The sequence below is a fragment of the Phaseolus vulgaris genome, chromosome 9, assembly GCF_051622355.1.
Source record: "Phaseolus vulgaris cultivar YP4 chromosome 9, ASM5162235v1, whole genome shotgun sequence".
NCBI lineage: Eukaryota > Viridiplantae > Streptophyta > Magnoliopsida > Fabales > Fabaceae > Phaseolus > Phaseolus vulgaris.
This window is the reverse complement of record NC_143506.1, coordinates 15305874-15414309: the sequence shown is the minus strand read 5'-3', so window position 1 is coordinate 15414309 and position 108436 is coordinate 15305874. Positions and strand designations below refer to the sequence as shown.

At 32.4% G+C, this 108436-nt stretch overlaps 12 protein-coding genes and 1 long non-coding RNA gene across 24 annotated transcripts; 8 read left to right on the top strand and 5 right to left on the bottom strand.

The window, feature by feature from the left end:
• Positions 1 to 7687: 7687 nt before the first annotated feature.
• Positions 7688 to 9621, bottom strand: LOC137821496 (uncharacterized). The gene has a single exon (XM_068626117.2). The coding sequence runs from the start codon at positions 8905 to 8907 to the stop codon at positions 7873 to 7875; it is 1035 nt and encodes a 344-aa protein (XP_068482218.1). The 5' UTR covers positions 8908 to 9621; the 3' UTR covers positions 7688 to 7872.
• A 6453-nt stretch (positions 9622 to 16074) lies between these two features.
• LOC137820847 (17.1 kDa class II heat shock protein) lies at positions 16075 to 16878 on the top strand. Its single transcript, XM_068625129.1, has one exon. The coding sequence runs from the start codon at positions 16216 to 16218 to the stop codon at positions 16684 to 16686; it is 471 nt and encodes a 156-aa protein (XP_068481230.1). The 5' UTR covers positions 16075 to 16215; the 3' UTR covers positions 16687 to 16878.
• A 633-nt stretch (positions 16879 to 17511) lies between these two features.
• LOC137820846 (S-adenosyl-L-methionine-dependent methyltransferases superfamily protein) lies at positions 17512 to 23118 on the bottom strand. 4 transcript variants are annotated; one of them, XR_016515582.1, is made up of 13 exons: positions 22435 to 23118; positions 22301 to 22359; positions 22153 to 22203; positions 21914 to 22049; positions 21665 to 21750; positions 21374 to 21472; positions 21126 to 21179; positions 20011 to 20155; positions 19730 to 19791; positions 18977 to 19064; positions 18635 to 18704; positions 17932 to 18093; positions 17512 to 17843 (listed from the first exon to the last, which is right to left on the bottom strand). XR_016515582.1 is itself a non-coding variant. In XM_068625128.2 (13 exons), the coding sequence occupies exons 1-13, from the start codon at positions 22724 to 22726 to the stop codon at positions 17623 to 17625; spliced, it is 1530 nt and encodes a 509-aa protein (XP_068481229.1). In that variant the 5' UTR covers positions 22727 to 23118; the 3' UTR covers positions 17512 to 17622. The 4 variants fall into 4 exon arrangements, 3 of the variants coding, with proteins under 3 accessions (XP_068481229.1, XP_090151448.1, XP_090151449.1); XM_068625128.2 differs by having other exon boundaries at positions 18635 to 18709; XM_090295322.1 differs by having other exon boundaries at positions 18635 to 18709; positions 22291 to 22359; positions 22435 to 22833.
• A 3456-nt stretch (positions 23119 to 26574) lies between these two features.
• Positions 26575 to 27647, top strand: LOC137821331 (putative WRKY transcription factor 50). The gene is made up of 3 exons (XM_068625879.2): positions 26575 to 26862; positions 27000 to 27129; positions 27201 to 27647. The coding sequence occupies exons 1-3, from the start codon at positions 26628 to 26630 to the stop codon at positions 27322 to 27324; spliced, it is 489 nt and encodes a 162-aa protein (XP_068481980.1). The 5' UTR covers positions 26575 to 26627; the 3' UTR covers positions 27325 to 27647.
• A 3609-nt stretch (positions 27648 to 31256) lies between these two features.
• Positions 31257 to 33971, top strand: LOC137821764 ((S)-coclaurine N-methyltransferase). Its single transcript, XM_068626510.2, has 8 exons — positions 31257 to 31595; positions 31808 to 31916; positions 32285 to 32509; positions 32675 to 32774; positions 32855 to 32965; positions 33111 to 33194; positions 33412 to 33470; positions 33595 to 33971. Exons 1-8 carry the CDS (start codon positions 31409 to 31411, stop codon positions 33785 to 33787), a joined length of 1068 nt encoding a protein of 355 aa, XP_068482611.1. The 5' UTR covers positions 31257 to 31408; the 3' UTR covers positions 33788 to 33971.
• A 1804-nt stretch (positions 33972 to 35775) lies between these two features.
• On the bottom strand, positions 35776 to 39963 carry LOC137821721 (nuclear speckle RNA-binding protein B). Its single transcript, XM_068626455.2, has 6 exons — positions 39725 to 39963; positions 38905 to 39002; positions 38563 to 38821; positions 38113 to 38174; positions 36868 to 36949; positions 35776 to 36232 (listed from the first exon to the last, which is right to left on the bottom strand). Exons 1-6 carry the CDS (start codon positions 39771 to 39773, stop codon positions 36126 to 36128), a joined length of 657 nt encoding a protein of 218 aa, XP_068482556.1. The 5' UTR covers positions 39774 to 39963; the 3' UTR covers positions 35776 to 36125.
• A 5713-nt stretch (positions 39964 to 45676) lies between these two features.
• Positions 45677 to 56557, top strand: LOC137820018 (AGC (cAMP-dependent, cGMP-dependent and protein kinase C) kinase family protein). 2 transcript variants are annotated; one of them, XM_068623786.2, is made up of 12 exons: positions 45863 to 46522; positions 48924 to 49098; positions 49256 to 49339; positions 49605 to 49846; positions 49984 to 50227; positions 50825 to 50904; positions 51084 to 51168; positions 52040 to 52171; positions 52273 to 52386; positions 53895 to 53942; positions 55577 to 55661; positions 56036 to 56557. In XM_068623786.2, exons 1-12 carry the CDS (start codon positions 46380 to 46382, stop codon positions 56125 to 56127), a joined length of 1524 nt encoding a protein of 507 aa, XP_068479887.1. In that variant the 5' UTR covers positions 45863 to 46379; the 3' UTR covers positions 56128 to 56557. The 2 variants fall into 2 exon arrangements, with proteins under 2 accessions (XP_090151098.1, XP_068479887.1); XM_090294972.1 differs by lacking the exon at positions 55577 to 55661 and having other exon boundaries at positions 45677 to 46522.
• A 2395-nt stretch (positions 56558 to 58952) lies between these two features.
• On the top strand, positions 58953 to 63908 carry LOC137821326 (protein phosphatase 2C 50). 2 transcript variants are annotated; one of them, XM_068625867.2, is made up of 6 exons: positions 58953 to 59233; positions 59381 to 59461; positions 59777 to 61045; positions 61125 to 61442; positions 61536 to 61641; positions 63009 to 63908. In XM_068625867.2, exons 3-6 carry the CDS (start codon positions 60191 to 60193, stop codon positions 63371 to 63373), a joined length of 1644 nt encoding a protein of 547 aa, XP_068481968.1. In that variant the 5' UTR covers positions 58953 to 59233; positions 59381 to 59461; positions 59777 to 60190; the 3' UTR covers positions 63374 to 63908. The 2 variants fall into 2 exon arrangements, with proteins under 2 accessions (XP_068481968.1, XP_068481969.1); XM_068625868.2 differs by lacking the exon at positions 58953 to 59233 and having other exon boundaries at positions 59245 to 59461.
• A 2455-nt stretch (positions 63909 to 66363) lies between these two features.
• On the bottom strand, positions 66364 to 73711 carry APM1 (aminopeptidase M1). The gene is made up of 19 exons (XM_068625866.1): positions 73336 to 73711; positions 73055 to 73200; positions 72305 to 72407; positions 71887 to 72073; positions 71703 to 71796; positions 70717 to 70870; positions 70485 to 70589; positions 70019 to 70135; positions 69628 to 69741; positions 69081 to 69263; positions 68701 to 68983; positions 68495 to 68616; positions 68316 to 68413; positions 67859 to 68036; positions 67667 to 67781; positions 67528 to 67595; positions 67326 to 67400; positions 66776 to 66853; positions 66364 to 66664 (listed from the first exon to the last, which is right to left on the bottom strand). Exons 1-19 carry the CDS (start codon positions 73549 to 73551, stop codon positions 66479 to 66481), a joined length of 2622 nt encoding a protein of 873 aa, XP_068481967.1. The 5' UTR covers positions 73552 to 73711; the 3' UTR covers positions 66364 to 66478.
• A 1104-nt stretch (positions 73712 to 74815) lies between these two features.
• On the top strand, positions 74816 to 78019 carry LOC137821327 (protein phosphatase). 6 transcript variants are annotated; one of them, XM_068625869.1, is made up of 4 exons: positions 74816 to 75061; positions 75138 to 75222; positions 75304 to 75385; positions 77730 to 78019. In XM_068625869.1, the coding sequence occupies exons 1-3, from the start codon at positions 74976 to 74978 to the stop codon at positions 75382 to 75384; spliced, it is 252 nt and encodes an 83-aa protein (XP_068481970.1). In that variant the 5' UTR covers positions 74816 to 74975; the 3' UTR covers position 75385; positions 77730 to 78019. The 6 variants fall into 6 exon arrangements, with proteins under 6 accessions (XP_068481970.1, XP_068481973.1, XP_068481971.1 ...); XM_068625872.1 differs by having other exon boundaries at positions 77719 to 78019; XM_068625870.1 differs by having other exon boundaries at positions 76848 to 78019.
• A 7633-nt stretch (positions 78020 to 85652) lies between these two features.
• On the top strand, positions 85653 to 90197 carry LOC137821295 (U-box domain-containing protein 52). Its single transcript, XM_068625811.2, has 8 exons — positions 85653 to 85929; positions 86078 to 86160; positions 86258 to 86379; positions 86518 to 86727; positions 86865 to 87111; positions 87260 to 87361; positions 87631 to 88059; positions 88606 to 90197. Exons 1-8 carry the CDS (start codon positions 85770 to 85772, stop codon positions 89407 to 89409), a joined length of 2157 nt encoding a protein of 718 aa, XP_068481912.1. The 5' UTR covers positions 85653 to 85769; the 3' UTR covers positions 89410 to 90197.
• A 112-nt stretch (positions 90198 to 90309) lies between these two features.
• LOC150025187 (uncharacterized) lies at positions 90310 to 91206 on the top strand. Its single transcript, XM_090295598.1, has one exon. The coding sequence runs from the start codon at positions 90385 to 90387 to the stop codon at positions 90997 to 90999; it is 615 nt and encodes a 204-aa protein (XP_090151724.1). The 5' UTR covers positions 90310 to 90384; the 3' UTR covers positions 91000 to 91206.
• Positions 91207 to 99673: 8467 nt separating this feature from the next.
• On the bottom strand, positions 99674 to 101174 carry LOC137823020 (uncharacterized). 2 transcript variants are annotated; one of them, XR_016515353.1, is made up of 3 exons: positions 100734 to 101170; positions 100115 to 100208; positions 99674 to 99811 (listed from the first exon to the last, which is right to left on the bottom strand). It is a non-coding gene; the product is annotated as an uncharacterized LOC137823020 (long non-coding RNA). The 2 variants fall into 2 exon arrangements; XR_011083046.1 differs by lacking the exon at positions 99674 to 99811 and having other exon boundaries at positions 99952 to 100208; positions 100734 to 101174.
• Between the last annotated feature and the right edge of the window lie 7262 nt (positions 101175 to 108436).

Here is a 108436-nt window from a genome sequence, read left to right as displayed (position 1 = left end):
CGGGTCAAAGTCGAGCCGAGTCAACCCTGGACCAAGTCGAGTTGAGTGGTTGATATTGAGTCAACCCGAGTCGGCTGGGGCTGATATTGAGCCGAGTTGGCCCGTGCCAATGTCTAGTCGAACCGATCCAGGCCCATATCGAGTTGAGTCTTTCGGGTCCGATATTGAGTCGAGCGGGCTCAGGCCGATATTCAGACGACAGAGCCAGGGCTAATGTCGACCCGAGCGTGCCCAGGCCGATGTCGAGCTGAGCGGGCCAAGACCGATACTAAGTCGAGCGGGCCCTGGCTAATGTCGAGTCGAGCAGGCCCGAGCAAATGTCAAGCTAAGCGGGCCCAGGTCGATGTCTAGCTGAGCGGGCCCGAGCCCATGTCGAGCTGAGTAGGCCCATGCCAAATTCAAGTCGAGCAAGGTTGGGTCGATGTCGAGTCGTTTAGGCCCAGGCCAATGTTGAGTTGCCCAGGACAATATCAAGTCGAGCGGGCCCAGACCGATGTCGCGGGCTCAAGTCGTTGTTGAGTCGAGCGAGCCCGGACCAATGTCGAGTCAAGCGGGCCCGAGCCGATTTCGAATCATTCGGGTCTGGGTCGATGTCAAGTCGAGCGGGCCCGAGCTTATGTAGAGTCATTTGGGTCCGAGCTGATGTAGAGTTGTCCGGGCCCATGTCGAATCGAGCGAGTTAGGGTCGATGTCGAATTGAGTGGGCCCGGGCCGATGACAGGTCGTCCAGGCCCAGGCCGATATCGAGTTGTTCGAGCCCGGACTGATGTCAAGTCGTCTGGGCCCGGGCCAATGTCGAGTCGAGCGAGTCTGGGCCGATGTCGAGCCGAGCGGGCCCGTACCGATTTCGAATCATTCAGGCCCAAGTCGATGTTGAGTCGAGCGGGCCAGGATCAATGTTGAGTCGAGTGGGCCCATACTGATGTTGAGTCATTCGGGCTCGAGCCGATGTCGAGTGGGCCCATGTCGATGTCGAGTTGTTCGGTTCTTGGTCGATGTCGAGTCCTCTGGGCCCAGGCCGATGTCGAGTCGTCCGGGCCCGAACCGATGTCGAGTCGTCCAGGACCGGGTCGATGTTGAGACGTTCGGCCCGACTCGATGTTGAGCCGTCTGGGTTTGGGTCGTTCTTGAGCTGAGTTGGTCCGCATCCAGGTTGAGTCAGCTTAGGCCCAGTTCGAGTCAGGTTAGTTTGTGTCCATATCAAAATGAATTTAATGTAATTGACAAAGTAGATTTAATCTAATTAACAAAGTAAATTTAATCTAGATTTATTCCAAAGTGGATATGGATTTTAAATTCAATCCATTTATTTGGATTTGGATTGGATTTCGAAAAATCCAATCCATTCATTTTTCTAATTTTTTTTATCCATTTAGACAAACATACTTACTTTGTAACGTTTTTTTTTCTTAATCTTCTTTGTGATTTCCTTTTTAATTATTTGAATGCACTTTTTTTTAATTTTATTTTTAACAAAGTATTTTCCCTTTAAAAAATGATAATCTTTTAAAAATTAATACATATTTAAAACCATAATTACTTTAAAAATATCCCTAAACTTATACTTGCCCAAAAATATACATATGTAAGCAACAAAAAAATCTTCGAAAAACTCTTCAAACAAAAAAAGGGACTTCAATTATTATTATTTTTTTTAATTTTATACCAATGAATCATAAATAACCCATATAAAAAATTATAATGTTACATTTAATTCAAAAGTTAATAAATTTATGAATTTTTATCTTTATATCTTATTTAACTTTCTTACGTCTGGTAAGACCCAACTTATACTTTAATTTCTTTAAGTTGAAAATTAGTTAATAAGCCTTACATGAACTTATGAGTTTATTTTACTAAATATTATATAGATTTTTATAATTATGCTTTGTATTAATATAAATAGGCTCTTGTTTATGAGCTTGTTTTTCTAAATATTATATTAATTTTTATAATTATGCTTTGTATAATATATACTGGGCTCTTGTTAGAGGGAGCATCAAATTCAGATCTCTTGATCGTATTTTTCTTATCTTGTATTTTCTTGTGGCGAGCTTATAATTTATTCTGAATTATTTAATTTTGAATGAAAAAAATGTTTTTAATCAATTCATCCAAAAAGTTATGATATTGCCGTATCTTTTTTTAGCTCAATAATTTTTTTTGAGTTTTTTTTTATTCCACAGTTTAATTATACCTAATGATAGATTCGATATATTGCATTAAAAATTAGGTTGACTTAAATATATTTCATTCAAATCTAAATCCATATTTTTTGGATTTTAAATCCAATCTATTTAATTGGATATAGATTGAATACAATTTTGGATTATCCAAATTGCATTTTGGGTTAAATTTTGACTTAGCCTGATCCAGGTTGAGCCAAGACAATTCGGGTCCAGGTTGAGTAAAGTCAGCCCAAGTCCACCGAGCTGAGTCATCCAAGTCCAAGTCGAATCGAGTCGGTATGGGCAAAAGTCGAGCCAAGTCATTTCGGGCCAAAGTCGAGCCGAGTCAACCCTGGACCAAGTCGAGTTGAGTGGCCGATATTGAGCCGAGTTGGCCCATGCCAATGTCTAGTCGAGTCGGTCCAGGCCCATGTCGAGCTGAGTCTTTCGAGTCCGATATTGAGTTGAACGGGCCCATGCCAATATTCAGACGACAGAGCCAGGGCTAATGTCGACCCGAGCGTGCCCAGATGTCAAGTTGAGCAGGTCCAGGTCGATGTCGAGCCAAGCGAGCCAAGGCCGATACTAAGTCGAGCGGGCTCGGGCTAATGTCGAGTCGGGAGCAAATGTCAAGTCGAGCGGGCATGAGCCCATGTCGTGTTGAGTGGGCCCAGGCCCATGTCGAGTCGTCTAGGCCCAGGCCCATGTCGAGTCGTCTAGGCCCAGGTCGATGTTGAGTCGCACGGGCCCATGTCAAGTCGAGCAGGCTCAGATCGATGTTGAGCCCAACGGGCTTGGACCGATGTCGAGCCCAACAGGCTTGAACCGATGTCAAGTCGAGTGAGCCCGAATCAATGTCGAGCCTAACGAGCCCAGACCGATGTCGAATCGAGCGGGCCTGAGCCGATTTTGAATCATTCAGGGTCGGGTCGATGTCGAGTGGAGCGGGGACGGCCTGATGTCGAGTCGTTCGGGTCCTGGTTGATGTCGAGTCGATCGGGTCGGGCCGATGTAGAGTTGTCTGGGTCGAGGTCGATGTCGAGTCGAGCGAGCTAGGGCCGATGTCTAGTCAAGCGGGCCCGGGCCGATGACGAGTCGTCTAGGCCCAAGCCGTTGTCAAGTCGAATGAGCTTGGGTCGATGTCGAGCCGAGCGGGCCCGTGTCGATTTTGAATCATTCGGGCCCGAGTCGATGTTGAGTCGAGCGGGTCGAGATCGATGTTGAGTAGAGTTGGCTCGGGCAGATGTTGATTCGTTCGGGTCGAGGCCGATGTCGAGTCGTCCGGGTCAAGGCTGATGTCGAGGATTTCAGGCCCGTGTCGATGTTGAGTCGTCCGGGCCTGGGCCGATGTTGAGTCATCCAGGCCCGAATCGATGTCGAGTCGTTCGGGCCCAAACCGATTTCGAGTCGTCCGGGCTCAGGTTGATGTCGAGACGTACGAGCCCGACTCGATGTTGAGTCGTCTGGGTTTGGACCGTTGTTGAGCCGAATTGGTCCGTGTCCAGGTTGAGTCAGCTTAGGCCCAGTTTGAACCAGGTTAGTCTGTGTCCATATCAAAATGAATTTAATGTAATTGACAAAGTAGATTTAATCTAATTAACAAAATGAATTTAATCTAGATTTATTCCACTTTAAATAAATTTTAAAAAAATCCAAATATATTTGATCTAGTTAAAGTGGATAATCCATTTATTTGGATTTGGATAAAAATCCATGAAAACCATTGTAACTTCATTTTTCTTAATTTTTTTTATCCATTTAGACAAGCATACTTACTTTTTAATGTTTTTTTTTTCTTAATCTTCTTTGTGATTTCCTTTTTAATTATTTGAATGCACTTTTTTTTTAATTGTATTTTTAATAAAGTGTTTGCCCTTTAAAAAATGATAATCTTTTAAAAATTAATACATATTTAAAACCATAGTTACTTTAAAAATATCCCTAAACTTATTTGATTAGACGTATTTAAGATCGATAATTTTATTTAAATAAGTTGATGTAATGAGTATTAATAAATTTAATTTTTATTCATTTTCATAAATTTAAAATTATTTTTAAATATGTATTTAATATATTTTTAATTATTTTAATTGATTTAAAGTGAAAAATTATCTTTGTTAAATAAATAAATATAAATAATGGCTGCCTACGAGATTTACAAGAGTTAGATAGGTTCCATCTAGTATGGTCTTATAATTTTTTATGAATAAGTATAATTTTTTTATGTATCGTATGTATCTTTTTGTTAGCATACGAGTTTTGTTTTAATCTCCCATATATTTGTATTTTTTTTTAATAATATTTTTTTTATGTAATGATAAATTATTGTTGTTGTTTGAGGTGTCAGCTTAGCTGAGATGTCAAGTTCATGAAAACTTTTATAAAAAAAATAATTTGGAAATAACTAAGGTTATGATAATATAATATTATATAATATTATATAATTCATATTTAGATTTCCATGTTTGTTTAACATTTTTTTCTAGATTGATTATAATGGTTGGATATCTTAGATGTATTTGTGTTTGTCGAAATTACTTATTTAAAAGTGTTTAAATAAATATTTTTAATATTAACATATCTATTATTTTTTTTATCTCATTCAACTATGATAATATTTATTATTTTGAAAAAAAACTCATTATTAAAATGAATATAGTTTTTCTTCTGCTAAAAAAATGTTTGTGATTATTATTTTTATTATATCTTTAAGTTATTGGTGATTAATGTAAATTTTTAGAAATTTAATATTATGAATTCTTAGAAAAATGGTTATTTCTTTAAAATATATTACTTTTTACCTTGGTCCTGTTAATACTTATTTTGTTTGCATTTATTACAAATATTTTAACTTTTGTTTTTAATCTCTGTAAATATATTCTTTAATTTTAATTACTATATACATGTTTAGTTCATACAAATACAATAATTTTTTAATTCCTATAAATTATTACTTTCTGATTTTAGTTCATGATCATATTATATGTTGATATGATATTTATCAATTTTGTTAATGTTGATATGATATCATTTTCATTACATTTTATAGTAGAAAACAAAAGTAGGAGCAAGAACTAAAAGTTAAAAAATAAAATAAAAATATCCATATTTTACTGATAAAAATGAATTAAGTCTATATTTTTTAATTATAAAATGTATTCTGAATTTCACATACTGGAGTATCTCTCTACATAATAATATTAAATTTATTGTAGCAGATGAGTGAGGTACACAATTCAACTCCACCTTGGTCTTACTTCTGCAAATGGTTTCACTTGTTCAGTATTCAATGTTGGTTCTCATTGAGTAGCCCACAGAATAAATTAAGGTAGCTCTGGGATTGCAATTTTATTTTGTAGATTATTAGATAAATAAATAGAAGAACATCTAAAATAAATAAAAATACATAACAAAAATAAGATTACAATTTCAACATTTATGAAACATATCACTTGGATTTTTGAAAAAATTTCAACTTTATGAAATTTTATACTATTTATAAATAGACATATTAAATTTTAATGTTATGCTAATTGACCCTTAAATTCTATTCTGTTTGTAAATAAACAACTTTAACTTCAATTTCATTCAGATTGATTCTTAATTTTTTATGTTTTTCAAATTAAAACCTTCAATTTGATCCTATAAATTATTTATCTATTTTACTTCTAATATAAGAAAAAAAGGAATGTAGAAGAAAAAAGTAAAAAATAAACAAACCTGTATTTGATTTTTAATTCTAAATTTTATCATGATGTACCATTTGGAAAATTGATTTGTAAGGTTGATAAAAATAATCTTATTAACATTTTGAAATCCAAAATTACAAGAATCATAAGTAAATTTTGAAATTTTCCTCCTCTGGTGAATGAAAAACAAGAAAAATAAAAAAGTACATTCCCTTTCTTGTATTAAAATGTTTCTCGTTATATCCTCTCAATCCAACATAATATAAAAAATAAAAAAAAACTTTCTTTCTCTTACCATCTTCTTCTTATTTAATAATGACTTAAAAATTTATGGTTAAATATTAATATGTAAGGATATAACAATAAAAGTTGATGATGAATATAATGGTATAGTGAATATAATTAAGATGATCTTAACAGTGAGAACACTAGCAACGACTATAACAATGATAGAATAAAAATAAAAATAACATATAATGAGGATTGACAAATGTAATAATATAGTTATTGTAATAAATATATAAGATAATGAGAATATAAGATAACTCACTTATCCTATCTATCATATGTATTCAACCTAGGATTGTGATTAAAAATACACTACACTAACAATATATGGTAGATAATAAGATAAAAAAAAATCATATATTTGTATTTATTTAACATGTTTATTCAATACCGAAGCAAATGAATTATACCAAAACCACTTTATCTAAGTTTAATTTTTAGCCTTTAAAGCATTTTGTGATTTATTATACTCGAAGGAAGAAAAAGTGAGAAATGTGGTCAAAATTTGAAGTTGGGATATTTAGCCATGTTTGTCTGGGAGCGAGGTCTTATTCTTGTGAGTCCACCTTGTGCCAAAAAAGGTTATCCATTATCCTATTTGTCACTTCCTCTGCGGTTAATTTTCTGTCCGTTTCCATGGTAAAGATTTTGTCCTGGCTCAGCATCTTGAAGGGATTATTGACCCACAGATTTGTGTCCTGAATGCTGCATAGAAATGCTAATGCCAATTCATTCTACTGGTTCAGCTTTTACTCATGTCAGTCCACAGAATAAAATAACTAGCTACCATCCTTTTTCTTATGGGACATACCACTTCCAAATATGGTTTCTCTTCAGCCCCTTGTTTCAACAAACCACAACTTTCCTCTGCTTCCCCTGCTTCCTACACTCATTCCCTTTATTTCTCATGCATTTAATGTTATTACTTTTATCTACACACCAATTCATTCTTTTATTTCAACTCAATTTTCCTTAAATCTCTCTCATATTTTATACTAGAATCCAAATTCTAAACCATGCCTCACTTTGACCAAGTCGACGTACCTATCCTCCTTCCTTATTTTCGAACAAAATCTACACCTATTGTTGCCATTGTATAATAATAGGATTATCGATTGGGAAGCCACTTTTAGAATGCAAATCAAATTAGTGTGATAACAAATGCCTTTCTTTTTCTTCTGTAGGGCAGAATTAGAAATTATATATTTTAACTTATATTTTAGAATAAACTATCACATCACCCAAAAGTTAGCCATTCAAATCTCAGCCTCACTACTGGTAATGATAATGATCCTACCTTACATTTTAGCTTATTTACTCTCATAGAATAATGAATTTTGGGTAGTGTAAATATAAAGCAAAGCAGACAATAAAATAAAACTAAAATACATAACTTAGAAGGACAATTTCACTGGATCCATGACTCTAGTCTCTCTACCACGTCTCCTGCAATCTGCAAAGGCCAGAGCCCCATTCACCGCATCCTCAAGGGTGTAAACTAAAGAACAATACTTCTAAAATCCAAAAGACAAGTCTTCAAAATAAGTGAAAATCATAGGTATTGTATTTGGTAAAAGATCCAAAGAAATTTAAAGAAAAAAGGTTCCATATACAGATAAGGTCCACTAATACAAACTAGAAAGAAAATTGGGAGCAAGGAAACAAGTGATCCTAATTCTTAATCCCTAACAATCTTTTAGTTGGTTGGTCTGTCATGCATTCCAATTCTATGGACTCTTGGTAGACATTCTTTTCAAAAACTCGTAAGTAGTAATCATAGTTGTAGCAGATAATGACATGGAAGCCCATCTTGGTCCCAATCCTCTGTAACATGCAGGCAATCCACCTTCCTTCACCAAATTCCTCACCGTCTGAACAAAAGTTAGAGGCCTTCTTCTCCCATGCTCTTCACTGTCCAACACCTGCAACCTTGTCTTAATGGTATCAAGAGGCATTGTCACAATTGCAGATACCCCACTAGCCATAACCGCACTTAACCCTTGAACCGCCACTACTGTCTTTGAATTAGGCCTGAAACCACTCAAATTATCACTGCTTTCAGTTTTACCCTTACTCATGTAGGAACCAAAAGCACCCCAAATGAGTCTGTGAACCATGGAATAAGAAGTCCACCAAACCGCATTGGAAGGAGCATATGTCAATATCGAAATCCCAAACCCTCTGTAGAACCCTCTTGCTCCATCAGCACACAGAATCTTCCTAAAGGCATCAAACCCGTTTCTGTAACTCTCGTAATTATGATTAGCCAGAATGTTTTTACTCCCTGCGCTCCCCTGAACCATGAGCCGTTGACTGACGACATCCACGGGAGTCCACACCAGCTGCGCCGCCATGGCGGAAGTGACACCCGCGGCGGCATTAGCCACCGCCACAGCCGTCGTCTCGGAGAACCCCAATTCGAGAAAGGCAGTCCCGACGTTACTTTTTGTGACTTCAAGCGAGGCCATGTAGAGCGCCCGCGCGGGGACGGTGCCCATGAGGGAAGTGCCGAAGCCTTTGTAGAAGCCTCTGAGACCCTCGTAGCGCATAATGGCGCAGGACATGTTGAGGCAGGAGAAGCGCGCGGAGGAGACCTGCTGGCGCGTCTTCAACACGACCATGGGGTAGAGCGTGAAGGAAACGCCGGAGAATAAGGCGGCGCCGAGGTAGAAAAACTTGGACTTATCCAACATGTGCCAGTCAATCTCCGCCGGGATGTGGATTTCAGAACCCGGATCGTCCTCTGCCGTGCCCAAACTCATCTTCGCCACTTCGGAGAATTTAAGGGAAGGGTTTGCTTTCCTTTTCCTTTAGTAAAAGACAAGGTCGGGGGTGTCAAGGTTACTGGTACTAAAAAGGACGAAGTGTTTGATTTTACTTTTTTGTTCTTGCAGAGGGAGATTTGAGAGCGAGGGTGAAACATTTATTGGGAAAAAAAAGAGGGTTGATGAGAGGAAACAATAGGTGTCATCATGGTGATGGTTTTTCAGCAATTCATGTCTTAATTAAGCAGCTTTGGGGTATGGTGTGGTGCAGAGGAAGATGGGAGGAAAAACCTAACGGCGGCGGAAAGACTAAGGAAGAGAAGAACATTGAGAGAGCGTGGCAGCAGAACTCATTTACAGGGGAAGGTTTGTGTTATGAATATTATAGAGAGGGTTTTTACATCGACAGGTGTCTGTTCATGTATCGCTCACTTCTCGGTTTTCTATTTTTCCTGTTCAAATGAAATGCTTTTATGTATTTTCTCTAATGAAAAACATTATAAAAAAATGTTAGAGAAGATGAAGATGAAGGTGCTGAGTGATTGGCTGCTGGTGAGGTGCTACTGGAGTGATTCTTAATGGGGGACCATGGCATGGCCAAGCGGCACCACCATCATTGCTGCATACTCTTCTTCACTTTCTCTTTTTTATATTCACATTTTTTTTTACATTAATGTACAATTTTACTCAATAAATATTTCTCATATTATTAACAAATGTTTCTTATTGAAACTGTTATATTAGTTTTAATCTAACCATAAGTAATAATAATAGAATAAGTAATTTTTCATGGTAACTGAAAAACTCACGCTATTCTTCTGTGGAGAGCATGAAAATTACAAGAACAGTGATGAAAAGAGCAAAAAAATATGAAATGTTGCAGATTTTTTATAGCATAACTAACAGGAAAAAAAGTGAGTAAATTCTGTTATACATTTTTTTCCTCTTCCATACTCTGTACGAATTACAGTTGATTGGTCACGTAGGATGGATCAGTACTTTAAAACAGCTTTTATATAGAATAGAATAGAACAATCATTTTATTATGATTTAATCAAAAAAAAATGTGTAGTGAATAAATGATTTTTCAATTTTATTATTTATCCTATCATAGATTTCTTCTCATCTCACTTTTATACTAGTGTTATTGTCACGCTTTCTTTTATTATTTTGTAATAATACAATGTGTACTATTTTTGTTATCGTTACTTTCGTTATTATTATATTTATTATTGTTAGCATTGTTGTTATTTATTTTGCAGAGGAGCTTATAAGTATAATGATACAATTAAATTATTTAAATATCATTTTATTCATATATATTAAAATTATATATCAATTTATTATATTTATTATTAGAATTAATGTCATCTGTATAATTTATATTTTGAAAGTATATATTTCATTTTAAATCCTTATTTAATTTTTATAAAGCAGCTCAAAATCATTACATAGTAAATAATCCGTCAAAATGTGAGCATACATTTTATCCCTCACTAAATAATAAAACTTTCATTCAAACAACATTCCTATGGACAGCATTTTATTTTTAATATTTATAAGAAGTGCAAGTTTGAATTTACAATCCGACAACAATGCTGATAAAAAAAAAAAAAAAAAACAATCCGACAACAACAATACATATTATTAAATGTAAATGAGAATATGAATACATATTAATTTTGATTTGATTATTTATGTTTGTTTGTAAATTTTTTTCCTTTTATATACATATTTTTTAAGAAAAATATAATTGACGGATAAAAGGTCTTCCTAATTAAAATGTCATTTTTCTCATAACAACTCTCTCTTTAGTAAAGTCTTTTATAAAATACTAGTGAAAATACAAGCGCGATTGCGATTGTATATCCACATTTTTCTCTTTTATTCAATTTTCACAATAATAGAATATACAAATAAATAATTTTGGATGAGTCGAAATTGAAAAACAAAAAATGGAGTGTAAAGAGAGAATGAAAATGGAGATTATTTTATTTTATATGTGAGATTTGGTGTGAAAATGTATAACAGTATGCTCTTTCTTTCTTCCTGTTGCCTTAAAATAAAATAAATAACTAAAGAAAAAGTGTAAAAGTCATATAAAAATTGTACATTAATATTAATTTAAATATATATATATATATATATATTTAAATAATTCATATGAAATGACAAAATACTCTATTGTATAAATAAAATGAGATATATTAAATAAGGGTAGAATCGGAAAAAAATAATGTATAAAAAAAACGGTTATAATGAAAAATAGTCTATATAAGTATAGATATACTGTTGTTAATTATTAAAAAGATAATAAAATTAAACAAATTGGAAAAAAATATTGTAATGATGAAAAACTTTAAAAGTGATAATATAGAAAAAAAATACTATTATTATTATAATAGAAATTTTTATTTGCATTTGACTGACTATATAATTAATTCTAACAATGATATGATTTATGTATATTTTATTTTTTGAAATTTATAACTTACTACTTTTTACACGATCATTATATATAATTTGATTGCGATTTTAAATATAAAGTAATTTATTTTTAGTATATATATTGAGTAAAAGGTTAATAAACAAATATGATTTATAATTTAAATCAAATTCCTTTAGTATATGACAATTACCATGATCCATTTTTGTCTCTTTTATTTTAATCATGCACTTTGCATCTAAAATAAGATAACTAAAACTGAAATGAGAAGATATATAAAAGTAAAGTACATCCTAACAAGCAAACAAATAGAAATAAAACAACATAGTTGTTAAATGTAAAATTACATAATACTTAACATAAAAACTTTTAAATAAATAAAAAAAAACAACAAAAATATTTCTATAATCTATATTAATATACGAAAAATTAATATTTATGGATAAAAAACATTCTAAATTTTTTTTTCTCCAATTTTGTTGTGCAACAACCTTTTATATCTAATAAAACATTGTTAATAATGAATGTGTCTAAGTATGATTTTTCTTGCATAAAAAAATCTTTATTTTCTAAAAATTTTATTTTTCTTAAAAACACTTTCAATAAGAATTATTAATACAAAATATAAAATTAAAATAATTATATTTCTTTTATCAATTTAAAAATAAATTGTTGGCGACACATATCTACTAAAAATATAAAATCAAATTATAATATATAAATAAGAGTAACATCATTTACAAAACAATCTTACAGAGATAAATTAGATTTCAATTTATTTTATACTAATATAAGATTAATAGAATTTATGTAATCACTCACTATTTATTAAAATAATTGTAAATATTCAATTTTACACATAAGATTAAAGAATATAATAAGAAAAATAAAACTCATCTTACACACCAATATATATTGTGAGAATGAGTTTTTTATTATAAATTATAAGTTTTAATCAAATCATTCATATATATATATATATATATTAATATAATACTTTTAGAAATAAATAATTATAATAAACAATATTGATTCAACCAGATCTAAGATGGGAACACATTAAAAGTTTTATCATTATTAGGCTAGATGGTGACTTTATGATTGTCTTGCCAGAAAACCAGCATAGTCAGAGCATCACACAGAAGACTCATGAAGACTATCCAACCATGGTCAGTGAGAGTGGAAATAGACTTTATTTTTATTGTAATTGAAAACTGCAAATTGAAATGTTTTAGTTTATAATTTGATTTGATTAATATAACTTTAATAAAATTATTCTATTTAAATAAAAATTTATTTTTCTTTCTAGTTACAAAGTAATTTATAGTTGTCAATATATAACTATCTGTGATTGTATTATCTTGTTACACACATGTATTGTTGATAAACATGTTATATTATCCTTTATTTTTATTTATATGTATTATGATTTAAAGTCTTAGACCTTTTAAGTTAATCATAGTCATAAAACGCAAATGTTTAATTACAGTGTAGGACATAAAATGTGCCAAATACAATACTATGTCAATACTCAAACTGTCAAGAGATAAACTAATGTAGTCAAACTGTCAACTAAAATCAAAACAAAATATGTGAAATTTTAAAAGTTGGACGTCAGAAGTATGAAATAGAAAAAATTGCGAAAAAATTTGAAGTGATTAGAGAAAAATGTGTGAAGAAAGTTAAATTGTCTAAATTAAGGTATGTAGAGTAAATTTGCGAAAAATGTTTATCAAAGTTGATGAATGATGTAATGTGTGTGAAATTTTTTTTTTAATATTTTAAAATATTAGAATGTAAATTTATAAATTTATCCTAATATTTAAAAAGAAAATATATTTTTTATAAATTTTAATAATTAAAATTTTGTAATTTATTTCTATATATTATAAATAATTTATTATTATTATTATTATTAATTATTAGTATTTATTTTGATTAATAATATTATTAAATATTTTTATTGTTTAAATTTATTTAATATTTAAAAAAAATTTATTATAGATACATATAAAATTATTTTTTAAAAATAAAAATTTATTGTTAATATTATTATATAAATATATTAGTTTATTATTATTATATTATATTAAATAAATTTTTTCATAATTCATTGTTTTTCTTAAAGGGTATCATTTTCTTCTCCCAAATGTCGTCTTTCATTCTTCACATTGAAATAAACATAACTTTTTTTTGCAAATCTAAAATCTTTCATGGACATATTTCTCATAAGAACTTCCTTAATCTAACATAGCTTAGTATGAGTATTATTTATGTTCTATATGTTATTTTATAGTACTGTATTTAGTGAAAGTAGGTTCTATGGGCTATTTACTTTAAATTATCGTTTTATTTTAAGCTTGTATTCGTGTGCAATACTTTTAAATTGCATTTGAAATTATCTTAAAAAAAATTTAGCTAAATTGGAAAAAGACATGACCAATACCATATTACATGTAATTTTAATATATTTTATCCATATTTAATATATGTCATCAATTATATGTGATATTGGTGATCATTGTTGCACGTTTTAAAATGTTATGTGAACTTCAAGGGTCCATTTTATCACTCTATCAGATTAACTAAATTAATTTGATTCAGGGAAGTCTGAAATTAAATAACATACAATTATATAGTAAAGGATTTTGTGATGTAGATATTGATTTGACTTGACGCATTAGAGAATTAAAATCGTAATAGGTTGATCTTAATATACCAAATTAAAAGATAGTTTTATCATATTTTGATTTGAAAAGAGAATTAATATCCTATCAAGAATAAAACAATTTTGTTAAAGAATATCATCAAACCAATGCTTCAATATCATTATAGATTTAATTATATTTTTGTTTTTATTCTATGTAACTATTATTCTTCTTTCTCTTCTTTGGTAATCTTGTGTAACATGTTTTAGTGCTTATTGGGTATTTTTACAAAGTTAAATTAAAATATTAAAATAGTCAATATATTGAAATGCATCACATTGCATAAGAATCTCTGAAAAAAACTTTGGTCATTAATTAGATCTTCATTTAGAAATCATTTAAACTAATCTAGAAATCAATTTTTTTTAATCTCTAAAATAGTCTCTAATTTAATTACTATAACAACTAATTATTTTTTATTTTTTAAAATTAATTTTTATTTCATAATTTTTTTTAATAAAGAAACGACTCATAACTAATTCTAATATATTTTTTCAATAAAATGTGAGACAAGTTTTTTAAAGTTTTTTCATGCTAAATTCTAGAGTAAAGTTTCTCAAAGTATTTTCTTCACTAGCATAAATCTTAAAATCGATTCTAAAAATAATACACATGAAATATCTAAATTTCTTCTACTTTCACTAACATAAACAAGTTATATACTATTATGAATAGCACTTTGTTATATATAGTTTATCGTGTTTTTAATTTAATAAGTTTCTTAAAGCTATTATTTAAATGATACACTATGAATAATATTGAAGTTACTTTTTTACTTTGAAAACATTAAAATGTCCTCCTTCATAACGATGTAAAAATAAAGCTATCTAAGGAATGAGTTAAGTGCTATAGCCCAACTAAAACAGGCTAAAGATAATATTATGTTTTTTTTATCAGTTACACGATAATATTGTATTATATTAAATAATTTAGTTTATGGATAGTGCGGACTAACTTATTAAATATGCAATAAAATATCATTATAAAAGTGTATACTAATAATACATATTTTTTGTGAAATATTTTCGTGCTTAATTGATCCATTTAAAAAATAGTAAGATTAATAATGATAATGGAGAGGTCAATCGTCTTATCTTCTGTGTAGTACCTCTTTATGATTTCGTAGATAAGCTTGTATTAATAACTTTTATGAATTCTAAATTTTTAAATATATGTTGAAAATCATTGAAAAAAAATGTAATTTTACTGAAAAATGTAACATTCCTGTTAAATTTAATATAGGTATAATTATATATTTTATGACATTATTGCAAAGTGTTGACCGATAAAATGTTTTATTGTGGTCGTCTTTAAAATTTGAATTGATCCATATCAAAAGAAAAATAAATAAATAATAAACTTATTGACGTAATATTATATCGTTTATTTAAATTTATAATAAAAAAATTAAAAATATAGCTTATTTAAAAACTTGTTTTCTTATTTAATTTTGGAGAGGAAAAGGGAAGGTGTTACGGGGTATGTGTCTGTGAAGTGGGATGTGAAAGAATGAGGCACGTGGAAGGGAATCATCCTTCTCGACAACCACGTATCATGCATTCAAGCAAAATCCACCCATCTCTATATGCATATCTAAACGGAAAATAACCCAAATTTTCTCTGCACTTCAATATTTTCTTCCTCCACTTCCATATTAATTATTCTTAAAAATTCATTTTATTTTTTTTTAAATTTTTAAATAACATTATTATTTTCATTTTTTTTAAATAATAGTCTTTAAAAAAAGTAATTCCATACGTATATGAGAATGATGATAAGAAAATTTCTTAATTTTTTTTAAACGTATAAATATTTGTGTTTAGTTTGTTGTGGATTCTTTGGTGTTATGTAAGCGGGAAAAGGTTTAGTGTAGGGTTGGATGTGAGGAAAATGGAGAATGGGCCAGAGCAAGTCCAAAAAATAATTATTTTTGGATTTTTTTAAAGAAATGAAAGAGTGTTGTGGAGCCTACTAGAAGCATGGGAACTAAGTGGCGAACCTCCTCGAACTTCCTACTACTATTCTGTGTTTCTTTCTGGAACCTCCCATTCTAACCCTGTCATCCTTATAAATACCCAAAATGCACCCGCCACTCAGCACAGAATCAAAGCAACAGATAACATTGTTTCTGCAAGAGAAGAAGAAAAGGAAATGGATATCAGGTTGATGGATTTGGACTCTCCATTGTTCTCCACTCTGCACCGAATCATGGATCTCACGGAGGACGCAGAGAAGAACTTGAGTGCTCCGACGCGGACGTACGTGCGGGACGCAAAGGCAATGGCTGCCACACCTGCGGATGTGAAGGAATATCCGAACTCTTACGTATTCGTGGTCGACATGCCTGGCTTGAAATCCGGGGACATTAAGGTGCAGGTGGAGGAGGACAACGTCCTTCTCATAAGCGGCGAGAGGAAGAGGGAGGAGGAGAAAGAAGGGGCCAGGTATCTGAGGATGGAGAGAAGGGTTGGCAAGTTCATGCGCAAGTTCACACTCCCAGACAATGCCAACACCGATACAGTATCAGCCGTCTGCCAGGACGGTGTCCTCACCGTCACCGTCAACAAGTTGCCTCCTCCTGAGCCCAAGAAGCCCAAGACTATTGAGGTCAAGATTGGCTAAATTTCTTGATTTTCAAAAATCGGCTCCAACCTGTTTGCACTTGTATCCCTGTTTTCATGTTCTGTATGAGGTTATACGGTTTTGTCTTTTCCCTGCTGTGACTGTCTTTCATGTTCTTGTTTTTGGTTATGAGTGTGATCTGAACCAGAGATATAATAATGCATGTCTTTTAATGAATTTTAAATTTTCTAATTCTTCCGCTGCTATTTTTTTAAATGCTTCAGTATTTCGATGAGTAGAAGGCCACCCTGAAGTGAGAATAGTTAAACATGTCGACATTCTATAACTGGCTTTCCACCCTAGAAAGAATGTTGAAAAATTAATCCCCAGTTAAAAAATTCAATGAATACTAGAATAATTACAATTGGAAGTTGATTGATAGTGATTACATAAGACAAAGGAATAGATTCATGCATCTTCACCTGTATTGCCAGATTGATAGACATGTCAAATAACATTAACATGCTTACAACAATACTTTTATTTCTTGTGAATTATTCTTTTTATAACTACATAATATAATTGTATTCATAACTGCATTAACTAAAGCAGAATTAAGGGATTAATTATACATTAAATCTAACAAGCTAACCCACGCCTTTGGTTGAGTAGGTTAAATTGACACAAATGACTTTGTTACCCCTAATAAATAGGAGTATAAGTATTAATATACCTTTCTCGTGTTATTTTTACCATAATCTTTGTTGATAATTGACCGGAATACAGCGGTTAATAACACGGAACGCTGCTCTTTTTAAGAACAGATCAGATAGTACTCGATCAATATTGGCCACGAAAGAAAATGGTCGAATGCCGTCAGAATAATTTTAGAATATAACGTTTTATATAAAAAAAAAATTAAACCATTTTATACGGATTTCAATGGAGTACTCTAATATTATCTTGTTCACTTCCTTGTACCTCCAATTTCGGATGCTACATCAATTGATCATACAACCACATTTTGAATGGGTTAGTGCTAATAAACGGTATGCGTTTCTTCTTTCTTTGCTCGTCTTTAATTCCGGGAGTGCTGTGCAAAATTGTAGTTTTATTCTTATTTGAACTCTCCGAAGAGATCGCATCTTTCCTAGCAAACAAAGCAATGAAGAAACCCTCACCATGCTTAGCAGGATCTGTCCGAATCAGGCATTCAGCTGAAAGGCAAAAGGAAAGAGTTAGAAATCACAGTGCAAAACAATGATAGACCAGGAACTGTTGCTGCTGTCTAAAATTAGTACTTACAGCCTTCAAACACTGGAAGACCACGGCATTGCCACTCGGGGAAGGGCTTGGCCAAGTGAAATCCATGTGATTCGGCAATGGGAAGAACAGATTTGATGACATCTTCGTTCTCAATTTGGTTTATTGAACATGTGCTGTAGACAATTCTTTCAAGAGCTGGAACTGCCAAATAAAAATAATTCTAATTTTTGGAACATTTCTTAATTTCGGAAAAATTCAAAAATTTTAAAATCCTAAGTTCATATTTGACATTTGTATATTAAGGAATGATATCTTCATTCTGAATTTGGTTGATAGACAATTCTTTAAGGACCTTGAATTAGAGACGACTTCCCCAAAATAAAAATTCATACTTATTCCTGTATATGAAATTTGTGTCTTAATGTCTATATAGAATAGCAAGTATATCATATTCATCCAAACATTTATTAAATATTTCTTTTTGCAAAAAAAAACTTGATATTATTAAAATTGAATTTATTTTTTCTTTTCAATGTCAAATAGTCATGAAAAAAATTATAATTACATAAATTTTAAAATAGACTATGAGTGTTATAATAATTTAAAATCGGATACATATTACTCGGTTGTATACTTATATGCCCCAACAAAGAATTTGGCGACTGTTATTAAGTTTCTAAAAAAATATAGAAACAGGAAGATTGATAAAATGATGTGACAAGGAAGAAACGAACTAACTTACAAAGTAAAGCATGCTGAAGAGCCTTTCTCTGGAAACTTGCAAGCTTATTCAATCTTTCCATATCAGTATCCTGACCTATGTTTACAGTTAAAAAGTAAATCGTCATACCAAAAAAATAAAGAAAATTTTCACACTTAATCTGGCATTAAAATTTTAAAAATTGTTCAATACTTTACGGGACATTAATTGATAGTGTATTATGGCCAAGCTTGACTTTTATGACATTTTTACATGCGAACCGTTTTTTTTATCAATACCACCAGTAAATAATTTTACAAGCATTACTCATGCGTTGAGTTTGACATCTAGGTAGATACAATCTACATTGTAGAATAAATTAACCTGCTGTTCTAGATGGTAGCAGATGGTCTAGTCTTGAGGCAGCAGTACCAGAACCAGAGCAGGAAGGATCCAAGAGAATAGCATTCACCTGTCATGATAGATGTAATGATAATCAGATCAGACACACAAACACACAGATGAACTAAATAAAACTGCAATCAGTAAGACAAAGTAACAAACAACCTCTAGACAAATTGTATTTTCCTTACACGATTAATAAAAACCTCATGCTATTACAGGACTTTGAAAAATAATAGGTTCTTACAACATAAGGATTAGCCATTTAGTAAAAAGAGTAAACTCCTCCAATAAGAAAAAATATAGCTTGTGCTCTAACAACAGTAGATTAAGATTAGCAATTCAGTGAAGCTTAACTCCTCTAATAGGAGAAAATATGAATGAAAGACAAAATCTCTCTTTCACTCTGGTGTACATTTTTCCAGAACCAAGTTCCCAGAAGCATTCATCACATTACAAAACTTCATCATACAGAGGCCCAACAAAGAAAGCCAGAACTCTCGACCCTCAAAACCAATACATATCGGTAACTCCTTATTGCAATGCACAAAACATAAAAAAAAAAAAACATTTCATAAATAGTAATTATTGAAGTTTAGAAGAAAACTGCAGATGTATTGATTATAAGGTCCACTTTGATAATACAAGATCAGTCAAACTATTAGTAGCCATCCCAATATACCCAATGAAACAAAAATATTTAACTATAGAGGAGGAAATATACATATACTTCACCTTAGAATATGAAGGATCCTTGGGATTTATGTTCAAGAAATCCTCATTCAGGACTTGTATGTCTGAGCTTGGGGTTAAGTTTGACAGTTAGAACCACCAACCGAAAATTAACTAAAAAAGAATAATCTCAGAATTTAATGCTTGCCAGCTGTGGAGACAGTAAATGCAGAAAAGAGACCTGGATTCTAGACAACTAGAATAGCCTGTCGTTTTAAATAACATCCGAGACACTTACTGTCGAGACACTTCAGTAAGCATCTAGATATAACAGCAAAGGATACTAGAAGCACCAGATAGCTTTATAGTGTCTTTCAAACGCTTAACCCTTTCTTTTTTCAGCTCACATGCTATAATCTTTCCCCTACTCATCATAAGGGCAGCAAGGTGAATAGTTTTGTTTCCCGGTGCTGCACATGCATCAATAACCTTCAAATACATTTGAGGTGTGCAATTAGGAAGGATTGGAATAACTAACAAAGTATCTAATGGATTCAACATTACTTTTTTTTATGTAACTGATTTTTATAGTTATAATGTAATTTACAAATTGAACATTCATAACATGACAGTTAAAAAGAGCAGGCAGCAAGCACATGGCACGTACATACAGAGTGGTTGCTCACTTCTATTCTAGTAATTAATTCACATATTGTAACCCTGGCCATTTCTTTGCTATCCTTCGAAGTTAAAATTCCTAAGGACTTATACAAGTAAAATTAGAAAAAAACATTTCATGTTAATATATTAAGCAAAAGAAGAATTTTAAAAATAGAAGCCAAAACAAATATTTTGCAGACACAATTTAACAGCTTAAATACAATATACTGCAGTATTCCTGAATCACCAATAGGATGACCAACTATCTAACAAGGAATTTGGCCCGTACAAAGAGAATAATCTGTTAAACGGTAAAGGAAACATACACGAATAATCTGTTAAACAATAAAGGAAACATACACCTCTAATTTCAGAGCAATAGCTCACTCCTACTTGAAAATCGTCTCATCAAGTTACATTGCATGAGATATTATGGGCTACACTTACTCATGAAACTAATTGACTAGAGATTCCCACATGTTATGACCGCGTCAGTTTTACTTTTTCTTTGTACTTTTTGCCTGACCTGTTATTTAATTACTAAATTGGCTATGAAAAATATTGAAAGACAGACAGAAACATGAAAAAGGATACTTAATTAACAATTTACTGCCAAGAGGAAAAATAAGTGAAAGAGTTGCAAGCCCAATGTAGAAAGATCCAAACCTAGAAAGGGGGTAGGGATAGAAATTATATGGAAATAAGTGATGTTTACAAGGGAAAAGAAGAAGAAGAAAGCATCTATGATTGAATCAAATTTTCATATCTTCAATGTTTATGCATTGCAGCAATAACTCACCTCCCATCCTGGTTGAGGTCTAAGAGCTGGTGCTGCCATGGAACTTGCCTTACCCTTTACATAAGTTTGTCTCCATGTTAGCAAAAAGATTATAAAAGAAAGAAAAACAAGCAAACAGAATTGTCATGCCAATATGTTTCTTAAATAGCAAAAGATATTAACTTTTTCATCCAATGAGACCTATATACAGATAATGATATAGATAACTTCTTTACAAGATAAAATAAAAAGAAAGAGTAATTTCTTACTTGCATAAAGATACTGCCATTTTTTACAAGAGGATGATCGTGTAAATCAGTGCCTGGTGGGAGTATCAGTAATTCAGGCAGTAGATTATCCTTTTGAACCTATTTAATACAACAAATGAATAATCTTTATGAACCAAAAATGTGGATTAAATCAATGAAGTACACCTGATGATTCTTTTATGAATTCAGTTAGATACATTCCTAAAAATAAAAAGAAATGTATTTCAGTAAACATTTCGACTAGAATATAAAATATTGATCATCAGAACAGAAATATTTTGACCAAATTACCGAGTAATTTTTCTGAAGTTCGAACAAGGCAGAATCAACGTCCAGTTTAAGCGTATTCACGCGAACATACCGAGGTACCGAAACATCTGCATAAGAGCATCCATTGAAAATGTAACAATTTCAAAACCATAATTTATAAAGCATCAACTTCGAAATCAAAACATTGCGGAATCAACTGTTACGAGCACCAGTTCCACAAACTATAACATCTAATAAAATGCATAAAAAACGGAAGATGTCAAAAGTGACCTGGAACTTCATGCAGAGCAATCAACTGTTTAACAGTCTTCACATTTCTCTGCGACAAAAGTTGTTTAAGAGCTGAACGCAGGGCCCCTTCGTGGCGCATAAGGTACTTCTCTGCATCACCAACTAGTGGAACCGCCTACAAATTTCAAGATTGACCATAACCACTTGAGTAACTAGTTCGATTTGCAGAAGTCATAGAAGTACAAGTCCTTACACGCAATCACAGAAAAACACCTCACCTGGCCGAAAAGGATATCATAGACAATGATATAAACCAGTTCTTGTTGCCTCTGCAAAAATCAACAATACACCACACATAGTGTTAAGAAATAAGTAAAAACGAAGAAGAAACAAAGTTAGCGCGGTGAAGTTATTACGATTTATGACCTTCCACTTGGTGTTGAGAATGGAAGCAGCTTCCAAGACATCCTTGATGATGGGAAGATCTGCGGACGAAACACCGAACACGTGAATGAAATGATACATTTCAGAGAGAGATAGGTAGTTATTTAGTTAGTTACGTTTTAGGGTTTCACAAAGGAGAGCGAAGGTGGCTTTCTTGTTCCTAACAGAAGGTTGATAGATGAGGGATTTGATGGAGGCAGAAGCGCGGCGCTTAGCGTCTCCTTCCAGAACCACTCTCAGAATCTTCGCTGCCTCTCTGCGTGCGAAATACGCTGACCTGTCCGCACCCCTGAGCTTTCCCCCATTTTCTTCAACACTTTTCTTCGCCTTCTTCATTCCCAGGGGTTTAGGGGTTTTGGCAAGCTCCGGAGGAAAAGAATTGCGGCGTTTTGTTTTGGGTCTCTGCATTGCACTGAATTTACACGGCGAACCACAACCTTTTGTCACTCGTTTGTTTTGCTTGAAACGACGACTCTATTAGTGTCGTCTTTACTGTCTGTTAAGAGAAATTCTTCTTGAACCTGATAAACTGTGATCTGCACTCGATCTTTTCAACCAAAATGAAAATCTGAAATTCAAAAAGTAAATTTGAAAAAATAAATTCGAAATACATTGTGTTTCAAAAATAAAATTCTGAAATAGATTTTGAAAATTAAAATATCATTTCAGAAAATAAATTTTAAAATAAAATAAAAAATACTTTTAAGAAAAGAAATTTCAAAAACATAAATTTGGAAACATATTTTGGAAATAAAAATCTAAAATTCAGAAGTTCCAGATAATGGATTCTATTTTTATTTATATCTCAGGGTACTTTTTTTCATTTTATACAATAAATTGGTACACATTTGATGAGGTGCAAGAAGTTCGAGAAGTAATTGCCCTCTTGAGTAATGCCAAAAACCTCCTATACCTCCATTTTTTCTCTTCACACCTTTATATTTTTATAATTTTAACAATATCTTTCCTAATATATTTAAATTTTTTATTTTTTTTAAGTTGTGGTGGTTGCTTGTATTGAACGTGGATGGTTGAAGTAAGTTTTTTGTGGTGTTTTTATTGATAATAATTATGTTTTTGTTCGCTTATTTTTTTTAAAAACCACAAAACCTTAAAAAAATAGTGACATACAAAAATGTATATAAAAGTCAACAAAATTATCTCAATATTGGGAAACATCGAGTACAATTACTCTCTCAAATGTTACAAGTGTTTGGAGATTGAAAAGAGATATGAAATGTGGAAGTGCAATTGAGATTATTTTAAAATATGAGTTTATATTTTATTTAGAGTTATTTAAAAAATTTAAAAAAATTAAAATTGATTTTTTTACAATTATTATGGAGATAGAGGGAGAAAGTATGGAGGTGGTGGGATATTTGGATTTCTTCTTTGACTGATTCTCCCTGCACCGCACCATTTTTTACATGCACCTAACAGCATTATGTGAAAAGTCTTCTCTATCCTTAATGAGCAACATTTGTCTTTTGGATATTAATATTCATAAGCTTAATCAAACCATTTTGGATATAGAAATTTGTAACTCATCACTAACTTTTGGATATGAAAGTCCATAACTCAAAAAACACTTACGAATATGGATATCCAAAACTCATAACTCACTTTTAGATATGTCCATTCGGAAGCTTATATGGGAAATAAAAATTACCTTCTGAATTTCTATATCCAGAATTCGTGACAATGACTTCCAAATTCTTACATCCGTAGCCATACATGTAGACTTTTGGATATCGGGATCCAGTGACATCTTAGCTAAAAAAAATCAAAGAACGAACATGGTAGTTAGTTTCTTACCTCAAAATAATATGCATCGCAAGTAAGAGTGAAAGTTTTTCTCCACCACCATAGCAACCCTCTATACACCACCATCAGCACACCAAGCATTCGTCTACAGTTTTTTTTCAAAACAAACATCACAGGGGCAATGTTGGATTTAAAAGTTTATTTTGGGTACGTATAGAAAATCATATGGTGCAAGGAGAAACTGTCTTATTCTTTTGAGTTTCGGGCTTTGGATTCTTTCGTAGGGTGTTTCTTCATGTATCCCTATATTTTGCTTTTTGCGTACCTATATTCTTCGAAATACTCAAATTACCTTTGACAGTAGATTGGTGTCCCATAAACAAAAGATGTTTCTAGAATAAAAAATCTAAAAGAAAAAAAAAAACTATTCTGAAACACATTTTTTATCTTCTGTAAAGATAAATACGAAATTTATAAAGTGTGTTTCAGAAAATATGTTCATGAAACATTTCGAAAAGAGTGATTTAGAAGTTATTTTTAAAAGGGGTAGACAGTTAATTACGAAAATAATGGGTGCAGGGAGAAGTTTGTTAAGGTGCAGGAAGAAACACCCTCTTTTATAAAGTTTGTGTCTTTTCGCACCTCTATTTTCTCAAGCATATCTCTCTATTTAATTATAGGGTTAAATTATGCTTTTATTTATTAATCAAATTTAGAGTGGATCTGGTTTTTATTTTATTAATTTAAATATATTTGAAGTTTTTATTTTTTTTAAATATATTTTAATCTTCAAGCATTGAAGATATGTAAAAAAAAATAACTTTAAAGGATATATAATTGTTTTTCAAATTTCAGGAACCAAATTTAGATTCATTCTAAATTTTCCAGAATAAAAAAATTGTTAACTCTTGACTTTATTAATATCTATTCTAGCAATAAGTTTATTCATGTGTTTTATATTTCATTATTTTGGAATTTAAATTTCAAAACAACGGCAAAAATATTTTTCAAATTTAAATTTTAAGATTATTTTTCATATTTCTGCAATTTAAAATCTGAAAGACTTTTTTTTATGCATCTTACTAACGAGTTTCTGGAATATTATTTGAAACACGGGAATTAAGTTTTCGATATAACATTATCGTCGGAACTTCCTATGATTGTAAACTTTAACTGTATAAAAAACAGCAAATATAAATTCTATACATTGCACAACATAAAATACTAGTTTTTAGCTAGTAAAAAATGCTACATAATTATCAATTTTTAAAATTGATTTATCAATTTTTAACCAGTTTTGCCTTTTTAAACTGAGCATACTGAAATGTACTGAAATTTTTGTATAAAAGATTGCCTTAGACAATACTAATTATATAGTTAAGATAAAAATACGAGTGGAAACACATTCGTGTATATTTTTGGATATTCACTTCTTTTATGATAAAAAAATTACTGTTGTGATAATATTAAAATGAAAAATAATACTGAAATTTATATTAGTTATAGAAAATGTGTATAAATAGTTTTTTTTTATTGATTTTTATAATTTTGTGGTAGGTATTTTGTTCATAGATAGTAAAATTAATAATGTAAGATAAATTCTATTTAAACAGGCAAAACAGATAAAGAGTATATATAGAAAAACACTAATTTTCTTAAAAATATTTTCAAAACATCAACCATTATGTTCAGGTCTTATTATTATTATTGAATCTCCAAAAAAATAATTGTACTCCTATATGTCGAATATAGTTTTACGTGGAGAAGTTAAAGAGAATTTATATTTTTTTTAACGTATTAAAATGTTATATCTTTTAAGAATAAAATTATTTTAAATATAATAATTAATCATAACATTAATTACGCACAATATATAAACAATTTTAGTGAAATAAATATGGTTAGAACTAGGTTATAATGAAAAACTAGATTGTGATTAATTTTTATTTCATGATTTTCTTGTACCGATCATAGCAATTGGAAGGGCAAAGGAACAAATTTAGATATTATGTCGATATTAATATTTTTTCTAAAATAATATTTAATATAGTGGATATAATAATTAATTATAGTTGTTATCTAGTTCTTTTAGTGTTGTATTTTAATTACTTATAATGAAAAGAAGAGCTATCCTTAAAATTCATATTTTAATTACTTATATACCATAATCATGTTTATATTTTAGAATTAGTGATACTTTATCTTCCTTGGTTATCTTTAATGTCTATAGAAAGTCTTCCTGAGTCATCCCAGACATGCCCCACTCTCGGTTTATGTTCTCCTTCCATATTTAACTGACTCTAATGGATACCTACCGATTTGTTTCTAGATACATGTTAACATATTATTTTTCCATCAAACTATTTCTATGATGATCATGTTTAAGAGGAGAGATATTTATGTGCTGTGATACATACATATATATATATATTATCCGTTGAAGCTTCCTAATGTAGTTCGTAGGAAGGTCACAATGAAGCTGCTTCATAGAGAAAAGGCTATGGAGTTTATATTATGTGCACCATAGTTCATTGGTTTAGTATCAATGGTGCCAAAAATGAGTGATAATAATCCAAAACCACCGGATTCACCTGAGAGTGATTTCAGCAAGCAATGGCCTTCGGAGCTCTATGAGTACCTGAATTTAGATGATGATCAATTGGCATGTGATGAGCTCGATTCGTTTGTTTCAGGGCATGTTCTCAGCCCTAACACTGATCAAGCCAATGAAGTCGGTGACCTTGTAGGAAGTAGCAGCCACCATGAAGAGTTTTCTACCAGTAAACAAAGTTCCTGAAATGAAGTTTATTTTGCTCTCTTCATAGCAAAGGAATTGATATGATCAGCAACTTCTCATAAATTATGCTTTCTTTAGACCTTCTGTTTTTCTCAACTTGTATGTGTTTGGTTGTGTCAGACGTAGATGAGAAGAAAGAAGTGAGAGATAGAGTTGCGTTCAAAACAAAGTCAGAGATAGAAATAATGGATGACGGGTTCAAGTGGAGGAAGTACGGAAAGAAGAAGGTGAAAAACAGCCCCAATCCAAGGTATGATTCATATGAGTCTTTCATGTATATTGAACAACTTTGTTAATTATATAATAAATTTTGTTTTGCAGGAACTACTACAAGTGTTCAGTAGACGGTTGTTCAGTAAAAAAGACAGTTGAAAGGGAGAAGGATGATCCGAGGTACGTAATAACAACCTACGTAGGCACCCATACTCATCCGAGTAACAGTTAAGTCGAAAATTATGAAGTTTTGAGGTTTCGATTGCTGCTGCATGTGCTCTCATGTGGAAGATATCAGAGTTAGTATTGAACTTTAAGGGCTAAGAAGATGAAATAGCACGACAGTTAAATTGGAAGATGGTGATTTGGTGAAGATGAATAAAGGTTGATACAACTGTGAGCAATGAGATTTTCCCAAGCCTTTGGGCATTGCGACCCTATGGTTCGTGATGTGTCCCTGTACCCCTATGTTTTATATGTGCTGCAATTATTAATTATTCTGTTCTTTATTTACACTAGTAGTAGCTATATTTTGCAATGGATTTTGCTTCTGAATCACAAGCAGCACTTCTTTAACCGTCTAATCACCTAATCTCCTAAAATCCCCCCTTTTTTTTTCTAAAAGTTATCTATGTTTAAATATAATTTTTCATGATTTTTAAAACATATAAGTATATTAAATTTAAATTAATCTCAATTTTGAATATTTTGTTTGAATAAGATAATTTAAATTTAGTAAAAAAAATTGTTTGAATAATTATCACAACAAATTATTTAAATATCAGTAGTCAATATTAATTGATGTTAGTTTTTTTTTTATCAAAGTTAGTCTAGATTTTTTCAACTAATATCTGTTAAAAAAGTATTCATATTAACTGAAATTGTTTTAAATTGAAGTTGACTACAATTATTTTAGCTAATATTAATCCATGTTATTTTTACAAAATGTTGATGACTGAGAATTTATTATTGACTTTTTTTAATTAATGTTGGCCGGACATCATTATCAATGATAAAAGAAATCACTGAAAACATCCATGTCATACCTCAATTGAAAAAAAAATTACACTTGCACAAAAATAATCTCTACGACATTGATTGAAAAACTTCAAATAAATCAAAGAAGAAACTATAGTGGGTTAAACATTCTAACAATTTAAATTACAAAATAATCTTTATTATAATGTCTAGCCTTAATCAAGTCGACGACACTACAATCACAGTCCAGTTAAAAGAAAATATTCTCTCTTTAAAAAATGTAAATTTAAAATATATTTTCTCTTTAAAAAATGTAAATTTAAAATACAAAAAAATTCAAATTCTCAATTTTTAAGTAAAATTTATTACTACCAAGAAAAATAGTTTTAGTTGATATAATTAGAAATTCAATTATTCAGGTCTCATTTTAAAAGAATCATCATCTTTATAAAAATTTATTTTTTTCCCTTTTTCTTATGCTTTTTCTCTAGGATTATAACCTCCTCGTTCATCGAGTCTCTCATTGAATTCCTGGCAATGAACTCTACAACATTGTCTGATCAAAATTTTAGATAGAGTAAGTTCATTATTGACTCCTTTTCCTTTGAGTTGGTTTTGATTTGTTTAGGTTTGCCTTTAGTTTAATCTTGCATGTGATGTTTTTATCTTCATAAGTAGTATATGTTAGCTTAGGGTCCTAGTGGTATAGTTAGATTTGTGATCAAGACTCTTTGGTGCATGTTAAGTGACCTTTAAACTTTTGATAGATTTGGAGCTCTTAATGAGTATCTGCTCAAGTTCGGGTAAGGGGGGCTAGTTTAAATTTTCAATAGAACTCTAAGCTAGAAGATCTGAATGTGGGGGTGATATGGTCACTAGTTCAAAATTTTGTTTGCAGGATTGATTGTTTATGAGTGATGTAAAATATTGTTTGAATTAAAATGTGAATATGTTGATTTTGATATGGATGAATTACGGTAAAATATTTGTTTGAATTTGAAAAATTGGTTGATTTGTATAGTTAATATAGAGTAAGTTAATTTTGAAGTGAAATGAGTTATTGAAATTGTTTTTAATTGACTATGAATGATGAAATTAGGCCTAATTATGCAGATTTCTCTGCATATCTCGCTCAAGTGAGCTAATTCTCGTTCAAGCGAGAATAAAATAGAAAGATGGGGTGCTCTCATGTCCATTTTTGCTCAAGCGAGGCCTATGATGAAATTCTTGTTGGGTATGAAACCATAACCAATTGGGTTGGGATGACTAGACACCATGTTTAGTGAGTGGGCTTAATCATTGTACACAGTTGAAACGCAGGTGAACATTGTTCTGTGGCTTCAAGTGGAAGATTGTTGGGTATGAAGTCATGATCAATTGGGTTGGGCTGACTAGACACCATGTTTAGTGAGTGAGTTTAATCATTGTGTCCCCTTTATAATTTTTATTTAAAGAAATCATTGTACTTGTAATTGGTGTGCAACAGGACTTAAATGAAAACCTAATAGTTGTCCGTGTGGATGTAGGTTGCAGTTGGCGACCGAACCACGTTAAATTCTGTGTTGTTTATTTTCTGCAGTTGATTCGTGATTATGTGTATTGCTTCCGCGTGCGTTTTTTCCCATCAATTTTGCGTGCTCAAGCAAGGGAATTTTTGCTTGGGCGAAACCCAATCTCGCTCAAGCGAGCAAATTCTCGCTCAAGCTAGATCCTTTTTAAAAAAACTTAAAATTTTTATTTTGGATTTTGAAAACCTAGTTTATATTGCTTATTGCTTTTCATTGAAAAATCTAAATTTTATTTAGAAATAAAATTAAAGGAACTTAGTTATGTGTTTAAATGAATTTTTAGATATATTTGGATTGTTTTTGAAAATATAAATTATGATGTGATTGATTGGTGTATTGATGTGCTACATGAGGTATGGAATGATATGAAAGTGTGATTAAAACATAGTATTTTCAGGAAAGGAAATATCGTGTTAAGATTGTTATCAGGGTGTATTGATATGTCATGTCCCGATCCAATGAGACGATCCTGACTTTACTAATATAACGAAATCACATAAATGAAGTTATTCAGTTGGTGAGAGTCGATGGAGGTTCATATGACTTTGTTTGAGGTTTGAAATATAATATGTTCTTTCGAGTCATATGTATTTACTTTATGATGCGAGATGATGAGATATTGAGATGTTTATGTGCATGATTGTGCAGTATGACAGGTGCAAGTCTCAGAATTCTAATTTCAATACACGAGTCTTCTGGAAGTATAATCAAGTGTCAATGTGTTGTGAGTCCGTAGGAGTATGACATGTGAAAGATGAATTTTAATAGACACTTGATGGTTTGAGAAAATGTATGAGACTTGATGAATCATGTTTATTAATTTGAAATTGAAATTATATAAAAAAATATATATAGCTAGCTTACTCTTTGCTTTGTTTTGTGGTTGTTTTTTTAATCTGAGATAATCGTTTATTTACACGGGAACATATGATGTTACGGATGATAGAACTCTTTAGTGAAAAGTTGGAGGATGAAAATGTTTATTTTATTTTTGAATATTTTGTTTTAAACCTTTGTATATATGAAAGGGGATATATAGGAAATTGATTTTGAGACCATAATTTTATTATGTTTGTTTTTTATTGGAGAAATTGATTATAATACATAAGTGATTTCCAAACTAAAACAATTTTAAATAACTTTTATATTCGTTGAATAGTTTTCTAAAGTATTATCATGATGTCGAAATTTATATAACATAACAAACTAAACTAAAAAGTATTAAGAGTGAGGTTACATCGTAAAATACACAAAATAAATAAATAAAGACATAATTTATCTCTTAAATTAGTCTTCTCAGTTTTTTAGTTAAATAATTTTCGAAATTCTTTATTTGCATAGTTCAGAAATTATATAACATAATAAATTAATCACAATCTAGTTTTTCATTATATTTAAAACCATAATATCATTTTATAAGAGAACTTCAATCCTAAATAAATAAGTACCACTATACTTATTTCAGTTCCCTATTATGTAACTATAATAATAAATGAAAATTAATGTTTATAACTGACTTTTTGTATTATTGTTTTATAACTTTAATGCAAATTTTAATAACCGTTATAATAATAATTTTTACTTATTTTATATTATCATTGAGAAATGGGCAGAAATTGGAAAATGACAAAAAGGAAAGAAAGAAAGAAGAGTAGAGGAAAATGGAAAGTCACATAATAAGTGGAAGAAGATAAGACACAGTAGGAGAATTGTGGAACTGTAGGCGTTCTTGCTTCTGCACTAAAGGTTCCCTTGCGCGCGTGGGCTTCCATGGAAGGGATGATGCAGCTTGCATATGGCGCTACGGTGAAGCTCATGCTGTCTGCACTCGAGCGTAACCTGCTCCCTGACGCCGTCACCAGGAGACTCACGCGCGTCCTTTTGGCTACTCGCCTTCGCTCTTCTTCCAACACATCCTCAGATCTTCAGCTTTCACACCTCCTACATTTCGCACATTGTATTATTTCTTACCTTCTCAGTTTCTCTCGTTGCGATTATAACTACTTTCTCCATAATCATTCACTAGAACTCTCTAGGAATCAAAAAAGGAAGAATAACGAAACATTATCTTGCAACGTGTTAATGTAATTATCTGCTTTTATAGTTCTTTTGATTTTGTCCAGTGAGTGAACAGTTTGACCATGAATTTCATGTCTCGTGCTCTTTCAGCTTTACAAGAGATGCCGATAGCAATCAACACTGAGAAGGCGAAATCTCAACATTATGAATTACCAACAGCTTTCTTCAAGCTCGTCCTTGGAAGCAATCTCAAATACAGGTACTTCTAAGATGAATTTGTTGTCGTTTGGTAATTTTACCTTAAAAGTTCCTTTGATTTTTATGCTATTAGCAGATATTGTTCCTGTTTCTTTGATTTCTGTTTTCGATTTTTTTTTTTTTTTTTAAGTTGATGTCTCAGTCTCTCCACATATAGCACTGTTGAGGTAGGATCTCAAAATAGAAGCAGACGATGAGAAAATATCTTTTAACTGAAAGTCATTTTCTGTTGCAAAATGAATATACGAGGGATTTAAGTTGTTGACAAAATAAATTACTGACAAGTATGTGTGCATGAAAGAAAAATGGTAAAATACGCTCACAACCTTATGGCTAATATAACATTCCCAAATGCATGAACTGATGCAGCTGTTGCTATTTCTCTTCTGCCTCAATGACGCTGGAAGATGCTGAAGAAGCAATGTTGAAACTGTACTGCGAGAGATCAAACCTCAAAGATGGTCACACAGTACTTGATGTGGGATGTGGTTGGGGATCGCTGGCTTTATACATTGCCAAGAACTACACTAACTGCAGAGTTACAGGAATCTGCAATTCAACAACTCAAAAGGCTTATATTGAGGAGAAGTGCCGGTATGCTGCTTGATATCCCATTGTTTGCTTTAAAGCCTTATGCATTGCCATATGGCTCACAAAAATCTTATTAAACAGATGAGATAGGTGGAACCGATATTGAGCTTGCTAATTAAATAAATATTGCATGATGGTCAAAATCACACTCTTCTTCTCTCTTGTCAGAGATCTTCAGCTGCAAAATATGAATATTATAGTTGCTGATATTAGCACGTTTGAAATGGAGGCTTCTTATGACAGAATATTTTCCATAGAAATGTTTGAGGTTAGAATTTGTGAATAAATAATTAGGGTCAAACACACGTTTTTTCTTGTATTTTAGAGTCAGCTTTGACCTTGATGCAGCATATGAAGAACTACAAAGAGCTTCTCAAGAAGATATCCAAATGGATGAAAGAGGATAGCCTTTTATTTGTGCATTACTTCTGCCACAAAGCATTTGCCTACCACTTTGAGGTGAACCCAATACAACACCATTAAACAACTTGGCCATTATGATCTGTTGGTTGTTATATTAGTCAATGCATTAACAAAACTAGTGACTTTTCAACATTTCATAGATATAATTCATTTACCTACTACTGGCGACTTCTTCATGCAGGACAAAAATGAAGATGACTGGATTACAAGATACTTCTTTTCTGGAGGAACTATGCCGTCAGCAAATCTACTTCTTTATTTTCAAGTAAGTTTTCTATGCTTCTTGTGCCAGCTTTGTTATTAACTGATGGTATTTCTGAATCCCATCAAATGTTGCCTTGTGTTATATGAAGGAAAAAAAAAATCTCTTTAAATGAAAAGATGGAAAAAGAAAGAAGTACCCGCTATACTTTTGTTTAACACTTTTATATCAGGTCCAGAATTTGCTCACCTGTAACTGTCTTCTTTGGTGATGTATGTAGGATGATGTTACGGTCATCAACCATTGGCTAGTAAATGGAAAACACTACTCACAAACCAGGTTAGATCAACTTGACTGTTCAATGATTTTAAGCAATCCTGTCATATTCCACAGATAGTTGATCTGTTTACAAAGCAAGTTCGAACTGTATCACTTCTGAAAAAAAAATGAATATTTGTTGCAGTGAAGAATGGCTCAAAAGAATGGACCAGAGAATGACTTACATCAAGCCAATTATGCAATCGACCTATGGCAATGATTCAGCTACCAAGTGGACTGCCTATTGGAGAACATTCTTCATATCTGTAGCGGAACTTTTCGGATACAATAACGGTGAAGAATGGATGGTTGCACACTTTCTTTTCAAAAAGAAATAAAATAAGCCAAAACCTAATATTTTAATTTGACTGTTTAAGAATGGCTTCCAAACCTATTTAACTATTTGTCCTAACTAGTCAGGACAAAGGAACTTGCCAATGGAAGTTGCAATTTCAATAATGTTGTGTACTTAATTAACTCTAAACATAATTAATCTTATAAAATTTATTTAATATGATAAAATGTCACATGGTGATATTTTTATTCAATGTACTCTTCCATATTAAAACTATCGACTCGTGCATCAAATTATATTTATAAATAATTTAATATTGTATAAAATTATATTTATAAATAATTTAATATTGTATGAAATTATATTTATAAATAATTTAATATTGTATGAAATTATATTTATAAGTAATTCGATATTGAGTTTCTATTTTTTTTATTCTCTGAAGTACATTTTAAGATAATATTTTTTAAATTATTTTAGTTATATATTATATAACTTATCATTTTATTCAATGTAAAATTTTATATTTACATTTTTCTCAAACGATACTTTTCTCTAAGCTTAGCAACACCATCGATATTTAATATTCTAAAGCAATAGTTTTTGTCAACATGATTCTGGTATAGTTCTTAACTTACATTAATGGAATACTCACTTGACATGCACATTTTGAAAACATATTTAGATTTAGAACAAAGAAAATTTTCAATACAAATAATCTTTCTTACATGATCTATTTTCAATTTTATTATACTCATATTAACATATTATCAAGTTAAACCATGAACTTTGATGCGATATATTTAAAATACAACGAAGATAAAATACAATGGAATTTCTTCATTAGTACATAATGCATAAGTAAATTTGATCACATTTGATCAAAATCTTAACACATTAAATTTGCAAGTTTTTCTTTATTTTTATGTAAATATGAGATTTATATTCATGTTTGTAATCCAACAATCACCTTTAATGATGACAAAAAAAATGTGTATGCAGATATATGCGATATTACATTTATAATTGATACTAAACATATGCTTATATAGTTTACTTTTAATGGATAAATATTGGTACGGTGTGTATTTTACTCATTTTTTAAGAGGACAAAATAATGTCCATCCTATGAAGTTGTCTTCCTTGCTATTTCATATGTTTTGATCTCCTCAAGCAAAATCCTTTTCATATCCATCAATATTCAATCATAGACAATGTTTTCATTACTTTTAATGTATGTAACTCCATAATTTTTTTAATTTCAAAAATACCTTTTGATAAAAAGTGTTAGGATTTGTTTTCTCCAGTTTCAATTTGTATAATATAAATGAATTCTACAATTTTCAGAATACAATATTTTTATTTTTTAAATTGTATAGTTAAAAAAATATTTTTGAATCTAGAAAATAATTTTTAAATTTTACAATTAAAAATATAATTTTATATTATAAATTTTAAAATTTTAAAAATATTTTCAAATCTAGAAAATATCTTTCAAATTAGGCTTTTTCATAAAAAGTATGGAGAAAAAATGTCCAGAGATGCCAAAAGAAAACATCTACTTCAAAACATGTGTATTATCAATAGTTCACATCAATAAAATCCATAGTTTAAATCAAAAAAAGTTTTAATACAAAGAATCTTCAATCACACAGACTCAGTTTTTAAATTCAAAATATCCATATACCTAGGTTCATTTTTTATTGTTATATAATCACATGAACAAATAATCACTTTAAATTAATTATTTCAATACCACTTATTGAGAAATTGAGGAGATACAACATTAAAAAGATCGTCATCAGTAAAGTACAACAGTGTATGGAACTTCATATTCACAATTGTTCTTTTACCGTCTATTTCTAAACATATTTCATATTATAGGATGTGTCACGATTAGGCCAAGTGTAATTTCATGTTTCTTTTTGTCTAGAGAGTTCAATTTACATATAGTGACCAAAAATACTTATTTTACCATTGGCTACTGTGCCAACTTCGAACTATTAGTATTATTTTCACAAGTCATGACCATAGTTACAACCCCCTTCTTGGGCATAAAAGATTAAAATGAGCAGCCAAATACATGAAGTTCAAGCATTGTCAGATATAAGAGGGTAAAAACTCAAATGTACAAGCCACGGCCTTAATCCGGTGATTGGAGAGGCTTACTGATGATAGGGGATAATGAAAATTCTATCAACATATTTTAGATTAAAATTGTCCTGTTGCCAGACTTCTTGCTCCCATATCCTATATTCAACAGCCAGGCAGATCTAACCTATAATTCGGAGTATAAAAGTGAATGTCTCTATCTGATAGAGTTCATCTGAGCACCATCAAGATATATTATCACCCAAGAAATTAATGTCCAGCCGTGAGTATCATGCTGTTAAGCTGTTGCCATGTTCAGACGGTAGACGAAATGGGAAGTGCGCAAACTGTATTTTTAGGGTTGGCGAGTCAGGCAATTTATCATCAAACTTGTACCCTGCATCAAGTTTTACCATTGAGTATACAACCCACACACATACATATGTTGTTTAAGGACCTTTTAATTTAAATTTCAAATTGACAATTTCCAACCAAAGGCTAAGTTTACATGGAGTAGTACACCTTCTTACAAACATTGTACATTTAGATTTATATTTAATATATGAATACATGGAATATGAGAAATTTACTTATAATATTCAACTTTTTTTAGAGGGGTGTGTGTTTCTAATAAGAATAAATTATATAAAAAAAATAGCTTTTGTTGACATCCAAAGCAGAGAAGCTGTTTCTGGTGAAAACACAATTCACATACAATAGACTTAGTTACAACATAAATTGTTACATATCTAAACTGTCAAGTCATTATGATATTTAAGATTATTCTTTATTCGTTACAAGTCTGGTTGAGTAAGTGCTTAGTAAGTTATAATTGGGTTAGTACTGATACTTTAATTAGGATATTGGCATAAATAAATGTTAGTGCTCTCTATTTTGATCCACAACCCACCGTAGAATCAGAGATTCCATATTATTCAATAGCCTACTTTCATATTTCACTTTTTCGATAACATCCTCAGGACTGTGCATAGATATAAAACATAATTATATGCAATCCAGAAAAAAAATTACCTTGCAGGGCTTCCAGGGCAGTGAGAGCACATTTGGAGTCAAGAAACTCCACAAAACACAAAGTCACAGCCTTGTCACCGCTCTGCAGCATCCCGATCATTTAAAAACGATTCATTATTCATAATAAATGAAGCACAACGAAATAGCGTAGGTTAACACTCTACAGTTAATATATCTACCTACCAAAGCTAATGTATTACTAACAAGGTAGTCAAACTCAAGATTGTATTATTCAGACTGGAAAGGAGACACTGAATTGTAAATCGGGGAATCGTAACGTGATGCATAAGATTCTACAATATAAAAATCATATGCATATGACATAGCATATATAAGAAAGGGGAAATTCCATATAGCACAGCTGATACTTAAGTAAGCTTAAATTTATAATGTTAGATTAATAACCATAAAAAAGTCAACAACTAAACTCCATACAGAACTCATAATTCCAAGTCAAAAATGAAAAACAAAGCAAGTTAAAATACTGCAGTGGTGCCTGGTGACTACTACTCCTAGTCAAAACACAAAACATGAACACCTAGACTAGACCTCTAATAGATCATCCAAATTAAAATCATAATCACTCAAGAGATCCTCATTTCCACCATCTAGTAAGATGAACCAGTGAAATCAGAAAGAGAACCCGTGAACCACAGCTAAAGAGGCAGAGGAACCAAACAGAGAGTCAGTCCAATTCTAAAACATGGTGGAGAAGAGCTCTGGTCAAAATGGTCCTTGCAAAAGTTTTAGGGTTTGGGTTAGAGAGGAGGCAGAGTTTGTGCGAGAGGTTGATGAAGTGATGCCACTGAAGGTATTGGTGCTACAGAAAAGTTGGTTTTGGGGCTTGGATATTGAGCTTAGGTTTTCAGAAGGCCAAAACTAAAAAAACAGAGAGAGAAACTGGACCAAACTCTGAAAGTTGGCACACAAAAACTTGATCCACACAAACTCATGAAACAGGCCAATTCCACCGTTTTACAATTCCACACTATGAGTCTACCGATTTTGCTCTGCAAAGATTTTAAGTATGGACAAACTCGTCAAGGCATAGCAGAAGTGTAGAATCGTGCAATTCTATAAATTTTGACTACCATGATTATTAACTAGAGGAATATTGCAACAAGTATAATAATCATGACCTTATATGCATTTGTTCTCTTTCCTGGACAAGACAATTAAAGTAGATTGTATATTATTGAAATATTCTAAAATAAACAACATGAAATTCTTAATTAACACACTTACACGTCTAGGCTCCTTGTGAACAACTCTGATATCCTTATAGCCAATAAAGGGGCGGAAAAGATCTATGGGCATGGGTCAAGGCTTCATATAAACATTACAACAAAATACAACGTATATTGGAAATGTATCTTGGAGGAAGAGAGAAAGAAGGGCAATATTTTCATTTTTAAATTAAGAGTTATCTAGTGTTTACAAAACCAATAGAATTTTCACCTCCCTTCTTTTTCTCTTCAAAATTTCACTCCCAAGCATACCCTTAAAGTTATTTTGGACACCAAGTGATTTAATCTCCATATGCTATTAAACTTACAAGGCAAATTACAATCTCGTATAGTAAATCCAGTACAGTTAATTTCAAAATACTTTGTTCCTATTCGTTATTGCTATGCCAGGAACAAAAGGCAATATGCAAATGCACACAGGCAGACATATATAAGCCACAAAGGATACGCCCAACTTCCCTTCTGGTGCAGTTATTTGGAAGTCCACCAACAAACAGAATGTTGGAGTCTGCTGCGGGCAGGCCATCGTAACTGCTTTTAGATGACGCTCTTTTACTGTTTACATCAGAAACACCATGACTAATACCTAGTGGTGCCATATCTCGTTTTTTAGTCAGCTCAGGATCTGCGAGAGGTGAATAACCCTTAACAGGCTCAGAATGAACCCTAGATCCCAAAGTATCATCAGCACTATAAAACAAGCCTATCTGCGGAAACAATCAAAATTAAAAATGAAAATCCATCCCACATGGTCACATAACAACTCAAAGTAGTATTATAAAGCTTTTACGTCTCTCTGCAGGTAATCTGATCCAATACCCCGCAATTCAGTGGAATTTGAAGGCTCCGTTGGAATATAACCAGCGAAGCTGGTCCTCCCAATGCTTGCTGACAGAACCAAAACAATGGTCAAAACATAATCATTATTTTCCGTAATAAGAGGTTAAAGTATTTATTTCATAGGTATAGTTTTCTCATTTTAAGTTCTAGTTCCTGTGTAAAAATTGTAAGACCTTTAGTCCTTACACAGTTTCTGCCATATTTTAACACCACAAAAAAAAAAGCTTTTACAGCGGATTTATAAGTTGATCTGACTATACCATCTAAGAAACAAAATTTTGCTTCTAGGTTTAAGTTCATTCATTTTATGGTTATCCAAACATGCACTCTAGACCATCAAAAAGTTTTCTCTCTTCAGTTTTACAGCAGTTTTAAACCATCAAAATATTCTAGTGTTTTGAATGGGGATCAAAATAACTTTTATATCATGGACTAAAACCCAGAGTTTTCTTGTATCAAAACTAACACTTAAAATGGAGACAATTGTAAGGAGTAAGGCAATGGTTTAACCTTTGAAGAAACAGAGTCTAATTACTGGTGCGCCCGTTTTCTATAATAACTCATTTAGGGTTTAGTGTTGAAGAATAAAAGTAATTGTTGAAACTTTAAGAAACTAACAGAACAGCTACTATGAATCCAGTGGTTAAAACATGTGAAACTGGTTTGGTTTTGTAGTTCTATACGTGTTTGTGCGACGAAAAAGGAATTAAAAATTAGAAATGGACAAGATTATTTGGGATTTTGTAAAAGCAGGGAATATCAGTGAGTACCTCCGTCCGCGGCTGCCGGAGCACCATACGAGTAGTAGGGATCCGCCATGAACACTCGCTCCTCTCTCTTTGGCCACAGTCGAAAGAAAGAAAGAAATGTGAATAAAGTAAAGGGAACAGACACTCCCTTGCGAGTGTTAACAGTTATCTAATTTTCTTCTTTATTATCTATAAACAAATTATTATAATTATTTTTTATTACGTATAAAAATTAGTAGGATGGAATATTATACATTTCTGGTTGGTACTAAATGCAAAAGTAATAGATAAGTAGTTCAAATTAACAAATTGGAACATTATCTGAATTTATTTAAAACAAATAAAAAAAGTTTTAAAATAGTAGTTTAGGTTTTAAATAAAAAAAATGAATAATTTTGATTGAGAATTAAAATTCAAATTTGCTCGAAAATAAACCTAACACTCCAAATAATTATAAACTTTTTATATATACAATAATATATTATTACGTGAAAAATAGTTCATTATTGAAACAATATCGAAAAAAGAACTATATATAAACTCTATATTTGTAGACATAAATATAATTATTACTTACTTTATAATATGGTCTATTCATATAATTCATAAGTTATAAATCAAATCATAATTCAGTAACAGTATACAGAGTGCAGATAATTCAAACTTTTCATGAATAGGAATTTTTCAATAACCACATATTAATAATTTCAATTCATATGTTAAAAGTGTATTAATACATTAAAATATAGATTTAGTTCATATGTTCAAAGTATATTTAAGAAGTAATGTGGAGACCTCTTAGAAACTACAAATTTACATTTTAAAATATTTTTTTATTAAAAAGTAAATTTTAAATTTAACTCAATATTATAAAATTGTGTTGAGATGATGAAAATCTGTATATGAAACTATATATTATAGATAATTCGATAACAAATATATAAGTAAATATACTAAATTCTCATTATTATAAATTACTTTAAAATCATATTAATAGGTAAAATTTAAATTTTATTTTATTTTATAAAACTTTTCTATTATGAAATATTGTTATTTCTAATATAAGATATGTAACAATTTTTTTTTTTTCAATGACTTGATGAAAAATTGTCTCTTTTTTTTTTTAATAATGTAAGGATTTAGAAAATTCCTTTAGAGTAGAAGTAATATATTTTAAATGACTCCTGAATAATTTTAAATAAAAGGGCATATAAATAGAAATTTAATAGAATTTTGTTTTATATGGCTAACTTAACCTGTTATTTGGTTGTGTTGTTTCTCTAATTGTGATGATCGTGTATTTACACGGGAAGATTGCAGGTAATAGAGCTCCTTAGTGAGCAGCAGAAGGATTAGATAGATTTAAATTGAATTTTATTTTTAAACTTTTTGGATGTATATATTAAATCCCTATGAAGAGAGATATATTTTTAAGATACAAATATGAGAAAACTACATATGTTCATATGAGAAAACAAAAGTTCTCTCGTATTTTTATTACTAAAAAATAATTATATGTAATAAATTAAAACAATTTCAAAATTCATCCGGAACCTATTTCTACCTATTCAAAAATTCTCAACATGTTTAAAATGTGGAGTTATAAACATCTATTATCTTGATTTCATGTTCTTAGCATTTCAATTCAAAATGACCATTCAAAGTTTAATACACCATTCAATAATATTAAAGTATCAATCCATACATAATAACTAAATAAAATTAAAATTAAATATAACTATTTTTTTATCAAAGTTTAATTGTGATTTTTCTATTCCAACTATGATTCTCATAAAATCTCCGTAATTTATGACAACTCTAATATCTTAAAGTCTTAGTATAACACAAGTAAATAAAACCAAATTTTGGTCAATAGTCAAATTAGAGAAATCATTCTTATCAATTAACTTGACAACTAACTATATAATAGTAGAAAACAGTATTAAAATAATTAAAAACAAAAAAAATATTATTTTAAAGTGACATTTATTATAACGAAAATTGAGTAATCTACACAAAGGCTTGTTTGCTTCAAAGGATGTACTCTTCACGATGATGAAAGTGCAATGATATTCTTTGTTTTGATCTGCTGATGTACGCGGAAGAGGAAGAGAGGATCACTGTGAATATTACTTTCCTTACTTATTCTCATATTGCAAAGAACCTTGAAGAAAGCCACGTAAGCAAGTGTATTTTTTCCATTTTAGCCTTTTTTTTTGTCTTTGCGTAAAAGTAGAAGATTACTTAATATATAACATAATATAATATAAATAAAATAATATTAAAATTATCTAAATATAAATATTAATTATTACAATAAATTTAACCAACACAAATATTTAATGATATTATTAATAAAATATAATTTTAAAATAATGATAATAAATATAAATTAAATAAAATTATTAAATAATAGTATTATTAATAATAATTTTTTTTTATATCAAATATTTAATAATAATTATTTATTATTAATAATAAATAAAATTATAATATAATAAAATTAGATATAGTTATTTATATAAATAAATAAATTATTTTTTTAAAATATAAAAAAAGTTGTAATTTTAAGTTTTCATTAATTAAAAAATTAAAATTTCAATCATACTCATCATGTCACTTACAAATTTATTATTTTTATGAAAAAAAATTATGTGTTAATGATAAAAAATTCGTGTTTTTGTTTAAATAATTATTCAATGGTATTGGAAATAATTACAAAATTTTAATTAACTCAAATTTATGCAAAAATACTTCATATTTTATTATTAAAATATTTTTAAATATAAGGATAAATTTGTAAACTTACATTTTACACATTTAAAAAAAATCAAAATTTCCTCACAACCATTCTATCACTCACAAATTCCAATAAACTTTTCTCACACATCCACTCTAACATACATAAATCCAAACAACTTCATTTTGTTCACACTTTTTTCTCACATCCACTCCCTCAAATCCTCACACATTCACTCCTTAATCCAAACACAACCTTAAGTTATAATTTTAAAAGAATTGAAAGATGAAATGAGAAACTAGAAAAGAAGGACGGAGGAGAAAAATAGTTTTTTATAAAAAAAATTATGTTAAACAGAGAAAAAGAGTTTAAGTATGGGTAAGAATGAAAAAATAAATCTGCCAAGAGTTTTATAATAAATATATTATAAAGATTTTAAAAAAGAGAAAAAATTAATTTTTTAGATTAATATTATAAAAAATGCAAACCAAATAATAAAAACACAAGTTTACTATACTATTTTTTATTTTCTTATGACATTAGTAACTATATTATAAAAAATAAATAATTTTCTTGTACATTTTACTTTGGGATATATGCTTATCATCGTTACCGGAAAAAAAAAAACCAACAATAAAACAAAATGTGCAAGTGACTATTCAGCTATAGACCTTGCATTTTAGGTTTAAATAATTGGATTCAATTATGTTAATCTGGTTTAACCATTTAAAGTGAAAATGATAAAATTAAGATAGTTAATTTTATAAAAGTTATGTGAAAAAAGTTTCTCAGATATGAAATTCTGTTTTTACTATATAGAATGTATTTTTGTTTTCTAAATAAGATCACTGTTTCAATTATCTTGCTAACATAATTTATTTGTATTTTAAAGAATATCTTATAGATAATTTGAGAAAACAGATTAAAGTAATAAAATATTACTATTAAAGATCAGTTTAGCTCACTGTGCGATACTTCTTATCTTATTTTATAAATTTTCTTAAATAATGTTATAAAAATAATTAAAATTCGAAAATAGCTCGATGAAAGCAATTAATAATTACATAAACAAGTGAGTAAACTTTTAACACAAACAATACGAAGTCAAATATTTTTTTTTTTTACTTTTTTTTCTTTTACATATTTTATTCTAGATTAATAATGTAGAATGGTCCACCCATGTGCTAGATGACTGTGTATATAAATATTAAAAATATTTTTTTAAAATGACTGTGCATATGTTTGTACCACCAATCTTAAAATAATTTACTGTGTTTGTTAATTTAAAATACAAATTATTACTGTTACCTTTTAGGCTCAGAAAAATACTAAAAAAAGTGAAAATAAAGGTAATTTTGGTAAAAAAAATAATAAAAAATAAAAAATATTTTATATAAAAAGCTAACTTTTTTTATTGTTATTATAATTATTACAAAAAACATAAATATTTGTTATAATTATTTTTTAAATAAAAAATATTTACAACATAATTATATATATAACTTAAATAATTATTTTTTATCAAACTAAAAATCTATTTATTAGTTTCTTTTGTGGTTATTATTTTACTCCAATGATTTACTTTTTTTTTCAATACTTTTATATTAATATCTTTTATTATAATTTTTGTATTATGCTTTCGGAATATTATTAAGGATAAAATAAAATAATAATTTGTACCTAATATATAAGAAAATATTATTATTTATATAGATTATAAAAGAATCAAACAAAAAAAAAAGAACATGATTACCTTTTCAGTTTTAATAATAAATAATAAATTTTATTTTATAATAACAATTTTCTTCTTTATCAATATAAGATTAAATTGGGTTTTCATTATTCACTTTCTTTTATGCTTTGTTTACAAAAACATTTATAGACTAACTAATATATTCTCAAATCTTTGAATTTTCTTTGCTATTCTTTCTCAAATAAAATCTCTTATCAATTTCTCTCTCTCACTTTTTTTATAAACATAACAAGTTTTACCATTATCCTTCTTTTTACAGTACCATTGTAGTTGCTATGTTCCTTTATCAGATTTGAATTTGACATTAATAAAGAATATACAATGTCCATTAGTTTATATGTTTTGTACAAGTTTGATCAATTAGTTTGGTTTAAAACACACATTTTTTCAAATACATATAACATTTTATAAAATTTCAAGTTTAACTTATTTATTCGTTTTAAATATGCTTAAAAGAACATAATATATTCAATAATTTATTTAGAAAATAAAATCTTTAAAAAAATATAAATTATTTTGTTATAAATTTACAAGTTTGGAATTTTTAATATCATGTTTTAACAATTTAAAAATTAATAAATATATAAATTTAAAAAATTGAATATAATGATAATAAATAGAATAATTATTTTTATGATTATTTTAATAAATTGATTACTTCAAAAGGTTTGTTTAATGAAGTAAAGTTTAATTTTTAATAAGTAGATTCCTATAAAAAAATTAATTATATCTTTTTATGGAAATTCCTTATCTAACTTGAGTTTGATGTAAAATAGATCATACACTCACATTCAACTAACTTATTATCAAGATTTTATATTGGACATTGTTTTAGTACACAACACATCAGTAATATTTCTCAACCACAGCCTATAATAACAAAAAAAATCTTTAAGGTGCAAACATGTTCAAAGCGTTTTGTTTTTCTTGAATTTTTATTATATCTCAAAACACAATCCTAATTATAATTATTAAAATAACTCGATTATCTATCCCTTATGTTAGATTTTGGTAATAATTTAATAATGCTTTGAAATGCATTTAATATGTTTGCTTCTTTTATAATCAAAGGATTTATAAGGCATATAGGGTGTGTGTCATATTAAGAAATAAATTAATATCTAGTGTTAAAATATTAATTTGATGATGCTTATCAAATTATTTTTACAAGGTTAAAAAGAATTTAAAAGTTGTCTAACTAAACTCCAATAACTATCTATTTGTTTTGGACCTTGCCCTAGTGATGGGTACATAAATAATTTTTTTTCAACAAATATTATATATATATATATAATATGTAAGGATAAATAAATAATTATTTAAAATATAAATAAATTGGTGGATTCATTGGAAGGTGCGAGTGGAGGTGAAACGGGGAAGTTTATTATTATGGAAAAAGAAGAAAAGAAAAACAGATAGAATAAGAGTGTGACAACTCATATCCAGTGATGAAAATGCATGCATAGGGCGAAAGCTCACTGAACACAACCACATCGCACTGCACCTTAACCCATAACACAACACCACCACCCAATAACACTGCATAGAATTTAATTAAAAGAGACGTCTCAAGCAAGGAGAGTGGGTGTCACGACCCAATCAACGCAAGTCACACTGGGCCCCACTCCTTGTTGTTCTCATGTACTAAAATCACCAAATTTCATTTATGATAGTGACAGCGACGCCCTCTCCTACCACATCGCAGAGTGTTCCACACGCTCCTTCTCCAGCGCGTCACGCCCTCCGCGCAACACACTTTTCCATTAATCTATTCCAGGCCTGGTTCCCCTGCGCCGCGACGCACGCTCCTCCGCCTGCGTCATGGAACAGGATTTTGCCACGTAATCTCTACTAGGAGCGCTCTGGTCAGGATGCGAGGGAGGTGCAGGGATTAGGATGGGGAGGTGTGCGGAGGAGCTTATTTCGTGCCTTTTTCTTTAATGCATCTTTGCCATCATCTCCTCGTTGTTGCAATAAATAAGAGCTCCAGGGTGTTTTGTAGAGAGAGGAAGTGCGTGTGTTGAGGGTAGAGAGAGAGAAAAGGTTGAGAAGAATCAGATAGGTTAGATTTATATTATATAGATATAATAAAGAATAGATACACTTGGAGTTGGAGTTACACATTATTCTCTCTCTCTCACTCACACTCAGAGTGCTAGACAACGCTCACAGCGGGGAGAGAGATGGAGGATCTCGAGGAGGAAGAGAAGGTAGCGGAGGAGGTGTTGGGGTCAAGCCTGACCATGGAGAGGGTGGCGGCGGCGAAGAAGTTCATTGAGAATCATTATAGGGCTCAGATGAAGAACATCCAAGAGAGGAAGGAGAGGTACCGAAATTGTTGATTATTCAATTTTCTTATATTTTTTCCAGCTACTTTCGAACGTCCGTGTTTAGGGAACTTAGTCCTTTCGTTGAAATCGAGCCCAATGCTAATTCGGGTTAGATCTTATAATTTAATCGAGCCCAATCGAGCCCAATCCTTTTTCAGCTTCTCATGCCTTCGTAGCTGAGGTAATCTAGGTGTGAATCACTGTATTTGGGCTTCGTTCGCCCATAGTTGATAATTGCTCAATTTAACGGTTCTTGTGTGATTCTGTTTGGTTTGACTAATGATTTTTAAAGTAATCCATAATTGCACACTCCATTTGCTTTGTTTGGAAGTTCTGGTTCTTGAGTTGAAGTTAATGCATAGAGTATTTGATACACAGTAATCAATTCGTCCACATAGTTGGCGTGAGACTCAATGGGTTTTATTTTGTCTTCCACCGTATAGAAGCTTGGGTCTCTTAGTTTAAGTAAATGCCATGGTGTATGATCTAGGCTGTTCTTCATGACCCCAACTTCAATTGCCCAATTCCTGTCTTAATAAGTTGCCGAGAGTACACATGTGACATGGAAGCTTAAATCTTACAGTGAGGAAGGAGAAACCCAAGTACATCTTGGAGGATCACCACACTCCTCAACTTCATATCTGTATTCTTTGGTTTGATATTTATTGTCAAGCTGTGAATCTATAAATTAACTACCTTCTCCTTTTATGGTTAGACAACTAGGACCGAAAATTTTCTCTCTTTTGTTCTTTTTCACCTTTTGCCATCTTGTGGTCACAAATCATAATTTAGCTATATTTGTTAATGTCTGAGTAAGGTTTATACAATCAACCCTGATCTACAAAAATATGGGTCAGACTAGATTGATCGCATTAACTTAAAAGACATAAGAAAGTTGGTACTATACCGATATAGGAGAGGTATTAATATTTTCTGCACAATTCCTAAAGCTAATTTTGGCTTTTCCCTTCATCCTTATTATTTTGTTTACACAGCACATTCCTCTGTAATCTCTAAATCTCATTGGTTTCCTAACTTCATGTCTTGTTCTGCTCTTAGCAATTGAAATCTCTTCCTCAGTTTGTTGTTGAGTTCACTCATTGCTCTGATCTGCCATGTCAGCATATTGGTCAGTGCTAGAATGAACATATCATAATCATACGACCTTTTCATATACCAGTTGGGTTTGGCAGCTTCTCAGCCACATTTTTCTAATGTTCACATTGAATCACTAGATTACACGGACTACTATTTTATTTCTACCAAATGCGTCTTTCCATTTTCATGCGATGTGATAAGCATGGCAAACAGCCACAAAAGCACCTGATGTGGTAATTTGATGGCAGGGACCAACTTAAATGGGAGCTAAAGGACAATATTGATGCAATGAAAAGACATGGCTACTAAATAGGAACAAACATATGTCTCTTCCTCTTAGAATCATAAGCTAGGATAATGATACCTTTAAACTGATTGAGCATTCTGGTCTCTGTTAATAAATGATTTGCCTGCTCTTTTTATGGTTAGACAACTTGAACTGTGCATGTTGTTTATTGTGATTTTTTACTTTTTACCTTCTCTTGGTCATAGATAATAATTTAGCTATATTTGTTAATGTCTTGAGTAAGATTATACAATCAACCCTGATTTACAAATATACGGGCAAGCTTAGATTGACTGCATTATTAAAAGGACTCAAGATAACTAATCTCATAATCATACAACCTTTTCACAGATTTTTTTTTTAATTTATATAAATGGGTGTGTTTTCATTTTCATACCATTTATTAAGCATAGCAAACAGCCACACAAGCACCTCATTTGGTTCGATGCCAAGTGACCAAATTATGGAGCCTGAAAGTAAAGGACAACATTGATGCAATCATAAGGCTTTGTTGGAATAAAAGTGTCTCAAACTACTTTGAATCATAAACGAGGACAATGATATGTTTATACTATAGATTGACTATTTGGGTCTCTGCGAATAATTAAGTTATTTGCTTTGGAATTATCTTCAACACCATGGATGAAATAACTGTGTATTTCTTTCAATTTTTTGCTTTGAAAGGTATGTCACTATAACATGATGCCTGTGTAGCCATTAATGAACGAAATCATAATATTTAATGGCTTGACAATATGAGGTATTCGTCACCTTGTTTGATATGACATCATAATTTGGCCTAATCTGGTCACAGTGAAACAACCTAATGCATGCTCTTCCTTTTTGTGAGTTTCATCTGAAAAAGGAAACAGTTGAAGATGCTAAAGTGTATCTTGGCCTCTGTTCTAGTGGCCATGCTTACTTCTTTTCATAAAACAGTCTCTAGTATGGTGTAAATATCTTGTTCATATTTTGTTTTGGAGTTGCTGACACTGACAATTTTTTTATTCAAGGCGTTGGGTGTTAGAAAGAAAATTAGCATCTTCGGATGTGCCAAATGAGGAGCGGATCAACCTTATCAAAGATTTAGAGAGGAAGGAGACTGAATATATGCGATTGAAAAGGCACAAGATTTGTGTTAATGATTTTGAACTTTTGACCATCATTGGAAGGGGGGCTTTTGGGGAGGTCAGTACTGCCCTGGCATGCATTTTTGTGCATGAAAGGGTTTTAGGTGGATAATATGCAATATATTATTATTGTGTTGTTTGCAAATGGAAACTTTCTTTGTGCTGACTGCTTACTATGTAACGGTTTTATTTTATGCTAACTTGTTCAATTACAGGTCAGACTGTGTCGTGAGAAGAAATCTGGAAATATTTATGCTATGAAAAAGCTGAAGAAATCTGAAATGCTTAGGAGAGGCCAGGTGGGAAATATACAATGTTCTGAGTAGAACAAAACGTAAAAATGACTAATGGATGCATAGTCCGGATGTAAATAACAGACTTGACATGTAATTTAGTGTTCTATATAGTCCTTTAAAGTTCTGTTGTGGCTGAAATGTATTATTCCAATATTAATGGGTTATACTGTCTCCATTTAGGAAGGATCACCCATGTTAGTGGATGACTAAATGTCTTGAAGAATGCTTATTTGCTATTTTATTTACATGAGCTCCATTTATTTTACAGGTGGAACATGTTAGAGCTGAGAGGAACTTGCTGGCTGAAGTTGCCAGTCATTGCATTGTGAAACTTTACTACTCATTTCAGGATGCTGAGTACTTGTATTTGATTATGGAGTATCTACCTGGGGGTGACATTATGACTTTGCTGATGAGGGAAGACACCTTAAGTGAAAATGTTGCTAGATTTTATATTGCACAAAGTGTTCTGGCCATAGAATCTATTCACAAGCACAATTACATTCACAGGTTCAGTTTGGCCCTGCTCTTAAAGATGTTAGCTTAATTTGTTATATCTGGGGTGATGGTTTATAGGGTGCTGAAATGGATTGTTTTTACATGCTAAGCAAATCTATTAATGTTGTCAATCATCATCTATTTTTCAGAGATATTAAACCTGATAACCTACTTCTGGATAAAAATGGTCACATGAAGCTCTCTGATTTTGGTCTCTGTAAGCCTCTCGATTGTATTGCCTTGTCTACACTGCATGAAAATCAGACCATGGATGATGAAACTTTGGCAGAGCCAATGGATGTTGATGGATGTTTGCGAGATGCAGACAATCGGAGCAGCTGGAGAAGTCCACGTGAACAGCTTCAACATTGGCAGATGAACAGGAGGAAGTTGGTATGCTTTAGTTATTTAAACCCAAGAAGATATGTTCATAGAGATGATTCAAGCTTTCTTATATCACGCTCATGTCTGTGTCATTGGTTTCATAGTCTGGGTTTGGATTCTGTGGTCTAAATCAAAACCTGCATTGATATTGGAAGATTCATTTTCTTTAATTGAATGATACAAAAGTAAAGAGAGGTAGGATTTAAACATTTGTGTCTTTTTTTTGGAGGGTGGGGGGATAAAATTATTGAAAGTTCTTTAAGGAAAAAATGTCTTTGTAGGGTCCTAACTCCAAGCTTTTATATTTTGAATTATGAAAATGGGGAGGTTTTAATATTTTTAAGCTTTGGTCCTGTCTCAATTGTAGTATGACTCTGTCCCTATGTGCAGTCTTATTGTATGGTTTGAGGATGGTGTAACTTGGGCTACAATGCAATTATTCTCTTCAATAAGATCTTAGATCTTGATCACGGTTGTTATTGAATCCATTGCACATGAATTATGCTTTTCAATTGCATGATCTACAATTGCTATTGCCCTTATTCAAATTTTTCTGAAACAAGAAAGCCTTTCAGTTTACTCTGTTCCCTTTTTTCTCGTTGCTAGGCATTTTCAACGGTGGGGACACCAGACTACATTGCTCCTGAAGTACTTCTGAAAAAAGGCTATGGGATGGAATGTGACTGGTTAGTTCTTACCTGAAGTATTTCTGTTTTAGACATTGTAAACTTATCAGCGGGGAAGATTGCTGCTCTTTTTTGTTGTATTTAATCTAGGCTGTAATTCTGTCGAGAGTGGAGTAACTCTTTTGGCTGGTCAAAATTTGAAATTTGTACAATTTTTAATTGGCTTGATCATATGGCAGGTGGTCACTGGGAGCAATAATGTATGAAATGCTGGTTGGTTACCCTCCATTTTACTCCGATGACCCAATAACCACATGCAGAAAGGTACCAATCTTAATTGGTTTAAAGATTTCTCATTATAAAATAATAAATGGTTGCATCTCATTTGTAGTTTAATCTGATGGGGACTTGACACTCTGAGCCATTTCCTATTGTTACTGCTTGTATTCTTAACTCAATTATTCTACTGCTTTTCTGTATCCTCTAATGAAATCCTGGAAAAGCCAAGGGAGGCAGGCAGTTTAAGCTTATGTATGAATTGGCACTGTTTCCTGTTGTTAGTACAAGTATTCTTTGAGACTCAAATATTTTATCCCCTCCCTCTTTTCCTCTCGATAAACATGACAACTAATAAAAAACGGGGATAGGTGGCTAAAAGTCTGGTGTGGTGATAGTTGTTTCGTCCCAAGGTCAGGGACGCTGTTCAATCATTTCAGTTAAGCACTTTAGCCAATCCTCATTTGCACAATTTATTAATTTAAACAATATTCAAAATTAGCTAAGATAGGACATCAAGGTATTCTTGGATGGAGATGGGACTGAGAGATTAGTTTATTTATTTTTGAATTAAAAGTTACCTGTTGGAGATGTAATAAAACTATTTACGTGCTTGCACTAATAATAACTCAAAGCTTTTGGGAAATGTGATTTTTAACATGGTAAAAGATCATTTGCACGATCTGGAGTTTGATTTTAAACAAGTTGTTGATCTTAGCCAACTGCATTCTTTTAAATAGTAGTTACGCTCAAGGTAAGTCTGTGTCTCAAGCGCTGTCCGCTCTTCTGTGAGGGAAAATGTAAGAGAAGTAATTAAACCATTTGTGTGTATTTTATGCCTTTTAGTTATTTTACCCTGAGTCGGTGTTCCAAGATTATGTTCTTTTTGGTTGGCACTAAATTCACTAATTTTTTTCAGATTGTTCACTGGAGAAATCATTTAAGATTTCCAGAAGATACCCAGTTAACACTTGAGGCCAAGGATCTAGTTTATAGGTTGCTGTGTGATGTTGATCATAGGTTAGGTACTCGAGGGGCCCAGGAAATAAAGGTAAGGTGTTCATTTTCTTTTAATTATTATAATATTGCTGCAATGCTGTGTCAGCCTCTTTTTTTTTTTCCTGTCATACTTAATATTAATGTATATACCAGACTCATCCTTGGTTCAATGGTGTGGAGTGGGATAAACTGTATGAAATGGAGGCAGCATTTAAACCTCAAGTTAACGGGGAGCTGGATACCCAAAACTTCATGAAGTTTGATGAGGTATACAATAGGAACTCATCACGCTATATCCACATTATTTCTTATTTTGTATATTCTCTTACAGAAGAACTGCTCCGAACTGTTGGAAAACTGCAAATATCTAATTTAGCTTATAATCATTTGAAAATTGTTGCTTCAATATTACCAGCGATTAGGGGTTTAAGTGGGTTGCACTCAACCTGTGAACCCACCTAATCCAATCCAATCCTATTTCACTTTTATGAGTTGAGTTGGGTTGTATTGTTTTAGTGCACCCAATTAGAATTGGGTTGGGTAATAAGTTTGTTTGAGATCCCATATCGAATTGGAATCAGGCTAGATTATAATATATAAGTTGGGTGTATTCCTTACTTTACAAACCGATTTTGTGAGGTTGAGTTAGGTATGAACCCACCTACTAAGATGGTATCAGAATCATTCAGAGTCTATTCTAGTAAAGTTTATTAGGGGTTATTGTGCCACTTATTATTGGGCTTTTGTTGGACCACCCATAAATATCTAATCCCACCCTCGAGATGTTCATTCTTGGTGTGAGTGAGTGTGTTAGAGATCTCACATCGACTTAGGATAATGTTAGATTATAATATATAAATAGGGTGCACTCATCACCTTACAAGCCAATTTTGTGAGGTTGAGTTACGCATAAACACAATTACTAAAATGGTATCAAAACCATTTAGAGTCTATCATAGTCGAATTCTTTGGCGATGTTATGTCACTGTTATCGGACTCCTATTAGACCACTCATAAATATATAATTTCGCGGAATGTTCATTCCTGAGTGTGAGGGAGTGTGTTGGAAACATCAAATATTAAGAAAACATTAAAAAGATTTATTTTGACGTTTTTTCTTTTCTTAAAAGGTGATAATTTTTTTAAGATTACCCAATCCGTACCTAGTCCTCCAGCCCAATTATAATAGGGTTAGGTTCATCTGGGTTAAATAAAATAAAGTTAAACTCAATCTAACCCAATTAAATTTAATTGGGTTGAGTCGAAAATGAGATTAAATTCATTCCAGTCCAGACTACTTCCACTCCAACCAGCGTAACAAAGTTTCTGTTGTTAAATCTAGATTTGTCTTGGTTATATATTTCTAAATTTTAGTACTTTTCATGGCCAATATGGAACTTTTAAAATAAAAAAGGTAAATTCCTCTCTCCCCACCCGGGATCTGATAATTGCTAAAAGCTAGGATTGTACAATATGTGGAAGCTTGTGAGAATCTTTGTACTAAAAGTGAAGCTTTAGCAATCATGGACAGTTAATATCTTGGATGTATTTTCCCTTCAATCTTTCCACTTCTATCATGTGAGAATCTTTGTACTAAAAGTGAAGCCTTACCAATCATGGGTAGTTCTTGGATGTATTTTCCCTTCAATCTTTCCACTTCAATGACATTTTTTTTACTTATTCTTGATTGCGTATAATGCCCATGTTTATGTTTTGTAATTGGCTGTTGAAAAGCCTTCAAGATTTTCTCATTGTATTCTTTGGGGAATTGTCAGGTGGATCCACCAACAGCTGCAAGAAGTGGGTCTGGATCCTCACGAAAGGTACACTTGTTTGGATTAGTTTTTTTTTACGTAATTTTCTTCACTAAAATATGTCACTTTCAATTGTTGTATGTAAAGACATGTTAAGGACTTGTTTGGGTAATTTGTCCATAAATACTTTTAGGAGAAGAAAAAAATTAAACAAACTTCTCCATAAACTCAAATAGTTTATGTATGAGTTAAAAATTACCTTTTAGAAAAGCTAATATGGGAGAGCTTGTATAACTTAGCATACACATGGGCTAATTTTAACTTATGAAAAAACTCATTTAATTTATTCTTCTTACTTCTCTAGTAGAAATGTTTATTCAAACATACCTTAATTGTATTGCAATTATCTCAAATATAGTTGTTTGGATCGCACTTTAAGGTTTTGATTAGAAAATGTTTTGAACTTCTAGCAAATCCTAACGCACGTGTGGAAAAAGAAAATGATAAAAAATATATTATGCAAGTGTCAGATTCTTGCTCCATGGTTGTCATGCTTCCTCGATAGTCAATTTGGTTTCACTGATTTGTGATACTTTTTCAGTACCGATTCTGATAACAGTGAAAAGTGAGAACGAGTTTTGAAAATAATTTATTTATTGTTCATTGTTCTTTAATGTCAAAACTATAAGATGACAAGTATCTTTAATATCTTGATTAGAATTAAATTAATCAACAGTTCTTCTCTGTTTGTTTTCTTTTTAATCTTTCGTTTCTTTGATGTTAGTTACAGTGGCGGTCAACTGTTCCTCTCTAGTGTCACTACCCATATTCTCATCTTCCTCTCCTTGGTTAAACACCTTATTTGCAAGGTATGGGACTTGCATCCCACACTGAAAGTACGAGATTCTAGTGTAAGGTCTTAGGCTTTCCGACTACAGAGCTAGGTATTGTGATTGCGGTTCTCCGAAGATTCTTATTAATTGGTATTAGAGTCTTTCACCATGTCTCTCAACTGCAAACAAGCAGAGCGGGTCATGCATGACACTGACATTTTAGTGTTTGTCTTGGACTAATCATGGACTAGTGCCAGCCCATATAATAGGGCTGGGGAATGTGGGGGGATGTTAGGAACCAATTCCATAGGCTTTATGATCTCTTAATACTGTAGTTAGCTTTTGCTGTGTGGTTCTCTTCTCTCTCATGATTCTTATAAGCATGATTTGAACTCAAGTCCTTAAAGTGACTACAAAATACTTCACAGTTGTTTCAGCTGGCATCTCATCAATTTGTTTTGCCCTTGTGTTTTACTGTTTATGACAGGACTACAAGAAGTCTTTATTTGATTATTCTGGTTCATAGTTGGAGAGTATTTCTCAGACTTCAATAGCTAATTTTTTACGCTATTAACAAAAATAATTTTTAATATAATTTTAAGGTGATTATTATAACAGTAAACGAACTACTATACATTATTATTCTTCGATTGGATGACAAAATAAAGGTCTTTCCACTGTCAGTGCACTGATTATTTATTCTTCTTCCGTCCTTTTCTTTTAGTATGTAAGATGTATTCATCAAGTATGACATTCAATAAATTGTTAACTTGCGTATTTTTTGTTTCAACGTATCTGTCATACACCTTGCTATCATAGTTAGACAAAATGGCATAATTTAATGTTTCAACTTCCACCTAATTCCTACAGATGCTAACTACCAAAGATCTAAGCTTCGTTGGTTACACTTACAAGAACTTCGATGCTGTAAAAGAAGGGCTTCGTCAATCTTTTGGTATGTCTAGTGATTACGTTTTGTGGGCATGAGAACAATTCCTAGTTATTTTCTTGCAAGGTCCTTGTCTTCTTTCTTAATGTACGTGTGCATATCGAGCTGAATTTTCGTAATCATTTCTAAGTAGTTTTAACTGTTGAACATGCTGGGTCAAACTAGTTGTAGTGTTCCTGAATACTACGCTGACATAGGATATAGGGATCAAAACGGTATTGCATGAAGGACCCAAGGACGAACACTGGTGAAAAAAAAGAGTTTAGAAGCACTGAATTGAGTCTGGCATGAAACAATTTGAACGAAACTCAAAGAGGAGCTGGACCAACCCAGCAGTTAAATGAAGTTGACTACATTAATGATCTAATAATTATTTGCAGGTGATTCCATGCAAGATTATGCTTCTAAACGAGCAGCTGAAGAAACAAGTTTGCAAATGCTTGCGTCTTCTGGAGATCCCATGTTACCATAACTTTGTGCAAATTGAAGTCCACCGTGTTGAGTTTTTGTGTACTTGCTTTGGCTTTAAATATTGGCCAAGAACATGTAATATGGAACCTTAATTCCTATGCCATTTGCAAGAACAGTGTGTACAGCAAGTAGTTGAACCGCATTGTCAAAGCTTGTAGGGCAAACACCGTGTGTGTATTTGAATTTTCAACTTAGGAACTGAGAGTTGTGCCATTGAGTGCTCCTGTCCTGGCTGCCCAGGTTGGCTGTGGAAGACTTGCCTTCTCTAGTGGCAGTTGCTGGTTAAATGTTAGTTATGGACACTTGCTGAGGAAACCATTAAAGCATCCTGAAAATTATTCGATGTGATGTGTACATTTATTGGAAGATAGCAAACATTAAACTATTAAAACAAAGACAATGCACGGGGATGGATCGTGGTATCGTCTTTAGCTTCTCGGTTGCTTGCCCTTTTACCTTTATCAATTTTATGTGGAAAACTGCACTTAGTGACGTCTACCTCAATTGTCCTACTCACTGGCTAATGCTTCAATTGAATGAATAGGACCAACATTTTGTTAATCTCTTACACCCCACTAAGGCCAACCATTTTCTGCTCTCTTTATCCCTTCTCATTAATTCTCTTTTTCTTTTCTATTTTACGTTTTTTTGGTGGTTAAGAAAGGAGATACATTATTCAAGCTAATCTTATCAGCTTCACCATAATTGTCTTCAAATACTTGTGTCTTTATCTAAAAAGGTGAGGATTTGATAGTTTAAATTGATTTTATGAGAAAAATGTTTCTAATTCAATTGTATGCCTTTTATTTTTTAATTAATTCCTGTTGTTTAATCGTATATCAATTTTAGTGTTATATTATAGGAATGAAAAACAAAAGTTTAAATACATGGAATGTTTTATATTACATCTTGATAGAAGTTGATATGGAATGAAAAAAAAATATATTTTGACTATGTGCCTGTGTATTAATTAATTCGTGGATGACTAATGTAATGGTGGATTGTGGGACCCTGATTTCATTGGTGGGACACCCCTTTCAAATAACACAAAAACAAACACATTATATATGACGAAAAGTCTAGTGTCTCATCTTTTTGTGATGATCACTTTCCAATGAAAATGTCCAAAGGCTATTTTTTTGTTTTGTTAAACTTGTAAAAATACAGCAGCAGGTGAAAGTCACTAAACTAGTTTCTGCTGAACATGTGATAATATTTTAAGATCAGAGTTCATAAGCTTTTCTCGTATCCCAATTGCTGACTTCAATGAGCCCAGGATGAGAATACGTCACAAACAACATCAATGATTGATCATCAACACAGCCTTTTCCACACTCACTCTTTGGGCATTCCTTTTGATTTTAAGTCAACTAGTAGTACTACTACTTTCGCCCTTCCCTTCAATTCAAAACTTTCAAATTACAATTATCATGTCTTAAATACTAGCTTTTTATTTATATATATTCGTTAAAATAATTTGTTATTCCATGGACTCAAGAACACTCATACCATTTATATTTTTTTATATAAAAACTTTTCTATTATGCATCATTATACAACTTATATATATCAGTTAGATTATATCTTAGACTGACATCTCAAGATCTATACCATTTATATTGACATTCATTATATTGTGATTTTCAAACCAAATTTTAATTATAATTTTGTTAACAAAAATCATATTCAATATATTTCTATTATAGTTTTCAATATTTTTTATTATTTTAACTGTTAAATAAAAAAATATCAAAATTCTTTAAATGAAAAAATGTACGAGTCTTTCTAAAATCTTCGTGAATTCTAAAATTCAATCAATAGTAAAAGTGTTATAAAGTTTGTATTAGTTATATATTATTAATATTCCTCACATTGATATAGAGAATATTAAAGTTGCCCTCTGAAAGAACTCTCAATTCAGGCAGATGTCTTTTTGCAATTCTATTACGAAGTTGGACTAAACTTTTCTTCAACTGAACACATTTTAAAGAAAAAAAGATATTTATTTCCTTATTTTTAAAATATATAAATTAAAATTACTATTTATTCTCAACTAGTAATGATTGAGGAACCGTTTTTTTTTTAATTTTTGGCATAACTAATTTTGAAAATAATATTTTTTATGGAAATAGTTGTTTTTTAAATTGATATGTATTTACATGTAATATTTTAAATAATTGAGAAGAATTACTTTTATTTATTTGATAAAGTGAATTTTTTTTGTAAAATATAAATATAAAATTATTTGTGTCTTTGTTCCTCCAAGCAATTATATCCTATTGAAAATTTTATTTTTTTTCTCACAAAATTAATTCTACATATAATACGTGTAACTGTAGCACTGAAATTTTTTTTTTGCTCTCTAAATGGAAAGGCATACATTTCATTTAAGAATTTATCAAAAGGAGTTTAAGGTATCATAATTTTAGATTTCAGGTTCTAATTATACCAATTAAATATTTTAATATGAGATTTTAGTTCCTTTCTCAATTGAAATATATTTACACTATACTATTGATAGCTTATGACATGTCTGGGAATTAAAATCATGTAACTGTGATACTTATGCAATTAAATTCTGAAAATTCAAAATTATTATAAATTTGAAGGATCCTATTAGCATGTTATATATGTAAAAAAAAGGGTGCACTTTTATAATATACTATAGAAAAAAATGAGGTCTAAAATACAATTTTATATACTTTAGAAAGAGAATCTCCTTATCTAAAAATGACTGCATTAGGAATAAAAGACATGTGTTACATTAGAAGCATGATTCCTTGATGAGGAAAGTAAATTATATATGAAAAAAGTGAAGATTAGATTGAATAGTGAAAAGTGAAAGGGAAGTTGGGGATGGAGGGATGGATGGGTGGAGATGCTTTAATATGCTCTTCAAGATTTGACATCTGTCCAACTCCATTGTCTTCTCTCACACAACACAACAACAACAACACCCTACTTCTCTTTTTTCTATGTTGCCCCTTTCTCTTTTCAGCCCATTTTTCTTTCAATAAAAGTTTCTTTTTTTACTTATATTTTGGTCATTTTCTTTCTTTCTTCTCCACTCCCTTTCTCGCTTCCAACACACACCCCAACACACTCAGGTATGCTTATTATATCTATCTATATCACACCCAGCAAAGCTGTTAATTTATATTCACTAAAATGGTTTGGATTAAGGAAAGTCCGTGTTTTTATTTTTTCTCTTGATTCTTTCTTTCTTCTTCCATCATGGGTCTCTGGTGTCACAGTCAGAAGACAAGGCAGTGAGAAGAGAAAAGAAACGAAGGAAGGAAGGAAGAAACGAGACTCTACATGGTTGACAAAATTAGGTAATGAATATCTTTTTCTTCTTTATTTCTTTTACCTTTTTTTTTCTTTCTTTCATTTTATGATTATTAGTATTGGACGAGGTTGAGGCGTGTTGCCTCAGATCCAGGCAACTCATGGTGTAGTGTGAAAAAAGGGTGTTATCTTTTGAGGGCTTCCTTGTGATTCCTGAGACTTTACTTTTCCTGGGGTTCTTTCTCATGACCCCTTTCTTTTAACTCATTATTTCTTGTGCTTAGAGATAATGAGTGTTGGCTTTGTTTTTCCTCTCTCTCTCTCTTATTTTTGTGGGTTTTAATCTTTTTTGTTTTTTGCAGATAAAGTTTGTTTCTTTCAAGTTTCGGCTGATTCTCTCTCACCAGAGTTGACGGAGGTAGACAGAGAAGAATCTTGAAAAAAAAATATGATAATGGTTGAAAAAGGGTGTAATCTAGCTAATTTCGATTGAAATTTCCGCAAATGGAAATTCGGATCCATTGTTGTTGACCAGATCTGACTAACCCCATTTCACTTTCACCACCTTTTAACTATTCCATGATTTGCAAAGGTTGAATTTGCCTCCGTCTCTGGGCTTCCTAGACATGGGAAATGTTTTTTTTAAATCCACACTTGACATTCCAGAATCGTTTTCATCCAGAAAAGACGGTGATAATTTAGTTGAAATATGACAGGCTGTGTGATATCCGTAGGGTGGGAGGGTAACTTTTTGTACTACATAGATAAGCATATTGATGGAGGAGATGTCAACCACGGTTGCAGTGCCATTTAGAGTAGGTAATTCAGTGTGTGATAAGCCAACCATTACAACCCACATGGATGTGTCCAGAATTAAGCTGATGACAGATGCAGGGTTGTTATCCAATTCTATAACTAAGGTCTCTACTGATACTTTTATTGGAGATGAGGATCATGACTGTGATTGTCTTGGGGAGGAAGTTGGTACTGCAGCAGTCACACCTCCTGAACAGGGAAGAAAAGAAGAAATTCCGATGTTGGGTACGGTGTCCCAAAATATAAACTCTTTGGTTGTCGGTGAAGAAGTTTTAACCCCAGAAATTGAGGATGATGATTTGATATCGCTGGAAGGTGATCCAATTATTGATAGTTCTCTTTCAGTAGCCAGTGAGAATATTAGTTTTTGTGGAGATGAGTTCATCGGTTCTGAGGTTTCTGCAGATTTAGGGACAAGAAGTTCCATAGACATAGAGAAAAGCACTGCCAGGGCTACTGATTTGGGTGTGTCAAATGTAGTGGCAGATGTAGCAGTTAGCCTTGAAGAAGAGACAGGAGTTAGATCTGGCCCAAAGCCTACGACAGGTGCTCTTCATCAACCAACTCTGGAAAGATCTGTGAGTGGAACAGTTGGTAGAAGTGTTTTTGAATTAGATTGTAACCCACTTTGGGGATTTACATCTGTGTGTGGAAAAAGACCTGAGATGGAAGATGCACTTGCAGCTGTACCTCGATTTTTGAAAATTCCTATTCAAATGCTAACTGGTGATAGGGTACCTGATGGAATAGACAAATGTTTCAGGGAGCAGACACTACATTTCTTTGGAGTCTATGATGGCCATGGTGGCTCTCAGGTAAAGTTTTATTTTGCTTTTTACGTGTTCTAATGTCCAATGATTTAGCATTCTTCACATGGAGCTTGTTTACGTTTAGGTGGCAAATTATTGCAGCGAGCGCATGCATTTTGCCTTGGCTGAGGAAATAGAATCTATCAAGGAAGGTCTATTAGTTGAAAGCACCAAGGATGATTGTCAAGATCTGTGGAAAAAAGCCTTCACTGGTTGCTTTTTGAAGGTTGATTCTGAAGTTGGGGGGGAAGTTAATTCTGATCCTGTTGCCCCAGAAACTGTTGGATCCACTGCTGTTGTTGCTGTTATATGTTCATCTCATATTGTAGTCTCAAACTGTGGTGATTCAAGAGCAGTTCTGTGTCGTGGCAAAGAACCCATGGCCCTATCTGTTGACCACAAAGTAAGCTACCTCCAATTATAGTTTTGCTTCTCCTTTCCTTTTGGAAGAATTTTAACTAAACAGAATAATTTTTGTTTGATTGTTGTATGGTAGCCAAATCGACCGGATGAATATGCAAGAATTGATGCAGCTGGAGGCAGGGTTATACAATGGAATGGTCACCGAGTTTTTGGTGTTCTCGCAATGTCAAGGTCTATTGGTATGTGTTTAATCACAAATTTCACTTTATTTCCTGTAGTGTAATAATTATAGTTACTTGGGAGTTTTTTGGTTAGCATGGCTGGTCACAAGGAATTTTTCTCAATGCACATATTGGTAACGTAGTTTATGAATGCAAAAAAGGAACATTGGTTGCATTCTTCATGTCTGAACTCTAATCTCTGATATAAATGATGTTATCAAGATTGTTAACAATTATAAATTTTAGAGTCTTTTCATTTCCTTGTGATACTGATGACTTAATAGTAATGCTATGTTTTCCTACTAACCCTCCTAATATTCTATAAAATAAGTATTAATTGAAAAGGTTAATACCCACCTTAAATTACATTAAATTATTTCTACATTTAGTAAGTCAGAAGATATTGTTGGTGGATTTAGTGATCTTCTCTTTCACAGGACTAAAAGTCATGCAATCTACCCTCTTCTGTTTCAGAGGACTAATAATTTACCTACATTTTCTCATTTTAACTTTTGAGTCATGTCCCAGTCTTGCTAAAGTTGTAACGTACATACTCTCATTCTTATAAAGTGAAAACACTATTTTCAAATTCGTCTCTGAAACTCAAGGTTAAAGTTAATTGCTTACTTTTATTCTTGTTCTTTTTAAAGTTGAGGTACATACTCTCACTTATTCTTGTAATTGTGTGCAGTTCTTTAATTAAAAGCTTTTCATCTGGAAAAAGCATGCAATTAAGGATAACATTTTGTCTTTGTTTTTACTTAGCCTTAAATAGATTTATAATATCTAGTTGAGTTACAATGAATTTACAAATAACCATCTAAGAATTTAAAATTGCTTTCAACATTCAATGATTCACACTATAAAGTTGAACTGACTTTGTTTTGGATAAGGTATATATCATAGGGGAAACAATGCCGAGAAAGTAATCTCCCTCGTGAGTTTCAAAATTGAAAAGTTTTATTCAAAAGAAAGGGAATGTGAAGGGAAAATAAAACTTGCTTTTATCCATTTCACAACATTCTTTACAATAGTTCCAAAATATAGCATTAAGATACGTAATTAAGATGTTGCGGAACTTAAACTGAAAATCTTAAATGGTTTTTAATTCATCTGCATTGTTATTTGAGTACAAGAATATTGTGTTTTTTAGGTATCCAATTGATCTAATTGTGAGTATCTACTAGAACAAAACTAGAATATGATTTGAGTAATGCTGATTATGGAAACTAAAAATGGTTGTGCTTTGTTTTCTTTTCTTTTTTGGTAATCTGTTTGTGCCTGTAGTGTGTACTTGCGCTCATTGAGGTTGCATCTTGAAAAGTTGTGACTGAGACTGTTTTGTCCAAAGCTGTTTTTGTTTACTGTTGCCTTGACTTTTACAGGTGATAGGTATTTGAAGCCATGGATTATTCCAGACCCTGAGGTGAAGTTTGTTCCTCGTGCGAAAGACGATGAATGCCTCATTCTGGCAAGTGATGGCCTGTGGGATGTCATGACAAACGAAGAGGTGTGTGACATTGCACGGCGGCGGATACTTCTCTGGCACAAGAAAAATGGCTTGGCACTGCCCTCAGAAAGGGGAGATGGAATTGATCCTGCTGCACAAGCAGCTGCAGAGTACCTATCAAACCGTGCCCTTCAGAAAGGAAGCAAAGACAACATCACTGTGATTGTGGTGGATTTGAAAGCTCAAAGAAAAAAATTTAAGAGCAAAGAGATGACTGTTTCTTCAACTGCACCTGGGTGATATGGAAAGCTGAATATGATCAAATATAGTTTTTTCTGCCCATAAATTTTTCATATGGGCATCAGAATAGCACTGTACAATACATCCACCTCTCGCCCTAGATGACTCACTGATTTAAGAGTCTCCTTGTACACTGTGCCACATTGGGGCCATGTAAATCTTTGCTGCTTTTGTAGGTTGGTATAGGAGACCAGTTCCATGCCCATCCTGTCACCATATTGTATTCATTATTATGCCTCCGAGAACAAAGGCTCTGTGAGGTATTTACTTCATATTGTTTTAACCTGTGTTGTTTATAAAAAAAGGTAGTAGCTAATTGGCATTGTGGTTTACAAGTTTGTGATCATCCACCCCTTCTAATAATATGTAGCAAACCATTTGGAGCCTGCTCTAGAAATTTATGTCAGTGGTGGGCTGACATTGTTGGTTATGACTGAATTCCAGTGGTTGTACTGCAATAATGATGATGGTGGGGACAATTATGGACAAGGTTGCTTAAGAAAATTCCAGTTATATATTTCTATTTTAATATGCATTTTTGGTATGTGATTGCATAACTGTTCTTGTTCATGGATGAGAGTAATTGCGTATAAATAGGAATGTGGATTCTTGTCAAACACTATTCAACCTTGTCATATTCTTTTTTTTTTTAAAAGATCACTGTAGATTGATCAACTTTTAAGATATTTATATTCATTAAACCACCATTTTAAAGATATTTTCCTTTTCATGGCTATGATTTATGACACATAAATATCCAAACATTGGAGTTCTGATTCAGATTGCCGCGAGCACTAGGACAAACAAACTTAAGGTCCTACGTGTCTGCTCGTGCTGTTTTCATGTTTTGCAACAAAATAAAACTGGAAGAAAATGACTTCTGACCCGCGCCAGGTTGTTACATTCTACAACTTTGGCTTTATGAAAATGTATTATTGTTATTATTATTATTAAACAAAATGACTTGTGCTCCGTAAATGCTAGTACCCATAAAATGATTTTTTTTTTACCGGAGTACTCGATCCGGGCCGCACGACTCGATTTCGTTCTGTGCACAACTCAACTTGGACCCGCACAACTCGACATCGACCCAGATCGAGCTCGCACGACTCGACCTTGACCCGGGTCCGAATTTCTCAAACGACTCGACTTAGCCCGGGCTCGCACAACTCGACGTCGACCCCGGGCCCGCACGACTCTACGTCGACCCGAGCTCACACGACTCAACATCGCCCGGGTCCGGAAGACTCAACGTTACGTTGACCCGGGCCCACACAACTCGACTTCGACTTGAACACGGGCCTGCAGGACTCGACTTCAACTCGGGCCCGACCTCGACGTCGACCCGAGCTCACACAACTCAACATTGGTTGGGCCTACACGACTCGACATCGGCACGAGCCCGCACGACTCAACTTCGACCCAGGCCCGCACGACTCGATGTCGACCTGGACCCGCACTAAACGGTTTCAACCCACGCACAACTCGACATCGGCCCGAGCCTAGACAACTCGACATCGACCCAGGCCCGCACGACTCAACTTCTACCCAGGCCCGCACAACTCAAAATCAGTCCGGGCTCAGATGACTCGACATTAGCCCGGGCCTGCTCGGCTCGACATCAAGCCGAGCCTGCTCGGCTTGACCTCGCCGGGCCCGCACAACTCGACCCCGAAGAACTCGACCTCGACCCGGGCTCGCACGACCCCGACCCGACCCCAGATGACTAACCTCGGCCCGACCCCGAAGGACTCGACCTCAGGCGCCCGAGCCCGGACAACTCGACATCGGCCCGGGCCCGAACGACTCGACATCTGCCCGGGCCGGGATGACTCGACATCGTCTCGGGCCCGCACTACTCGACATCGGCATGGGCCCCGACGAATCAACATCTGCCCGGGCCGGGACGACTCTACATATGCCCGGGCCGAGATGACTCGACATCTGCCCAGACCCGAGCTTGCTTGTCTCAACATCAGGCCAGGCCTACTCGGCTTGACTTTGGCCCAGGCCTGCTCAATGGGCCCGAGACTGGTAGGCTTGACATGGAGCCCACTTGGCTCAACTTGGGCTCAGGCATGCTCGACCCGACATCGACATCAACCTGGGCCCGCTCGGCTCAAAATCAGCCTTGGCCCTGTCGTTTGGATATGAGCCCGACCCCGCTCGTCTGGATATTGACTCGACTTTGGCCCGAAATGACTTGGCTCGACTTTGGCCCATACCTACTCAATTCGATTTGGGCCCAAACGACTCAGCTCGATGTGGAGTTGGGCCGACTTTGCTCAACTTTGGCTTGAATTGTCTTGGATCAACCTAGATCGGGCCAAGTAAAAATCCAATCCAAAATACAATTTGAATAATCCAAAAATGTATCCAATCTATATCTAATCCATATATCCAATTAAATGGATTGGATTTAAAATCCAAAAATATGAATTTGAGATAAATCCATTTAAATGGATTAAAACTAATATAGATTTGAATTTTGTAATTTGAATTTTTTGCCCCACCCTTAGTCTGATGAAAGACAAACGCATACATACAAATTTATAATTACACGCAAACACACACCCCCATTAACGGTGTATAAATAAAATTCAGTTAGCTTCTGGGATTTTCCGTGCTGAAAAGAAAATCCAACTATAAGATTAATATTAAGTATGAATGAGATTACTTTATGGCTGGTCTTTTGCTAACATGTTAAGGATGTGATTAGCAACAAGGAGGAGCAGATGACATCGAATTTTTGCCACATTTCCCCCATTAAAAATTCTAAGCATTATTCATCTTCTAGTCGTCTCTGCACATCCCCACAGGCAGTACCGTAACCTATGAGACATGGGTATATGATTCAATGCAATAATATTGTGACAATCTCTATTTGTCACATTTATCACGTTAAATGGAGTAAAATCGGTGACTTTTAAATAACAAAAAACCCAGATTTAAAAAGGACACAAAAAAAATTGACATTTATACCCACGAAATGAGATGTTAAGTCTATTTTTATTACTTGGTGAGGCAACTCGCGAGGTTCATGCTCAGCAAAGACAGTAAGATTGACAGACAGAAGAAAGTTGAAGTAGCACTCTAGACAAGAGACTAATAATTTCTGTATGCCAGTTCCTTCACAGCATCAGCAAGGCTATCTTCCTTCCGAACACTCTCAACCCAGCTTGTATTGATATTAACCCGCTCAAGGCTCTGCCTCAACGTTCTAGCAATGGAAGGCATAGCATGGGTAGCAAAGAAGTCCTCTACCTCCTTGGCCTTTTCAAAGGAAGCAAACTGCACCAACGATAAAAATGGAGAATTATAGTCAAACATCCCAGAGGGGAACTCGAGTATGCTAAGAAAACCAATGGGTCAAAGCATGTTGTAGAGGGGTATGAGACAAACCGGTGAGACAGCTGCACTGACAAAGCGAGTTATCAGAAATCCTGAACCATATGTTTTTGTGAGGTGTTCCCAATTTTCCTGCATAACATTGAGAACGGTGAGAAGAAATGTGGGGAAAGGGTTAAAAGAAATGTGTATGTCTGTGTCATGGACTCGTGATCTCAATCAAACTTTTTTTCCCCGTCAAAATCAAATACAATCGTTGATGCAAAAAATGACACTGCTATTGACAACTTAAAAATACAAGGTGAATTTTAGAATGCCCTCTAGGCTTGAAAACAAGCAGTAGCATGTAAATTCATCAACGAGATACACGAAAATTGACAAGCAATGTTAGCAAAAGAAGGGACAATTCCTAAATCAGACTCTATGACCAAGTTTTCCTCAAATATAACAAAACTAAAACTTTTTTCCAATGAATCCTAACTCAGTCTCAAAATATTGATTAATTTGCAAAACCTTGAAGAAATCAATAAAAATTAAGAAATGGGGCATACACAACTTAGTTTCAATTTACTGTGTTTCAGTACTAGTTCAGGGTTGTTTATACCTTAAGCCATGCCCAAACTACATCTCGTCCTTCTCTATTAACAGCAAGTCCAAAAACGGCATCCTGGCTCCGAACCTTAACAATATATAAGAACATCACAAGTTAACAACATTTTAATATACATTATGCAGACATAAAAAATAATTAGCTAATAATGTGAGTATGCGCATTCTGACTTCAAAAATATCTGAATAAAGGTTACCTCAGATGACAACATAAAGTTAAGAGCTTCAAGAATTAGATCTGGATCACGTGAAGATGCCAGAGAGCCTACAATTGTAGAAAATATTAGTATCAAGACCCAGAAACTATGATTGCTCTCATAGAAGACATCTCATTACCAAGAATTCGTGTTTTCTCCTGACTTAGGTCAGTTTCTCTATATACTTTCAAAAGGGATTCATAACCCGATCGATTAGATTTGCTTGCCCCTTGCATTACAGCTACATATGCTGCCTGCCACATTTTACACTAATAATCAGCAGAAGAGTCCATAGGGAGATTTCATGTATTAGAATGAAGATCCAGCCAACCTTTCTTATATCAGGTGGAAGAAGTGGTGTATTCCTGTTTTCTAAGAATGCCTGAAAACGCTTGCTTGCTTCGTCCAGTGTTAAATCATGACCAAACACAGCAAGAGCAGTCAAAATTTCTCCTCTCAACATTGCATCTACATGACTTTCTTCTGGTTTAGGCTCCCAACCAAGCCTCCTGCAAGGCAATGCCAATATGAGATAAGAATTAGAAGCTAAGATCTTAAAAAAACTACAAAAAGAGCATAGCCAATGGCATCTCATTTAGGTCATCTAAATTCCAGATCTTCCAATACCTTTATCCCCAGTCCTAGTATCAGCTACATTACCACATACAAATATGATTCTAGCAGATGATTTTCCAATCATCATGTAAAGCAAGAAAAATTTGAAGTAGTCTACAAAATTTTATTAAAAGAAACACTATCTTCCCAGGATCATGCATTCAACAACTTACTCAGCACAGTGCTGGAGAAGAGCAATAAAGAACTGCCTGAAATAATCTAGCAAGTGAGGTACAGAATCGGCTGCAATGCGTTCAACTTTAAGACTTATCTGTCAAATAAAAGTATTGGAGTTACATTCAACATACACGGCCAACGTAATGAATGAACATGATTTGGAATATAACATTACAGTTATTAGGTTAGACAGCACGGTGTAGTCAACTTCATCTTTGTATGATCCCATCAAGTTAATCAAGGAGGTCAATGATTCTTGGCCAGCCATACAAAGTGCATATGAATCATCCAAAACGCCTGTCAAAGTAAATAACTCGCAAGTTATCAATCTTTTCCTTTACTACCATTGGAAATAAATTTTCAAGTGACTATTTAATTTACCAAATCGGTCTGAGGCAGACAAGAGTTGTTTCTCTACTGCATATCTAAGTTTAGCAGCAAGCAGGTCATCATATTTCACCCTGTAAAAACCAGCCTGATCCACATTAAGTTTAATCCAACAATTTACACTTCTGTCTGTGGAACCAATGAAATCTTTGACATCATGTGTATCAGATTTCGTTTGCAAGAGGAAACTCTTGCGGACATCATAAGTGCCACAGCATAATGTTACTGGAACAATCCATTGACCTTCTCCTTGAGAACCACTTGACAAGAATTGTGACTGTCAATAAATGAACAAAGCTTCATGACACGTGATGGATTTTTTCTCAGAACATAATCGTATAAAAATCAAATGAAAGGTCAAGATGCAACGAAACCTGATTAAATTGCAATTTTTGATCATTGACTGTAACAGATACAACAGGATATCCCTTCTGCTTTGTCCATGAGGTCATTAACTTGTTCACAGGTTCACCAGATCCTTCCTCAAGTGCCGCCCAGAGATCCTCAGTCTTAGCATTCGACCAAGCATATTTTTTTATATATGAAGCCAGCGACCTCTGATCACAAGAAAAAAACAATGTAATAGCATGATAACTCAACCATATTTTACATGGATTTTTAGAATCTATACTCCTTAAAAGCCTTAAGATAATATATAAAAGTGCCTGTAACACAGTGAATTCAATATAAAATACCTTCAACTTATGCAGCACAAACTAAACTGTACAACCCACTCAACCTACCTAACTTAAAAGCCTAAAAATCAAAGTCAATTTAGGTGAGACAGAACTCTAAACCCCCAAAAATAGTTTACTTATCCACTAGATGATAAATATAGTTTATTATCCTTACATGAAGAGTTCATTGTTCCATACCATCAAATTTGACATTGAAAATATATGGAAGGGTCCAAGTACTAACCTGAAAGCATTCAGCACCGAGATAGCTTTGAAGCATCCTAATAACAGATGCACCTTTTCTATAACTTATTGCATCAAATATTTCGTCAATCTCACAAGCATGATTTATCTCCACCTTCAAACATAATTTACATAAATTTAAAATTTAAAATGCACTAAAAACTCATAAGATAGTATGAACATTTTACATTTTAACCAAGGAAAAAGATTCAACTTAGTTATACTTTAATAATAATAATATAATAATATATATATAATCAATATTATACAACAAACAGTTATAGAATTTACATATAATTAATATTGATAAAATCCCAGAGTCATTTAAAATTAGCCAAATTTGTTATCTGGGACAGACCAAAGCCATAAAAAATTTGAAGATTAAACAATACCTCAATTGGGTGGGATTCTGCAAGTCCATCCAACCTAAGACCCTCAGTGGATTCATGAAGAAATTGAGACCATATTTTCCACTCAGGAAACAAGCTATCAGTTGCTAAATAGCTCACCTGACCATCCCAAAAGAAGAGAAGAGGATTTAAAATATCAACTAGTTGTAATGTTAAAAAAAATTAATACAGGCAACAAAACCGACCAGCACCTCTGCAATGGCCCCAATTTGTGGATCTATGATCCATACAACTTACACTTGAACTATGTAAGAAAATAAAGAATTATTTTATGATAACAATAAAACCAATTACATTCTAATGACCTCTGTAATAATCAAAACCTTTAAAAAGGGAAATAAAAATATACTGAAAAGAAAAGAAAGATTCAGAAGATCTTTTTTCCTAATTACTATGGAGATATTGGGAATATTTTTTACCCTAATATTCTGCTATTTACAACACTTACCCATGTTGCAAACCCCTCATTCAGCCATAAATGTGTCCACCACTCCATTGTAACAAGATTGCCAAACCACTGGTGAGCTAGTTCGTGAGCTACAACAGTTGCAACCTTAACAGTAAAAAAAAGTTATTCTTTTTCCCTTCAGTTAGTAATAAAATAAATAGTTTTAAAAATCAAGATTAGGAAGCTCAAAGTAAACAAGACTAAAGAGAAACTTCATGGTTAAGCAGAGTACCCTCTGTTTGTTTGCAGCAGCAGAATGCTGGTCATCATATAGCAAAGCAGTCTCCCGATACGTAACTAAACCATAATTCTCCATGGCTCCAGCAGCAAAATCAGGGATCGCAATCATATCCAATTTTGGCAGAGAGTAAGGAGTAGCAAAGTAACTATTAAATTATCACAGTTAGTTGAATGAATGATAAACAGTGCAGACCATGAAAATTAACATGTAAATCGATTATCAGCCACTTATGTTGCTAGTACAAACTGATAAAAAAAATTGTAAAATGGGAAATTCTGTCTTAAATATGCTGGAAATGTTCCCACTAAAAGCTTCTAGAAAGCATATTCTAGATTGAAGTGCTTATCAAACATAACTTAACTAAGTAGTTAAGTTAGTTTATGAACTTAATCACCTCATTTACGAGATGCTTGGCAACCTTGGAAATCATCACCCTTGGTTTGTATTGTTTCTCTTAACCTTCTTGGTAAGCTACTTGAACCCACCTTCTAAACCTATAAATAGAAGCCTTCTCCTTTATACAAAACCTTGATTATATGACATTTCTTTAATTTTGTGAGTCTTCAGAGTTTGATACTCTTAGCTTAGACTCTCATCTTGCTTGAGGAGAGTTTCTTTTTAAGTGGTGAATATGCACCTATACTTGAATCACGTCAAGGTGGCGTGTTCTTTCTTATGCCTTACCTTATCCATTTGATTTTCATTTTACCCTTTTGTTTCTTATTTGTTTTCTTCATGACAGAAAAATCCCTTGATTTTTGGTGGAGAATTTTGATTCCAAATCTTTCTAAGAGTTGATAGATCTTTCAAGTTTTAAGGAGGACACCATCACAAACTACTTGGCTAAATGATTGTCAACTTATATTATAGTGATAATGAAATGCAACCATTAAATGGAAATTTAAAAGAAATGAAGTCCTGGATTATTTCCAATGAATTTTCTGCCTAAGAAGCACAATATTGTAATGGTTCCATACCTTTTGTATAGTTCCAAAGTTTTCACAGCCACATCAAGCGCAAATTTCCCCTGGTTTGCCTTACCAACTTGACAGTACACTCGGACTTTGACCCCTGTAGAGATGTTGAATTCAATTAGGAGCAGGAAGCTTAGTACTAATAAACAACCAAAACCTAAAAGGTAAAGAGTAATCATGTTTTTACCGTCAGAGGTGTGATCTTCGACATAATCAAACAAACCAACTACAACAGCAACCAAATATGTAGACATGATAGGTGATTCTTGATACGAAACTGTTTTTAGATTTCCGTTTGTTATTTCTTCAACAACTGGCATGTTGGAAAGAGCAACAAGCTCTGAAGGCACATCCAATGTGATCTTGAAAGTAGCCTGCAAGATCGAACAAACACGTGAAAAATTAAGTTCGTCAAAACAAGTTGAATACCAAAATCCATCCAGACTTGTCCATCCTCGTAGCCCTTACCATCCAAGGCATGAACTCCAAAAATGTTATTATTTCATGTATTTAGCTTGCACCGTTGCAATAATAAATATTTTAGCCTCGAGAGAGCTGACAGAAGGTTCATTCAGAAGGGAAGATAAGGAGACATGTAAACAAACCTTGCAAGCAGGTTCATCCCAACAAGGAAAGCACCGCCTGGCATCAGCTGGTTCAAACTGCGTAACTGCCATAGTCTTCTTTTCGCCATTATATTCATAGGTACTGCACATAAAAAGTATCCTTATAAATTAATTTAATAACAAAATAGTAAGTCAATCTAGGATCCTGTTTGGGCAATTTTTTCGTAAATACTTCTATGATGAAAAAAAGAAAATGATAAAATAAATTGAGTTTCTGCCGTCCACTAAAATATTCTCATGCACTTTTGCTCTTTGAAAAGTAACATGAAAGAGTTTTTAGAAAAGTTAAGTACATAAGTTATACTTAAATCATGGGAGAAGTTAATTTCATTTTACCTTTTATTTTCTTCTTTTTCAGATTGCACACGATACCCTGTTTTTCTAAGGCTTACAACAACTTTCCTAATAGGTGCACAATGTAATGTTTTAAAACAACTAAGGAAATTAACATAATGTATGAGTTTCATAGTAATGTTTTTCAAACAATTAAGGTGTTAGTTTAGGGATAAAAAAAATGGATACTGTGTGCAATCCGACAAAATCTCAGTGGCAAACTAATTTGTTCTAAACATTTTTATACATCAGTAGGTTTTGCAGCAATCTACGCAAAATTGATAGCCAAGAAAAATACTAATAGAGAATCACGATCAAAATGCAGCCTCAACAAGAATTCAGGTAAACTCTTTAGCTTGTATAATATCAAGAAAAACAAACCAAAAAAACATTTACCTTCTGTAGAACCCTTTCATTCTATCATTCAAGATTCCTTCAAACCGAATAGTCAATACACCCAACCCCACGGGTATTTCCTGTGGGAACTCCAGTACCAGAATCTCATCATTTTCAAACAACTCAACTCGCGAAGGCTTGATAACCTGCACAGACAACATCCATTGGTTCTGGATCAGCAACAACACTCCACACAAAGAAGCTGAATATTTATGAATCTTGAATGTTCTAGAGAAATAAATATTGATAACAAGGTGTCAAGAAAGGATAATAGAGAGAACCGTGGAGGAATCTCCGATGGTGAATGAAACGGCGTCGGTGGCGACGGAGAGTTCGGCGGCATTGAGAACGATGAAAGAGGTGGCGGCGACGATGTCGAGGTTGACGGCGACCGAACCTAAGAAACGGTGCTCGACGAGGTCGGGCTTGAGGTTAATGTCGTAGCGTTTGGGAACAGCGAATTTTGGAAGACGAGGTTGTCCTTTGAACTGATCCATCTCTCTCTTTCTTCTGCTGTCAGGTGTCACTCACAGATCAACGCAGGTAAGAATGATGCTGGGACTGAAAAACTGAGGTGAGATGGGTATTTATAGAGATTCTTCCCTCTTCTGTTCCGTTGAAGTGAAAATGAAAAATAAAATTGAAGCTAAATTATCCATAATTACGCCACTTCAAACTATTATAAATATGTTTTTTTACTCAATTAAAATCCGTTTTAATGGATTGAATTTCAGGTAAAATGTATTTTCAGTGACTTCAAATATTTTGCAATGTTTGTTTTATTTTTCTATAAAATTTAATTGGATTTTAGCGTTTGTATTTGTCAAAAATGATATGATTTTAGTTTTTCACGGGGATAACAAAAATCCATATTTCTGAATAAATAGAAATATAAGAATTAAAAATACATATAATTTTACATAATTAATGTTTCAAACTATTTTGAAGAGAGCGAAAATTCATTATCCACTTTTGGGGTGATATAAACTTTAATGAGAAGTTAAAAAATTAAAATCTAAATTCCATATTCGTCATAATCATTAGTTATGGTAGAAACAATAAGATTATTAATTTGTTTAATTTAGTATCACGATAGTTTTTTAATTTTATCATTGGTGAATAGGACCGTATTAATTTGTTTTAAAAAATTGTGAAACTAAATTAAAAATATTTAAAATTACGGTGAAATTGAAAGATTATCGTAACGGTAAAAAAACCATAAGCATAGTATTAAAATCACTTTCAATTATAATATTTTTTCTAAATATAAATCACATAATGTCTAACTTTAATGTAACCTCTTTATTCATTTTTTTAATATCTCTTACATCAAACAAAGACACCAAATTTAAAATTTGTGTGCATTTTATAACTTTTTAATTGTAATATTGAGTAGTGAATTACTTTTTTTTAACTTAAGAAAATATGATAAATATATGGTGTGACCAATAATAACAAAGACCATCATAATTATAATAATGATGTAATTAACGGTAAAGAATAGTTATATAATAATCAAGACAATTTAACATGTGATAATTAAAATCTTTTAAATATTTGATTTTTTGTTAAATGAATATTTTAACATTTCGATAATTATATAATATTTATTAAGTATTTCAATATAAGTATTCAATTTTAATTTTATTATTAATTGTTAATACGAATGAGGTTATTCACATACAATTTGTGTTCTTTCTGTATGGACATTATTGTTAATATATTAAATATAGTTTTTAAAGAATTAAAAAAAAAAAGGTTGTAGAAGGTTTTGGACTTGAGACGTGAAAAGTAAATGAGTGTGACACTATAGAGCACGAATCGATGTGGAACCTTCGTTGAATCTGAAAGCTTCGTTGAGTCTGAAAGCTTCGTTGTTTGTTAGACGAACAGGGTTTGCAGCCATTGGTACTCTCATGAGATGAGAGAGAAGAAAGCCTCCAAATCTATATCTTCCACCTCTGCTTGTGCCCCACTTCGTGACGCATACCACAATTGCTTCAACAGGTTTCATTCCTAGACTTTCTTTTCCCCAATTCGTTTCTTCCTCTGGTTTCCCTAAACCCTAATTACATTCTCCTAGGTGGTACGCCGAGAAATTCATGAAGGGTCACTGGGACAAACAAGAATGCGTTTCTGAGTGGCAAAAATACCGGGCGTGCCTTTCTGTAGGTCTTCACTTTGTTGCATATTTACACGCTTTTGATCTATGCAACTTTTCGTGAAAATTTAACCATAACTTTTGGCAGCAACATTTGGAAGATAAGCATCTGATTCGTTTCTTGCAAGCTGAAGGCATAGTTCAAGACAGTGGTGTTACTTCTCAGTAAGGTGATTCAGACATCAATTGTATAACTTCGTTGCCTAGCTTTTAATTGTGTTGCTATGCGTTTTTAAAAACATTCTATTATGTACAATTTATATGCTGTTTAAGTAATAGAAACTATGGCTGTACGCAATAGGTTTAAGAACGGACCAAAGCAATGGCCATCACATTCTTCAGTAGGATACCAAGTTACTTTCTTGCCCTCATTGTAGAATGGCCTTCAGTTCATCTCTTACTGGTTACAAGTTTCTTGACCTCGAACTCATTAATTTAGTCAGAAAAATACACTCTCCTATGTGGTTGGGGTCTCACTTTATCTTATCATGCGCATAACTTCATGTCTATGATGTTAAATCACAGAGAAAAAGGGGGAAATGCGATTAGGGGCAAGCGAAGACTTCTTCCAAAGAAAAGGAACCAAAAACAATAAACCAGGAAAACTCAGCTACATGGCAAAGTCAGACATGGCAACTCCTTGAAACAGCCATGGAGCATTGTGCTTCTACTAATTGCAATTATTGAGTTGAATAGACTGCATACCGCCCCAAATTTTTGCCTCCTCGTTTGTGCCACAAATTCCTTCCAAAATGTTGTGGTTTATAATACAAGTGCGGGTTGAAAACTGTTTTCTTTCGTATCACCATTGTCTATAATTAAACGGTTTATTGAAGACAAGAAACCTGCCTTTCTTAAGTAGCATAAATTAGCAAACATGACTTTTAAAAAAAAACTTAGAGCTGTTTAAGAAATGTTTTAGAATAGAAAAGGAACGGGGAAGGGGAAATTGGAGTGAGAAAAGAGTTTGGAACTCTTTGTTGGGAGCATTTAGTAGGACCCAATGCAAATAGGGTTGCCGTTGGGCTAAGTGAAGGAATAGAGTCAATTTTCATATTTTCTCTACATCTCTATTGTCATAGACATTCAAACAGGAGATTTAATTCTTCATTACATACTCATCCAAAGTTTCAAACAGTAGGATTGAATAAGAAATATATAGCTACTCATCAAAGCAATTGTCACTCAACCCATCATCGTTAACCCAACATCTTCTGTCAACCTGTCATTAATGTCAGGCTTTATGAAGTGAATCTGTTGTGAGCAGTTCATCGAAAACTCCTGTTCTTTTTTAACTAACATTCTGTTTGTGTTCTGTTTTTTCAATTAAATCTTTAATGTTGTGTTTTTAATTTTGAACTTCTTCTATTCTGTTCTTATATTATGTCTTGTAATTTTTGAATTATTGGTTCTTGGTTTTTTGGTTGCCTCAAACTTATTTTTAGTTATCCCCATTCCAGAACTGTTGGTTCTTATTAGATTAAATAGTGTTTGGATACTGTGATGCGTTTTTAATTTTTCTTTGTATTTTGTAAACTTTCTTATAGCTAAAAGTCTTCTGGCACAACGGTACAATAGTTTCTTTATTTTTGTATTAGGTAAATTGCTATCAGCTGAGTTTACACTTTACAGGCACTTCACAAGTTTCAGGTAGATTCTGGAGTTTGACAATCTAGACAATGAGTCATGGGACGCACAGCCCTAGAAGATATTAGGCAGTCTTTCAACTGCATTCTGGATCTCTGAAGTAACACAGTTGTTCGGGGTGGGGGGTATTGAGCTGTCTTGGAAAGTTCATGTGACTTCACCCAAGTATTTTGAAGAAATGACTTTTAAGCGAGTTTAATTGATCTCCTTGCATACAGTTGTAAAAACACAATGATTTCATGAGTTAATTCCCAAGTTTCGTGAACACCACAACAGCTGTGTCCTAGCATGAACAAATATATAACAGCTATATCTCATGCTCCTAGTTTGAATGAATCCCTCACTGTTTTCTGCATCGAACCTAGTGGTCAAGCCATTTTAGTTCATGGTGAATGAACCCATCATATCTTATTGTCCCAGGGTGAACAGGGTGAATCAAGCATCAATGAGTTATACCTAGCATCCACCATTATATAAGTAATTCTGAAGCTTCGGGACGAATTAGGTTATTCTGTTAATGTTCCTTGCTATTAACTCATGTCGTAGTTTGTGAATTATCCATTCAATTTGAATTTGTTATCTGCTGTTTGCATTTTGACATAGATATCAACAACACATCTTGTGATCTGTAAACTATTGGTTCATGGTTTCTTTGTACTCTCAGAGCTATTCCCACTACCTAGAATTCTGAAGCTGGTAGTATTAGATTATTTTTGTATTATTACCGTATTAAGTAATTATTTACAACTTTTTTATGCTCTACTAATTTATGTAAACTCTCGAGTTCGAGAACCTTGATAAAAACATCTTTCTTGTCATATTCCCCTACGGTAGGTTGGGCCTTATGAGTTTGTAGTTTTGGTGCAGGTAACTGACTACCATTGAAGAAAGCTTATTCATGTGACGATCACTGTTGATGTGGTATTGTGTTCCGCTACCTGTGCGTTGTGTCTTTGTTTGAATAGAGCAAGCTTTGTATTTCCGTAAGAATTCTTGGTGGTTTATAGCCATGGTCTGTTGCAACGGGATGAGACGGAATTAGCCAAGAACCTCACATTCTTTGTAAAAGTTAAATTCTTCGATGAATTTGTCGACTTGACCAATATAGATTGCATGATTTTAGGACAGTGAAACCAATATGGGAAATTAAATAACAATCCCGGGCTGAATTTCTTCACTCACCCTCACTTAAGAGCTGATATACACGGCAATCCATTTTAACATAAATAAAAACTAGAAAACTAATTTGAACTGTTTTTTGTTTTCACTCTTTGCAATGTATAATGTTGCTGGAAGATAACTTTTTTAGCCTTTCATTATAGTTATTTACATTTAAACATGAAATCATATTTTAAATGAACATTTTATAACTTTATGCAAAATTATATCTTCATCTTTTTTTTAAAGCCTCAAACTTGACAGTAATAGTTAAAAATTAATTGGCGATGATATCAAGAGCCATAGAAATTAGTTTAGTTAAGAGTATCAGATTCATGCTAAATTATTATTATTTTTCAAATAATTCCTAGTATTAATGAGATGTATTTCTATTTTTAAAACATCTGTATTAGTTTTTATTCTTTTAATTTTATTTGTAATTAATATTTTTATTTTTATTTTTATTACTTCCATTTTGATTAGCTTTGCATTGACATTGCATGTGAAGGATCCAAGTAAGGTTCCGAAAATGTTGTAAAAAATAAAACCAGGCTTTTAGAAAAACTTCCGACGTTAATGTATTTAATTTACTCTTTATTGAATGAACTTAGAAAAAAGTCATGATTAAGACTATTTACTTTTGAGAAAAATAATTAATATAAGAAACAATCAGATTGATTGTTATTGAAAAGGCTTGAATTTTTAGTGATGATGAGGGTATAATACCATAGATGGATTACAATAAGTATTAACCCATAGATCATTGTAGAAGAAATGGTTTGAGCAAAGGCAATTGTATCTTCCTATGGAAGTTGTGTGTGAAGGATATAGGAAGTACTGGAGTAAGATGTTCCAAGTTGGCGGTGAGAGTGAAAGCGACTCCATCCATTTAATTGACAAACAGTGTGTTGGGGTTGAGTGTGTTATGTGTGCGAAAGTGACTTGTTTCACATCAATTTGATTAATAGCTCTGCCTGTGTGCAACAGACATCTCACATCACAAAGTTGTGCCCTTCAATTCATTAACCCTTCTGTTAAGTTTTCAAAACAATGTGGTCCAATCAAACCTTGCAATTCCCTTTTTTGTTTTGTTTTCTGTGACTATTTTCCCTTACCATCTCAATCCCAAGTGTGAACGCAAAGAAACAACTAATTTCCATCCCTATACTATAATAATACCACCTTCGCCCTGCCCCAAACACTTTCCTCACCACAAAAATATATAAAACCCTTAAATTCGTGTCAGCTATCGATTAAATATGCAAAGCCAACGTGTATGCCATGCACTCCTTTTCTTCACACACTTTCCTCCATCCATGCCTTCTATTCATAATTAACCACCCCGCACCAATGGTTGACTCTTAACCCAAATTCTTTGCCAAAGGGCTGTGTTGGGGAAGATATTAGAGTAACTGGTTAAGAACATTATTAGGTGCTAATCATGATTCTTGTTCGTTTTTAAACGGTATATGATGTGGTGTCATTAATTTACTTTTTATGAAATAAAAAGACAAATAAAAATTAGTCAAGACTGTAACTGGTGAATCTACAAAGTCTACATTACCGGTTGAAGCAGAGGACATTGCTACATAGTCATCAACGTAGTTCAACAATATTTATGTATATCATGTACAAAAGTTTGATTCAGTCATTTGTAGTCCAGGAATTTTAACCAATAAATAATACTTTGCCTAAACTAATGAAAGAATAAGTATAACAAACAAATACACAAGCGTATATATGGATTCAGGGATAGAGAACATCATGGAAGTATTAGCTACCATCACTTGGAACAAGCAAGAACTGTTCTGTTTCTGTAATGGGTCTTTTCTTACAACCTAGGATCTAATTTCTGTGGTTACAGCATGTAAAAAACTGAGTTACTCAGAATGGTTCTGATTTTAGCATAGGCCTTGAACACACTCTATGTTTTGCTTGGGGAAAGGAGTAGTTGATAGGTTGTGAAAAGAGATCATTTTTGTATCCTCCAGAAACTAATGTAAGAGGTGCATTCGTTCTGTTTTCAAGCAAAGGGATGCTATAATATAACATGAGAATATTCTGATTTGATTATATCGCTAAATTACAGAAGAGAACCAACTATTACAATTGATGAAATATTTGTGGGAGGGGCGAATATACCTTTTAGTTACAAAGCCCCTTCAACAAACAAAGATGAATCCCTTGATTATCATTGTCTAAATTTCAAGAAACAACCAAAAGAATTAATTATACATACATAATGTCATCCTTCAGTTTTCAATTCCAAATTCTAATCAAATAAAAGAAGTGCCAGCTCCATGGTGCAAAAGGTTATGCGCAATTGCATCCCTGGCCTTCAAGGAGCTAACAGATCTCAAGGCAACCTCGGGCTCCACCACCACATCATCATCAACATCATCATAATCATCATCCTCATCAACCTTCAACAACTCAGGATCCATTTCCTCGTTCTTCAACTCACATATATTATGCAAAACACAACAAGCCCCGAGCACAAGAGGCAAATCTTGCAGCTTCACCTCAGTCCTCTTTCGCAAGCACCCCCACCTTCCTTTCAACCTCCCAAATGCATCCTTAGCAACCCTCCGAACCTCCCCAATCTTCTCATTGAAAGCATGCTGAGTCCAAGTGAGATTCTGCTTCATATAAGGCACCAAAATCCAATCCAACAAAGGGTACCCGGAACCCCCAACAATCCAAACCCCACTAAGATTAAGGCCCCCATTGTTAGCCCTTTGAAAAAGTGCCGATTTTTCCAACACCTGATCATTACCCATTGAACCAGGCCACCCGATGCACACATCAGTGAAAACCCCTCTATGGTCAACAACACCCTGAACAGTCACAGAATATGAAGTCTTGTGGTTCCTCTCAGTGTGCTTCTTGTTGAAGTAAGCAGAGACACTCATCTTAGGAGCTATGATGGGAACATGAGAAGTGAACATGGATCCCACAATGTTGGGGATCCCAGAAATGTTCTCAAACTCACCCTTGACGTCCCTTAAGGTAACAGCATTGGGCCATTGCAAGTACTTTGGCATAAGCACTCTCTTTATGGCAGTGCAAACCTCAAGAATCAGTTTGTGGCAAGTGGATATCCCCAAACCGAACCTTTTCGAAACCACGCTCAGAGGGTCGCCGGTGGCCAACCGCCACAAACAAACCGCCACCCTTTGCTTCACCGGAATGGCGTTGCGCAGCGTCGTGTCTTCCTTGGCAATCACCGAATTCAGCTCCTCGCAAATCGCTTCGAAAGTCACCCTTCCCATTCTGAACGCTTTCCGGAACTCTTCTTCCGGAAATTCGGCTTTGTTACACACCTCCCACCACGCCCCCGAACGCTCCTTCACCCAAACTCGCCGGTGACTCACCGAGTCACCGCCGGCGACTTTCTTTCTCTTTTTGGGGTTGGACTCTTCCACCTCGCTGTAGTAACCATCGATCATCCCCTTCTTTTTCTCGTGTTCTTCTTTGTCTTCTTCGTTTTTCTCTTTTGCATCCACCAACAGGAGTGTTGTGAGGATGCCCTTCAGTTCTCTCTTCTTCTTCGTCTTATGGGTTGACCCCTCATCCTTCTTCTTACGGCGTTTTGTCGTGGGTTTGTTCATTTCGCCGAACGAATTCACGTTTCACGGGTCTGAGAGTTGTTGCGGATTTTGTGCAGATAATAATGAACAGTGTTGTTGCTTTTGCTCCATGTACACACGTACGATACAATGAAGCTGCTTTTTTTGCCACTCTTTCTCTTTCCGACCATGCGTTTTTAACGTGGGATAAACCTCAGTGTGAACGGGTATTTGAAAACTTTCATAAATCACTGTCATCCCAATTTAATATATGTACTATGTGCCGCTGATTCAATCTTCTCAATTATCTCTTCATTATTTAAATAACACCAACCTTAATTAGTGTGTTTAGGATGCAAGAAAATAACATTTAAATATGTGTTCCACTTAAGTTACAGTGGTTTATGTGTTCACACTCACTTTAATAGTCTCATCCTCTTTACTTTATTTTCAGTTTTAATTTAACACCTATCATTAGGAAAAAAATTATTTTACCTCGAAATTTGTTTAAGGTACTGATAGAAAATTGATGGATTTTGTGTGTGTAATGGGGAATTAATTAGTCTTTGGGAGCGACAAGGATGGAGGAGAAGTGTGAACACGATTTAGGATAGGGCCATTTTTTTTTATATTGGATTGGCACTTGTTATTTGGCTTTGGTGGGGTTAGGTAAAGGGTGCTTAAGGTAATTTAGAAAAGAGGAAAAACATATCTTTGTATATATAACTTTTTAATATTAATTTTGGTTTTATTAAATTTTATAATAGTAGGATATTTGTCTTAATTACAATGAAAAATTAGGTTTAAAGTTATTCATATTTTTCGTGAAAGGAATACTTGTGCTGATAAATTTACTAATTTAAGATTTATTCATAAAGTATCTTTTCATTAGTATAATAACCATCTAGTCTGTTTTTAGAATTCGATATGAATATATATAGTCTACCTATGTATCTTGTTTTTTTTAATATATGAATTTTGATCTAATTTTTCCATATTTTTATATTTTTTTTTTAATAATACTTTTTTTATATGATGTCAAATGATTGTTGTTATTTGAGTTTTTTTTAATGTCAAATTATTATTGTTATTTGAGGTCAAATTGTGTTTGAGATTTCAAAACATTAAGAATAGTTACAGATGTAAAAATTATGTTTTGCATTGTATAGGTAGGATAATTTGTATTTTTATAAAAAAATATGTTTTGCTTTGTATAGGTAGGATAATTTGTATTTTTATAACGCAAATATAACACTTAGTATTGGTATTGTGATATGGTATTATTAATCAAACCCTAAACATTCTTAAAATGTTGTATTTTAATTTATTCTATTATTTTCTGATAAAAAAAGTTAGTGTGAAAAAACTAAATAATGTTTAATAAGTATATAATATTCAATATATTTAGTTTAAATATTCCTACTTAATATTTCTTGGGTTCTTATTAATCAAACTTAATTCTCTACTTTAGTTATGTTTGGTAGGCATGAAATGTTTGAAAAATGAAAGAAAAGGGAATTGATCATTTTAGTTTTTTAATTTGGTTTCAAAGTTGAAATAAGAATGAGATTCATTGATAAAATGTGCGAAAAGAAAGAGAAACCTGCACGATTTTTCTATACCACCTTTACTTTGTCTGATCACTAGATTCAGATGTATTATACAATAACATAACCAATTATATTATTTATAATATAATTTAATCTTTATTTTATAATTCAGTGTATAAATAAATTCAAATATTTTGTATTGATTGTATCCTTTGAATGGGTATCAATTATATATCTTTTGTTTATTATGGATGTGTATTTATATGATCAATTATGGATTGTTATTATAACTTATTAGTTAATAACTAATAAATTAGTCATACCAGATAATATGACAATTTTCCATAAAATGTTTTTTTTTTCAACTAAACCTTATAATTTTATTTTCATTCCCTTTTTTTATCCAAACAACTTTTTATTTTCACTCTTCTCACCTCTTTTTTTCTCCTTTTTCTTCTATCCACTTCCTCTACTGGTTTTTTATGTATATTTTTTCAAAACTACCTTTTTTATTCATACTCATTTTATATTGAGGGGTAAAAATAGTATATACAATGAAAATTATGGTTTTATTTCTTATTAAAAGGAATAAACATCATTTGTAAGTGGAAGTAAATATAGTTGGCCTATATCTTGGGCTAAACTTTAGAATGTACATCATTGTGTGTAATTTTACAGAATTTAGGAAGTAATTATATAACTTACTCATTTTAAATTTAATTAGACTTGATTTCATTTACTAATGTTAAGATCTAAAATTTTGTTGTTGGTATGAAGTCAAGACCAATTGGATTGCGCTGATTAGACATCATGTTTAGTGAGTTGGCTTAATCATTGTACACCGTTGAAGCGCAGATGAATATTGTTTCGTGGCTTCAAGTGAAAGATTGTTAGATATTAAGTCAGGACCAATTGAGTTTGGCTGACTAGACATCATGTCTAGTGGGTGAGCTTAATCATTGTGTCCCTTTTATAATATATATTTAAAGAGATCATTGTATTTGTAATTGGTGTACAACACGACAGAATGAAAACTTAATAGTTATCCGTGTGGATGTAGGTTACAGTTGGCGACTGAATCACGTTAAATCTTATGTTTTTTATTTTCTGCAGTTGATTCTTCCGCCTAAGTTTTTTCCTATCATTTGCAAATTATTTGTTTCTTCTTGGAGCCTTGCGTCTGTTAAGGCATTGCATGAGATAGTTGAATAGTTTGGAGCATGCATGCACGTTCAGACATGCTAATTCAACAATTAACACTACTTTTGACTATTTCTCTACCCATGAAGAGGGCAAGAAGCAACCCATTCAGAAAATCAAACACAAAGGCCGAAAAAAGAAGAAGGAACATTTTAACCAATTTTTATTTTTAAAACTTTAATTAGGTTTTCTTGACCCTACTGTGTTTCACACATCTCCATAAATATTTCTAAGAAAAAAAAATTAAATTAAGTTATTTTTTATGTAAAAGAAAAATATTGAATCAATAGTGAATTTTTCCATTATTTCATTTTTTTTTGTATATTTTCATCTCTGAAAAGTGTTTATAATATAAAGAAAACTTTCCAAATATATATATATATATATATATATATTATTGGAAAAGAAATCATGAAATAAAAAGATAAATGATTGTTTATGTAACAAGAAAAACATACTCTATCACCGTTCTTCTATCTCTTACAAAACTAACAATTTTACAGAAATTGACGATTGTGCTGTGATTATAAAACTAAGTAATCATTATACCGAAAAGCATCTTTGTCACAAAAAAATATAATTAAAAATATATGGTATTGCTTTATAATGCTAAATCTTCTAAACCCATAAAAAAGAAAAAGCAAAATCTGGCTATCCTGGTCAACAATAATAATGCAATTGAATTCGGAACAAGGTTGCCCCCACTTCCAGCAGCTCCGGTGTCTCGCACATTGTATTCAACCAACACAGTTTTAAATTAGGAATTTAAGTATCACTATGAAAAGTTCCACACTGAGTAAAAATAAGAAAATTAAGTAATATATATATATAAAAATTACTTAGTTTTATATGAATTTCCTATTTATACTAAAACATAATATATTATAAAGTGAATTTTAGGTTAAGTAAATTTCATAAAACTGATTTATGGCTCAACACCTTCTTTATGCTGAGAGTGACGGTTTGTATGTGGGACAACATAACATAATATGAGTGGTCCAATAACGGTTGACACGATAAATCCAACACTTGTTAGGATAAACTTTAAATGAATTTTATACTGTATTATATTATATTATGAAGTGTACTTACGTACTCTAGTATTTTAATTAATTACATTTTTATCACACATAAAAGAAAGAAAAAAAATGATTTATCACTTATTTTTTTTAACTGAATTTAATGCATGAATTTATCTTATTAATAACATATAATAGATTAATATAAATATTGATTGGAGTTGGTGAAGGGTTGGTCAAAGCGATGCCAAAATTAAAGAAAAAAACGAACGGTTGAGGAGGAGTTAGGTTAGTTGGGGTTTGATGTTCAGAGGAGGGAGGGGTTTCATTCTCCTCATTCCTTCCTCAACGTCTACAGCTTCTTCGTTTGGTGGACCAATCCGGTGGCGGCACCCTCCTTAACCTGCAATCATGTCTCTTCAACACCCAGGTGCCGCCCCACCGCAGAACGTCACAATGGTGGCCGTTGACAAAGACAAGAACAGTGCCCACGCTTTCCGTTGGGCCGTTAATCATCTTGACAACCCCGTCATCATTGCCGTCCATGTCAAGCACAAAAACTTTTCTCATCGTAGCTACCCTCTTATTCACGCACATCATATCATATATACACTATATCTGTGCTCATATAACATGTATTATAATCATTGGAATTGACCTAAGATAGTTTGTGGTTTCTATATCTTTTATTGATGTTGCGTGTGCATGCATGCATGCAGATGTCACCAATGTGTTTCCACCAGACGAAGAGGATGTAGTCAATATTTTCAATTCCTTACGTGGAATGTGCACCCGCAAAGCTGTATGCATTAATGTCAATGAGATTTTCTGTTATGTACATATAAATAATATTCTACTTGAAACTTGCACTCACTGTAGTACTCATTTGGTGCATTCAGGTCACCATGAAAGAAGCCGTAGTCGATGATGCCGATGTTGTGAGAGGACTTCTAGAGTTTGCAAACAGGAATCTCATACATAGCATCGTTGTTGGTGCATCCGCCAAAAACCCTTTGTCAAGGTTTCGTTAATTTTCTACTTTGTTCCTATATATATGGTTATTCCCTTTGCATATATATATATATATATATATATATATATATATATATATATAATTTGTCTATCGAATTAATGTGTTTCACAACGCTGTGGCATGCAGTCTCAAAAAATTTAAAGCCTATCAGTATCAGGATATACCAACAACCATGATCAAATCAGCTCCAGATTACTGCTCTGTGTACATAATTTCGAAATTGAAGCTTGTGTCTGCTCGATCAGCGGCACGGTCATTGGCAAAAGGTTTTACCACATCGAAACAAGTTCCTGTGCCGGCAAGTCCACCTAGTGAACCAGAAGGTGGATCGTTAAGGTGCCAAGAATGGAAGTTATTTAGCTAGCAACTTGATATCTATATTATATATGTGTTTTGGGAAGATGGTCATCAGTTAAAGTTGGTGCAATTAGTTGCTTTTACTTAATAGTTTTGGTTTGGTTACATGCAAATAGGGGACAACCACCTAGAAGTAGGAGTCCTTACGAAGGAGCAGCAGAACCAATGCGAATAATACCGGCAAGAGAAAGACCGAAGAGTGCGGGCAGTAGTATGTCAATAGAGAACATTGATTTACCCACTCGTCCACGATATTGGTCAATGGATGAAAGTGAAATTTTAGGGCTTGGGGCAATGGATTTATCAAGACTTGATTCTGGTATATCAGATTCCATTGGGATGTCATCATCTCCTCAACCCTCAGTAAGTGTAAAAGAAAAGGTTATTGCATGTGAACAAGTTCGATTTGAATTGAACTGACTTTGTTGTGGATCGAGAACCATTCTTTGTTCGAACAAAGATGGTTAGATTAAGAATCTAACAGTCGAATATTTAATTTACTTCATCACAGAAAGAAATTGAAGCCGAGATGAAAAGATTGAGGCTTGAACTGAAGCAAACTATGGACATGTACAACTCAGCTTGCAAGCAAGCAATCTCAGCCAAAAACCAGGTCATGTTTAATTATGCAATATATACACAGGAAAATGTGATGGGAGCAAGTACACCCTTTAAACTTTTTAAAAAATACCACTTGAGGGATTTTCTACTTTGTGACAAACACATTCACTAATAAGAATAGGTTTCATCCTTAACCATGATGCTTCATATATATATGGTCAGAAGAAGTCAGTGTTGAAGGTTGTTCTGGTTTTAACTCTTTATGGTTGTATATCAAAAGAAAAATTAGGAAATGACTCTTGATGATTGGTTAACTAACAGGCGGAACAGATTCGTCAATGGAAACTGGAAGAGGATCGCAAGGTTGAGGAAGTTAGATTGTCTCAAGAGGCAGCTCTTGCAATTGCAGAAAAGGAGAAGGCTAGAGCCAAAGCTGCAATGGAAGCAGCTGAGGAGGCTAGGAGGAGGGCTGAACAGGAAGCACAGAGAAGAAAGAATGCAGAGATGAAGGCCAGGGCGGAGGCAGAAGAGAAAGAACGAGCATTATCTACGTTGGCTCAAAACGATATCCGGTATAGAAAATACACCATAGAGGAGATTGAAATAGCCACAGGAAAGTTCTCTTCGTCAAACAAAATTGGTGAAGGTGGATATGGACCTGTGTTTAAAGGCCACCTTGATCACACTCCGGTCGCAATCAAAATTTTAAGGCCTGATGCCTCTCAGGGCATGAAGCAGTTCAACCAAGAGGTAATGACGCTATTTTTCACTCCTATATATAAAAATATGACTCTTAAAAATGATGTTGAATCTACATGCACCATAATATGGCTAGTAAGAACTTTTGCATAATTCTAATGCCAATTCTCTATTCAATTTCGACAGGTGCTAATCATTGTCCTTAATCTTTGTGAACTTGCAATAGATAGTAGAGTAAGAAAGGAAAGTTTTAACAGAAAATAAAAGTTATCATGACATGATTGATAGATAGCCTTCATCTCTTAAGTATGTGATTGGATTAAGAATCTTCTAAAAAAATATATATATTAGAAGAAGAGGTCAATCCCTAAACGAATTTCAATATTTCGTCTTTGGTCACCTGATAAAGAAGTACGAAAGCTAGTTTATAGTTATTTTCAGTTAGTTAGAAGCATTTAATAGTGTATTTCAGGAGGACCCATAAACTTTTCAATGCCTTCCATCACTTTGTTATCAAGACACTATCAATGTAATGCAAGAATATGATTATGCAACTATAAAATTATATACTTTTTTCCTTCTTAATTACATTCACAGATTGAGGTACTAAGCTGCATTAGACATCCGCATATGGTGCTCCTGCTTGGTGCATGTCCTGATCATGGATGCTTAGTGTATGAATACCTGGATAATGGTAGCTTAGAAGACAGATTGTTCCGGAAAAATAACAGCAGACCAATTTCATGGAAGAAACGGTTCGAAATATCAGCTGAGATTGCAACTGCACTCCTTTTCCTTCACCAAAACAAACCAGAACCTATCGTGCACCGAGACCTCAAACCATCCAACATTCTCGTGGACAGAAATTACGTGAGTAAAATCGGTGATGTTGGTCTTGCACGTTTAGTCCCTGCTTCTGTAGCTGATACAATGACTCAGTATCACATGACTTCGGCTGCTGGAACCTTTTGTTACATTGATCCTGAGTATCAACAAACGGGAATGCTAACACCAAAGTCAGATATATATTCTCTGGGGATAATGCTACTTCAGATAATCACAGCCAAGCCTCCCATGGGCCTTGCTCACCAAGTTAGGAAGGCAGTTGAAAAGGGCAGGCTTGAAGAAGTGCTCGACCCTGTGATCACAGATTGGCCAATGGAAGAGGCTCTATCATATGCCAAATTAGCATTGAAGTGTGTCCAACTCAGCAAGAAGGACAGACCAAATCTTGCAACGGAGTTGTTGCCTGAGCTTAACAGGTTAAGCAATCTTGAATTGCCTCCACAGAATGATCGATTTTCTTACAGTAGTGCTGATACGATCTATAGCTGTAATTCACATCCTCCCACACCTCCGCGAAGTCAATACTCTGATTCAGAGACGTCCTACAGGATCTAGGTTCGAGCATTGACTTATATGTCATGTACAAAACAATCAAAATGTAATCCATACAATTCAAATTATTGAAGTATTTGAAACTGAAAGGAGCAAAACACAAGCCATCAATACTTAATTCCTAGAATATTTTCCAGTTGTAATTTTTTTGTATTTCTTAACAGTTGTAATTGTTGATATGGTTTCCACCAACTAGGAAGTAATATATAGGATGGTGTTGGGGAATTTAATGCTACCCCAAGAAAGGAACATTGCTGCTGTTAAAGGTTGACGGTGACAGACTAATAGCTCTAAGATTCAGAAAACGCTCAAATTATATACAAACTCTGTAAGTTGGCAAATGATCAATTCTTTTCAATTTCTTTCCACAAACAATTATGTACGCGAAGTTTGTTCATGCCTTGTCATAATGCCACGCTTTATAAGAATTTGCAAGAACTTTTAAGTAAAAAGGAAGCTCCGAATTTCTGCTTGCAAAGCAAAGTATATAATAAGATGGACACATAAAGTGAGATGGATTATGTTTGGAGACTGGTATAAGAAAAAGGTAGTGATTGCTAAAGAAGCATTGCTTCGGATTCCCTTACCATGAAAATGAAAAGGTGCAGAATTACATTTTCCAAAGTGTTAACTACAAAATGATATAATGAATTGCTTCACGATATCAAAGTATGAAATTAATTAAAATGGTACCTCCAAATGTTACAAGGATTGTCATGTAATAAACTAACGTTTTTAAGAAGTGATTATCATGTAATTATCTAAAGAAGGAGAATGCAATTGCTGAGGAGTAATTCATAATGGTAATAATAATAATAATATAATTGATATTTTAAGTAACCTGAACAAGTCTTTAGATGACATATAAAGGAAGCCATGAACAGAGATTCCCCAAAGCTCATTCTCATTACAGGAAGTAGCCACCTTTGTTAGTTCTGCAAGTCACCTAATTCTTCAAACTTTGCACATCACAAAAAAATGAGCACCACCACCACTACTACCTACCCTATCAACATACCTTCTGAGTTTCCCGGAGCTTCTCCCGCTTCAGTCCAAATGGGTTACATCAACTTCTCAGGGTTCATTACAAAAAGCCTGTTTTCATGGTTTAAGGCTTCCTTCATCGTGATTGCTTTGTTTGCCAGGGTGACATTGGAGGACAAAGTAGAAGATCCCTCAAGTGCCCTTTTCTGCATCAGCGACTGTTCCACATGTCCTGTAATATGTTCACCCCCTCCTCCAGCACTCATAACACCACATCCTACCTTCTCACCTTCACCTCCGCATTCTCCACCACCATCATCATCATCATCACTACCTTATAATTCTTATCTGTCACCGCCACCTCCTTCCAAGCCAAAACTAGCACCACCCCCACCGCTGTCACATTCTTCAGGGCCTCCTCCACCACCTTCTTTCAAGTCCTACACCACACCACCTTCAGGTTTGGAGCAGCCCCAACCTACGGTAGTCTCAGCGCCGCATGACTTTTCCTATCCATACTACTATTTCTACGCCTCCGCTGCTTCTTCTCCTTCTTTTCATGCACCCTTTCTTCTCTTGTTATTCTTCCTAGTATTCTATCGTTGGTAACCAGTTGTTTTGTACTATAATGTGGTTTGGTCTCTCCTACATGTACTTATGAAAGGCTCAAATGCGTTGTTTTTGTTTTCTTTTACATCGTATTTCTAATTTTGTGGCAAATAATTTGTGTTACAAATGATTTTGGTCTCTTCCTGCCACCCTTCTTCTATCCCTATTTCTCGTTCCTCCCGTGTTCGGTGTGTCTGCCGGACAAGTTAAAACCCTGTTCTAAAGCTTTTCAGTAAGTTCTTAATGTTTATTTCTTAACGAAACTAAGTGATTCTTACTATAATATACATTATCTTAACCAATTCATAAAAAAAGTACTATTAATATTTTAATTGCATTTTTATAAATTTTAATTTTAAGTATTAATATATATCATTATGTTATTATAGAAGTTGCTAAGTGGTTTCTTTTTCTCAAAAGAAAGTTAAAGTATAATTTCCCTATGTATATCACACATTTTTATTGAAGTTAATGTTGAGGGGCCAACTTAGGAAAATGTTACTTCTACCACCCATTTCTTAAACAAATCTTTCGTATCTTCTTCTAATAATAAAATATTATATTTAGACGATAATAATAAATATAAATAAAATCATATTGTAGGGTTATTATATAATTAGGGATGACAATGTGAGATAGGCCATACCAAAAAGTGTGGGGTGGACTCACTAATCTAGCCTGCTGACACACTCTGTCCCGTCACTCATAACCAGCAAGTTGGCGGCTCACTGATCCAAATAAATAAATAAATAAATCATACTTCATTCACATATTATTGTAGTGATCTTTATTTTATTTTATTTTTAAAAAAATTGAATGTAATGTACAAAAAAAGGAATGTTATTTTTTTAATAATTTAAAGGAGTTAGTATTAGGAGTGAGAGTGAATTTAGTTTTAAATAAAGTCTTATATTTAAAATTTGTTAATAAAAAAATAATATAAAGAAGACATTTCAATAGGATAGTTAAAAAAATAGTCATCTTCATTAAAATACTTTGTAACAAAACTTTGATAAGATACTTTTATACATTTACATATATATATAAGAAAAAATTAAATACAAAGCAAAACTTTAATTATTTTTAATTAAACCTTTAACAATCTCCATACTTAATATATATTTTTATCTTAATTGAATGGATTAAAATACAGCCCACAAACCCGGATTACCTCTTATGGAGGGTGAGCCAGTAAATTAAGTCTGGACTCCTTATATAGGACGAGCCAACTCAACTCATATTTTACAAATCAAACACATAACTGATCTATACGCACCAATCCGCAATATTGTCAACCCTAGGCTATGTATAACATAAAAGCTGTTAAAATACGATTTTGTGGACTGTAAGGAATGGGCTTACCATTCCCCAAATATTGTTTTTGGGCGGATGGATTAACAGTGGTTGGGCCACAATCGAGCACATGTAGTTTTGGGTTGTTTCTTCTTCAACTCCATAACTTTTCTTGGGCTGCTTCTTTCTGCACCTCCTTACCTTTTTGTGTCACCTCATAAATTTTTCTTATTCCAAAATACCCTTTTCAATATTCCGGATTACATAATCCGAAAGTCTTTTTCTAGATTCAGAATTAGCTTCCGGATTATGTAATCCAGAAGCTTTTTTTTCAGATATGTTATTAGCGGATTACATAATCCAGAAGTCTTTTCTAAATATGAAATTGACTTCCGGATTATGTAATCCAGAATTTATCCGGATTACATAATCCATAGGCTTATTATTTCAAATCTAAGGGGGTGAAAAAAAAGGATAAAATAGTATTTTCATATTTAGTATGGGGTGAGACAATAAGGTATGGGAGCTGTAGGAAGAAAGAGTCATTTTCTTGACACTCCATACTTTTGTTCTTAAATAATATATTTCAAAATTTATAATTTGCACCTCTCAAATTGTATAATACTTCTTAATTATACAATCTCGATTATAAAGTGAAGAACAAATTCAGAAAATACTTCTTGAATTTTATAATCCAAAGATATCTTTTAAATTTTATAATTGAAATATATTTCTTTAAAGAAATTCATTATAATTATAAAATCTGGATGAAAATATAATCCAGATTATTTTCCATATCATCCTTTCGAAATGAAAAACATAAGAATAAAAGATATATATTTATATTTTGAGAAGTTCGTGGTGTAACAGAAAACTATAGAGTTGCATAAAGTAACCGGCTTAATTTGTTTACTTTTGTTATCTTTCAAAGCTATTTTGGACTCATTGAATTACTTTTGTTTAGGCACAGATAAGAAAGGATAAAAATAATTTAAATTGAGAAAGTAAAGAACAAAGTGGACATCCACTGTAGTCAAAACTTATACGCAATTGTCAACAATGAGTTACAAGTTAAAAAGGAAAATTACAATAATGCAATTAAATGCTAATTAAATAGTTAATAGAAATCCAAAATAAATGGAGATTAATCTACTATTTGCAATTGAATGCAGAATGGAACTTACGAGTGGCTTCACAAGATGTGGAATGAAGCTATCCATGGAAGGGTGCGCCGTGTGAAAGGTAGGTTAAAGACCCAGAAAAGAAAGATAAAAATTGTACAACACACAAAAATTGTCCATAATAATAAGCTATGTACAGTCTTCAATTATCTAATTCAACTTAAATCCCTAGTTCTGTTGTAGGATTTTCGATAAAAATTGTTCTTACAAAAATATCGAGAACACTCGTACAAGTTGACAACACAAATTTTTTCAATTGATTTTTCAGTTTTGGGTTTTCAACTACTCTCCCGAGTGGGCTTTCGGCTACTCTCTTGATTGGACTTTCGACTACTCTCTTGGTTGGGCTTTCGGCTACTCTTCTAGTTGGGCTTTCAGCTTTTCTCTAGGTAGGACTTTCGGCTTCTCTCCAGGTTGGGTTTTCGGCTACTCTCCTCACGGATGACTGTGTGTACCTGCAAGGCGCTCCGATGCCAAAGTCAGAAACAATTTTACATTTATCAGATAAAATTCACTTTTGTTTACCTTTTGTCTTGATTATCTATTTATAGGGTTTTCTTATTGAGCTTATATCTTATTTGGACCTTTCTTTTTGCAGTACTTTATTATTTCAAACACACCCACTAATTTGGGCCCTGCTACAATAATTATATATGTATGTTTATTTTATTCTTTATATATATAGTTCTCGACATAACCTTTCGGTATATTCTTTCGGTTATACCTCTCGATCCTATCATATCAGTAAAAAAAATAATCATACTCATTAACAATTCCATTTCCCCCTTAATTTTTCGTAATTTCAAACTTAATTTTTTTCTCTATGAATCCAACGTTTAAATTAATTTTCAGCCTTGGTATATAAGGAGATAAAATGGAATCAGTCATTTTCCACACCAAAAAAATAGTTGAATAAAAGAAATAAGAAAATCAAACAAAAAAAATATGAATTATTCAATTAAACATTAAGGAGACATTTAGTGAAAATAATAAGAATACTACATAAATGTCAGCTTCACATTCAATCAAACTTGGTATGGAGAGCTGTTTGGGTTGCTATAATCTGGATCATTAGCAAACATATTATCTTACATGGCCATGGTGCAGAGTTTTTTAGCTGCAATTTTTGGCAGAACATGTGTAGAGTAACTACTGTTTGTGCTGGTTTTTGCCATTTTGTGCAGTGGTTTTGTGTAGAGTAACATGAAGGGTTAGAAAAGGAGTGAAACCAAAAGAAAACATGTTGCATCAATCTTCTTTGCTCTTGCAACTAGTGTGGGGACACCGATATCTGGGAGTAATGCCTTTCGGTTATGGTTTCTTCTATTTTTTTATTCAAAGTCTTCACGCTTGTGCTCTATTATGATTAATTCAAAATTGGATAAGTTTCTCACATGTTCTTCAGTTGATTCTAACCCTTTGAGTCCTTTAATGTGTTATTTTATTGTATCACTTTTGTATTAGGTAACAGGTAGTTTTGATGGAATATATATTGTACCGCCCTGGTGGTCGGGAGCGATGACGTGGCACCCCACTGCAGTATGGGCGTGTTGACAAGGCGCCAGGTTGGCAGAAGGGAAGGAAGTCGGGGGGCTCGCGTAGTCGCCAGTTGTCAAGCTGGCGTGTTCCGATCTCCAGCTTACCAGAGTCGGCGATCACCAGGTTGAAGATGAAGTCGCCAGATGTAGATTCAGACGACCTAGTTATTGGAGATCGCCAGAGCAAGCACATCGCCAAAGATGAAGGAGAAGCAGATTATGAAGGCGGTCGGCGAGACCACAGGGAAGGTGTATGAAGGCCCCTAACTCGCCAGTTCCAGTAGAGATCGCACTCCCAAGTTAGCTATGCACTGGGCAGTACCATGCATACGTAACTTAGCCAAAATGAGAGTAGAAGCAGCGCCAAGTCAGGGAGCCTCCAGATGATGGCACGTGTACAGTTGGATGCGAGCCACGTGTCCAAGTCTGTAACTGCCAGGAGAGAGAAAGCTACCAGGTATATAAGAGTTCTTAACAAACTTTCTGAGGTACGCACGTTCAGTTTATACACTTTACGCTTGCGAGTGATATAGCTGACTGTGAGAGAGGATTTGCACGGTTCTTGTTCTCTTAGTATTTGGTGATACCGTCACTGACTTGAGCGTTGGAGTGCGATCGGCCGCAGCGGCGCCGTACTGTTTCTTTGCAGGTTCTTGAGGTAGATCCCGAAGAGGAACGGAGGTGAGAAGCGGCGCGCACGTCGATCCTTTGACGAGGCAGTTTCCAGCGTTCCGGTCAACAGGCAGGATCATATATACATTTTTTTCTAATAATAAAAATAAGAATATTCGTTTTTGTTTCATTTCAAGTGAGACATATATATTTAGTTAAAATTCACCTTGATTAAAAAGTAAAAAACCATGTAAAACAAACACTTTATCACTAAATTTTAAGGTCAAAACATTTAATGATAAAAGCTTATTGAAATAAAAAAAAATTAAAACGATCAGAGCACTAAAAAAAATCCTAAAGAACAAAAAATTAGAAAAATTAAAATAAAACTAACCCTAATTATCTCGAAATTAATGGAAACTCTTGAATTAACTTCTAAAATATGATATTAAATACCAATACTATCCTTTGAATGAAAATCATGTTCTTCAATTTGTATCTTTCAAAAAAATTTGAGAAAGTTTGATTTTACATTCAACATAATTGGTGGTTTAGATAAACAAATCAAATCAAAATAAAAGATATAAAAGATGTAAATATTGATTGAGATTTCTTTAATATTAGTGTTTAAAAAAGTTCACTATGATGATGGGAACCCAATAATACTTTTGAGTGACTCATTCCTGACCTCGATACTCATGAGAACTAATCACAGAATTTGACGGATATTCAAGATCTAAATCATCAGAGTTAAATATGATTAGAAAAGGAAAGGGAATGACTTAAGTTATAAGAGTAAAAAAACGATTCATAAGGCACGAAACTAAGATTAAAAGCCAATTTGTTGACTAACTGTTTGTTCTAGGAAAGAGACACCTCTTTTAACTAGAACAATTATGATTAATATATTTTTATATCTCCAATATTTGTGTTCATTGTAAATTACTTTTGCATATGTATTTATGAGAAAATAATTATATTTTCTGACACATTTTTTAATTAAAGTTTATTGAAAATTATAAATTTGATGAGTGTTAGTTCACATTTAAGAAATATTTATTTTTAGTAAATTTTAATGAATAATATAAAATGCATGTTAAAAAGTATGTTAGAGGATTTTTTTTCCAAAATTATATTTGCATAATTTTATATTCAACCACCACAATTTACTTTTATTTAACGCATTTATAGAAAATGTGAGACTATTTTAGTAAAATTGTATACATTAAAAAAGTAAACTATAGATAAATTGAAACGGAAATAAATAATGAAAATTTATACATTAAAAAAGTTAGTGTAATTTTGGTGTGTCTCATATTTGAGATTTTTGCAAGTCATTTAATAATATTTTGAGAATGATTTCTACACCCGAATAAAGTAAAACCATTACTATATTTACACTCCTAATATGGAATGCAAAAAATGGTATGGTTGAATTTTTGTTAAGTATATAAAAAAACTCTAATATTGTGTTCAAAGAATTTATTATTTATATCTTTTATAAAAATTCATATGAATTTTCTTATTTATTAAATAACAGTATTGAATACTTTATATATTTTTTAAACATTTTTGTTACGTCTTTCTAATTTTTTTAAAGCATTAAAATTAAAAATAAAAATAGAAAAATTAATTTGGTATATCATTAAATAGAAAATAATCGGAATATTTAAGCAAGCACTACAAGAAAATCATAAAATAGAAATCAGTTTTTAGATACAAAAAGTAATTAGTTGTTATAGTGATTAAATTAGAGACCATTTTAAAGACTAAAAAAATTTTGGTTTCTAAATTAGTTTTTATTATTGTTAAATGGTTTCTAAATTGGTGTCTAATTAGAATCTAAATAATTGGTAGCAAAAACTTTGGTTGCTAATTAAACACCAATTTAGAAATCATTTAACAATAATAAAAAATAATTTAGAAACCAACATTATTTTAGTCTCTAAAATGGTATCTAATTTAGCCATTATAGTAATTAATTATTTTTTGTTTCTAAAAATTAGTTTCTATTTCATGATTTTCTTATAGTGAAGTGCTCATTCAACTCAATTTTAATTTTGTGTATAGATTTTTACATTATCATCTATAAAAAAAAATGACGAATTACTTAAATTTTTTTATAAAATCAAAAAATTTTATAAAGCAACTTATAAAACTAAATTTCTTTATTAGTTCAATAAATTGTTCATAAAAAATGGTATTCAATCTTAGAGTCTGTATTTTTATTTTTATTTCGTTTTGGGCCGTATGAACTTGATTCGGGTTCTCTGTGTTTTGGGTCCATTCATTTCGTTGGGTCTTTATATACGTTGTGCACGTTGCATGCATGTGTAAATACAGAAGATAATAACATTTTTTTTTTCTGGTTTTCTTCTTCATCTTCAAGCCTCTGCTTTTTTGTTCTGCATCTTAGAAGATGGCAACTCTCGTTATTCAATCATAATTTATATTTTAAGTTACATCAGATTTTTTTCAATAATAAAAACTAAACAATATTATTACTAAAAATAATAAAGGCATTTTCTGCTCTCTATATAACAATTTATTATTTCTCACAACTTCTTCCCAGGTGGAAAGCAATATAAATGAAACAGACCAAAGTAATTGATAAAAACATGTAATGTAATAGAAATATATAAAAGAAAATTACAAAAATGCTATACTGTCTCTAATGTCTTTATCTTTTAAAATGGTTTCTGTCAGCTGTAATTATTATTTTGTGGGGTTACATTAATACGAATATTCTTTATATCAATAGCATGGTGTTTAACGTTGGAATGAAAATTATCCAATTACAAATAAAATTAAATTTTCTTTTTTACAATGGTTGGAGGAAAGTGAATAGAGAAAAAATGTGAGATAAGTTGAGAGACTTTACTGAAGAAAGAGTGAATATAAAGATATTATAAAACTGATATATTAATTTGAAATTGATTATATAAATAATTGTTGAAAGGTATATTTATCTGCCTGGCCTCTCTCCCTTTTCTTTTTGCTTTTAACATGGCATGTTATGTTATAAGGTTAATGGTGAAATTTTTATAAATTAATTCATTAATTAAACTGTAACCCACACCTACTTTCATGCATCTAAAGCCTCTGAAACAAGGACCACTCTAGTAACAGACTCTACTGAATCCAACCCTCAATTTTTTTATTCTTGTCATAGAAAACCTAGAAAGAAACCCTCAAGAAATATATATGAACACGGTTTATATGTTCATTCTATATTTGCCACGGGTACACTGCATTCAGTATTTACCTTTACAGAAGGGTGCATGTGAACCATAAAATTCTTTTTCCTTCACATTAATAATACAAATGGATAAAAGGTTGGAACATTCAAGTACTTTATTTTATTTATTTATTTATACTATTCTTTGCCAAAAAAAAAAATCATAATAGTGCAATGGTTTCCCACCATAACACCAAATTCAACTCAAGAAATATATAGTGAAATTTTGATGGTAATTCCTTATACTTCAATGATTCTTTTTCCTTTTGGTTGAAGGTGGGACTGTGGGGTATGGATTGGGACCATTCATATTTCATACTATAAAATTTTTTAAAACGATTATTTCATTTTCTTCTGCTCGTTAAACAATCGTTTGTAGTTGTTTAATTAATATTTTGATCAACCAAATTCTTGCTGAGATTGAAAAGTGAAGCAGATGAAGGTCCTGAAATAATGGCACATAAGTTAAAATTGGTAAAATGTAAACATCAACTGACACGTCAAATCTTGATAAATCATGAGCTTGTTCTACCTTTTCACTTTCAATCAATCATATCACTGATCTTACACAATTGATGATCGAGTGCGTAAATTAGTTGATGAAACTCGTTTAGTTTAACAAAGGGTTTCCATGAAGTTCAAGAATTTGAGCCTTTAAGGTAGTCAACTAAAAATATTTCATCTCAAATTGATCCAAATTTTGTTGGATACTCAATAAGTATCCGTATAGTGATCCCAAAATTTCCTTCATAACTGGTATCAATCTGATGCCAATTTAATTTGAACGACTGCAACAAATATAGACAAAAACATTTACACATTCATGCCATCATCACTCATTTCTTTGAAAATCAAGCAATGCATGGACCAGCCTCTTTCTTCCCTTTCTAGCTACAAATACATCATTGTTTGCACCGTTATCCATAGTATACCAGCAAGATTGTCACAACCTGAAAGTGTGAAGCTTAAATTTTAGCAAACCCTAGATTGCATAGAAAGAAGACAAAACAATATATAGTGTTAAATTTCTATTTCCTTTCACAAGGGCAAAAAATAAAAGGGAATTTCCTCCCCATATATTCTCAGTGCATAGAAAGAACACCAGCATGGCTGTTTTGTTTTTATTAACAAAAGAAAATTTTATTAATGGGAGTACAAAGGATGTCCCTTCTCTTACATCAAATTACATTTTCCTCCTACTTTGATAAATCATATTAAAGCTAATGTGATAGAAAATCAGTAGATATATATACATCAGAAAGAAACTCCTCCCACTCTAGCTTGTTTCCAAGTCCGTTATATTTTCTTAATTCCAGCATCTGTTCAAGATCCAAAACATTGGCTGAGCTACAAAAAAATAATTAAAACTCGTGATCAGAATGCAATCTGTTCTGAAGGAGAATGAATTACAGAAAACCAGTTAATTTGTGGATCAGTTTTCTTAACCTTGAAAATCTAAAAACCCTAAGAATAAGAGATATATAAATATTTTTTCCAGATTTACCGACTTGAGATTTATCTTCCGTTAAAGATGGATATATACCCAAACCAATGTCATCAAAGAAAAACCACGATTTTTTGAGTGTCTGAATTGAATTGAATCAAAAGGCGAGCTAGGTTTTTCAGATGCTTTTAATTAATTAATCATCATTACTCCGTCTCTTATTCATCATAAAGTATATTGACTGAGAATAACAACATTGATCAAGCAATTTAGATAACAATAATTGTTCAAATAGATTCTGTATCCTAGCACATGCCTGCCTCGGAGACAGGTGTTAAATAAGCTTTTGATGAAGTAGCTATAGGTGCTGCAGGTCAGCATGCTCAGAAGCAAGAACTAATTAAGAACAATCTGAGAAACGCATATACCTGTAATATGTATCAGATCGATGTTATGCAGATATTATTTGGCTGATAGTGAGATCCTAATTGCTGCAACTTAGGTTAGAGTAACCAACAAAAGGGAAAGCTAGAAAACAAATAAACAAAGAAGCAATTTATAAATAGAAAATGAAAAGGGTGGAGATGGTGGTGGGGTGACAGATAGAGAGTAAGCACGCATAGCTTCAAGCATAAATCGTTATCTTGCAAGAAAATACCATCTGTGCTCACTCTCTTCTGTCACCTCCCTTACCCTTAAACTTCTGCAGAATCTATGAAAATTTTGATATGGAGTTGAGTGGCTCCTTCTGTTTCTGGAAAGGGTAAGAAGGGTTATAAGGAGACAAACAATTTCTCTAGATTTGACCAGAAAGTTGTCACATTTGAAAATGTATGAAGGAAGAAATAACAAGCTTTGAGATGTTGTGTGAAGAGGTTGAGGGAGATAGGGGTTTATATAGAACCTTAAAGAGAATTTGCTTGCATCATGTATATGTGAGGTTTTGCCGATAAAAAAAATGTATATGTGAGGAATAAATGTGAGTTTATCTCCCACTGACCCATTCTCCAATATTTTAACATTTTACAGAATAAAAAAAAAACAGAAAAGGCATAAAAAAGAAGTGTAGAGACTTTATCTTTATGATCTCTCCACCCATATGCAAATGCAATTTATTCATTGTTGTTACCAACGCATCTTGTAATTCTAAATCTATTAACCCTCCAATCCTCGCAATTCAACGTCCCTTAATTGATGCCCTATCTCCAATTCTGCATCTAGAAGAAAATATTGCGTTTTCGGTTGAAGAAAAATCTTTTTGTTTTTTGTTTTAATTGTGGGTGCTTACAAAAAATAAATAGTAATATTTTGTATACATAGATAAGTAATACGATATAATTAATGTAATAAACGGTAGAAATAAAAAATTAAGAAGGATTAAATCAATATTATACTATACTAATTAAGGTGTTAATGTATATTGCTATAAAAAATATTATGAATAAAAATTCTTTTATTTGTACTTTAAACATTAAAATCGGTTGTTATTTATACATTCTTCTCTCTTCAAATCACATTAAAAGGGTAAAAAGTGGCGTGGTGTCGCTCTTTGCAACATCTAACAGTAATATAAAAAAAACTACTTTTTTTAATCATCAGTTGTTAAAATGATATGAATTTAATTTAATTCGATAATAATGTGAAAAGCTTTATATTATCATCCACTTACTAATTATTATATTATTTATTGGTTTTTATTATAAATAACTTAAAAAATATAAATAATACTATACTTTTATCGGAAAAAAAAAAGAATGAATAAATAAAACTTTATATGATGTATAAAACTTCTATTCTGGTAGTACACAAAAATTATGTCTTTTTGCGGTTCACATGTAATAATTGATTAGATTCTTAAATTTCTTACTTTTCTAAGTTATTAACATTTTTTTTATATATTATATTACCTTCGTCCTTTTGTATAACACTTCTTTAGAAATTTTTCATTTTTAAGACTTTCTTTACATTATCTCTCCTATAATATATTATTGTTTTTAACTAAATATTCATAATTATTTTATAATTTTTGCATTTATTAATGAACGATAATTGCTATGAATTATTAAAATGAACTTATTATTTTTCTTGAGAGGATAGAAGTTGACTAACATTGGTGAAAAATAGTTAGGTTAAAAGAGAGATGGTTAGTCTCTATAGGTGTTGACTAACATTAAAGTACTCTATATACATGGACATTTTTGGTATTCGAAACAAAATGAAGTTTTACTTTCATGATTCCCATGACTTAAATTTTTTATTATACAAAATTATCTAGATGATAACAAAGTAAAAATATCTAAGAAATTATACTAAAGTTTAGTCTTTTATATATATATATATATATATATATATATATATATATATATATATATCATAGGAGATAGTTACTACAAGAAAATTATTAAATAAAAACTAATTTTAGAAACAAAAAATAATTAGTTGTTATAATGACTAAATTAGATACCATTTTAGAGACTAAAATAATTTTAGGTTTCTAAATTTGTTTATATTATTGTTAAATAGTTTCTAAATTGATATCTAATTAGCTACCAAATTTAGAATCTAAATAATTGGTAGTTAAAATTTGGGTAGCTAATTAGATACTAATTTAGAAATTATTTAACCGTAATAAAATCTAATTTAGAAACCAACAAATATTTTAGTTTCTAAAATGGTTTCTAATTTAGTCATTATAACAACTAATTATTTTTATTTCTAAAATTAGTTTTTATTTAATGATTTTTTTTTTTAGTGAATATTCAATTTGAGACGTGTGTGATGAAAATATATATGAAATTATACATGTAAGTGTATAAGGGATTGAGCAGAGTGGGGAACAGGTTTCCTAGTCCTTTCTGAGGGAAGAGGGTGAGAGATTAGATTTTCATTTCATTATGGAAGATGGGGTTCGTGTTTTGTTTTTTTATCTCTTAACTATATTTTTTTATTTTATAACTATCGTGATCCACATTCATCGACACAAATAGAATAATTTTCTTATTCCGAAAATGCATAAGAGTGCGTATTTGATCTTATTTTTCCTATAGATAAACCTTCAAAGATTAGTACCTTGCTTAACTAGTACTTAAACTTTGCTCAGTTAACAGAAGAGACAACAGAAGTAGCAAAACAATAAACTATTTTAATTAGGATCTGATCAGTGCTATAGAGTGCATGCTTTGTTGCAGACAGTTGGTGGTTTTGGAGTTTCTGATAAAGAATTTTGAGTAATAGCGGCTATATACAGACTAATGATGATTAAGTGTTTGATTTGTATTAGCTGTTCAAAGCTTTTAAATCAATTAACAGTGGTACAATTTGTTTAAACTAACTAAGCATATTTAAAAAAAATATTCGCTTTTTAGATAACAATAATAATGTGTGTGATTCTATCGTAAATGAGAAAGTCGATGATTGAGGTATAATGGTTTCTTGGTCTGAAATATGAGCATAAAAAAGTATTTAAATGTGGTATTATTGTTGTCCATCTTTTAAGGAATATCCACATAATATGGTGGTGATTGAATTGAAGGGCGACAAATGGCAGGTACCCTTCCTTTAATAAAAGAAGGAAAAGAAAGGAATTGCGTTAAAGAAGTAATATATTGGCCACTTATTGCTCAAGACAGCCTCATACACATAAAAGGTCACACAAAGATCTAATGCGCCGCTAAAGCAGTTTAAAGTATATATGCTTTATGCCTTATTTTACTTCAAACATTATTGATGTCATTAGCGTCTATGTTCCAAGCAATTGCAGCAAGTGCGTGATTTGAGTTTGTGGCACGTTATGCCTTTGACAATTCCCACAATATGCATTTTAAATTCAATTTGTATATTAACCACTTTCATTGGTTCACCTCCTTTGTCCCTGCTAAATATGGACATTCAACCTCGCGATTCCAGGGACCAAAAAACCAATCATTTTTCTTCTGTCAATTTCTTACGGTCTTGTTACAGACACCTAGCCATATTCTTGGAGATATGTCTTTGTTACATATTTAAGTCTTTCAAAATACTCAAATTATAAACTGGGTCTCCAATATATGCAAAGTTTAAGTGCAAAGTGGCAACATCCCCTAAGAATGATGGTAATTATTGATTGCATATATAGATTGATCACGCCAACAAAAGGCTGTTTCACACCTTATGGACGCATGAAATACAGATCTTGGGGTCGTGCCTATGATACAATATTTTATTCCAACTATACATGTTTACTTCCAATGATGATATGAACTATGAAGTGATGGTGCATGATCACAAAGGGGAAAGAAATGGCTAGTTTCCCAATAAGGAAGGACCACGAGTTTAAAGTTTTAACCCTTTTTGGTGAGAGAAGAGGACTCATACTGGTACATGATTGTTAATTCCAGGTGTTTCAACAAGGGGAATGGAAAAAAAAAGATTTCGAACTATACCACCTTCTGCATTCACATCCATCCTTTCAAATATCTACCAATACAAAGTTCAGCCAACTATAAAATGGGATAAATATTATTGTCAGAATGCAGAAAGTAAAAAAACCAGAATTTTATTGAAGAAATTCTTGTAAGTTTCTGGATACAAGACATGATATACATGAAAGAGAAAAATAACAAACAGAGAAACTAACAGACACTGAAAAAAGAAAACATAAAATGAAAAACTAGTCTTACTGTTGTTAGTGCTCTAATATCCGTGCAAGTTAAAGAAGGTATAATTGACATGTTGAATATGAATAAAAGTCAAGGGGTTTAATTAAGATACTTTTTTGTTTTTTTCATTCACAACAAAGAGATCTATAAGTGATATATAAGTGGTACAAGGAGTATCAAATCCTTATACATCAGCCATAACATAACAAGATAAAAAATAAACAAATAGAGAAAGATTATAATGATATATGTTCGGTAACTTTAGATTAGATAATAACAAGACATTGTTATTTCGATCTCTACATCACAACTTATTCACGATATAGCTGCAGGTGAATATGATTTTTTAACTTGTTGAGACAACTATACCTGTAGATTTAAATCTTATGACAGAAGCTTTTACAAATAATATAACAATCAATTTCAATATTTTTAATTCACTTAATGAAATTTATGATTGACAACTATGCATTTAACATGTGGATTTCTTCAACAGAGAGCTGGTGAAATAATTTAAAAGAAAACATTTGAGATTTTCAATATCATGAATTTTGAATTATTAGTTAAAAAAAGACTTGGTATTATAGATTTTCTATCGGTTGTTTCTAAATTCTTTTTAAATATTTGGGTTCTATGTGAGAATCATAGAAGCCTAAATTTTTGGAATGTAATTATGTTGGTGGGATGGATGGGAAAGTGTTTGACCTTTGCTGGCAAAGTATGTCTACTGAAATTTGTAATTACTTCTTTTTCACTATTCTACATAAGAAATTACAAAAAGTTTGGAATTAGGGAAGTGAGGGTAGGAAAATAGCATGGTTAGCTTGGGATAAGGTATGTAAACCAAGGAGCCAGGGGATTGGATGCCATTGATGTAAGGACATTTAACTTTGCTCTTTTAGGAAAGTGGTTGTGGCTAGCCATGGAGAATGAGGATTTATAGAAAGAAATTTTGAAATCTAAGTATGAGGGATGGAGAGAGTTAAGGAATTTAGAATTTAGTAAAGCAAAATCATTTGGTGGAGAGACATTAAAATTGTAGTTGCAATGGAGGAATTGGGGAAATGTTTTGACGATAATATTCAATGGGTAGTAGGGGATGCAAAAAGAATAAGGATATGGGAAGACAAATGAGTGAGAAACAACTCTTTAAAATAAATATTTCCTAGACTATATAATCTATCTCGTCGTAAGAAGACAGTGATTTTCAAAGTAGGAAGATGACAGAATAATACTTGGTGCTGGGATTTAGAATGGAGAAGAACTATTTTTTAATGGGAAATCGATCAAATAAGTTCTTTGATAGGTCAAATCGAGAACACAATTTTTAGGATTCAGAGGATGATGAATGTAGATGGTCAGATGAGGTCACTCACGTTTTCACGGTCAAATATGCTTATAAATTGCTAGATAAGGAGGAGAATGAGGAAAACAATACCATTTTGGACCAGTTTTGGAATATTAAGGCACTACCCTCTGCCTAAGTTGTTGGATGGAAAATTTTACTTAACAAAGTTTCAACTAAAGTTAATTTGCATAGGCATAGAGCTAGAAAACATTATGTGTCTTATGGAAATTGTTAATCATTTTTGTTTGGTGTAGCATCACATGGTCTATATGGAATTAATAATGTTACAAATGGTTTGATGAATCCACTCTCCAACATATCCTACAAAAATCTCACTTTAAATCGTTCAGGAGTTTGAGATTATCTAAATTTGGAAATAGTTTGTGGGGTTGTATACGGTTAAACACAATTAGCGAGATTTGGAGACATAAAAAAACATTATTTTAAGGATACCTCTCTTGATCTAGATAGTGGCACAACTAAAAGTTTGGTCATGGATAACATGTAAAACCAAAATGGTCAATTTTTCACATGCTTAATGATGCATTGACCTAATAACTTGTTTAAAATATGTTAAAAACTACGAGGATGCCTAATTTGTAACCATTTTTATCTATATATGATAGCTATCATTTGATCTTAGTGCATTTGCTAGGCATGGTGATGTTTTGAATGCAGGTTAGATATACGCACTGAGACAAAGCTTTCTAAATGAAGCCAAGAAGAGGACAACATTTTATGGGGTAGTTGTTGTGATGGAGCTAATGTGAACAACAAGTCTAAAGATTTTCTTTTTGCTCATGTCGTGTTAATAGTATGTGGTTTATTAACATGGTTTACAAAATATCTTGATGGTCATGATGTTATTGATGTGGTTTATTTTATTTGGTATTAGTTGGATTGATGTTTTTTTTATCAGCAAAGTTGGATTGATGTATGTGAACCTTTTTTTTATGTATTCATTTTGTTTAGATGCCTTTTTTGGCTCATAAGTATGGTATGTGGAGGAGGTTCACATTTGATCTAGGTGGTAGAGTTTTGTTAGATTTTTGTAAAAGGGTTGGAGTACACCTAGTATTTCCATTTATTTTATTCTTGTTATTGATAAAAAAAATGATTTTTTAAAATAATGAGTATCAAAAGAAGATTGATTAAATTCCTATGTTAATATGGAGGAAGAAGTTTATAATTGATTTGGCTAGTTGCTAGTTGCGTATAAATTTTCCCATAAATATTCATGAAAAAAAGCATTATGACATCAAGTTGTTTAATAATCATTATTTTTTTTCTTTGAAATGTATCATCAACTTTAAGTTTCACCTTGTAAATCCATTTGCCTTCACAATGTATTTCTTACCTTTAAAGAGAAGAATGGTATCTCAAATTCACTTGTGGTTAATAGTATCTATTACAAAGTGAACTTTAAGCATAACTCAATCCTATAAAATCGTCTCATGAGGTGAAGTTTGCATCCACTTATATACAATGAAATATTCTCATATCTAGTCAAGGTGGATCTCCAACACACACCCCCTCACGCCGAGAGTGACAACTCGTGCATGAGACAACATATTATGGATGGTTTAATAACAATATGATAGTGGGTGACACGATAGACCCAACAAACACTCGGTATCAGCCTTAGTTTTACTATAAGAAAATCATTAAACATAAATCAATACTATAAAGACAAAAAATAATTAATTAATATATTAACTAAATTACATATTATTTTAAAGACTAAAATATCTAAAGTAATTTCTATCATTAATAAATAGTTTTTTTTAAATTGATATTTAATTACCTATCAAGATTTTAATATCTAATTTATTTTGAAAAACAATTCATCAAAATTGATTACGAAAACTATTTCTTAAAAGCTAAAAGCAAAACAAAATCTACCTTAATTTTGCGTTATGTCTTAGATGCTATAGCTTACTGCACTGAATATGCCTATACAGTCATGAAAAATATTATATGTTAGTGAACAAATTCAAGCAATAATAGAAAGTTGTATTAGATATAAAAAATTTTATCAGTAATAAATAAATTAAATAAAATTATAAAAAACTTGAGACAAGAAAGAACTTACAAAAACACTTAAAAACAAAAGAGAATCTAACCAATTAAAACTAGTTGTATAAGG

Bases quoted from the DNA above. Each gene is read 5' to 3' on its own strand.
- LOC137821496 (XM_068626117.2), bottom strand. From the start codon at position 8,907: ATGAGTTTGGGCACGGCAGAGGACGATCCGGGTTCTGAAATCCACATC.
- LOC137820847 (XM_068625129.1), top strand. From the start codon at position 16,216: ATGGATATCAGGTTGATGGATTTGGACTCTCCATTGTTCTCCACTCTG.
- LOC137820846 (XM_068625128.2), bottom strand. From the start codon at position 22,726: ATGCAGAGACCCAAAACAAAACGCCGCAATTCTTTTCCTCCGGAGCTT. The intron at 22,204-22,300 runs GTCATAAATCGT...TGATTTTTGCAG, and splicing joins TTCTCAACACCAAGTGGAAG to AGGCAACAAGAACTGGTTTA. The intron at 17,844-17,931 runs GTAAGTACTAAT...TTTGCCTTTCAG, and splicing joins TCTTCCAGTGTTTGAAGGCT to CTGAATGCCTGATTCGGACA.
- LOC137821331 (XM_068625879.2), top strand. From the start codon at position 26,628: ATGGTGCCAAAAATGAGTGATAATAATCCAAAACCACCGGATTCACCT. The intron at 26,863-26,999 runs GTAAACAAAGTT...TGGTTGTGTCAG, and splicing joins CCATGAAGAGTTTTCTACCA to ACGTAGATGAGAAGAAAGAA. The intron at 27,130-27,200 runs GTATGATTCATA...TTTGTTTTGCAG, and splicing joins AAAAACAGCCCCAATCCAAG to GAACTACTACAAGTGTTCAG.
- LOC137821764 (XM_068626510.2), top strand. From the start codon at position 31,409: ATGGAAGGGATGATGCAGCTTGCATATGGCGCTACGGTGAAGCTCATG. The intron at 31,596-31,807 runs GTATTATTTCTT...GTGCTCTTTCAG, and splicing joins CCTCCTACATTTCGCACATT to CTTTACAAGAGATGCCGATA. The intron at 32,966-33,110 runs GTGAACCCAATA...TTCTTCATGCAG, and splicing joins CATTTGCCTACCACTTTGAG to GACAAAAATGAAGATGACTG.
- LOC137821721 (XM_068626455.2), bottom strand. From the start codon at position 39,773: ATGGCGGATCCCTACTACTCGTATGGTGCTCCGGCAGCCGCGGACGGA. The intron at 39,003-39,724 runs GTACTCACTGAT...TGGTTCTGTCAG, and splicing joins TCCGGCAGCCGCGGACGGAG to CAAGCATTGGGAGGACCAGC. The intron at 36,233-36,867 runs GTAATTTTTTTT...AACTTGATGCAG, and splicing joins TGCCCTGGAAGCCCTGCAAG to GGTACAAGTTTGATGATAAA.
- LOC137820018 (XM_090294972.1), top strand. From the start codon at position 46,380: ATGGAGGATCTCGAGGAGGAAGAGAAGGTAGCGGAGGAGGTGTTGGGG. The intron at 49,340-49,604 runs GTGGGAAATATA...TTTATTTTACAG, and splicing joins AAATGCTTAGGAGAGGCCAG to GTGGAACATGTTAGAGCTGA. The intron at 50,905-51,083 runs GTTAGTTCTTAC...ATCATATGGCAG, and splicing joins TATGGGATGGAATGTGACTG to GTGGTCACTGGGAGCAATAA.
- LOC137821326 (XM_068625867.2), top strand. From the start codon at position 60,191: ATGGAGGAGATGTCAACCACGGTTGCAGTGCCATTTAGAGTAGGTAAT. The intron at 61,443-61,535 runs GTAAGCTACCTC...GTTGTATGGTAG, and splicing joins CCCTATCTGTTGACCACAAA to CCAAATCGACCGGATGAATA. The intron at 61,642-63,008 runs GTATGTGTTTAA...TGACTTTTACAG, and splicing joins CGCAATGTCAAGGTCTATTG to GTGATAGGTATTTGAAGCCA.
- APM1 (XM_068625866.1), bottom strand. From the start codon at position 73,551: ATGGATCAGTTCAAAGGACAACCTCGTCTTCCAAAATTCGCTGTTCCC. The intron at 69,264-69,627 runs GTTAGTACTTGG...TCTTGTGATCAG, and splicing joins TCGGTGCTGAATGCTTTCAG to AGGTCGCTGGCTTCATATAT. The intron at 67,401-67,527 runs GTAACCTTTATT...TATATTGTTAAG, and splicing joins ACTTTATGTTGTCATCTGAG to GTTCGGAGCCAGGATGCCGT.
- LOC137821327 (XM_068625869.1), top strand. From the start codon at position 74,976: ATGAGAGAGAAGAAAGCCTCCAAATCTATATCTTCCACCTCTGCTTGT. The intron at 75,062-75,137 runs GTTTCATTCCTA...ACATTCTCCTAG, and splicing joins TACCACAATTGCTTCAACAG to GTGGTACGCCGAGAAATTCA. The intron at 75,223-75,303 runs GTAGGTCTTCAC...AACTTTTGGCAG, and splicing joins AATACCGGGCGTGCCTTTCT to CAACATTTGGAAGATAAGCA.
- LOC137821295 (XM_068625811.2), top strand. From the start codon at position 85,770: ATGTCTCTTCAACACCCAGGTGCCGCCCCACCGCAGAACGTCACAATG. The intron at 85,930-86,077 runs GTAGCTACCCTC...GCATGCATGCAG, and splicing joins GCACAAAAACTTTTCTCATC to ATGTCACCAATGTGTTTCCA. The intron at 87,362-87,630 runs GTCATGTTTAAT...GTTAACTAACAG, and splicing joins CAATCTCAGCCAAAAACCAG to GCGGAACAGATTCGTCAATG.
- LOC150025187 (XM_090295598.1), top strand. From the start codon at position 90,385: ATGAGCACCACCACCACTACTACCTACCCTATCAACATACCTTCTGAG.